This window comes from Acomys minous (genome assembly GCF_964271855.1).
Source record: "Acomys minous genome assembly, chromosome: 4".
Taxonomy (NCBI): domain Eukaryota; kingdom Metazoa; phylum Chordata; class Mammalia; order Rodentia; family Muridae; genus Acomys; species Acomys minous.
Genome location: NC_140486.1, coordinates 117044991 through 117166016, shown reverse-complemented (window position 1 = coordinate 117166016; position 121026 = coordinate 117044991). Strand labels below are relative to the sequence as shown.

The 121026-nt window shown below is 51.7% G+C and overlaps 3 protein-coding genes across 4 annotated transcripts; 1 reads left to right on the top strand and 2 right to left on the bottom strand.

Annotated features, from left to right (window-relative positions):
* Window positions 1-504: 504 nt before the first annotated feature.
* CROCC2 (ciliary rootlet coiled-coil, rootletin family member 2) lies at window positions 505-60775 on the bottom strand. The gene is made up of 32 exons (XM_084780123.1): window positions 59727-60775; window positions 48547-48697; window positions 48138-48289; window positions 45776-45882; window positions 44396-44537; window positions 41261-41364; window positions 40538-40735; window positions 40065-40161; window positions 39900-39989; window positions 39554-39760; window positions 39138-39337; window positions 37025-37207; window positions 36589-36733; window positions 36184-36330; window positions 35675-35905; window positions 33126-33319; window positions 29567-29694; window positions 29042-29211; window positions 28090-28266; window positions 25124-25237; window positions 22400-22543; window positions 18775-18992; window positions 18058-18217; window positions 17522-17689; window positions 16033-16394; window positions 15629-15803; window positions 14652-14772; window positions 13843-13976; window positions 5646-5792; window positions 2810-2941; window positions 1949-2128; window positions 505-600 (listed from the first exon to the last, which is right to left on the bottom strand). Exons 1-32 carry the CDS (start codon window positions 59802-59804, stop codon window positions 532-534), a joined length of 5025 nt encoding a protein of 1674 aa, XP_084636249.1. The 5' UTR covers window positions 59805-60775; the 3' UTR covers window positions 505-531.
* A 6805-nt stretch (window positions 60776-67580) lies between these two features.
* On the top strand, window positions 67581-77980 carry MAB21L4 (mab-21 like 4). 2 transcript variants are annotated; one of them, XM_084780656.1, is made up of 6 exons: window positions 67581-67695; window positions 68430-68915; window positions 72438-72663; window positions 74101-74254; window positions 75457-75813; window positions 76674-77980. In XM_084780656.1, the coding sequence occupies exons 1-6, from the start codon at window positions 67650-67652 to the stop codon at window positions 76764-76766; spliced, it is 1362 nt and encodes a 453-aa protein (XP_084636782.1). In that variant the 5' UTR covers window positions 67581-67649; the 3' UTR covers window positions 76767-77980. The 2 variants fall into 2 exon arrangements, with proteins under 2 accessions (XP_084636782.1, XP_084636783.1); XM_084780657.1 differs by having other exon boundaries at window positions 67614-67695; window positions 68167-68915; window positions 76674-77979.
* A 4472-nt stretch (window positions 77981-82452) lies between these two features.
* Window positions 82453-92030, bottom strand: AGXT (alanine--glyoxylate aminotransferase). Its single transcript, XM_084779050.1, has 11 exons — window positions 91773-92030; window positions 91487-91679; window positions 90431-90495; window positions 89816-89916; window positions 88629-88699; window positions 87605-87689; window positions 86650-86745; window positions 85886-85955; window positions 83806-83901; window positions 83309-83437; window positions 82453-82888 (listed from the first exon to the last, which is right to left on the bottom strand). The coding sequence occupies exons 1-11, from the start codon at window positions 92001-92003 to the stop codon at window positions 82781-82783; spliced, it is 1245 nt and encodes a 414-aa protein (XP_084635176.1). The 5' UTR covers window positions 92004-92030; the 3' UTR covers window positions 82453-82780.
* Window positions 92031-121026: the final 28996 nt, after the last annotated feature.

Below are 121026 nucleotides of genomic sequence, written 5' to 3'. Positions count from 1 at the left end.
ATGTTTTCCATGTGTTTCCCTGTGTTTACAGACTTGAGGGCACGGAATGCAGCCTGTGGCAAACGGAGCTGGGCTGACAGGGCCCAGCTACCAGTGCCTGGCCCAAGTAGCAGGTCCAATATGGAAATGGAGCCCCAGACCCTGTGTGGACTTGAGGGGTGGTCAACACCCCTGCTCCCTGTGGTAAGAAGGAGTATTAAAGAGCAATATGGTCCAGCCCAGCTGGAAGCTGAGGTCCCCATAGGGAGGACTTCTGCAGTCTGGGGAGGAGTCAGGGAGGAAGTAGTGTGCTTTGGTTGGTGGTTGCCTATTTGTGCACCTTCTCCCAATACACTGACGTTTGTTGAACTTGCCTCCCACCCCTACTGTGCACAGCACCAGTTTCCTCAGTATCATAGAGCCCTAACATTTCCCCCTGTCCCCCGCCCCCCGAGCCCCAGAGCCTGCTATCCTAGATGGTCAGTGCAGGGCACCCAGCACAGGGGGGAAGGAAGGGAACTGAAGTGGAGGTCACAGCTTGCTTCAAAAGGTCTAGTCACTGTGGGCCTGCTGCCGCCGCTGCCACACTTCCTGGTCCAGTTGCTTCTTCAGGCTAGCCACCTGGGGACAGAGTATGGGTTCAGTCAGGCGGGGAGGGAACCCAGGAACATCCATGGAGAGTTGTATCAGGAAGGGCTCCCAAGGGAGTGTGCATGGGATAGAAACAACAGGTGGACAGACAGAGGGACTCATCTCGTCAGTGTAGGCCTGCCATTCTGAACATCTGTGTACATCCTATGACTAGTGTCGGCGGGGGGTGGGGGGGTGGGGGTGGGGATCCTTTTCTGGTCAGGCTAGAAATGTACCTTGAACAACTGAGTCAACATAAGCATTGCTAGTGGGTTAAGGAAACTAAATTGAGGGTAACACTGGGCAGTGTTAGAGGGTAGTTCCTAACTCTTTATCTCAGTTTCCTTTCCATAAAATAAGGACCATCGATGGTTCTAAGGTGTTTTCGTTTGTTTTTGAGACTGGGTTTGTGTATCCCTGCTGTCCTGGAACTCTCTGTAGACCAGGCTAGCCTCGAACTCAAAGATCCTCTTGCTTCTGCCTCATGAGTACTGAGATTAAAGGTGTGCGCCATTATGGTGGCTCTAAGCTCTAAGGTTCTTCTTCTTCTTCTTCTTCTTCTTCTTCTTCTTCTTCTTCTTCTTCTTCTTCTTCTTCTTCTTCTTCTTCTTCTCCTCCTCCTCCTCCTCCTTCAGATTTATTTATTTAATTAACTATTTAAGATTTATTATGTATACAATGTTCTGCTGCACGTGTGCCTCCCCACCTGAAGAGGGCACCAGATCTCATTATAGATGGCTGTGAGCCACCATGTGTCTGCTGGGAATTGAACTCAGGACCTCTGGAAGAGCAGCCAGTGCTCTTAACCTCTGAGCCATCTCTCCAGCCCTGGCTCTAAGGTTCTTATGACTCAGTGGCTCAGCTGTGGCAGGCTCAATGCATGCATGTACTTGCGTGAGCGCATTGTAGGCACACACCCAAGGCTCTGTGTTCAGATGCACTTCTTAACCCATTGAGCTGCTCACGAGCTGATGTTCTCTCTGCTGCTCCAAAGGACAAGTGTGGAGCCACCACTGTGAACTGTACATGACAGGCAGTTTCTGCATGTCATCTGGAGACAGGCTGGTCTCATGGCTACCTCCGACAGGACCTATCCTAATCATCCTCTCAGGGACAGGGAAGTGGGGGGGGTCCAGGACCCATGTTCTACAACTCAGTGAGCTGTAGGTGAGCCATGGAGCTGCTCCATGAGAAGGCAGGCAGGCATACAGAGCACACCAGGAACCAAGGATTCCAATAGAGGTCATGTGGTTGTCTCTGCATGGGGTACCATGGGAACAGAGTCCCTTCCTTTCCCCTTACTCAGCCCTGCTCAGAGTACCTGGGCTCCTGGGCTTACCTGCTTTTCCAGGACCTTCACCCTCTGCTGGTGAATCTGTTCACGAGACTCCAGAGCCTGTGTGGCCTGCAGCTGGGCCTCGTGGAGCCTATCGGCCTCAGCTGCCAGGTCCCGCTGGTGCTGGGTAGCCAGCTCTTGGAGCCGCTGGGTGTGGGCCTGTTCCAGCTCCGCCATCTGGGCCTGGAAGGAGAACACAGGCATTAAGGGCTGCTGGGATCTTGGGGTCAGGTCCTGTGGGATGCCCCACCCTATCTTTGGGGCTGCACTTCCTGTCTTGGCTCCACTGCTTTCTACTGGGGTGCTGGCCCTGGCCCAGGACCAGCAGCGAACCTGGGGCTGGCATACATGTTGAGCCCACAGGTTTTGAGTCTAGGCCACCTGCTAAGGGTTTTGCTGGGCTGGCGCCCAAGCCACAAGCCCCTGGAGTCGGTCTTAAATCTGTGTGAACAGCATCCCAGGTTCCCTTTGAGGCCATTGAATATAGATGGTTATCCATCTTCCCTAAAGGCAGTCAGCTGGAATGGGGGGGGGTCCCATAGTAGAAGAGGAGACAGAAGCCTTAAAGAAGCACATGTCGGTATCAAGCCCTGAGCTTAGGAGACACGTATGGCCCTGTCCTCCAGGCCTGCCAGATCCTCTATTCTGTTTCGTGCGCCACTTTGCAGAGTCATGCCTGCCTCACAAGAGGCCTCACCGGTCCCACCACTGCTAAAAGGTTGGCCTCAGTCCTGACTCCAGCTCTGTCCGGAACTCTGAGAGCATCTCCGCTGGACTGCACTGTTGTCTCGGTCTCGGTGTGGCACTCTTCGTGGACGGTGACCTTTTCTGTTCACAGCGCAGAACTGCATCGGCTCAGCTCACCTGCAGCTGCTGGCTCTGCCGCAGGGTCCCGTCTACTTCCTGGTGTAGGCTGTTCAGCGACTGGAGCAGCAGCTCCTTCTTAGCCCCCAGCATCGCTGTGTCCTCCTCCTTCCTCAGAGTCTCCTGCTCTGTCTGCAGGGCGAAGGGGAAGCAGAATTGTGGTGAGAGTTAGGGTCTTCCAGGCAGAGGCGCAATGTCAGGTCAGACTTCCTTCTGGAGAGTATAGGGTGCTTCTGGGCTGGACTGCACAGCTCCTGGGAACTGGTGGAGTTGTCAAAGGTACTGCCCCCTGCTCAGGTCTACTGGCATCTGCAGCTGCAGTAGGAGTTAAGGAGAAGGGACAAGTGTCTTATTTGGACCAGCAGAAGCCCCTGTAGTGATGCTTGGTAAGGGAGGTGGCATTTGAAGACCGATATCCCTACACCTTGCAAGTCTCCCTCAGGCCTCTTGAGCCCTGCCTGCTCCTGTGGCCTTTTGCAAGGTACAAAATCTTCTCCCTCTGCCCACACAGAGCCATGGATCTGGCTGTAGTCACTGCCACAGTGACAACAAGCCTGTGTCAAAGGGGCATAACTGCCTTTGCCATCCATCTTGGGACAGAGCCCTTAGTCACTCACCCCCCCACCCAAGAGGGGTACAGGAAAGCCGGGTGGTGGTGGCGCATGCCTTTAATCCCAGCACTCGGGAGGCAGAGGCAGGTGGATCGCTGTGAGTTCGAGGCCAGCCTAGTCTACCAAGCGAGTCCAGGACAGCCAAGGCTACACAGAAAAGCCCTGTCTTGAAAAAACAAATGAACGAACAAACAAAACAAAACACACACACACACACACACACACACACACACACACACACACACACACAGAGAGAGAGAGAGAGAGAGAGAGAGAGAGAGAGGTACAGGAGACGACAGGGGTCCCTATAAGTTAGATACGAGACAGAATAATTTCCCATGTGAAGATCAGGGATCCTTTTCCTTTGCAGATGAAACCTCTGGGAGACACAGCTGGTGAGGAATCCTCTCCCTTGGAGAAGAGCATATGCCTGCCTACCTACACAGGGATCCAGGGCTATCCTCGGGATCCTGGCTTCACAGCCTCACCAGGCTAGCCATTGCCAAGGCAGGACTAGAGCCAGACCTGTGCTGTTAAGCCAGCCTTGCCTCTCTGCTCACTGCTGCTGGCCTGCTGGGGTCGTGTCCAAGTGCCATGCAGCTCCCCTTTCAGTACAGGGCAGGCCTACCTTTGTCATCTGGGGTCTGAAGCCCACACAAGACTCCCAGGGACCTTGGGATACAGTGACTTGTTTACAAGGGCAAAGTTATAGGGTCGGGATCTGAGGCTTAAACAAACAAACAAACAAACAAACAAACAAACACATTTCTTCTTCAGGACTGAGAAAAACAAAGAGTCCTCTCTCCTGGAAAGGGAGCCCTGTTTCTTTAAAAACTCTAGTTACACTGCTAGAAATGCATGTTATAAAGAGAAAAGTGAAATCCAAAATAAATAAATGTCCACATCCGGGTTTCCCCTCCTGGGACACTAATAAAGGGTTTATGGGTTTGTGGGCCCCTCACAGCTGACCTCCTGGAACTAATTAGCTGTTCCCGCCCTCCCTCTGTTGGGCCCCAAGGATCCAAAGCTGGCGTTGTGCCCACAGCTTGCTCTGTTGCCCCTAGGCAGTGCCATCTCCCTTGCCCCAGAAACATCCAGGAAGAAGGCATAACTCTACTTCCCACCCCTGCTCAGGCTAGGCACAGTACATCCCCCCCCCCCAACTGCAGTGAGATTCTGACGACTATACCCCACAGATACCACTTTCCCTTTGTGGGAGGGCTAGTAGCCCTTTTATAGACAAGCTGGTTGGTGGCTTTTATAACTACCCTTATCCACTGGGTCCTGTGCCCTGGGAAGGCTTGGGGTTGGGGGGGGGGGATGTGAGTAAAGAGGCCTTGAGAGGGGAGTCCTGCCTTGGATGCCCTCAACATCGCAACATAAACAATCCCTCTTCCCTGCTTTGCAGATGGGGAGACAGAGTCGCAAGGAATCAGGTTGCTGATGCCAGTTGGCCACCCTGGCAGATTCTATCCTCCTCCTCTCTCTCCCACAGGCCATCTCCTACCTGACTGCTTTTTCTGGAGCCGCTGCTCTGGGCCTCTTCTATCTTGGAGAGGGCAGTGAGGGTATCAGAGCTCGGTGGCCACAGCGTAGCCCAGCCCTTTGCAAAGCTAGCTTAGATGGGTTGTGTGCTGCTCCTTCCTGCTCCTTTGTAGCATAGCAGGCGCCAGGCTGCATGGATTCTGTCTTGTTCCCTGACCAGTGCTGAACCATCACCCTCTCCATAGTAGCATCAACACTGCCTGGTTTCACTGTACGGCCTGCCTGTCTGCTCTGCTCTACACGAGCTGAGTGCATGCTCTTCCATGAGAAAAGATGAGAGGGGGACATGGAGAAAGGCTTGTAGAACACCATACTGGTCACCTCACCCACTGCCTCTGACACAGCCCATGATGTCCTCAAAGTTGGGTGCTGTGGACCTAGTGTCCCAAGAGGTAGCTCGGGTGTTTGGGAAGAGCTGGCCACAAAGTCAGGGGTGGTGTCATTGATCCATGGTGCTTCATCTCCCTCAAAGGCAGTTAAGGTAGGGTGTCTTGTCAAGTCTCTACAAGGTGCTTGGGAGCTATGGGGCTGGCTCTGAACTTGACAACATTGCCAGACCAAGTGTGTAGGTACTGAAGCCGGCTGGATAACTTTTCGCCCCCCAGCATCTACACTCTGGCCCGATATGGGACTTCCCTTCGGTACACCTCCAGGAAGCTTTCCTGCCTGAAAACAAATACCTGAATGAGGCGCGTGCGCAGTGCCACGAGCTCCCCCTGTAGGCGGGCCCTCTCGGTGCGCAGGGCAGTTGTTTGTTCCCGCAAGGCTCGCCTCTCTGCCCGCTGTGTTGCTGCAGTTTCCTGCTCCCTGTGACTCCGCAGGAGCACCTGGTTGGGGAGAGGCTACCTGGGCGTGGGCCAGGGATGCGGGGTAGGGTGGGGTGTCCTTGGCCTTTCGGGGCCAGGGAGTCTGTTTGAGGATGGTCTTGGGCTCAGCTTATCCCTCACCCCCCACAAACTATGCACCTGCATATGACCCCCTTCCTTTCGGAGATGTTCACTGTGCAGCAAGAACAGTGGGCAGCCCTCTGACTGCCTGTGATGTGTGTCCCTCCAACCTCAGTTTTCCTGCCTGTCACCCTGGAATTGGAAGCTGTCTGGGTCAGTGCTCAACTTCACAGCTGCCTCTGACATCTACCTAGGCAGAGTCTTTGCTGTGTCGAGGAGGTTCACTGTAGCTTGCTGACAGGTATACCCTGTCCTTCTGGGCCCCTCACCTGCTGCAGGGGCTCCAGCAGCCTCCCCTTCTTTGCAAGGCTCTGACTGCGCCTGTTGCTCTTTTCCAGGGCCTGATGCAGGGTGTCTACTTGGTCCTGAGAGGCAGGAGAGAGAGAGAGAGAGAGAGAGAGAGAGAGAGAGAGAGAGAGAGAGAGAGAGAGAAGGAGGGAGGGAAGAAGAGAGGGAGAGAGAGGGAGAGGGGGAGGGAGGGAGGGAGGGACGGAGAGAGAGAGAAGGAGAGGGAGGGAGGGACAGAGAGAGAGAGAAGGAGAGGGAGGGAGGGACAGAGAGAGAGAAGGAGAGGGAGGGAGGGAGGGACGGAGAGAGAGAGAAGGAGAGGGAGGGAGAGAGAGAGGGAGGGAGAGAGAGAGAGAGTGAGCCTGGAAGTGTGAGTGTGAGTCGGGAGAACCTGCATGCCTGTGCAAGAGCATGGTCAAGGAAAACACGCCCTGTGCACTGGTTAGCGGTTGATACAACAGCAGAGGGATGGAAGGCTCTTTGAATGTCCTTTGGCTTCATTAAGAAGGACAGAACAAGCTACTAGCACCCTAAACCTGCCCCTTGGACCCTAATTAGTGGCTGGGCGGGGGTGGGGTGGGGGTGAGGGGGTGTTGACGGGAGTCTACGCACGTGCTCATAGGGGCTTGTGCATGTGTGTGCAGGAGCATACGCCTAACCCCGTGGAGGCCAGAGGTGGATGTTGTATAGTGTCCATGACCATTCTCCGCCTTAGTTTTCTTTTTTTAAAACTTATTTTATGTGTAAGAGTTTGCTTGAATGTGTATGTGTGTGCCACATGCACACCTGATGCCTGTGAAGGCCAGAAAAGGGCAATGAGTAGAGTCTGTAGAGTTGGAGTGACAGAGTACTGTGACCACCGTGTGGGTACTGGGAACTGCATACACCTGGGTTCTCTTCAAAAGAAGCAAGCGCTTTTAATGCCTGAGCCATCTTTCCAACTCCTCCACATTTGTTTTTTGTTTTTGTTTTTGTTTTTTGAGACAGGGTCTCTTTGTGTTAGCCTTGGCTGTCTTGGACTCACTTTGTAGACCAGGCTGGCCTCGAACTCACAGCAATCCGCCTGCCTCTGCCTCTTGAGTGCTGGGATTAAAGGTGTGTGCCACCATGCCTGGTTCCACATTTTTGTTTTGTTTTGTTTGTTGTTGGTTTTTGGTTTTGTTATTGTTGTTTTGTTTTTGTTTTTGTGTTTTGAGACACGGTTTCTCTTGTAGTCCTGGCTGTCCTGGACTCGATTTGTAGACCAGGCTGGCCTCGAACTCAGACATCCACCTGCCTCTGCTTCTCCAGTGCTGGGATTAAAGGTGTGCGCCACCACCAACGGGCTCCTCCACATTTTTTGAGACATGGTTATCTTACTGAACCTAGAGCTCATGTATTCCACTAAGCTGGCCTGTCAATGAGCTCCAGGGCCCTGACCCTCCTCAAGGCCGTGGTTACAGACACTGCTGTCTGCTTCATGCTAGCCCTCCTACTGAGCACGCCAACCACCGTGGTTTTAATATTCTCCTTCAAAATTTTGTTAGCACATCTCAAGCAGTGTCTACCCTGTGAACAGACAAAACCGAACCAAAACCACCCAGCCAATAAGCAGCTGGCAAGCCCACATAGAGATAAAGACCCACATGAAACTGACCCAAACAAGCGGTTCCTCTGGGTCAGAACCCAACCTCTCCAGGGAGCGTGTGCACAAGGCATGCACAACAGCACACAGTGACAAAAGAAGTAAAGGGAAAGGCAAGAAAGGGTGAGAATTTATACTCAAAACTTCAGGAAGTCTGGATGTAGCTTAGTTGTTAGAGCACGTGCCTAGAATACTGAAGTCCTGGGTTTGCTCCCTAACACTGCACAAACTAGGCCCGACGGTGCCTTCCTGAAAATTATGTCCTTGGAAGGTGGAGGCAGGAAAATTAGAAGTTCAAAGTCACCCTTGGTTGTGTACTGAGTTCGAGGCTAGCCTGGGCCACATGACTCTGAAAAACCAAAACCAACCAACCGGCCGGCCAAACAAACAAAAACTACTTCAGGACAAGACACATACCACAGCACAACTAGGGAAAATTCTAAAAGGAAGCGCAAATGCCAAAAGTTCACTTTTTCCACTTTAAAAAATATTAGAAAACGCCAACAAAAAGACAATATGAAGAAGGTATTATTAAAGAGATGCAATGAGTAAATGAGGTGAAAATGCGAGAAGAGATAAAAGTTGATTATTTGGAAAGACAGACTTCGGGTAAGGCAGATTAAGAGCAACAGGAACAGAAACAACAAAAACTCTGCAATGGTTAGGGCTATTTCGAATGATTTCAGACCCGCCCCTCCCCCCCACAGTAAACCATTGGGTACATGCATTCATGTAATACATCTGCATATGGGTGTAGGTCAACTGAGGCTCAGGATGTATAAGCAGATCCTAGGCATGCCAAAAGACACACTGACCCAAGAAATGGACAAAGACTAAGACTGGCCCTGATTGGAGTGGTTGGTGTGGATGACTGGAGCTGTACAGTGGAGTAGTTCATCTTTCTAGAAAAGCTAATTCCTGGCCAGTTTCTATCATTTCAGTGATAGACAAGGATAGGAAGCTCAGCCATTCTTTTTTTTTTTTTTTTAATAGCATGAAACATTCTTAGCTCAAATGAATCCAAACAAATATGACGTTGTTAAGGAGTTACAGCTGCAAACATTTGACAGCAACTGTGGCCTCATGTCCAAGATGCGAGCCCCTGCTAACGTGTGCCTGCAGGGCAAGCCAGGTGGGCCCCAGACTTTGATCTTAGAGCGTGGTCTGGAGCTTCCTAAAGCCAGCAGGAGAGGCAGCAGTGGCCGTTGTAAAGCCAGTGGAGCTCGCTACAGGGGAGGACTGGGCGGGAATCCAAGGGCTCTTCAGGTCCCGCTGGGACTTTGGAGATGTGACTCTGTGCCAGTCCACAGGGAACATTAATAACCTCTCCACTGGGGCGTGAGGAGTGTGTGCATAAGGAACAACTCTTGGGTCCTCCGCTTGGAAGCCTCTCCAGATGCGTGTGCCCTGGTGATGCGTGGGTAAATGTTCTCATGCTATGAACATGGCTGTGTATACAGCTGGGTCCCTGGGGGTAGTCCTGTGTGCCCCGTCATTCTGCTCGGTCCCCAGGATAGCCCTGTGTGCCTTGTTCTTCTAGGTTCTCAGGGCAGCCCTGTGTGTCCCCTTGTTCTGCTGGGTCCTGGGGTAGCCCTGGCAACGGGAAGGAGTTGCTCTCAAACAAGAGTTGTACTGTTTGCATAGCACAGCCTACCATTTAATTAGAAAAATATGTTTTTAATTAACTTTTTTTTCTTGACAAACACGTTGGCTTATGTGAGCCGAAGGGGGCGGGGTGGGTCAGTCCGTGAAAGTGAAAGGAGTTGTATAAAATGCAAGGCTTGCTTTGGAATACGCCCTAGGTTTGGCAGAACCGGGAGGGGCACCAGGCCAGCCCTGGGGGGTGGGGGGTGGGGCAGCTACTACCCAGCTGTAGCAAAGGGGCACTGAGAAGCCACAAGAGTAGCCATGTCCCCAGGCCTCCAGCTGGCCAGGACGAAATAGCATTTTGTTAGGATTAGAAGGAAATGGTGGCACAATATTGATAGGTTTTAGGAGACTTCTGTCAAGACAGAGAAGCCATTACAGATGGATGAGAGCAGAGAGCTGTCTTCTGCTTGAGAGAGGGAGAGTCAAGAGGAGAGCTCCAAAGCCCAGGGAATCTGGCTCAGATGGATGAGTTAGCCTGCTATGCCTCTCTGGATCCCACACTGGCAAGCTTGGAGAAGCGGTGTCACTAGGAAATCAGGCCTTTGTCTCTTTGTTCCCAGGACAGAGGGGCGTTGGAAGATGCTCCCCTGATGCTGGGCATCATGGCTCCCCACACCAGGGGAACACTGGAACCTCTCTCAGCCTTTCTCCCCAGCCTAAGATGTCAGGATAGGGTGCATAAAGTTTCTACTGGCTCTTCCCTGACTTCAGCTTCCAACAATGCCAGAGTTCCCCTCTTCAAAGATATGCAAAGTAGAAAACAAAACAAAACAACAACAGAAAACAAAACAAAACAAAACAAAAATCATGGAGCGGCATTCAGACAGTTCAGGTTTGAGGCCTCTTAATTAAAGAGAGTATTGTTTTCAAGGTGAGGTGGGGCAGGGGCCAGAGTTCCAGCCATCAGAAAAATGAAGGTCGCCGGGCGTGGTGGCGCAGGCCTTTAATCCCAGCACTTGGGAGGCAGAGGTAGGCGGATCGCTGTGAGTTCGAGGCTAGCCTGGTCTACAAAGCGAGTCCAGGATGGCCAAGGCTACACAGAGAAACCCTGTCTTGAAAAAAAAAAAAAAAACCAGAAAAATGAAGGTCACAGCCTGGGATGCAGGAAAGACTGATGCCCCGAGTTGAGTTCTCAGGTTTGGCGGAACAGTGACAGGAAGTAGAAATAGGAGGAGGGGCGGGGGTTCAGCTTAAGACCCAGTATCAGAAGATTTGAGTTTAGGACAAAGTGCTAAGAAGAGAATGATGAAGAAAAGTTTTGTTTTGTTTTGTTTTGTTTGTTGTTGTTTATTTGTGTACTGGAGATTAAGCCTAGGCCCTTGTGTACGCTAGGCAAAAGCTCTACTACTGAGCCACATTTTCAGCCATCTTTCTTTTTTTCTTTTTTTTTTTTTTTTTGTTTGTTTTGTTTTTTGAGTCAGTGTTTTCCTTGAACTCGGTCAGTGTTTTAGGCGGCCCTTGACTTTTCAGTCTTCCTGCGTCAGCTTCTGGACTAGCTGGGGTTAGAGCCCTGGCTGGGATGTTTCTAAAGTGGGAAGAGCCATGGACAGAAGTCAGGTGACTTGACTCTGCTGGGCTCACAGTGGACAGGCGAAGGTGATAGAGGGACTGTTGCCGGGCAACGCTTTGGTAGTTCTCATAGCCCTGGCTGGCCTGGAGCTCTCTTGTTATATGAAGCAGGCTAGCTTTGAACTTGTGACAATCCTCCTGCCCTTACCTTTTGAGTGCTGGGCTCACCACCACACTCAAACTTGGCAAGATTTTTGAATTTTAAAGAGGAGTGAGTCTTCTGGTATCCACCTTAGAAAGAGCCCTAGGAAAAATCCAAAGAACCCACGGGACTGTCACATCTACACAGAGCATCCGAGAGGGGCCAACAAGAAGCTGGAAGTCTAAGAGAAAGCAGACCCTTCTCAGGGGAAAAGGGCTGCTTGGAAGCCTCTCCAGATGCGTGTGCTCTGGTGATGGGTGGGTAAGTGTTCTCATGCTATGGACATGGCCTTCCTCGCCATGCTATGATGCCATCTGGAACGCCTCATACTAGTGAAGCCACATACCACTCAGGTTCTGAGGGGCTCTTACATCTCACCCTGCTGTGCTGTGCTAAGGTCACATAGCAAGGCACGATGTAGGGGAAGTGAAGGCTACAAATCTATTGCTGGGTTAGCCCCATCCAGTCACACAAGAGCTTTGAGCTGGGATCAGGGGAGAAGCAGGAGCTGTTCCAGGTAGTCTAGCTCCCACTGTCCTGTGAGTCAACCTGAGAGGGCCCATGGTTGGGAGCCGGAGCCCTAGAAGCTGAGCAGAACTTGGCCCAGGGCCAGAATCTCAGTTTTAGAATGACAAGGGGTTGGACACTGCAAACCCCCTTACAAACCTAGAGGACCTTCGACAGGGCGTTTGGTGGGAGGACTGCCAGCTCTCTCCAGGAGAGGCCCTTTGTGCCAGTGCTGCCTCGAGCTGAGAACAGGCTTCCTGCACGAGGGACTTTAGATCATCAGCTCATGGTCCTAAGCTGCAAAGTCATGGGAGGCTGTTGGGCAAGCACAGGCTATGGCGGATAGAGGGTAGAAAGCCCGGGGCTGCAGCAGGAACGGATATGGAAACTCAATGCACAAGTTGGGGTTTTTGGTGGCAGGCAGCCTCCCTGAGGTTAATCTAGAGGAGATTCAGGAACAGACAGATCCTCAGCACAAAGACACGGGCAGAAGCGGCCAGGAAGGAAAGAGACAGTGATCCCTAGGACATGGAAAGGAGACCCAGCCCAGCGGTGGGAGGACCCTCAAGCTCAACAATGATCGCCTTTGACACAACTCTTGAGAAACACCTGAAAACTGAGGCTGGAGGAAGAAGGGAAAACAAAGAACGAACTGACTTTTCACGGACAAGAAAGCAAGAGTTCAAAGGAAGCTCAGAGACGTAAGCAGAGACGTACACTCTGAGGAGAAACCATACCTCATCTCCGTGGCGTGGAGTAAACACCCTGAAAAGGCAAAGATGGATAGAAACCAAAGCTGAACCAACTGGAAACGAACACAAAAGGCCAGAATGCAGAAGCTCAGCTGGGCAAATGGGGTGCAGTGGGGCCCGCTGCCAGCCTTGGCTCTGGTAGGATTGAGGACAAAGCATTTGACTGGAACCATGGCCATTCTCCACCGTCCGCCGATGTGGGAACAGCACATTAGGAGGAGATTGTCTTTGAATCTGTGCTTGAAGATCCATAGACAAAAAGAAGGACCAGAGAGGTGGCTCAGCAGTTAAGAGCATTAGCTGCTCTTCCAGAGGTACTGGGTTCAATTCCCAACAACTACATGGTGGCTCACAACCATCTCTAACTGTCATCTTATGGGATCTGATGCCTTCTTCTGGTATACAGATATACACGCAGACAAAACACTCATATACATTAAATAAAAATATAAATATTTTAAAATGGTGACAAAAAGAGTCAACACCCTGCTCCAGGCCAAGGGTATTCAGGAAAGGCATCACACTGGCAGTGTATCAATCATATATCTGTGTAAGGGTTTAGAAAGTCCACGTCTGAATGAATAAGCCAAAAGTGATAAGCTGTTTTTAGTTTTGCTTGGCTTGTTCACAGAAAACACACACAAGTGAACATACATGTAAAAGAAAACTGATCTAGCCTAGCAGGTCCACCCCTGACTTCTCTGGTTCCCTCAGCTCCTGAGTACATCACCAATCCTGTCACCGTCCACCAAAGCCACTTAAGTCCTTCCATATGCATCTCCCCATCCCTACAACAGCCGTGCTCTGGAGAGTCTGTCTGAAATTCCTTTCTTCTCACAAACCTCCTAGGCAGGCGTGGAAGCTGCTCCTGGAGGCAGTATAGCCTCTGTCTTCCACCTTCTATTCCCTGCAGGAGGCCCCTCAATCTGGGCCAAGCCCTGGCCACCTGACTACTGTGTACAGAAGGCCTCTGTGGATTGTAGACCACCCCCCACCCCCCGATCCTGCATGGAGTCGGGTGTTAGGCGTGGGTGGGGTTGGCAACCAGTTTGACCTGGTATTTGCCTCTTCTGTTGTAGCTTAGGTGGACCCCTGTGGTACCCATGGTGCCGAAAGGCATTCACCTGAAGCTCCCTCCTTGGAGGGATCCTTGGGGACCCCACCTCCCCATTCCCTCCCACGCTTGCCAACTTTATCCTTTCGGAAATAGGCCCAGGGGGACCCAGTTTTCCTGATGTTTGGGGGAAGCTCTGCCCCACCCCCCACCAGGTCTCGGTTTCACCAATCTGTAAAATAAGGCTGAGGACCACCTCAGAGAGAACTCTGCTGGGGATGGGCCCAAGGCTCATGTTTTGATGACCATCCAGTTTGTCTGTAGTGACCTTCCAGGAGTCCTACCTGCAGCCTCCGCCTCTCCTGGCCTGCGGCGCGTGTGCTTGCCAGGTGCTCTGCTTCCAGCCTTTGGAATGCCTCCTTCTGCAGGGCCCGGGCTGCCTGGGCACTGTGCAGTGCGCTCTCTGCCCTGTGCTGGCCTGTCGGGGAAGCAGTATGACTTGAGGCTCCCAAGCTTGGCTGGTCTATGGGGTCACTGCCTCTTGGCACTGCCCCTTCCCAGTTCACAGACTGCAAGTAGACTCAGTGAGCTGAGGCCAGTGTCACCTGGGTATAGGGATGCGAGAGGCTCCTCACCTCAGTAGGAGTAGGCATGGTAGTTCTGGGTTTGACTTTTTGACCTTGGGTCACTGCTCCCTGCATTTGACCTGCTTCCTTTGCCATCATCCTTCCTTTCTTTTTTTTCTAGACTCTGGGCCACCTCCCTGCACTGCTTTTTTTTTTTTGGGGGGGGGGAGAGGGGGCAAGTTTAAAACAGTGAAGGGAGACCCACGCAAAGGACCTCTCTGGAGAGGTAACAAGGGAAGTCATGTGCCTTTCTGGAACAAGGGAGGGTGCCAAGAGGAGGGCACAGCTGCAGCTGGTCTGAGGCGAGGCTGCGGGAGGTGGAGGATGGCCAGATCCAGCAGGCCTCAGAGGTCTCTGGAGTCCATCTCTCTAATGGGAAGCCACCACTGAGAAAGGTGGTACTGAGTCATCCTGGGGATTGGGCACAGCCCCAGGCCTACTCGGGAGCCCTCCCGAGGCCGCACACTAAAGGTGGGCAGGGAAGGGAGGGGTGTGGAAAGGCTCCTTCATAGGAAGGAGGGGCTCACCTTCCTCTGCATCTGCCAGGCTCCTCTGTAGCTGCTCTATACGGCTCTGTAGGCGGATACGTTCACTCTCTGCCTCGCTCAGCTGGCTGCTCAGACTGGCCACCTGGATGCGAGAGTTGTCCTAGGCAGAAAGAATGGACTCAGCAGCGTGGCCTGGCAGGCAAGAGGGAGGGGGGCAAGATATTTACTAGTGAGCTGGGAGGCCAGGCAGGCAGCTCCTGGTCTCACCCATAGCATGTGGGGCCGGATAGTAGGATGAGGTGGGCCACAAGCTATAGGGAAGGGTCAACTGTAATGGGTGGCTGTGTTTCTACACTAGCTTGGGAAGGCAGGATGGAGAAAGGGCAGGGCCCGAAGAACCCAGATTTGGGGTATGGATGTAGAGCGGGGAGCTGTCAAGGTTGCCCATGGGAAGCTGAAGCAGTAGGCCAAGGATTCGAACTGAGAAACCTAACCCAGGTCTATTACTGGGGGGAGTGAGGGCTCAAAGAGAAGAGGTAGGCAACCCCTGAGGACCCTGTGATTATCTGTCCCCAGATCACCTGTTACCTAGGAAGACATAAAGGGACAGCCACTGTGTCCCTGGTGGAGTCCTGAGACCAAGGGCTCCATGATGAGTAGCCATAGGGGAGAGTGTCCCCATATGGAAGACTGTGGGGGGACACTCAGGTGTCCTGCCTAGGTGTCTTAGTGCAGTGTCCTCGGTCTCTGGAATGCCTCAGCAGGCCATTTACTGCCTACTCTGAAGGACAGTGTGGCCCTGTGCCATGTGAGGCAATTGGGTTTGAAAGGTGGTGGCATTCCTGGTGCCTGTCAGAACAGGGCAGTCTAAAAAACTGACCTCAGAGTGTTTTCCAGGGTCTCAGCAGGCCTGGGGATGGCCAGACAGGTGAACAGTGATTAAGTCCTTCCTTGCCTCTCAGAGTCCTTGGCGAGGGATGCTCATGTGGGTGTGGAAGACTCCAGCCCTGTCTTACCCGCTCCTGCTGGGCTTCCTGAAGCTTTTGCACCAAGTCCCTCAGGGCATCCCTTACGGAGGCCACATCGATGATCTCTGAGTCAGGGTCTCCTGGTACAGGTGAGGGCCGTGGGGCTGGAGAGTAGGATGAAGTAGAGGGACTGGCCCTTTGCCATCCAGGGCCAGTTTGGGAGCTGCCTGCAAGAGGGGAGAGGTGAGGGGACATGGGTAGGGACAGACACGTAGATATCTTGTGCTATCTTTCTGCGCCTCCTGCCTAGAGGAGCTGGGAACAAGGCTGTAGGAAGCACAGGTTTCTAAGTTGTTAGGACTGGTCCAGCCTCCTTAACATGTGGGATGTAAGGCCTAAGGAGAGGTTGTGGGGAGGTACTCAGGTTGGGGACAGAAGAGAGTCTAAGACACTGGCCTTTTGTGGGAGATTGGGGCCGCTCTGGAGAGGCCAAGAGGTTCTGACTCTGGAGCCCCAGGCCACTGCGGAGTGTGGAGCTCATCCGTCTCAGCTGGGCCTCTGCATCCCGCCTGGTGTCCTCAGCCTGGGCCAGCTCCTGTTCCAGGATGCGGACTTGGCTACAGGTATTGTCCAGGCTGGTTTGAAGGCTGGCAGCCTGGCTGCTGGTCTTTTGCAGCTTCCTCGTGATTCTGTGCAGCTCGGCCCGCAGGGTCTGCTCAGCCCTCTGACTCTCACAGAGATGCCCCTCAAGCTGCTTTTCCCGGGCCTCCCCTGCTGCCTCTACTTTGGCCAACTTATGCCGGAGCTCTAGAACCTGGAAGAAGGCATGTTGGGGCTCAGATATAGGCTTCTGACATCTAGGCTGGCTGACCAAAGGCGCAGCCAGGCTAATGGAAAAACCCTCTTCAGTATATCCTTTGAAGACTCTTGGGTTCTGAAAGGAACCCTAAAATCTGCCCCCTAGTGTGTTTAGCAGGTGACTATACCTAGATCAGGTGAGGGCTGCCCCCTCAGCATGGTGGCTCGCCCACCGCTCAGCGGCAGAGAACTCTGAGCTGATGGCCATCTGCAAAGTCTCAGCTAGTTAGGGCCTTGGACTGACTGCCCCCTCCTGCTAGGGACCCACCTCAGCCACTCCTTTTCATCTGCTGCTGCAGAGTCATGACCAAAGTATGCTTTGTGTGTTATGTTTTTTTGCCACGGGACGATATCTGTACCCTGCATACTTATGCATGCATGAGCAGGGAACGTACCAGCAGTGGGGAAGGGGGAAAGGCAGCCTGCTCCCTTCCCCTGAGCCAGAACAGGGGGGCCTGGCCTCATCTCCCTTTCTGGGTGGCTGCAGTATAACAATAGCCTTATTCACAGAAGGAGGTGTGGGGCTGAGGTCATTCCGGGTCACATGGGCTTGGGAGCTAAGCCCCCCCCCCCCATTCTAGGCATGACTGGTGTTCAAAACAGCCAGGCATGCAGTTTGGATCTGAAAGCCAGGGACTACTGGGCTCAGAAAGGCCCCTCTGTCCCTGGTAGCATTGCAATACCTTTCATACACTGAACTACAGTCCTGGTTGTGGTTGGACAGAGTGTCTTGGGAGTCAGCATAGAGGTTATGTGTGTCAAGGGCCTTGGGGTATTTGTGTGGGTGTTGGACACGTGTGATGTGGGCCTAGATATTAACTCAGTGTCCTGAGGCCTCCCCAGCTGGCTCCTGTCCAGAACTCTGCCCAACACCTGGACAAGATTTGGCTCTTTTCTAAAACAAATCTGGGGAAATTACAAGGTTACAGTTGTAACCAACCCCCCCCTTCCCATCAGATCCTTTTCACCTGGCCCACTCGCTGCCTCCTGCCTCCCCCATAGGTGCTCCCATGGACCTTGTCTTGGTCTCCGTTTGGACCAGAATTCAGTGGTCCTCCTAAGAGGGACAAATAGCTTTCCTACCTCCTTCTGGACAGCGTCACGGGCCGCCTGGGCCTCAGCCACCTGCCTCTGCAGCTCCACTGCCTCCTGCAAGCTTTTCCTCCGCTGCTGTGCATCTCTGGAGACTCGGGCCTGCAGCTCACTCACCTCTTGCCTCTTCCTCTGGTTCTGAGCTTCCAGTGTCCTTACCTGGGATCATGGGGGCAGTGCTGAGGGGCCATGGACCCAGAAGCCCCAGTGACACCCCCCCCCCGCCCACCCTGTGTCTTCTCACATGCCCTGCCTTTAGGGGGTTGTCCATATTCGAGGGACCTCAGTTCTGGGCAGAGGGCTTGGGATCCAACCTCTCCTAACTCTGCAGATCTGCCAAGTGGGGCTCCTCTTTGGGGGTGCTGACTGGGGAGTATGGGAGGCAGCTGTGAGTTAGCTCTGACTCCCACTTTGAAAGTGGCACTGGCTAGTGTCACTCTACAAAAAGAGCAGGAGTAAGAAACAGTCACCCAGGATAGCAATGAGGCAGGGTCAGGGGCAGCCTGGGTGGGTGGAGGGCCCCTCACCTGTCTGTGGCACTCTTGGAGCTTCCGATGGGCATCTGCCTGGGCCCGTTCTAATTCCTGCAGCCTGGTCCTCAGCTCACAGGCTTCCTTCTGGGCTGCTACTTGGGCCTCCTGAAGTGACAGCAGCTTCTGCTCCTGCTCCTCCTTGGACCGCTTAAAACTAAGTAGGCCACAGGCTGGCTGGACCCTGGGCCCGGAGCTCCCCAACAACCTCCGGCGGGGACCTGCTCCTCTCTGTGTGCCCTCTACACACTGCCTTAAGACATAACCTCTGGAGGGCTCCCATTACCTTTGGCTCAGAGTCTGAGTCTCACTCAGTCAGCCAGAAGTATGGTCCCTGTCCACTTTCACCTCTCAGCAACTTTTTATCCCACCCTTCCTCACCTCTCTATCATGCCCCCCCCCGCCCACCGCCCCAGAGACCCCATGTCTATCCCAGCCTTATGAGCCACTCACAGGGACTTCGGTTCCCTAGCCTGTTATGCCTGCTGGATGGGAACTCCTTGAGGACAGGAAGAGGTAGGCCTGGTGGCTAGTCTCTCTGCTTGGCTGGCATTCATTTGTAGGCATTTAAAATTGGGCAGTTAAAGGGTGCCTTTACTGTCCCTCTAGCCCAGGTCAGAGGCAATTACCCGTGTCCTGCTCTCTCACTATGGCCTGGTTGAATAGCAGGGCTGCAGGCTCCCCTGTAACTACTCTATAGCGTGGCTGTCACACCTGGCTTTCTCTTGCTCAGCCCTCTGGATGGTGGCCCGCAGCTTGGTGTTGGAGTGTTGCAGTACATCCTTCTCTTGAGCCTCATCGTCCAGTGCCCGGCGAGCCTCCAAGGCCTCCCTGTGTAGCCCCTCACGGCTCTCCTCACAGTGCTGAAGCTCTTGACGCAGTTCAGCCAGCCTTTCGTGAGCCATGTTCAGCTGTGCCTGCAGCCCCTCAGCCTAAGGGAGAAATATGATCTAGTAAGCAGCTAGGGTACCACGGGCCATTGGCGCTCAGGAAAGCTGCTTTCAGGAACCAGAGGGAGTACAGGATTCTGACTCTACCTGGGCATCACTGGGCATCACCCAGCACTTGAAAGAGAAAGCAAATCCCTGAGGCCCAGATAGCCTTCACTCTGACCCGCCCCCACCCCTTCGTGCCTAGGTCTGCCCTATATCCACTCTGTAGAACCCTGAGATGTGGATCAGTGGTCAACAGGGCCTGCCTGGGACATGGCTTTGTCCACACATCAGCTTCCACTGCTCATAGCCCTTCCTACCCACTAACCCAGGACCTGCTCCTCCATTTGGATATCTACGTAGGCAGTTGGTCAGCATCCTGGTGTGTGGGGTTGGGGGCAGGGGAGGAGATCTCAGGCACCCGTTTCCTCCAGATTCTCCAGCAGACTCAGGGCCTCTCAGGCCAGGGTGCTCTGCTGCTGAAGCAGGAGACTATGCACATCACAGGAGGCTTTAAGGCAAGGCTCAACCCACAGGAGCATGGATACCCTCAAACAGGAGGGAGGCCACTTAGTACCTCTGTGGGCTGACCCAGGGAAGACAAGGGGCCATGCTGGCTGGCCCATGGCTCAGTGGGTGACTCTATCGTGCTGGAAACAGAGATAGTGCCTGCACACCGTAGTGGGCACCAACTCTTGGTTTCCTTCCCTAGAGCATGAGGCATCTCTGGGCGCCCAGGTTCTATATGGAAGGGCGTGGAGGTGGGGCAGGACACTTTTAACTGTCAGGCCATGGGGTATGGACTTGCTGAGGCTTCCAAGTCTCAGCCTACAACTCCAACTAGAAGCCTCAGAGAAGGCTCCATCCTGGCCCTCAAGTGTCCCTGGGGAGGAGGTGGAGGAAGCCAGCAGGGAAACGCTGGGAGAGGAAGCCACAAGAACTCAGTGATGTTGGAGTGACTGGTTTGCCAAAAGCAAACCCCTCTTTGCTGGCTGTTTTCACGGGACATTGTCCAGGCCCCCGGCCGGCCTGGCTCCAGAGTCCGCCCGCTGTTATTGTTGTTCTGTTTTTGGGAAGGGCCAGGGCCTCCCCACTGCTCCCCGCCCACCCCCCACATGTGGGAGCCACAACCGTGCAGAGCATTTTCCGCTGAGCTCAGCAGAATCTACCCAGAAGGTCAAGGACCAGAGAAAGGGCCTGTCCATCATAAAAGGAGTTGCACTCATTTCCCGGAGTAGGGGAGATGAAAATAAGCAAAAACAAATGGGGGAAGGGCCCTCCTGCTGCCAGGCCACCTCCTCCCCCACTGTCCGGCACCCCCCCTGCCGCCCCCCCCCCCCCGCCCACAGCCCTTTGAGGACATCCATCCCTTTTGCAGGAATTTTACAGCCAAATCGCTTAATGTGATTATAATAATTATTTCTTTACTAGAAGTTGTATAAACAGTCTCCTTTGAAATTTCCTGCAGGGAGGCAGCTCCAGAGCTTGCAGGGAGGAGCACAGCAAGGCAAGCAGGGGAGGGGTGGCAGCGGGGAGGCCTGTGTGTGCACACATGCATGCATACATACATACATGTGTGCTTTGGTGCACACCCAAAGGACATGTGTGCATGCATGTAAATGTCTGTTTACACATGTGTGGTAGATGTGCTTCTAAGTACACATGTGTGTTTGCTAGTCACCTACATGCACGTGTGTATATTTTTTCATAGGAGCCCTGCGTTTGTTTGTTTGTGCATGTGTGCGTGCGTGCATGCATGCGCGCGTGTGTGTGAATGCATGGTGTGTGCATATGCATATTATTTAGTGTGCACATATCACTTGGTGTGTTCATAGATGTGTGTCATCTGAAGTGTGCACATAAGTGGGAGGCATCAACATGTATGTCTACCTCTGTGTGTGTATTTACATGAACCCCAAGAAGGTCTGTGGGAGCCTGCAAATTCCTCCAGTTGAAAGTGGGGGAAATTCCAAATCAACCTGATGCTCTCTTCTGCTCACTTTTCTCTGCAATCATTTCCCTTTTCCACTTGATTCCCGCCCCCCCTGCCCCCCCCCCCCCGACTCTTTCAACTCCCGTCGTCACCCCTTATCACTTTCTGGAGTGCTTCCTTACTGAAAACTTGACCTTGCTGTGAGGCTCATACCCTTCATCTTGCCAGAACAAACGGGGGGCCCCCTCCCCAGATTCTTCCCTTTCTGCCCTCAGTTTTGAAATCACACTTTGCTTCTCCGTGTGGCCGCTGACCAGGCCTGACTTTGAAATCTGCTGGAAGAAACTCTTTCTCTTTGGGGCCAATATAAACAGCCCGTCATGTTCAGTCATGCTCTCTTCCTCTCCCGGGCTCTTGGCTGGCCCCTTGGGGTGTGCTTGGGGAGGGAGGGAGAGCCCCTCTCCTTCACCACACCAGGCCAGCTGCCCTGCCTGCCAGCCTTGGCACACAGCCCAGGAGCTGTGAGGCCGCTTTGTCCCCATAGGCCCCACCTGGGTTCTGGCTGAACCCCCCTCCATCCTCAATCCACATACCCTCCTGCCCTTGCCTCTCCCAGGCACCCCTAAGTCCTGTCAGAACTCCTCAGAAACACCTTTCCATCTGCCGGCCTGCTGGGCCCCTGCCTGGCCTAGCTGTGGCCTCTCCTGTCACCGCCCAAGACCGTCCCCCAACCCTGTTGTGATCGTGTGGCTCCTGGGGCCTCTGTGTGAGCATCGGGGCCCACGACTGTCTCTAAAAATCCCACAACCATCCCACTTCTCCTGTCTTCCTGCCCTGGGCACCCTAAACTCAGCTTCCTAGGGGTTTCCCATTGCTCATTAGGTGGACAGGTGGGGTTCTTAGGTAGAATTCCCCACCCCTGTGTCACAGTGGCCTCCCAGGAGGGAAGAGGACATACCATTGAACAATGACAGCTCCCTGCATCTGTCTCTAAACCGTGTAGAAGTGAAGGTTAGGCCGTGGAGGGCCTGGAGCCTGTGCTATGTGGTTCTGATCAACCATCCATGCCTAGCATCCCTGGGTAGCCAGCCTCTGCCTGCCCCAACAGGAGCACAGGTGAGGTGCTCTTCTTGGGATGGGGCAGGACCAGTGGTAGTGACTGGGACTCACATCTTCTTGTAGCAAACTACAGCCGCTTGGTTTTCTCTCAGCAGCACCTCAGCTCCATCAAGCCTAGTTCTCTTGAAGCCAGATCTATCTCTTTAGCCTAGAAGCAATACCTTCTACTATTAGGCCATGGCCAGCTTTGCCCAGCTGATGTCAGGAGCCAGGTGCCGTTTCACCCCTCTGAGTAACGCCTCGGGTTGCCGAACCAAATGGGCCATTTGACTCTTCCTGGTCCCGGAGTGCTCTCCTTTCCCCTGTATCCTTACGCCTCCCACCACCACCCAATGTCCTCTAGAGCCCATCTCACCTCTGTCCTCACGCTGCTCCGCTTGGCTGCTATCTCCCGGAGCTTCTCTCTCAGAGTTTCAGCCTCTCTCTGGTGGGTGGAGATGGCCTCCTCAAACTGGACCTGGAGGGTTCTCAGCTCTTTGGTCATGGTGGTGATGGTGGCCTAGGCATGGAGAGACCACTGGGTTCCTGGAAGGCTGCTCTGTGGCCCGCCTGCCACCCCATGAGATGAAGCATGTGGGACAAACGCTCTTAGAAGTTCTCCATGTGAACGAGAGCTTAGGGGTGGGTGTGTGCCCTGTGAGCACGTGTCTTTGCTTTTCTTCTGTGGATTCCCAAGCAATAAGACCATGGCAAGTGAGTAGGCATGGACCGGTTGGGGGGGGGGCGGTCTCAGGAGTCCTTTTCTGTCTAACCTTCCTGTTCAGCCCACTTTGTGTGCGGCGAGAGGCGTAGGAACAGATACTTAACAAGTGAACAGGTCTTGCCCTCAGTGGCACTACCATGTGGGACTGCCTAACCGAGCAATAGATCTGAAGCTGAGCCTCCACTCCAAAGCAGTTTTCTGGTCACTTGGGGCACCCAGGTCTGGCTGGGTGTGGAACATCCTAAGTCCCGGCTCCACTATGGTCAACGTTGGATCAGTGTGGGGCAAGGGGGCTAGAATCACAGTGGAGAGATGTGGTGAGGGACCGGGCACTGCTCACCATGTGTCCTGTCCACCGGGTGCCCAGTTTTCTGGACTCTCCACTGGGTGAGTGGCTATAGGGGACATCTACCACTCTGCCATCTATAAACATACATGTGTCAGTCACTCCTGCGGAATGCTATCATCGTAGCTTTGCAGTTGTGACAGTGGTGTGAATGCGGCACAGCCCAGGTCTGCTGTTGGGTTATGTCACTGCCTATTCCTATCTCCCCAGGGGTCTGCTGAGCACCCAAGGGAGACAGAGGTCCTCTGGGCACCAGCTCCTGGGTTCAGTTTGAAGCACTTCCTTGTCCACAGATAAAGATGTCACTCTCCTCACCCTGGCACTGCTGTACTGAGGCCCAGTACAGCCCCTGCTTGGGACTCTTCCCCACTCACTCTGGGCCCCATCCCAGGCCTGGATGTGGTTCTTTCCCAGGACTGAAAGATCCTCAGCACTTGGAAGAAAACACTCTTCCCGCTTGACAGGCTACTGTGCCTGAGGGGCTGGGGATGGAACTATCCAGGCAGAATGGCTGGACTATGGATGGTGTCAGGGCCCCTCCCCAGCCTGCAGAGCTGCAGAGAGGCACCACAGAGGTACACGGAGACCCTGCCTCACACCTGTATCCTGCAGGTTACCTTCTGGGGTTACTGCTGTATGCAGGCTTCTCCCAGCCCCGCCTCTTGCTCTGGCCCTTGGGCCCTGCTCTCCTTCTCAACTGGCACGAGTCACCTAAGATGGCCAGGTCGTGGCTCTGTGCCCACATGTTCCAAATCTGCTTGCTCAGTGAAACTGCGGTTCCCAGGGGAATCTTGGGGACCAGCTCCTGGAGGCAGTGATGACTCAGGCCAGCGGGCCCCTCCACCCATCCGTGGCTCAGTGCCATGTCACCCCACCGCTGAGGTTCCTTGGCTGTACTTCCCCTCTCTCAGCGGGTTTTAATTTCCATTTTCTAAGCTGAGGTGGCAAAAGAACCCTTAATGAGCTCCCCGAGGAGCCTTGCTGGCTGGAAGGCCTGGTCCCTAGCCCAGGGGGAGACTTGGCCAGCGTGAGAGAAGGTTCCAGAAACTAGGGTTGGCTCCTGCGAAGAGGTTGGTCTGTGAGATGGCAGCTTCTAGGGTCTCAGGATGTTTTCCTGCCCATAGGGTGGAGACTTGTAAGGGTACAGCTTAGAGAGGACATAGCCACACACTGCAGAACCCTCCAGGCCTATGCCAGGGAAGTGCTGTCCAGCCATGATGAGGGCCTAGGGGTGAGAGGAGATGGAACAGGCAGACAAGAGCAAGGGGGCACTCCTGGGGACTGGGTACCCCTTAGGTTGCCCTATTCTATGATGGAAGCAGAGTATGTGCATGGCAGAGTTGGGGGGTCACATCTAATTGCCATACTATTTCTTACTATGCAGCACTAGAGATCAGTGCCCCTACCTCCTTCCATCAGCCTCACCAGGACATCCTCCCCCAAGGGCCTGCCACTTCCACACACCTGCCTCTGCAGCTGGGTGGTCTGCTCTCAATGACCATGGGGGTAACAGGAATACCTCTCCAAGAGCCACAGAGACAGTCTTAGCTCCTTGTTTGGAGGCCATCTCTAACAGTAAGACAGGAAGAGTTCTATGCCTGCCCACAGCTGGGTTTTACTAGAACCAGCTTGAGCACAGGCAAGTAAGGCTCATGCAATACGGGTCTGAAGGTGGGTCTGCCCTGGCCCTGGGTCTACCCCTCCCCTGGCTGTTCTGATCCAGCGTATGGCCCAGCTTGGCTCTCCTGTCAGTCTTGATAAACTCAGATTCCCTGGAGCACCAGGCTGGAAGAGCATCACAGGCAGGGACTGAGGCATAGAAGGCCATAATTGCTTGGCTACTCCTGCTGTTGAGACAAAAGTGTCTTCCAGCAGAAAACCCAGTGATACCAGGGGGGCACAAACTCAAGACACATACGGTAGGGCCAGAGAGAAAGGAGGCTATTCTGGAGGCTCTGCCAGGACTTGCTTGGCCACACATGACCAGGCAGTTGTCTGGTCCTTGGCTGGGAACTGTCAGTGGGGCTCACCTCAGCTTGTGCTTGCTGGCTCTGGGCCTCCTGCCTGGCCCTTTCCAGCTCCCTGTTAGCTCCAGAGAGCTCCTTGTTCAGCAGGCTCTTCTCGGCATCCTTCAGAGACAGGGCCTGGACATGAGGAAACAGGGTGGCTGTGATGGAGCTGGGGAGCTAAGAAGTTCAGTGGAGGTGCCACGGCTCCCTCTGAGGCACAACAAAATGTTCCTTGTTTTTTTCCTGGCAGAACTGCCAGCTTTTCTTTGCAAACCCTGCCGCTGGGCAGGGGGTGATCCTGAGCTCACACCTGGTGACTTACTCCTTCATCCTGCGGGTGCTCCCTCCCTTGAGGTCCTCCCACCTTTCCCTGGCCAGAATCCTGGTTTTCACTGGGCAGACTGGTGTCTCAGGATTCCCAATCATTCTGGGCACTGCTTCCTACAGGGGTCAGGAAGAAGCCACTGACAGCACTAAATCCCCAAGGACACCACCAGTCTCACTAAGGGTATGAGCAGGACAGAACAGCCTGACTCGGGGAGGCCCACCAGCTCCCAGGATGGTGGAGCTGGAAACAGACTTCAACCATGTCTCAGCCATATCCATGATCATGCCGGGCAGGGAAGTGCCCAGAGCCCTGGATACCAGCTCAGGGAGAGTCCTGATTGGTCAACACAGACTAGGAGAGTGATGGGCCAAACTGGTTCTCTGGGAGAACTGGAAGCTGAAATCAAACTGGCTCTCTGGCTTGTCCTGGTTGTAATGTCTGAGATAAAACCATCGCAGCAAGCATAGCACCCCCAGACTGAATCCCTAGTTGAGGCTCCTCTGGTCTTAAGTATGGGTAGCTGGGGAGCACCCCCTTAGCTTCCAGCCATTTTACCTCTAACTTTTGGGGTTTGCACTAACCCATGGCAGCTAGGATGGGTTGCCTTGCTGAAGAATTTAAGAATGACAGTGGCCCCTGAGGAAGAGAGGTGGTGAGGCAGGAACACCCCTCTATGGCTTCTTGCATATTTTTTCCCTCTTAGAATTCATGCTTTCTTTGTTTTGCCTCTCGCTGGGAGCCTGCCCACCCCTGGCCTATGAGACTTTTGAGGCCTGGGACCTTCCATCCACCCATCGCTTTCTTGAAGTTCTCACTAATAAGCAAGCAAGAAAACACTTGTTGAAATTTTAGGCAAAACTTCCTGAAGGACAGAGAGTGAGCGGCTTTGACGGCAGCGAGGTATCAGGTCCCAGTTCAGGCCCAGCAGAGCACAAGAACGGAGAATTGAGTGGAAATGGTCCTTTGTGGCCAAGTGTCTTATTCCCTTGAGGTTCACGCCATGCAGACTCATTCTTCTTGCCTGAGGTCTTCCAAAGACTGCCTTATGGTTGAAGCTGTCAGTTTCCTCCAGGAGGCTCAGCATGTAGGATCTCCCCTACCTGGCGTGATTCGGTAAGTTGGCTGCCTGACCCGAGGGGCAGCAGACTATACAGGCAGAAGGCTGGTGGAAAGTCCACTGGCTGCTGTGGTGACCGTTGCCCACATGCCTGGCTTTCTGTATCATAGCATTGGAGCACATTATTATTGTGGTCATGTTGTGGGTCCAGGGAAACCATTGGAAACCATCTTCTTAGCCTCATCTCCTCCCTTACAGAATCTCCTTTCTTGTGGTTGTTTGGGGGAACCAGGAAGCTGCAGTCTGATGAGAATAGATAGTGTGGCCTGGTGGGTGGTCTCAGCTGGCAGTGAGGGACTGTGTGGGGCCTTGACCACTGCCTATGCCCATATATGTTGCTTCCCTGAGCCTCTTCTCATATGCCCACGGGGATGATGCTAGTGTGTTCCAAGTGCCTCTGGATCCTCCACAGTTGCAGCTTTGGCTCCCGGCTCTCTCTGTCTTCCCTGACTCCTGCCTCACGACTCCTTCATCTTACTCCTGCTTGGGAATGACCCTTGCTTTCCATTAATTGAACTAAGCATGTAGAACCTTTGAGGCTCTTCCGCATTCCTTGCCATCCAGCTCACCCAGACTCCGGTGACCACACAGACACATGCATCCCAGAATGCTCTTATCCCAGCCGCTTGCTCCCCATCTCAACACCCTGCTCCCCTTGCAAGGAGCTTCCTCCATCACAGGACACACAGCTCAAATCATGGCTCCCACACCCAGAGGATACAGTGTGATGCTCTAGGAAGGAGGATCAATATGTGCACAACTCAATTTCCTACCAGTCAGATAGGCTTGAAAGAGCTTGTGCCCTAATTGACTGTTGACAGCCAATTAGAGACACAGCCCGACAATAAACTCTGCCTCTCTTTGCCGTCTGTGATTGGTGCAGAGAGCTCATTGTCCTTGTTCACTGTGGTGGCACACATGCATGTGTGTACCTTTCTGCTCAGTTCACTCAGCAATGGGTTCTTTAGTGTGGCCCAGTTCCTTGAAGAAGCCTGGACCCAATGCCTAGAGATGGAAGAATAGGCAGGTTGGATGAAAGCTATGTGGCTGGACCCTGCAGATGATGGGGTGACTGGCTGACCAGGTGAGTGAGCAGACAGACACATGGATGAATAGCTGGGCACATGCGTAGATGGCTGAGTGTGTGGCTAGCTGGAAGGACATCTCAGTGGGTAGAGAGGTAGACGGCCAGGTAAAGTGACCACTGGATGGCTGGGCGAGTTAATGGTCAGCTGTGTGGATGGATACCTGGGTAGATTTCTGAAAGGGCATGTGTGTGAGTAGAGATCTGTAGGTATGGAAAGAAAGATGTATAGTCAACTAAGTAGAAGGAAGATGGCTATATGAATGGAAGGATGTGTATACAAAGGAGTTTCTGGCTAGATGTGTGGATAGACGCACGGATGTCTGCTCACCAGGATTCCCATAGCAACCAAAGCTTCATCAGTCTGGAAAGGATGCAACTGCTAGGGGGAGGCTTCCATCCCGGGACCAAGAAGGAAGTGAGGTGGGTAAGGATCCCAGTCCCCACGCCAACATCACCTGCTGCATCTCATGTTCCAGTTGGAGGAGGCTCTCATCCCGCTCCTGTTTCAGATACCGGATTTCCTCCTCCAAAGCCTCCCTTTCAGCTGCGCTTTTTGTCACCATCTCTTTTTGTTGTTCCATCCACTGGGCGGCCACCTCTTTCTCCTCAGCCAGGGATAAACTGAGGGTGTCCTGGCCGAGGCAAAGGACATGCTGTTGTGAGGTCAGGAATAGGAGACTGGCAGGCCCTTGAGGCTCCGAGTTCAGCCTCCTAACCCCTGAAGAGCTAGAGGTTGGTGGCCCAGTTGTGAGTTCTCCCTTTGTTTTCTCTCCAAGGTCTCCCAAACAGAAGCTGGGAAGGGTCTGGCTGGGTCTCAGCATCTACCATCCCATACTAATGTTGCAGATCTGAAGTTGCTCTGAATCTCTACCATGTGCCACCGGGGCAGGGGCATGGGCAGGTGGATGGATGAGTACAGAGATGGGTGGATGGATGGGTAGGTAGATGAAGGGTTGGACGGATGTGTGTTTGGATGGATGGCTGTATGGATAGATTATGGATGGGTAATGAGGGGACAGATGGACAGGTGGATGGATGGATGGATGGGTGGATGGATGGATGGATGTGTGGGTGGAAGAATGGGATGTAAAGCCTCCAGGGGCCTATTACTAATGGTACAGCTCTGACAAGCATGTGACTCTGCTTAGTCTCATTTATCAGCTAAGGCATTGGATTCTTAGGTTCAGGTCCTTCTGTCAATAGGAGCCGGCCTGCACATCAGCAGCTCCTCCCTCCCTTCCCCCCTTCCCTCCCCCTTGCCTCCCCCCCGCCACTGCACGAGACCTTCCCTGACCTCTTAAACTGTGAAGATCGGCCAAGTACCTCCCCCTGCTCTGCCACCTCTGTTTGTTGGGAGGACATGGTAGACCACTGGGAAGTGGCCAAGTGGACCCTTGGGAAACAGACCTTCTCCCTATGTAGCCGTGCCAGGTCCTCTCTGTGGGCCAGTGCCTGGCGTTCCAAGGCCAGCTGTGCCTCCTGCCCCTGCTGTGCGGCCTGCTGCTGCAGCTGTCCCAACTCCCACTGCAGTTTTGTCTCTCGGACTTCCCAGGCACTTTTCAGGCGCTCCATTTCCACTGTGAAACGTCAGGTGTGTCATCCTGGTGTTTCCCCTGTCCCTTGAAATCACCCACTTAAGAGATGATTGCCTGCTCTGCTAGCACATGATGGGCTGAGTAGGGGAATGGGTACCGGGAATGTAGTAGACCAGGAGGTCACTGTACCAACCCTGTGGATGCATCTCAGGTCTGAACTGTTGGCAACAAAGCAGGATGGGCAGGGAACCCCCTGCACATCACTCACAGTCACACAAGTTCCAAGCCCTTGGGTCATCCCCTAAGGATTCAGGAAGCAAGAACAACACCTATAGGGACTGAGATCCTCCCAGCAATGTCTTGGGGGTCAGTGCAGAGAGTCCACCCACTGCAGCACCTTGTAATGCCTGGCGAGCAAGCTGAGCGGCGTGGGCCTCTCCTTCTAGCTGTTCCTGCTGGGTCTGCAGCTGCGTTGCCAGCTGTTGGGCCTCCAGGAGGCTGTTCTCCAGAGAGTTCCTCTCAGCCCTGTGGAGAAGCATCAGTCAGCAGGCACATAATCCACATGGTCCTGAGGTGTCTCGTTAGTTTGAACATGTAAGAATCAATCACACTCTACACAAAAACACATTTCAGGCCAAATTAGAAAAGAACAAATCCAGAAACAAAACAAAGTAAACAAGTCATCGCATAATAACTCAGAATTGTAAAAATAGAACAAACACAGAGGACATTTTAATCTTCTTAAGCCTGACATGAAAGCCAGAAAGAAGAAGAAAAAAATGAAGAGGCCAACAGATCTGGATACACTTAGAGGAGGGAGGGGTAGTTTTCCACAGAAGACATTCCATAAATCAACTTGGAAGAAAAGAACAGATAGTGAAACCCATCACTTTGTCTGCTAACTTAAGAAACTGATCTTAGAAGAAGAAGAAGAAGAAGAAGAAGAAGAAGAAGAAGAAGAAGAAGAAGAAGAAGAAGAAGAAGAAGACAAGGAGCAAAATTGGAAGAAAAATCTGTATTTAGTATATAAACAAAGGGATAAGTATCCATCATATGCAAAGAGTTCCTGCCAATTATTAACAAAGCCAGCAAAATGGTAAAGATAACAGTTACAAAGAAATTATCAAATAAGCTGGGCATGGTGGCATATGCCTTTAATCCCAGCACTTGGGAGGCAGAGGCAGGCAGATCTCTGTCTCTCTGTCTCTGTCTCTCTCTGTCTCTCTTTCTGCCTCTCTCTCTCTCTCTCTCTCTCTCTCTCTCTCTCTCTCTCTCTGTGAGTGTCTCTCTCTCTTTCTATCTATCCTCCCTTCTTCTTTCTCTTCTTTTAAAAAACATATATGGGCTGTGCATGGTGGTGCACACCTTTAATCCCAGCACTCAAGAGGCAGAGGCAGGTGGATCTCTGTGAGTTCAAGGCCAGCCTGGTCTACAAAGAGAATTCCAGGACAGCCAGGGCTGGTACACAGAGAAACCATGTCTCAAAAAACAAAAGAGAAAGAAAGAAAGAAAGAAAGAAAGAAAGAAGATCTTAAATAGACAAAAGGACGTGGAACGTACTTTCCCTTACCAGGAGAGATCATACGCCAGATTAACAAAGACTTAAAGGCATCCATGCCTAGTGTTAGCAAGGGAGTGGTGGGGGAGACTAAGCATGCTGCCTTTACCCTGGCAAGACCTCTCCCAGGTGTCAATTCTAGGGACACCTGAAAGCCAGAAACGGGATGCTCACTATAGCTTTATACAGGGTGTTAGCTGAACTTGACTGGAATGCCAAAGAACAGGAAAAATGTTGTAGACATTGTGATGCATCAAACATATGCATCATTATGCATTTGGCAAGGGAAGCATCACCCACAGAACAAGCAGCAGAGCAAGGGTGTCACAGGCAGTGTGGGGAAAGTAGCCTGGATGCATTTGCGTGCAGAGGTCATGATTTAGAAAACACGTGGAGCGAGGTGTAGCAACACACAACAGTGCCCACTTCCGATGGAGGTGGCTGAAAACAGTTTGACTTGCTGACAGTCAGCACATCAGTGATCTGCTAAGCCAGCGCCACCGGCATGATTTGTTGCTGAGCTCTGGTCACACCATGAGGACTCCAATTTAATGTTCACCATGACACAGCAGTAAGGTATGCTCTCAAAGGGTGGAGGAGTCCATGGCCCTTGACCAGTCTGACAGTTTTACCACAGCTCCTGTGTTGCTTTGAAGAGCACCAGAGACCTGCCAGGACCCTCTGATGCATGAGGAACAAGTCCTCTGGGTCCAGACCACAAGCCTCACTAGAAACCTCACTGTCGGCCACACCATACCCTATCCGTCTTGTTAACACGACACATTGCCCATTCCACAAATGAACACGCCCTCTGCCAGGGTGTTCTCAGCTGTGTATGAAGAACTTCCTTCTTTTGAGCTGCCTTGAAGCCTCCTCCTAGAAGTGTACCTCGTTTTGTCTAGGGGACATGGCTTCTGACACTCTGATGTTTGCTCACGGCCTGGGAACCTGAGGGTACATCCGGTTTCTTTTTTCCATATAGGCCCAAGAGCATTTCACTTCGATTGAGCTCAAGGGGGTGGGGGTGGGGGGAAGGCTGGTTGTGTTAGGAGGTGAAGGCACACGGGGAGTGGGGCAGCTACAGTATGCTGTGTGTGGGGAAGCCTGGCTCATCTCACTGTCTGATGAGCAGCCAGCATGCCATGAATGGAGAGAGGCATGGCTCAGGCAAGCCCCCAGCAGCCCTGCCACCAAGGTGTCAGCTGGTCATCATGGCACGCTGTCTGGTGGGTTTGCAGGGCTGCCATGAGCAATGGCTCTGGGTCCAGAGGGGCCAGGGGAATGTAGGGGCCACATCTCATTGTGAAGGGGTCTGACCAGTCTTTTTGGTTTTTGTTTTTGTTTTGTTTTGTTTTGTTTTCAAGACAGGGTCTCTCTGTGTAGCTTGACTTTTCTGGACTTGCTTTGTAGACCAGGCTGGCCTCGAACTCACAGTGATCTGTCTGCCTCTGCCTCCCAAGTGCTGGGATTAAAGGTGTGTACCACTACTGCCCGGCTGACTAGTCTTATAGTCAGGGCAGCATATAATTTCCAGGGCTTATGACTCCCTCTGCTCTTGTCCACCTGGGAAGCCTCCCCCAAACCTGTCATTTGGATGTCTGCACCAGCTTTTATTCAGAAAGGTCACTTCTGAGAAGTTGAAGATCTGAGTCCCTCGAGTTCCCTCTGGCCCTGGTTTCTGGGAAACTAGGATTTCTGGGAAATCCTCCAGGAAGCCCTCCATGACTGAGAGGGCTCTGGAGAGAGAAAGCACTAGCCAGGCTTGGGTCTCTGCAGAGGCTGGGGGGGCAGCCTAAGCCACTACTGTTCTTGACTTCATGCTCCTTTTCCAAGTTTTGGATTTGCTCTGTTGGCTATGGGGATCCCCCCACCTCCATGTTGGGCCCAGGGGTGGACAGTTTTCCAGACCTTTCTGCACAGCTCCATGCCTCTGGCTCCCAGCACTGCTTGGGAACAGCCGCTGGGCAGAAGTTTCAGATGGGCTTTCTTGCTCCCTCTAGGTGTCTCCCTGGGAATGAAATCTCAGAGCCACACAGCAGAGGGAGGGGAAGCATCCCTGGAGTTGTAGAAGCTCCAGTCACAGCAGACCTGACCACCCTGAATGTCTCATATTCTTTGGGAAGAAATTGCACATCTTTCTTTCACTAGTCTGATCTGGGTTTCTGGTCTGACAGGGTTGCCTTGTCTTCAGGAAGATGATCCCAGGGCATCTCATCGGATACTGAACCACGTCAAATGTGTAAAGCTTCCTATCTACACAGTCCATACCACATGCAACCGTAGACACACGTTGCCCTATGCCACTGTGTCTATGTAGCACCTCTGCAGGGATAACTGCATGGGCTGTCTGCAGGCAGGATCAAGAGAGATGTCACCTGACTAGTGGTGGCACTGGTACCTCAGATCAGCTGCCTCCTTAGTCACGAGATCACTGTGTCTCTCCAGGGCTTCCTGCTTAGCCAGTAGTTGGGCCCGCTCCTCAGACAGCGTGTTCTTCTCCTGGAGAGCTTCTTGCAGAATGTCCATCTGGACCTCCTGGTCCTGCAGGCTCTGTGCCAGCTGCTTCTCTAGGGCCTGTTTCTTGCATGTGACCTAGGGAAGGAAAGAGGGACCATGTGACAAAAAAAAGAGGGTGAGCAAATGAGAAGAGGCTGCTGTATCAAAAGCAAAACAAAAACAAGGGTGCTACTACAACTAAGCAAAGCAATGCTTTAAAATGTAAAAGGAATTCTGCCAAGGAGTGGTGGCGCACGCCTTTAATCCCAGCACTAAGGAGGCGGAGGCAGGTGAATCGCTGTGAGTTCGAGGCCAGCCTGGTCTACAAAGTGAGTCCAGGACAGCCAAGGCTACACAGAGAAACCCTGTCTCGAAAAACAAAACAAAACAAAAAACTTTATGTTCTGCAAAAATTCTATTAAGAAAATGGGAAGATAAGGCACCAGTTGGGAAAAGCATTCACAGTACATCTATCTGACAAGTACTTGTATCCATACCTATAGAAAACTCATACGTAGACACAACCAGAATGCAAAATCCACATTTACAAAGCACACAAAAGCCAAAAAAAAAAAAAAAAAAAAAAAGACACGAATTCAACAGGTGCATGAAAATGTGCCAGTACCACTAGTTACCTCAGAAACATGAGTCAAAACCTCAGTACGTTAGCCTATCACACAGAGAACAGCTTAAAAATGAAAACAGATGCTATCAAGTGCTGACAAGGCCAAGGAGCAGCCGGTGAAATGACAGAGCCACGTTGGAATCCACCACAGTCCATCAAAATTTCACTTGTCTGTATTTGCTCAAGAATAGTGAGAGGAGGGGGGCGGGGGCGGGGATACAAAGCCTTGCGTGTTACAGCCTAAGCCAGAGACATCACAAGAGTCCATCAACAGGTGAGTGAGGATGTAACTGTGGTCATTCCTACGGTGGCATGTAGTCATGTGCAAATCATGTGCAAAGGCAAAGATCTATGGCACATGTAACTACATGGACGAGTCTAAAAGAGCACATGGAGAGAGAGAGAGAGAGAGAGAGAGAGAGAGAGAGAGAGAGAGAGAGAGAGAGAGAGAGAGAGAGAAACTTGGTACTGGTGACCCACACAGTCAGTGCAGGGGGCTCCAGAGGCTGCTAGGACCTTGGGTATCTGGGCAAGAACAGGGTGGGATGTAAGGGAGGACCCAGGCTTCCGGGCTGGTGCACATCGTCTTTAGCTTGACTGGTCATCCAGAGCTGCCCACCACTGTCAAGGTCATTGGCCTGCCTTTCACCAACACTGCTCCTTAATTATACTTTACCAAAGAAAGGGGGAGATGATGACAAGATTAAGGGCCTGAGAATGGAGAAAGGCCACGCTGTCCCACGTGAGATGTGGAGAAAGGCCACGCTGTCCCACGTGAGACGAGGATGCCTGAATGTCGCTGGAGGCCTGAGCGACAGGCTTTCCACACAAGACAGATTGTAAAAGACCACAATCTGGTCCACACCAAGTGATCCTTCCTCACCAGAAAGCAGAGGAGTAGGCTGGGGAAATAGCTCAGTGGGCAAAGTGATTGCTAAGCGGGCAGGAGGATCTGAGTCAACCCCAGAATCCATGTTTAAAAAAAAAAAATCTGGGTGTGGCGATGTGTTCTTATAGTCCCAGCACTGGGCAGAGACTGGAGAATGCCCTGTGTTTGCTGATCAGCCAGCCTAGCCTACTCAGTGAGCTGCAGACCAGTGAGAGAGCCTATCTTATAAGCAAGGTAGATGGGGGCTGAAGAGATGGTGCAGAGGTTAAGGACACTGCCTATTCTTCCAGAGGACACAGGTTCGATTCCCAGCAACCTATATGGCAGCCAACAACTGTAACTCTAGTTTTAGGATGCCCTCTTCTGGCCTCCACAGGCCAGCAATACATTTGTACACTTTACAATTGAAGAAGAAGAAGAAGAAGAAGAAGAAGAAGAAGAAGAAGAAGAAGAAGAAGAAGAAGAAAAGAAAGGAAGGAAAAAACCCCACCAATGGCAGGTGGTATCTGAGGAATGACAGATGAGGCTGTCTTTTGACCTTCACATGGGATGTACACACGTATGTGTGTGCACCCTTGTACATACACACAAAACAAAAACCCAAAGAAATCCAACAACCAAAAGGAACTAAGCAAACACGAGTAACAGGAGAGCTCAATTGTGCACGCACTGAGCACAGAGGCCAGAAATCTTCACACTAGAGCAGAACCCCAACAGAAACATGAAGGACAACCCTGGCCCCTCCCACTGGAGCTCCCACAGGGAGTCACACAGATGCTGCTGTTGGCGCCTCCATCCTGTAAATCCTGGAAACGTCAGTTCACATCCCCATGTCTGTGCGAGCAAGCACTTTATCCACTGAGCCATCTTCCAACCCCCTTCAGAGGTACAATCATCATCAGCAAGACAGGATGTGTGACTGTCCACCCGGTCTCACCTGGGCCACCTGCTCCCGGAGCTGGGCACTCTCCTGCCCGAGCAGGGCCACCTGCCCTTCTAGATGTTCCTGCTTCTGTTCCAGATGCCCACAAGTCTCCCGCAGAGTTCTCCGCTCAGCCCGAATGAGCCCTAGCTGCTCCTCTGCCTGTGTCAGCTGCTCTCTCATGCCAGCCTGCTCCTGTTCTAGCATCTTCTGCTGCTCCCGAAGCTGCTCCCGCTCCTGCTCCAGCTGCAGGGTGGGTGGGAAGACATTTAATCTGTGAACTCCACCCTCCTAGTCCCCAGAAGCCAGGCACTCCATGCAGGCCTGCCATGGAGATGCTGTTGTCCCTGCTTCAGGCCTGGCCTGGATCAGTGGTCAGGCCCTGCATCCCTCCCACAGCACCTACTCTTGGGATGGTGGCCTCAGTCCAAGCAGGAAGGAGATCTGGGGACTGGATAGGCCCAAACCACAGACAAGGTTCAAGGACACCTTGGGGGAAACCGAGGCCTTGGCTCTGGCCTTACCTGAAGTACCAGATGATTCAGGGTGCCTTTGTCCTGGGAAAGCTCTTCCATGAGGGAAGCCATCTTAGCCAGTGAGCCCCGGTCCTCCATTCCTTCTGTCTCCATCCGTGTCACCAACAATTCCAAGTCAGCATTACTAGATTCAGCCTGCAAGGCATAGTGGTCACTCAGAGTTGGCTCTGGGGTGACACTTCAGGATCTTCCCAATAGAATTCAGGTTCTGACTAGAGTTGGTGACTGGTGGCCCAGGGACAGTCCCTAGGGGCAGATGCAGTCACTGGGTTTGGGAGGGCAAGGGGTCAGGGGTGAGGCTGGTGCACAGTGGTGGGACTAGGAGCCCTGGTAGTGGCCCAGGCTGTGAGGGTGAGGACAGAGGCAAGGACCATATGTACTGGGGGCACTTACCCGGGCCAGGGCGCCACGCAGGCTCTCCTTCTCGGTCTCCATAATGTCCCTCTGCAGCTGCACTGAGCTTAGTGCCTCCCGGGATGTGGCCAGCTCCTTCCTGAGCCCGGAGACCTTCTCCTCCAGCTGCTCCAGGCGGCCCTGGCTGAGGCCCCAGGTCGGAAGGCAAAGTTGGATAGTTTCTTCAGAGATGCCCACACAAAACATATAGGCAGGAAAATCCTAGCAGACCTCTTTAAGCCCAGGGAACCCCAGAGCAGCATGGCGGCCCCCTTCTGGCCACATGCCAGGATAAGGTATACTCACGGCAGGTTTGTGGGCTGATATAGGCATGGGGAAATGGGAGCTCCCTCTGCCTCGATGCTTTGTTGGTGTCTTACCGGTGGTCTCACAATCTGAGGGACCCCTGCTGGCCTGCAGCCCTTCCACAACCCACCTGGCCTCCAGCTCACGCAGGCTCCGCTCACTCTGCTGGGCCAGCTCAGCTTTCTGCTCTGCCCTTAGCAGGAGGCTTCTCCGCAGCTCTGCGTTTGTGGCCTCCAGTTTCTGTGTCTCCGCCTCCCGAATGTCTGCCTTTGCCCTCAGCTCCTCTGCTGTGGTCTCCAGGGCTACTTTCTCCCTGAGAGCAAGGGGCAAAAGATAGAGGCAGCCTCAAGCTGGACTTCAGGAGAGGAGCACCTGAGGCCATCAAGACTTACTAGGGAGGATGGTCAGGGGCAAGTGGGTATAAACCAGTAGGAACAGGGATGTGTGGCAGGAGGGGTGAGGTGGGTGCAGGTCATCAGGGGCTCCAAAGGCGGAAGAAGTTCAGGGAGGCGCAGGAAGAAAAAGAGGCACAGTGTCAGCTGTGTGACCCAAAGCCTCAGACCCTAACTAGCTGACTGAGATGAGGTGGCCACTGTCTAGCTTGGTCGGCCTTCCTCTTCCCTTTCAGGGGCTTAGGAGGACCCAGCTTTCTGTTACACAGGGCGAGCATGCGCAGTCTTCACAGACCCTTCTCTGCCAGACAGGTAATGCCCACCCGATCCTTGCAAACTTGCACCATAGGAGGGACACCACCTTGGCCAGTGTCTGCCTGATCTGCCCCAGAACACTCAGGTCTGTGCACTCTGTGTGGGTCCTGAAGCCCCTGTTTCATGGCCATGGGGGCTCTGGAAGCTTCTGCTCATGTCTCCTACCCTGTGTACAGCCAGGCCTAGTCATTCAGTTAGATCTCTGAGTTTGAGCTACACACCTCTCACTCTGTCCTCTGAGTCTCAGCTCCTGTTTCCCCAAAAGTGTTTTGAGTCTGACACTGCTGGCTCACTCTGTCCTGCTAGTACCCTCCCAGCACTCCCCCTACGGCTCCTGCCCCACAGACAGCCCCTCCCATGTGGCCTCTGTTTTGGAGATGCAGATAGTCCCTTCCATGACATGGCTCAGCCTGCCAAACAGGCCCACTTAAGACTCCTTATAGGGCTGGAGAGATGGCTCAGAGGTTAAGAGCACCGACTGCTCTTCCAGAGGTCCTGAGTTCAGTTCCCAGCAACCACATAGTGGCTCACAACCATCTACAATCAAGTCTGATGCCCTCTTCTGTCCTGCAGGTGTATCTGCAGGCAGAGCACTGTATACACAATAACTAAATACATCTTTAAAAAAAAAAGACTCCTTATAGACTCTACCACACACCTGTGCCTCCCTGATGGTCTCCCCGAGCTGTTACTGCCGCTCTTGGATTTCTGCCCCCGTGCAAGGCTGCCCTTGATCCGCCCACCTCTGTGTGCTCCTGCTCTACGTCTCTCCAGGACAGGACTAACTTATCACACTGACTTTGTGTGCTGCAGTGCCCAGAATATGTTGTGGGCTGTTCACAGGAGCTGTGAAGTGTGCGTAGTCTGTCCCTGAACCATGGGGTGAGGAGGGAAAGGGGTACATGGTTGTCATGGCTCCCTGGGAGCACTGTGCACATCCATCAGAAAAAAAGTTCCAGATCCATGGCTGACACCTGGCTCTTACTCAGCCTGCATCCTGGAGACCTCACTCAGTGGCCTCGATACCCTCCAGCCCCAGGACAAAGGGTCATGTGTGGAAAGTACCCAGAATTCTATGGTAGCTGCAAGGGAGCCATGGAACCCACAGGGTATGTGGGGGAGTGGGTAGATTTGGGGTTCTTTTGGCCATGGTGAAAGGTCACTGGTAGGAAAGGTCATCCAGAGGGGAACCTGGAGCAGGGGTGGTAGGAGAGCTGAGCCTGGGTGAGGTCAGGGCTTCTGGGGGATTGGATACAGGCCTGGCCCAGCAGAGAGCTTATAGCATGTGCAAACGGTGCTCTTGCGTTTTGGGGGGAGGGAAGGGAAGCCTAGATCAGGTACAGCACAGAGTGCACAGAAAAGGGAGGGGAGCGACTCAGCCCAGGCAAAGGGATGCAGACTGAGGGGCAGCCTGGCCACCCAGAGGTTTTCTCGGAACATGTAGCTTTTTCCTGCTCCCACTGTGAGGCCTCACAGAGGACAACTGCTCCCTGCCCTGCCCTGCCCTGCCGTGCCCTGCCCTGCTGCTCCCGTCACCTTTCCAGGAGCTGAACAGATGCCTGGCAGTGCTGTGTCTCCTGCCTTTGGGCCTCTAGCTGGCCCAGGAGGTCCTCACGCTCTAGTGCCCTGTCCTGCAGAAGCCTTTGTGAGGTCCGCAGTTCCTGCCGGTACTCAGACAGCTGCTCCCGGAGCCTGGCTGCTTCCTCTTGGGAAGACTCCAGCCTCAGATACAGCTCCTGCCACAGGAATGAAACCCACAGCGAGCATCAGCAGCCAGCCAGAGAACCTCAATTCCGCCCAGAAAGACCCCCTTCCCTAGGCTGTGGGACTCAGGCAGGGGCAGGGCCCATAGAGACCCGGCCACCAACACTCTCAGGGCAGGCCGTGGAAAGCTCCATAAAGGGAACCCCAGTTGGGCAACATTTGTGGCTCTGTGGGCTGCGGCCACACACCTGCTCCCGCTGCCGCCGCCTCTCGATGGCCGCCTGCACAGCCTGCAGCACAGGGTCCAGGTTGGTTGGAGAGCTGGTCCGCATTGGGGAACTTCGCTGGTGGGGTGACACGGAACGCGGGGGGCTCCTCAGTCGGCCCTGTGCCCCCCTGGCTTCAATACTGCCGCTCCAGGCTAAGTCTAAACACACAGCATCTGACTGGGCCACCTTCAGGTCACAGAGAAAGAAGACAGAGGAGGAGGAAGTGCAGGGCCACCATTAAACAGGACCTTCTGGATGACGTCATCTGGAACCAGGGTCCCCACAGGGCTTCTGTACCCAGGAAGAACACCAGGCAAGGCTGTACCTCCTGGATGCTGGCCAGGACATGGTGTAGCGCTTCAACTTCATCCCTCAGTTCATCCACCACCAGCTCGCCACCGCTGCGCCGGGATTTCTGTGGGCAGAGACCCCCACTGAGTCAAGCAGTCACGCGCCCATGGCACAGCACCTCACTTCCCACCCCACAAACCAGTCTCTGGACGTCCGCCTTGAGTGTCAGGATGGCTTTCTCTCCTTGTTCCTTCTGCTCAGAAAGCTTCTCCACCAGTAGCGTCTGCTCCGAAAGTCTGGAGAGAGATGGGGCGATGATGAGGGGCCCCATGGATGGTGTGGGTCCGTCAAACCTCTTCCTTGTACGACCTCCTTACAGTGAGTGATGAGAAGATACCTTGGCCTGTGTGGACCTCAGTCCGTGTCCTGATTGTATCCGGCCCTTCTATAGAATTTTGACTCCCCTCCCCCCACTATCTTGGGAATAAAACACTAACTCCAAGCTCAGATGTTATGACTCATGCTCTCACTCCAACTCAGATCTGCAGCCCATGTCAGAATGCTGGGCGAGACCACCTGGAAAAGCCTGAGCTTCGCTCTCCACCCTCACCTCGAGCCCGTGCCTCTTGGGCCCCCTGCCCCACGTTAGCAGGGCCGCAGCCCGTGGCCCACCTGGCTTGTAGCACCACCTTTTCAGTGGCCCAGTGGCCCTGCAGCTGTAGCATTTCCCTAGTCTGCTCCCTCAGCCGCTGCTCCAGGTCACTGGTCATGTTGCTGGCCGTCAGCCGCAGGTGGGAGTCAAGGCTTAGGCAGGCCGCATGCAAGCGCTGGGCCGTCCGGGTCATATCTGCCTGAACATCTGTGAGACCCCTGGAATACAAGCGTGGTACCTTGGCTGAGCCTCATAACGATGCTGCAAGCTAGACCTCAGAGGGAGAGGCAGGCCATGGGAACAACAGTTTTGGGGGGAAGCCCCTACTCTATGCTATAAATTGGGTTGTATGTCGTAGAATGGCAAGGATAAAGGCAAGAAAGTGTGAACAACGATGGATCTGACCTGAAATGACAATTTTGAGTAAGACAATGGCTTCTGGGCCTTTGTTTCCTCCTGTGTAAATGGGGGTACAACTGTGCGAGGGCCACGGGGACTGCCTAGAATAGACCCCCATGAGGCATCCAGAAAGGACTATATGGATCCCTGAGGCCCTATGAAGGCCAGTGTCCACCCTCTTGCACGTGTGCCAATGCCCTGGTTTCCTTCCACCTTTTCTCTCCCTCTCCCTCTCCTTCCCAACTGTCCACCCTCCCACAAGGCAGCCAGAGCCAGCAAGACTGCCACCCAGCCGGAACTTTGTCCTACTACTCAGGTGCCACTAGGTGCGCATTTCTGCTTACCTCTCAGCTGATGCCCGGAGCTCAGCCAGGTGTGTCTGCAGAGCCTTGGTTTGTCTCCAAAGGGGGAGGAGGTCCCGAGGCTCTCTTAGGCCCAACCTTTGGGTCTGATAGCAAGAGGCTGTGTTTACTCAGGCCACGTCCCCCCTCCTTCCTACCACCCCATCCATGGGTTAGAAGAGGACCCTGTGTCACCTGTTAGGTCTCAAGGCCTCATATCCACCCCCTGGGCGTCCCAACTCCACATGAGAGACAATGTCAGGCCGGCCAGCAGAGGACTGCTCTCAGAGCCTACCAGGGCAGCACAGTCCCACAGAAGGCCTGGATGCTGAGAGTTAGGTCTCCCCAGAACAGCAAGGTTCTCCCACACACCTGTGCTTTCCTCTGAGGGAGGGACTGCTTCTCTGTCCCCTCAGTGCCATGGGTCTGATGCTATGGGGCTCTACAAGATGGGCAGGATCTTAGCACCCTGTGGGTGCTAAGAGACCAGGTGAGAAAGAACACCCCCATAGAACCCTAGTGCTGCCAGCAGTGGAGGAGTTATCAGAGAGGGTCGGGCAGGAGGAAGCAGGCTTGTGATGGTGAAGTGACACTGCTGAGAGACATATAACATGCCCACAGCCTTGATGGAATAGTGGGGTCCAGAAGATGGGAATGGGGGAGGCAAGGCTCGCATGGCATCTCTGTGCCCCCTTTCTACCACCATACCCCACTGTGTCCTGTATGCTGGCCTCAGGGACCCACGGGGTTCCCTGTATCAGCTGCTCTCCTGTAGCTCCTGCCTGTCCCTACACAATATGGTCCTAACCAAGGCTACTCAGGATGACTTTCATGGACACACTCTCCTCATGCCTGTCGAAGGGCCACACCTGACTCTTCAGCACACGCTGTGTCTGAGCCCTCAGTGGACCGGAATCCCGGAACTATGTTTCTAGGACACAGCAGGGGACCCTTGCTTGTGCTCTGTCACATCCCAGAGATGAGACATCTTGGCCTCTGTCTCACGGGAGCATGAGATTCTATGTCTTCTCTTCTCGCCAAGGCTGAGCTGGCTACCACAGGGAGAGCACGCAGCCGGGACCTGGTACAGGGGAGAAACCCAGCACCATGAAATTCCTTCCTAAAAGGAGCAACTGGAGCATCGGGTTCTTTCCTCTGGGAAGCTGAGCAGTGCCCAAAGTGTGTGTGTGTGGGGGGGGGTCTTCTCAAGCATGGTGGCTATCCCAGCGCTGCACTCAACACATTGGAGGTGAGTAGAGTGGAGGGTGAGCAAGAATGCCTCTGACACGCCACACACATGCTTATACCTTTCAACTTCCTCTCATGTCATCACTCACACACAGCCACAGACATGCACGCAGATTCAGACCTATACAACACCCCACTCCAACACACTATGCTCATACAAGCCTTCACACAGCCATACTCTCACAAACCACATGCCCAATACCTCACCCCAACACATGCACATACATATACACTACACATTTATACCTTCACATATGCAAGCCTTACACACCCCATACATATCATACACACAGGCTCACACACACCATTCACATCACAATACAGGCTTCTACACTATGCTACACTACACACACACACACACACACACACACACACACACACACACACACACGGTCTTGCAGAAAAACTCTCCCTGCCTAGAATTGTGGAGTTGAAAAAAGGAAACCATTCTTTCCTGTGCCCAGAACCACAATGAAACATCATGTAGTTTGCAGACTAAATGCACACAACCTGAGTTTTCACACTCAATCCGAAAGCCTACGGCAGTGTGGCTCAAAGACCATTGGAGGCTCTAGGCACCCATCAAAAACAGTTGTAAGTCCTTTCTTGAAAACTCCTGTGTTCACCCTGGTTTCAAAGAATTTTCACAGTTCTCTCTATTAGAGACTATGGGACCATCAGCCATGCAAGGACACAAAGAACCTGGTCAGGAGTCAGAAGAAGCAATGGGATCAGATTTTGGGCAATGGCAGGTGGTGAAACATCAGACACCAAACACAAAATGGCTGCTTGGGATACTCACTGGTCAGGGAGTAGGATATTTAGAGAAGACTCAATTCAGTCTCGTAAAGATGAATCACCTGATAGTTGTAATTTAAGTCAAGGAGGAAGGGTCCAAGGTGATTGGATGTCAGAATGGATAGTGATGAGCAAGAGTTGTGGGCCTGATAGATGAAGTTAGCCTAGCTCGGGGTAAAAGAGGAGAAGTAACTCAGCATGGTTCTGAGCACTGGAGATGGCGTAGGATTGGTGCAGACACCTTGATGGCATTAGGGAGAGGTAGGAGAGGTGCGCATAGGCAACACTGAAAGGGTTAATGGTCCTCTCTAGTCATGAGGTAGAACAGAGGCTGGGTAAGCCTTAAGCAACATAAGCAGGAAGGTGTGGGGCAGGGGCCTCTGTGGCTGCCTTTCCTCACCCCAGAGGGAAGGGCATCAATGGGCTCTCTGGGATGGATTTGTCTGAAGGGACGTATGTGGACCAGACCCAGGGGTCTCCTTTAGGTCCTGCCTTCATATGGAGAGAACATATTCTCCAAGTGGCTTCAGAGGTGGAAATCTTGCCACTGGTGTGTGCAGGGACACTTGGATGTGCATCCAGACCCCCTTTGGAGCAGAGCTGTCAGGGGGATTCCTTTAGTTTCAGTTGTATAGTGTCACCTCTCCAAGGCCACCCCCTTCTCCGGAGGGCCCGCGTCCACCAACAGATTAGTAGACCAGACTCGGACATCTCCCAAGCTCTGCAACTTTGAGTGGAGTAAGCCTGGGGGTCTCTGGCCAGGGGCTTAAGAGTAGCTGTGCGACCCAATTCCTTTGATCAGCCTCTCTGTGCGGGGCCAACAGAGCCAGGAATGGCCTAAGAACCCTCTAGTCTCGTTTGCCTTTCCTCAAGGGGAGAGGAGACTGAGGTGCCCCTCATGGCACAGGCTGCTATGACCAAGCAAAATGGATGGTGAGGCCTCCGCTGGGAGAGAGAACACTAACGTGTGGCCAGCTTCCCCCTTTCTGATCCCTGCTTCCCACCTACCCCCACCAACTGCAGGCACCAAATGAAGACAGGCAGAAGAAGGGACAGGGTGTGGGTGACTTCTTTCTTGGCCCAGTGCCGTACCTCCCGCAGCTCCAACTTGGCCTGCAGGCGGAGCAAGTTGTGTGTTGTCCTGGCCAGCTCCCTGGCCAATGTGTCATTAGCCTTCTGCATGTGATCCAACTGTCCCCGCAGGAGGGTGTTTACTTGGGAAAGGCCCATGCTCCTAGATGGACAAAACCCACAGCTTCATGTGTGGTGACTTCCTAAAGAGGCACAGAGAGCCCAGGGGCCTAAACCAATGGTGCCCTGAGGCCCCTAACCTCAGCTCCAGTGCACAGTCCCCCTCCCCTCCCCCCACCAGCTCTGCTCCCAAGCAGCACCAACCATCCTGCAATGAGCCCCACATGGAGCCAACATCAGGACCCTCCGCAGGGCTGGTTCAGCCTCATCCTTCCTTCCTGAGAACCCTGTTCTCCCAAACTCTTTCTCACCACCAGCCACTCCTCTGCCCTGCTTCAAAAGGAAAAAGAAATGTACAGGGTATAGAAGGCTCAAAGGAAGCCTCAGAGGGGCAGGCTGGCAGGATCTGGGCACCTCTGAGAGCTTGGTGGCTGATGCCAGCCTTCCTGTTGAGCTTTTATGCATCAGGCCTCCCACGGGGATACTCTTCCCCTCAAAATGGGTTTCCAGAATGCTTTTCAGCATTTTTTTTTAAACTTCCTCTGCTAACCACAGGCTGTTAGTGACGGCGAGATGGGCTCAAGTGAGGCGCTAGAGCTGCTTCTGGGACTGGGGTGCAGTGCATTCTTGCCAAGTGTGGACAAAAGGGGCCTGTTGACGTCAGAGAGGCTTGAAGCCATCATTTCTGGAGTTGTGGTCAGGGTGGCAAGGAGAGCCAGAGAAGGGCACCCAGGATTGTGTGTGTGCCGGTGGCCCATGGTTGACTGTGGTAACCCATCAGCAGCGATGGCTGGGCAGTACCCTGACCAGACATCCTGGCATCGCCCTCAGGGGGTGGGGTCAGGGAGCCATTGGAAATGGCTGTGCCTTGAGAGGCTGCCTATAGGCCCAAACCTATTCCTGGCGGGGGCGGGGGGGGCAGTACTGTCCCCTGGCTATGGCACAGAGATGGGACAAGCATCTGCTGCCCACTCTGCAGGTTGCCATTTCTTTCCCTCTTCTCACTCACCCTGGCCCAGAGAGGGAAGCTGTACATGAGGATGTGGGAGTGCTCTCCAGTGGAAAGTGAGGGAGAGCAGCTTCCCCTTCCTTTCCTGGGCCTGCCCCTCCCCCACCCCCATCGGTTTTCACAGGTAAAGGTAACTCAGAGTAGCATTGATGGTTTGGCCAATAGCTGCAAGGCATAGCGGGGGCGGGGGGGGGGCAGGGGGGGTCTGCCCTCTCTGGGATGATGACCACACTCCCAGCAATCCCAACAGCCTGCCCACTGGGCCTCCTCACCTCTGGTGTGAGGCCTCCAGCCGGCTAAGAGCCTCCTCCAAGTCCATGCTGTGCTCCAGCTCTGACTTCCGAAGCCGGGCCTCAGTGGTATCCAGGCGGGCCTGCAGCTGGGAAGGAGTGCAAGGCCACCTGGTCCACCTCTCCCTAGTCAGCCAGGGTAGGACGTCTTTGACATAAAGCCCACCCTGGGCAGAGGTGGGACACCGGGGCTCCCTGGAGCATGTTCACACTCTACCTCTCTGTCCAGTGCCTGTGGCCCATAGAAGAGGGGGAGGGGAAAGCGTGCGGGCTGAGTGGATGCTTGGATTCTGTTGGGCCTGGGAATACTATGGGAGCTATGGGACCAGCAGGAGGCAGGGCTCTGGAAGTCCCTGGAGACACTTCATTTACAGGTTAGTAAACTAAGGCCCTGGTACTGGGGTCACTCCAGATGTCAGCCACCTAGGGGCAAGGCAGACAGCTGAAAAGCAGGCTTTTTCATGCCTCCACGGGGCATGCGTATGGACCCCTCTGGCCCTAAGCTGCACCTCCCCTCTCAACCCTCATGGAAATATAATAACATAGGTGCCAAGTCCCCTTGCTACTAACACAGAGCATTATCCCAAGGGGCTAGGAGAGGAGGCTGGGGCCAATGTGGGATGCAGGAAGTCACACCCAAGGCCTACCGCCCCGAGTCGTTCGGCCATTACTGCAGTGGAGGATCTGACCCCAGAGCCTAGGAAGTCACGGGGTCAAGGAAGTCTTGTGAAGGAGGCACAAAGAACAGGGGGACTAGGAACGGGACACAGGAGTGTCTGATGGCCAAGGATCTGCTTCTCAGCCACCAGCAGCGTGACATTGAGGTCAGACGGCTCCAATCACAAGGGATGATAGTGTTACCTGGGGAGGGCACACTGGACCCCAAGACCCTCACCCTGTTCCACCTGTGTGCTGGGGAGCAATTCGGGCCAGGTTCTCCCGGCGTCCTCATCCGGCTGGCTGTGAGCTCAGCTCTGACTCACAAGCTTATTAGTTTATTAGTCTTTGGAAGAAGGCCTCCTGCGGCTAATATTCCCTGAAGTCTATTCCCAGCATCTCCCGCCCTGTGCTAGGAAGATTTATAGTCCCAGAATGCCCTGCGGCAGAGGCTTTCAGGAAGAGCAGGCTGGTGGAGCTCCTGAGCCAAGATATGGGGTCTTCATGGTCCTTCTTCGAGGGACTCTTTGGGTGGGTGGGGGCTAAAGAAAACAGTATGGTGGAAAGGGCACCAGAGAGCTGGAACCCACTGGCAGGAGGGCACCTTAAGGCTAGCATAATTGTATGAGGAAATCTTCTAGAACCCTCACGTAGGCAAGGCAAGGCCAGGCTTCGCGTCTTTCACAGGTTTCTGGTTACATGCCATAGAAAGAGCACATGTGGGCCAGGACTAGGCCTGTGCACGGTTATATGACCTTAGGGCCGTGGCTCTCAACCTTCCCAATGCTGCGACCCTTTAATTCAGTTCCCCCCCACGTGGTGGTGACCCCCCCGACCATGAAACTATTTTTGTTGCTACTTCGTAACTCTACTTTTGCTGCCCTCGCGAATCATAATGTAAACACATGATACACATTATATCAGTGACCCTGAGGGGGTTGCGACCCACAGGTTGAGAACCACTGCTTTCTGTCCTGCCACCCAGAGCTCAGGCTGAGGTCCATAGATGGCCTGGGGGATGGTTGATGCTGGGGGATCAGAGCCCCCATGGCATAGATTGTTCCTCCTTGTCTTATACCTATTGTGCCCTGCTCTGCCTCTGAAGCTCTCGTGGCTTGCAAAGGATTAGCACATGGAAAAGGGGCTCTGGCCTAGAAAAGGCCTTTGTCCTTCTGCCCGAGTCTCTGAAGCTTCATAGAGAAGGCATTCCCCAGCCCACAGGCATCCCCGAATAACCGCTGGCTGAAGTCTGTACTTCACAGGTCCACCCTTCCACTCTCCCATTCTGAGAGGCCTGGCTGGTGACCAGAAGCAGGAGCCCGTGTGAGAAAGGGCCGGGGAATGGAGCCACAGGCTCTGCCTGCGATGAAGGGCCAGTCCTTCCTGGCTTTCTCCTCTGTCTGGAAGGTGTTTAGTGATTATAACTGACAAAACCCTGGACCAATGGTCGTCCCTAACTGGGCCACTCCACAAGGCTCCTGGGGCACAAGAGAGACATATATCTGGTGGGGGGCGGGGCATCTCCTGCTTCACCTGCTAATCTCCAGCCTCAGTTTCTCTATCTGTTGCTCAGTGTCCTGAGAGACTGGCTGGTGGCCCTGCAATTAATACCACCAGTCCTGGTAGGCAATCCCTAATAAAGGCCAGGCTGTGCGCACTGGCCTGCAGGTACCAGCGGCACACTCACCCTCTGGCTGACCGTGTGACACCTCTTAGCCAGCTCCTCCCGCTCAGCATCTGCCTGGGCTAACAGCTCCTCCAACCTGGCCAGCTCCTCCTGCAGGAGCTCACTCTCCTCCTGTGCATGGGTCATTGTCGTAGCTGGCAGCTCCCGTAGCCCTGTGGGCATAGCATTCAGATCAGGCCATGGCTCTACCCAAGCAACTGGGTTGTTCCATGAAGAACTCCACTTCCTCTCTCCTGTTACTAAGCACCGCCACCCCCCACCCCGCCCCTATTGCGTTTGGTAAACATCTTTAACGCCCTCTACTCATGCCTGGGCCAAGCCCTTGACCAATTAAAGCATGTGTGGGGGACAATGGTTACCTGTGACATCTGAGGCTCCCCTGGTACCTGAACAGCCTCAGCACCCTCACCTGAGAGTGGCTCTTCACCCAGGCTGCCCGACACAATCTCTCGGATACGGGCTGGCACAGGGGTGGGTAAGGCCTGCTGGTCTTCTCCACGCACAGTCAGTGCCCGGTCCTCCCTGCTGGCCGTAGGGCTCAGGATGGTGTCTTCCAACTTCTGAAAAAGAGCCAGAGCTTTGGTTCTTGCAGGCCCTGGGACATGGTAGGCATCTCACACAAGCCCATTGTTGTCAATGGGAGCCACCACATGGTCATTTCAATGTAGCAGAGAGTCCTGGGGATGGCCAGGCTGATCACTCAAGTCACATGCTTTAGTCTCCCCACCTGTAGGGTGGGGTTGCGCCAGTCCCTGGCAGTGCTCTGGCAGAAATGAGATCAAGGAAATGGCTATTTGGGGGGTACTCCTAGCCACCTCTAAGCCCTTTCCAACTCTAAGCAGGGTGGGCCAAATCCCGACTCTTCACGTCAGCCTCTCTGGGATGCCTAGAGCAGGTGCCTTTGTGTCTGTCCACAGGAAGGCACACGGCCCCACCTGGAGCAGTTAGGATCATCTGCCCAGTGGAGAGAGGGAGGCTCCCAAACCCCACCCAGCGATCACAGGCCTGGTGACGAAAGGAGAAACTACACGTAAAAGGACTGAGTCTACCCCCTGTTCTGAGAGGCCATCCAACATAAGGGGCATGTTGGGCGCTGTGAGGTAAGACAGACACAAGGTGCCATAGGCCAGCAGAGGCAGGTTAGGTTCTGAGAACGGGTCTCAGATGTCTCTCTCAGGCTTTCTGGTGGGTCCTGGGCTAGTGAGCTGTAAGGAGAGAAAAACAACATTGACCCAAAGTGAGCATCAAATCCTGGGTCCTGATGAGACAGATCAGAGGGATCTGGCTCTCCCTGAGGGGATCTGACTGGGAAAAGCACCTTCCAACGCTGAGTGCTAACATAGCAGGCAGAGTCATTGCTGTAAGCACTCTCTCATGACCTCCTTCAGACAAGCTAGGCTGCTAGGGGCTAGGAAATTTGATTTCGACAGTAGTTATTCTTCCCTTGAGCCTGGCTGCCTTGAACCTGAGAGCTGTTAAACTACCAGCCCCATTCTTGGCAACTTACTAGACTGTTATCATGGTAGCCTAGCTGCTTTGGACACTCCACGAACATCTCCAGGATCTGCTGGCAACATCACAAGCTGGGGTGCGGGGGCTGCAATTCCTGTTTTAGAAGGCCTTGCTCCGGTGCTGACTATTTCAGAGAACCTGCCCCGACCTGGGCAGGACAGCCTTGGGAACTCCAGATGACACCGCTCACTCTGTGGGTATTGTGGCTCATGCTAAAGGGTGAGCACTGCCTGCAGCAACTCAACAAAAAGCCTGTGGCTGCAGCAGCACGAGACCTGTGGTTGGCTGACCACAAGTGTGTGGTGCCATTTTCCAGTTATCTAAGCAGCTTGCTGGTCACTCTTTTCCGGTTAATGCCTTCTCCTGCATGCATCACTCGGGTGTCGCAACATCAGACCCAATACAAGGCTTCCTTTGAACGATTTATTTGTCCATCCATGGTCTTTATCATGAGTAAGGCAGCCTGGGCTGGCTGCGTGAATTGTAGAGAAGACGCTGAGCTTCCAAGTTTTGGCAAAAGTTACAGCAGCTGCTTTAAAGGGTCCCAAAGAGTCACCAGGAGCCAAGAACCCTGACACCTGATGCTCCAAGTTATTACACAATGAGGGACTGTGTGTGTGTGTGTGTGTGTGTGTGTGTGTGTGTGAGAGAGAGAGAGAGAGAGAGAGAGAGAGAGAGAGAGAGAGAACAACTAAGAAAGGCAGAAACTGAGAAATTAAGAAAGGTGACAAAGAAGCTGAAACTCAGTGAAGAGCCCACTGGGCAGAGCCTAGACTGTGGGGGCTCAGGCGAACCCCCGAAGAAATTGGGAGAGCTCCTGAGGACGGTTCCAGAGGCCAAAAGTCTGGATGCCTGGAACTGAGGACAGTGACACCAGACTTCTGCCTCAAACACCCAGAGCAATGCGATGCTCACTTTGAAAAGTGGAGCCATGGTCTCTTGATCCCAAGGCTTAGAGCTCTGGCTTTGGAAATGCAGGTCCTACGCCTCTAAAACTCAAGTCACTTACACCACAGGGATGGCTTCTTATCTACCCCTGATTCCTACCTAGACACAGTCTTTAGGGGCTCAGATTCTCAGCAGGATTTTGTTGGGGGTGGCGCATGTTTCAGAGAAGGACCTTGTCGGGACTCGCTGTGTGCCATCAGGAGACTTCCAGATTACGGGAAGGCAGACAATACGATAAGGATCCAGTGACCCACAGTGACCCATAGCGACCCACCTGCCCTGTCCATGAAGGATGTTTGAACTGAAAGCAGTGGCTTAGTGACTCGTGACTGATGCCAAGGGCCCCACTCCCAGATCTTCCCGGGCAGCAGCCACAGTCCTGCCTGTCTCCTCCACTCTGTGACTCCTCAGATCCCTTTCCTGCCCAGAGCTCCCTCAGGTGACACACGGGAGCCTCCTGGCCCCCATCTTCCAGCTCTCACTGAAGACCTTTTCTAGTCTGGAGCTCCCCTGGTTCTTATTCCCAGGCCCTGCATCTCTAAGCACCCTACTTTCCTTACCCATCCGTCCCTCCTGACTATAGCTAGGCCTCTTTCTGCCCTGAATCCCGAATGTCTCCGTGGAAGTAAGCCATGGCTTTCACCCAGTCCTCCTAAATAGATTGATTCCCCTTCTAAGCTAACCAGACTGGAATCACCCCAATATCCAGATTCTGCATACCCCGGGACAGGGCCTGTCCTGGTCTCTGGGAGTCCTGCAAAGGTCAGATGCTGCAAATGAGTGAGGCTGGTTAATCTGCCCCTTTAGGCTGCGAAAGACTCCACTTTCTCCAAGGCTTTGCACTCAACTCCCCTAGGTGGTCTTGGTGAGGTGCCCTTACTTCACTTTCCTCCAGAGGACCTCCCAGCCTTGCTCTGGGTGGGTGGTAAACAGTTTTTCTTGGGTGCAGCAGCTCAACTGGTGAGCTGCAGAGCTCTGCCTGCTACTTCCTTCCTGGCCAGGCAAGCTAGGGATGCTAAGACCACCAAGGCCGCTCCTACCATTGAAACCCTGAGCCTCCTGTTTTGCACAGGGGGAAACTAAGGCCTAATGGGGTGGTAAAGAGTACCCCAGGTCCTCAGATTGAAGACGTGATGCTCGCTCTATTCAGAGGTTCCCTCCAGGCCGGAAGGACCCTGCCTCCCCTCCCTCCTCTCCCCGGAGCATCAGCGGCGCCACCCGCTAACGGGAAAGCAGCGGTGCAGCACAGACTTGACTCATTCCTAACGTTTACAGAGGGTCACTTATTAGCCGGGACGTCCCGAGAGGCGCTGGGGGCGTAATAGGTTCCAGCTGTGGCCGGGTGCCTGCGATGGGTCGACGCCCAGCCAGAGCAGGAGGGGCGCGGAGGGGGAGCGGGAGGGGCGCGTCCCTGGCAGCCAGCCCTCTCCTCCCGCCTCTAGTCCCCAGCGTGCCTGCGGGAGGATTGCAAGCGAGGGCTGCCCCGCCTCTACGCAAATGGTGCGGGGGGAGGGGCTCGGTGCTCTGCGAGGTCTTGCAAGGAGGTCTGTGCTGACCCGGGCTTGCATCCCCTGGGACCCCACCCGGGACCGCCTGCTTCCCCTAGCCTGAGTAGGGGGGCGGGGATAGGGGAGTTTCCAGCATCTGCCCGGCAGGCTCTGTCCATTGCTGCCACCAGTGGCTCCCCACAGCCTGGGTGGGTCACCATCTCTAGGGCCAGAACCTTTCTTATCTAGCCTGCTTCTGGGGAAGGTTCTTACAGGGGAGGGGGGAGCCTGGATAGCCTCTTGCCGGGAGCCTCAGGCTGGGAAAGACACCATGGCTGGCCAAAAGGGACTTCCATGGTAACGTTCCTAAAAAACCTCGGACTCAGGTGAACTGGGCCATGTTTGTTTCTTCCTACTGCCCTCAGTATGTTCCTCAGCTCAATCATATGCCTAAGAGCCCAGGGATGAGACCACTGTCCCTGTGAATAGCCTATACATCTCGATCGGGTATGTTAGAGGCTCTGTGAGGACACAGGTAGGTCACTGCCTCCCACTCTTCTGGGGTTGTGTGGAGGAAGTACCATCTAGGAGTCTGGCCTCTTTACCTCACCTTCTGGGTCAAATCAGGACCCCTTTCTAAGAGAACCGAGAAGGGGTCCCCACTGTGCCATCAACACACTGTGGATGTATCTTGCCACCGTGTGTTAAAGTATGAAATGGTATTATGGGTCATCCTGGGTTCCCGAGTCCCAGTGGTTGTTACTGAGCGAAGGGTGGGGTTCAGCTCTGGGAAGGAGGGGAGTGGGCAGGAGAGAGACCTGTCACCAGTTGTCCAACACCCCCCCTCTCTCCGCAGCCCCATGGGAATGGAAACTGCTCAGATCTTCTCTGAAATTCACTGACCTCTCTATGCTCTTGTGGTCCAGGAACCTCACGCTGCTCTTTTGCCCTTGCCTAGAGACTGACTGGACTGGGGAGTTCTGGGGGGTGGGGTATGTATCCTCCCCAATTCTGGATCTTGACTCAAGCTTTGGGGGTGGAGGGGCTAGTGATTGTTGAGACTGAGTTCTGAGGCAGGACTCCAGTCCTCAGTGTGGGTTCATATCCAGGAAAACAGCCTATCAGAAAGATGGGCAGAGCGTCATCCTATTCTCCAACCCTGCCCCCACAGGCATAACCCATCTATACGTTCTTCCAGATCTGAGATGGGGAGCATCCTGAATGGGAATCCAGGCAATGTCCCTGGAGCACAGCCCCTGGGAAGGAGGAAGGAAGGAAGGAAGGAAGGAAGGAAGGAAGGAAGGAAGGAAGGAAGAGTGAAGGCCACTTGGAACCCAGACTCGGGCATGGCTTCTCCCAGCTCTAGGGACCGCTGTCTAGGTTTAACAGGATTAAAGGTCAAATGTGTCCATCACAGGGGGCTTCCTGAGCAGGGTTTGGGTGGCCTCTGGCTGCTGCTTCAAACTGTGGGGGACAGAACAGAGCATACGGGCATGCTCCTTCTCTGCCTAAGAGTTGGAGCCCAGCTAGGACCTGGCAGGTACTAAAAGTGGTCCCACCAGGTGAGCCCAGCCCACTCCTTGCAGGCTACAGGCAGAGAGAAGAAACAAAACGAACCCCATTAATCACCCCAGGGGTGACCGAGGAGGTGAGGGCTGAGTTCTATTTATTCAGCCCCAAACCAAGCAGGGACGACTCCACCGCACCCCTCTCCTAGGCTACCCTGGGAGGACTCTGTGGGGTCCTCCTACAGTGCCAGCAGCACTGGTCCACTCCCTGAAGCCCTGCAGGGTCTTCCTGTGACAGGCAGGGTGGGATACAGAGATGAAGGAAGTCCGTAAGCAGAACCGGCAAAAAGCACGTGAGCTAGTTCACTGTCTCTTGCTCATGACTATAGCCACAGAAAGGTGGATTGGACATTCTAGGTGCTGTTCCCAGGGGAGAGCAGAATGGATTTAAAAAAGAAACCTGGATGTTTCAGGTACAGAGAAAGGCAGGACTCCTCGGTACCTTATACAGAACTGAGCAGCAAGCAGGGCGGGGCCACCAAACCTTCACTTAAATCTCTGAAGGAGAGGGAATTCAACAGGCAAGCCCAGTGTAACCTGGATACTATCCCAGGCCCTAACCTAGGCAGCGGGTAGGACGGGTCTGGGTGATGATCTACAGACAACAGAGAGCTGTCCTCTATCTCAGTGCAGTGCAGAGGTGCCTAGGCCTGCTCCTAATGTCTGGCTACAGAGCTCCAACAGTGCCCCCGTGTGGCCCTATACAGTACTGCAGGCAAGCTGCGGGTCCTGCCCAAGCTGGAGGGCTGAACTGAGGCTGGGTTCAGGAACTCCAACGTTACGGACAGTAAAGAGAGTTGAGGCAGGTTAGGTGGATTGAAGTTTCTTAGCATTACCCGTTATCCAGGAGAAGATGTTTTAAAATAAATTTATCTCGACTTGGAAACTCTGTGTGGGCAAGCCAGGGCTGAGTGTATTTGGGACTGGTGACAGGGTCTGTCAGGACTGAGACTCAACCCTGAGCCCCCAAACACTTGTCGGCAAGTTTCTGGATATGCAGATCCTCTGCCTATTATGCACCTGGTTGGATGCCCATGGACCCTCCTGTGTTCCTTCAGTGAGCTGACCTGGCAAGAGCAGGCCCAACTGGAGGCTCAGAGCACCTGAGCCTCCTGCAGGGGGTTTGGTCGGAAAGCCTGCTGAGCTCTGTACCTGGTAATGTCTACTTTTTCCAGATGTTTTGATTGATATTACCCCCCCCCCACTGTACTTGCTAAGCTGGGCTATGGACATTGCCCCTGGAGCAGAAGCTTCTAAAGCCATAGGGGGACTAGATGTTGGAGTGGGGAGGCGGTAAAGATGAAGGGGACGACTTATTTATTAATTCACCTCAGCACAATGCTTGGCACACAAACAGGCTCAGCCAGGTTCCCAACAGAAGTAATTGAAAGCCTTGTTAGAACTGCCAAAGGTATGAATCATTAACTACAAAATGACTCACAGCAGAGAATGCTCAGCAGGGTGAGGATGCTGCTGTCTTGTCTGCTCCTATGTCCTGACACCCACACGGGCTTCCTGGAGAAGATGGCAGGCCTGCAAAGCTGTACGAGCAAAGACCCAGGATATGTGGAGTCAGGAGGAAGGAGAACAGAGAGAGGGGGTGGGCTAGACAGGAGGAAAAAACTGGAGTGCTATTGTCAAGGCTCAGAATGTTCTGCTGAGGAGGCTGGGGCCTCTCTCTGGTCCATGGGCAAGAAAGGTCTGAGTAGAGGATGTGGCCCATCTGGTCAGTGCGGTGGCACTGGTGTCTGGACATGTGGCCTTGGAGACAGAGATAGTCAGCGTGTCCCTCTCTGGGTGGCATGATGGCCAGGCTGCACTCAGACCACTGTCAGCTCCTAGGTCCTTGTACACTTGATCTCTGGAGTGAGGACTGACAGACAGGTGGCCTGACCTCCAAGGAGATCCAGAATGACAAAGGCAGGATGAGAGCTCTGGATCTTTCCATCGACCCCCCAAGACATCTGGTGATCTAGTACATAGGTCCCTGGGGATGGAATCAGTAATATTTACAAAGGAGGCACCCATGGAAACCCTAATGATGGGCTCAGTGTAGACGCAGAACTGGGACAAACACGTACCCTAACAGGAAGCTCCAGCTCTATGTCCCTCCCCATACCTGGGTGTCACTCCTTTGTGGATGTCCCCGAAGGAGCCCTTTAAGGCAGGGAAGAGATGCTTGAATGTTGCCAGCTGTTTTTTGGCAGGATAGTGAACTTAGAGAGACCTCAGATTTAGCTGGCTGGTCAGAGGTGAGAGGTCAGAGGTGAGAGGGCAGAGGTGAGAGGGCAGCCCATGATGGTATCTGTAGTGCTTCATGCTCTGAGGCTGAGCTGAGCTCTAGCACTACCCTCAAGAAGCCAATCTTAGAACAGGAGGATCCAGAGGGTTGAAGGCTTGGCTGTCATCAGCAGTTGAGTGAGTGAAAACAGTTCCTACTGCTAATGTGTTGCTTTAAACACTGAAGAAAGCAAGGATGTAAAATAGTGGGGGCTACTGTAGAAAAATAAGGTGGCAGTTCCTTAAAGGGGTCCCACTGTCCTTCTAGAAGAGACCCCACACAAACAAAACCAGAGACTCAGATGGATGGACCTGCTTCCTGCTGGTGGCAGAGTGCGGCAGCTCTGCTTCTGCATGCTGGGGAGGCAGCTCAGCGGTCCATGGAGGGATGACCCAGTGAGTGATAAACGGTCCATCCACAGGAGGGCCATGCTACAACATGGAAGGACCTTGAGGACACTGTGCTAAGTGAAATAACCATGAGAGGTTCCCGAACTATCAGATACACAGAGACAGAGAGTAGGGTGATGGCTGTGTAGGGCTGGGGGAGTTTGTGTTTAAAGAGGATTACAGTGTGAGAAGAGGAAGCCATTTTGGGCCTGGATGGTGGCAGCAGCTGAGAATAGCGCAAATACGACTGATGGTGAATTTTATGTTATTTCTATTTTATTACAAATTGGGAAAGGATGAAAGTCAGTGAGCCGTGCACATTCACGTTAGATGAACAAAACCACAAATTAAAAGCAAAAGACAAATAAATATGTGGATTGGTTAAATATAAAACTAGCATAAAAGGAGATGTGCTGGTTGGCTTTTGTCAACCCGATACAGACCTAGACATGTCTGGGAAGAGGAAATCTTAATCGAGAAAATGCCTTTATAAGACTGGCCTGTACGCAAGTCTGTGGGGGTACTGTCTGCGCTAATGATTGATGTGGGAGGGCCCAGTGCATCGAGGACAGTGCCACCCCTGGACAGGTGGTCCTGGATTGCATGAGAAAGCAGGCTGAGCATTCCCGGATGACCTCTGCATCAGTCTCTGCCTCCAGGTTCCTTCCTTGCCGTCCCTGGATGATGGAGAAGCTGTAAGAAGGAATAAACCCTTTCTTCCCCAGGTTGCGTCTGATCATGGTGTTTTATCATAGAAACCCTAACTAAGACAAGAACCATCTGCTACCAGGCAAGGAGATGGAGAAGCAGGTGCCACTCGGAGCTAGTCCAAGCACTTTCTTAGACTCACACACAAGGCTTGAGTTCTGAGCAGCTTATCAGGAGGCAGAGGTGTCAGCTCTCCCTGCTTCAGGCCCTATGATATTAAAAAGACAGAAGCATGTGAGCCACTGACTCTGTTCATGTCCTGCTACTATGGCGGGGCCTGGCCTTATATAGAAATGGGGTCATTTAGCTGCAGTGCCTGCTGGGTACTGACAAGGTGTCTGGAGATATCCCAACACAGCAGATGCCATTGTGATGCATGGATGTGTGAAAGAACAGAGGTTACAGCGTATAGTCGGAGGGAGTTAGTGCTCAGGAGCCAGAATTGCTGCCTTTCTTTCTTTTTTTTTTTTTTAATAACAACTCATTCTGGAGGGAAGTGGGAGCCAAAGAGAAGCAACCAATTCCTTCTGGGGCCAGTGCCCTATGACCTAAACACTTTCCATCTGTTACCATCACCCCCTACCTAGACTTCCAGCTCGCAAACCCTTTGGGGGCACATTTAAGCCACACCCAAACCATAGCACCAGCTCTTGCCAACAAATATGAAAATGTAGAATGGAAAAGGTCCCAGACACTAGAACTTAACCCAAAAGCAACAGCCTGAAAAGTAAGTTCTTTGCCATTAAAGCAACCGGGTCAATAGTGGGATGTCTCCCCACCCACACCACCTCCCATCTGTCTTGGGTGTACTATCAGTTTGGGGTCTGGAGGATCCAGGAAGCCCCTCTTCCTGATGCATTTTTGAACCACTCCTTTCATGTGTAATTTTAGGGTCTTTGAACCCACCAAACCAAGGTGTCACATCCACCCACCCCGTCTCCAGCACCAAGCTCCCAAGCCTGGTCCTTGTTTCCAGTTTTAGCTCTTAAGAGTCATTTGGGGTTGGGTGCTCTGGGACACTCTGCAGTGGTTGGTGTGTGTGTGTGTGTGTGTGTGTGTGTGTGTGTGTGTGTGTGTGTGTGCAGGAAATCTGGCCTGAGGAAGAGGGATGTTGAGGAGTTCTTCTAGGCACAGGGAGCAGATGGACGTCAAAGCCTTTGCTCCTGGTCATGTAGGTGGCTTTCCCCACTCAAACTTTGCCCTTCTCTGGGCCACACAGTCTCCTGTATGTAGCCATAGGGTCTGGAGTTTCCTAGCATCCTGCCACTAGTCTATTGGCCTATCTGAGTATCTCATGGCGCCTGTCTGCTGCATAGTCACCTCATGTAATTGCTCAGAGATCTCAATCACTGCTGTGCAAATAGCAGGTGTGGCTGGGCAGACCAAAAAAAAAAAAAGCCTCACCAGGCTTTGTATGAATCTTAGGCAACAGCTTCTCAGGGACAGTGGGGTTAGCTGCATGCAGAGGCCCCCAACACCCATCCCCAGAGATGTTTGCATTATTGTGGGTTTCGACCTCAGGGCCACTCACTTCTACCCTCAGGCCTCTAAGGACCTGATTACGCCCTTACAGGGTGCTGTACGCTCGAATGGGTGCTGGGCTGTGTTTTGTGAGCTGTGCCGTGCCGACCCTCTTTCTGAACCCGTCATCAGAACTCAGCCTGAGATCCCTTTGGATAGAGCCCGCAGGGGTACGCTCTTGTCTTGTTACCTCAACTAACTTGTTCTTTTAATTACACTTACTTGTTTGTATGCGGGGCTGGGGTGCGTGTGTGCTGCAGTGTATGTGCAGAGGTCAGAGGGCAAATTTTGGGAGTTGGATCTCTTCACCATGTGATTCCCAGGGATCAAATTCAGGTCATCAGACTTGATGGCAACCGTCTCCACCCACTGAGCCATCTCCTCCAAGCCAACTGACTTTAGTAGTCTGTTTGTGTCACAGTCTGCCCCTACGTGGGCAGGTGCGTATGCCTATGTGTACAAAGATGCTACCGTGTTATTTAGCCACCTGGCACCGCCTGTGCAGTTAATCCTTTCAGGGGACCTGGTGTGTTGTTTATCTAGGACCATGCCAAGCCCCTTGCAGCATGGCTTTGGGGGTCTGAACACTCTGAGTCAGCAGGTCCATTTGGGGTACACGGAGATCCTTCCCAGGGGTTGGGGACTCCTGGCTGCGGTGTCTGGATGATGACAGTGTAGGGGAAACACAAAGTGTAGGCTTTGGATGAGGGACAGCAGGACTGGTAAGTAGGTGGGCGTTGAGGAATGCGAGGTGGTGAGCGGGAGAGGGATACAGGCCTAATAGCATTGGTGTTGTTTGTTTTATAGGTAAGTTTCATGAAGATCGAATGGAACTTCTGCAATTTACAGAGTGGGTATTGGGGGTACCCCCAAATGGAAGGCCCTCTTCCAGCTCTGACTCAGCTGCTCCCAAACCTGGTCACTAAGACAGTGGAGACCCTATTCCTTCCACTTTGGTATGTGGGTTGCATGCCCAGGGCTCCAGAGGGGCGCTGGCCTTCTGAGCTGCTTCACCCGCCTAGAGATCTGTACTTACATGCTCACAGTCACACTGAGCATGCGCACAGGTAGAGCGTGCTCCTGGGAGGTACCGGCAGCTCTCCGTGCAGGTCCTCTCTCAAAGTGCTCTCAGGCCCCGCTCTCCGGGAGGCCACGAGGGCAGCCACTTCACTGACCTGGATCACGGTGTCCAGCCCCAGCTGAGACTGCTCTGCAGTGTCCCCATCATCAGGATTGCTGGACGTGGAACTCATCTTGCGTAAGAGCACAGGACCTCAGGGAGGCAGCGTCTGGGCTCCTTAGCACGTCTGCTCCTGGAGCCTCAACCGCCCAGTACCTGCCTCTGTGTGCCTCCCACACCTGTATGCAGTTTTGTCACTATGCTGGTTTTGCCCTGTTGAATTCACTTGCTTCTGGGCGCCCAGCTGCCCCACCTTGATTGTGGAGACCACACGCTAAACAAGCCTGTGAGTGTTGCTGCGGCAACCAGGACGCTGCTGAGGGCTGCGTTTCCCTGGAAATAGGAGTAAGGGCTTGTTGTGAGGACTAAGGAACACTGTTGGCCGAAGCGGTTTCTCTGGAGACCTGGAGTGAAGCTGGCCTGAGGGAGGGACCAGCCTCTTCCTAGAGCCCCCGTTTACTGTCTAGGGAGACTGTTTACTTGCTGACCACACCCAGGGGTGCAGACCACAAGCCTGTTCTCCATTCAGGGTCACAAACAGACTTAGTTCATGTCTCAAAGAACTTTGTGATCAGTAATGAGATGTGTGTCACAGATGTCTAAGGATTAGAGAGGGACAGACCTTCCCCAGGAGCCTGTTGGAGCCGGACAGGTTCCCTGCTCTGCAGTGCGCTCTACCTAGGCTGTTCAGAATTACACCGCTCCCCAGCTAGCCTGGTTGCACTGATCTGGTTCATAATCTTCTCAATATAGACTCTCAACCTACTTCTGAAACCTTTTGAACTCCGCTGGAGTCTCTGTCTGTGCATTCATTCTGTAACCCATGCATATGCATACAGATATAGAGATATATTTATTGTGTGCTATGTAACGTCAAACTTAATATTAATAATTAAAATTTGAATAAAAAGAGTCTGCCTTCACCTTTGGCCAGGCTACCAAAGGCAAGCGGAATTACACGAAGAGTTTGTTATTGAAACTGCTGAACCTTGTGTGCTTGTTGTTATTCAACAAATTTTGACACGGAAAACACAAAATGCGTTCATCTATTTTTCTGGCATAGCATGCTCACGACAAAGAGATGTCCTGGGAGTGTCACTGGAATAGGAGGGCTGGATCTGAGGTGGGGGGACACCCTGTTCCCTAGTCAGGCACACCTTCTGACCCCCTATATTCAGCCTATAGGTCTTAGAACGCACTCTTCCAGCTGCCTTGGTCTGGCCTCCTCTGTTGCCTGAAAAGCCCTTGGTGTTGTTCACCGATCCACCCTTCCTGGCCTTGCACAGGAAACTAAGACCCTATGTTTGCCTCTACTCCAGATATTGGGGTTGACCTGGGCCTTTCTGTGTAGCTTCTGGTCCAGGGTTACCGATGACAAGGAGAGTCTTCAGTGCAAGCTGAGAGGACGTTCTGTGATGAGCCCTTAGATTGGCCATTGAGGATGGCGAGTCTCAGGAGGGCCTTGGCCAGTCCTGACTCTCCTCCTAATAGACTGGACTGTTGGACACAGAACCCTGAGCCTCCTGTCCTGAGGTCTGGGAAGCAAGTCCCACTGCACTTGGCAAGGACATGCTCTGGCCCTACTGTTCACCCTCCCCTGAGTTTGCCGTAGAAAACACAAACATGTTCGTCTATTTTTTTCTGGCATAGCGCACTCATGACAAAGAGGTGTCCTGGGTGTGTCTGTGGCCACCTGTCTGACCAGCTGTTTAATCGTTCTGAACTCAGAGGGAGACTCCTTTTCAGAGGGGCTTTTGTTGCCAGAGGGGCACCGTTCCTTCCTCCATACCTGAAACCTCACCAGAAACAGCCCCAGGACATGGCAAACCCTGGATTCCCAGTTCCTTGGAGGATGGTTCACAGTGTAGTGGTACGAGCATCATTGTGGCTGGCCTTGGGCATGGACTGGCACAGACACACTGGCGATAGTGGGAGGCTAGGCTTGGTACAGTGAATCAGAACTGGTACAGTGCCCAGGGCCCACACTCTCTGCCCGAGCCTACAGGGCACGCACTCTGGACAGCAAAGGGGCTGCAACCCAGGTCAGGCCAGCCTTGCCTGCTCTTGAGAGCCACTCCCCATGAGCAATGGCTGCCGCCTCTGGGCCTGTGAGTTCAGCACGTGAGCAGTCCACCCTGTCTCTGGGGCACAGAGTCACCAAAGGGACAGAGATGGCCACAGACAAGAAGTCAGATTCCAGAGTAATTCCGGCCAGACAGGCTATCCTGGGGCTGTGAAGCAAGGACAGGGCATGGCATTCTTCTGTGCCCTCCACCCTCTTCGCGGGAGCTGTCCTTCACATGAACTGTGCTTGGGGGATGTCAGAGCCACTACAGGGCTGGGCATCGGAGCTACTTCTGAGGAAGAATGACACTATCCTCATTCCTGGGTGCTGAGTGAGGTGGAGAAGCTAGGGCAGGGTCAGGGTGAGGCTATACATACAGGGGCCTCGATGAGCAATTCTAATGTCCCTTTCCTACTCCAGGAAGGTTTGGGTCAGGGATGGCAAATAATGACATTCATAAGGCCAGGGGGTGGTATATAGAAGAGAGGCCAACTGTGTCTGAGAATCCACGTAAGGAGGACCTGAGAGGGTCCCTCTGTCTGCTCAGTGCTCACCTGGGCTGTTCAAAGGATGGTTGGTGGATGGTCCTGGTTAGTGACTGCTAGGGTGGCTTCAGGGACCCTGCCCTCTGTCACCCATTCTCAAGGAATAGGTGGAGACTGAATACTAAGATACAAACAGGAGAAGGGCTGGGAGGGCAGTTCTGCCCTCAGTGGCAGGAGAGGGTGGAGGCTGCTGGTCATTCTCAGCAAGGACCAGAGCGTAAGAGCTGAAAGAAATGAAGAAGGCCCGACACATCAGATCTGGCCGTGACTTCCTGGATGCCAAGCATACAAATGCAGATGCCAACAGTTGCAGATCATTTGGGCTTCATCAACGTCAGTCAGAACACTGCACATCTAGAGGCAGTATTTTTTAAAAAGAGAAAAATACAGAACCCAGAACATGATGTGAGAAAAATGCTTGCAAATCATCCATCTGATAGAGGAATAAAGTCTAGAATATTTGAGAATTTTCTAACACTCAGCAATACAGCACATAAAAAAAAAAAACAAGTCAAGGATGGGAGTAGACACTTCTCTGTTGCACACATATAAAAGGCCAATAAGCCTCCGAGCATGTTTGACCTTCCTAATTATTCGGGGAAAAACTGTGCTGAGAAGAACATCACACCCATTAGGGTGGCTGCTGTTAAGAAAGTAGAAAAATCTGCTGATGAAGATGTGGATCATGGGGCCTTGCCGCTGGAATGTGAAACGGCGAAGCCGCTTGAAAACAGCACGGTACTTCCTCAAAAAACCCAAATACGCGCCACGTGACCCAGCAATTCCATGTGTGGGTGTGTACCCAGAACAGAAAACAGAGATGGGGAGATTTGGTCACCATGTTCATAGCAACCCGAGTGTCTGCTGATGGGTGAATAGATAAGCAATATTTGGCTTGTTCGTACAGTTGATGATTGTGCAGTGTTTAGCAGGAGGGACGTTCTGACACATGTTGTGGCAGGGATGGACCTGGGGAAGTCAGATTGAGTGAAGTAAGCCAGTCAGGACAAGACAGGACAGTGCAATTCCATCTACCCGAAGTTCCTAGAGCTGTCAGGTCTACAGACAGAAGCAGCCACTCTCCCTGTTTGGTGCTGAGGCTGGGGAGGAGCAGGCAGCTGGTGTCTCATGGTGACACAGTTTCTGTTTGAGAGGAGGAGACTCTAGCAGGGCATGGTGGGACACATCTAGCACTCAGGAGGCAGGGCAGGTGGGTCTCTGTGAGTTCAAGGCTAGCCTGGTCTACATAGTGAGTTCCAGGTCAGCTGGGGCTACATAGTGAGACCTCCATCTCAAAAAAAAAAAAAAAAAGAATAAAGAAAGAGAGGTGAGTGTTCTGAAGGTGGATGGTAGCAGTTATGGCTGCACAGTGTGAACATTTTAATCTCCTGAATTGCATACTTTAATATGGTTAAAGTAATAAATGTTGTGCTTATTTATTTAATAAAACCCTTATGCAACCCCTAAACCCAAACCCAACAACAAAAATCTTTCTTGCAAGCATGGACATAAGGGGAGACCTAGCAGAGACTGCACCCACAGATTCTGAACCTGACCTGGCCAGCTTCTAGTCTGTTCTGGGCTGACCAAATGGGCCCTGGGGGCAGGCAGAACACCCTTATGTGCCCCGTGTTTTGAGGTGATACACTCTTGCTCTTCCACGGCCTGACAGAATATACCCCAGTACTTCCTCTTCACAGTCAGCCTGGGGCCCTTTCCCCTTTGCCAGGGCATCACCTATCTCTTGTGCCCTATGCTTCCCTGAACAGATGGCACAGCCCCCACACCTCTGGTTGATCAGCACCAGGCCTGCTGGGAAGCCCACGTGGCTGTGAAGTAGGCCAGGGTGTCCCACAGTGTCCCTGATAGTAAGGCCAGCCTATAGATGGATGACGGATGCTACCCCAGTCCTGGGTCAGCACACGAGTGTCCCAGAGCCCAGCAGAGCATGCCCCAGTGAGTCGGCAGACACAAGGAGCTTCGCATATTACGTTTCCCATAAATGGTGTCAGAGGTGCCTCAGGCCCGGGTCATCCCTCCAGTAGGCCTGAGGCCTGAGGTTGAGTGATAGAGGGGCTGGGGGAGAAGGGGAAGCCTGAGTAGGGAAACTGCACTGCCGTCCCTGAACCACAGGGGTAGGAAAAAGGAGCAGGGAGGAATACGGTAAGGGAGAGAGAACTCTGGGTTCAGGGACTTTGTCTCTGTGAGCCCCCATGGGCCCAGCTTAGCTGACTCTGTAGGTCTTCTTGTGGTGTCCTTGACCCCTCTGGCTCCCTCTGTCCTTCCTCCCACTCTTCCACAGAACTCCCCGGGCTCGGCCTGTTGTTTGGCTGTGGGTCTCTGCATCTCTTTCCATCAGCTGCTGGATGAAGCCCCTCAGAAGACAGGTATGCTAGGCTCCTGTCCAATTCTCTCCCTCTGTCTACCTCCAATGTCTATTTTATTTTTTCTTCTAGGTGAGATTCAAGCATCCTCCCTTGGGCCCTCCTTGGCTTCTTTGGATGTGTGGATTGTAGCATGGCTATCCTGTACTTTATGGTTAATACCCACTTATAAGTGAGTACATGCCATGCGAGTCTTTCTGGGCCTAGAGTTACCACACTCAGGACGATCTTTTCTAGTTCCATTCATTTGCCTGCAAATTGCGTGGTGTCTTTGTTTTAATAGCTGAGTAGGAGTCCATTATATAAATGTACCACATTTTCTTTATCTATTCTTTGTTTGAGGGACATCTAGGTTGTTTCCAGTTTCTGGATATTATGAATAAAGCTGCTATGAACATTATTGAATAACTGTCTTTGTAGTGTGCTGGAGCATCTTCCAGATATATGCCCAGGAGTGGTATAGCTGGGTCTTGAGGTAGACCTATTCCCAATTTTCTGAGAAACCTCCAGATTGATTTCCAAAGTGGCTGTACAAGTTTTCATTCCCACCAGCAGCAGAGGAGTGTTTTCTTTTCTCCATATCCTCCCCAGCATGTGCTGCTGTCATTTGTGTTTTTGCTCTTTGACGTTCTGACAGGTGTAAGATGGAATCTCAGAGTTGTTTTGGTTTGCATTTCCCTGATGACTCAGGACGCTGAGCATTTCTTTAAGTGTCTCTCAGCCATTTGAGATTCCTCTGTGGAGAATTCTTTGTTTAGCTCTGTACTCCATTTTTAATTGGGACAGTTGGTTTGTTGGTATTTAATTTCTTCAGTTCTCTCTCTCTATATATATATATATATATATACACATACACACACACACATTCTGTCTGACATAGGGTTGATGATGCCTTCTTGTGTGCTTCCGTTTGGCACAGAACTGCCTAGCAGAGAGTTGAAATGGTGGCCTGGGAAGTCAATGTGGCCATTCAAGACTGGAGGAAGGGCTGTGAACGCAGGACCCAGGTGGCTGGGTCCCAGTGTGGTGGCATGTGGCTCCAGGTAGGGAGAGGCAGCCAGATGATGAGATGCTTAGGCAGAACCTTGCTCAGGGGTGGCTGGGTCTCCTCAGTGACTTTAGGAGACTCCTGTGAGGTTGTGTGGAGAGCAAGGCGTTTTCAACTCGTTGCGGCAAGCTGACAACTGGCCACTTGCAGTACAGAGCCTGTATGCGGCCCTCACAAGGAAAGTATGAGGACTGGGGACTTTATTTGGTGGCCCTGGATGCCACCTCAACCTTTCTCATAAGACACAGACAGATGGCAGAGGAACAAGGGCCAAGAGTTCCAGAGGACGATGGGCCCCGGGGGAGGAAGAGAGGCAACATGATGCCACAGAGGCGGCTGTAGCCACTAGATGCAAAAGAAGCCTCCAGTGCCCCCTTGGAGCCTCCTGAAGGAGCTCAGCCACTGGGATCTTAACCCAGGCTTTTCAGCATCTGTGCCCTGGAAGCCAGGTCTGCCATGAAGAGCTGGTAGCCCAGGGAACTCACTCGCATTGCCCCTGGGCAGCATCCATGCAGAGTCTACATAGAGCCATCCGGGCCATGTGTGAAATGTTGAGGCAGTGTGGCACCTGCGCCTCTTGCTTACTGGGATCCATTTCATGCACCCCATTCAGACTGGAATGCGCCCTCTCCCTGCCAGTCTTTCCCAGAGCACTTGAGGTACTGCACCAGTGTACTCACGCCTGCCCTACACAGAGGTTGAATGAATGCCTTTGTGAGTCACCAAGACCCTGTGAGACCCATGGACTCTTTCAACTATGCTGACCTCTCTGGCTCCCCTGTCCCCTCCAGTTGCCCTATTTTATGTATCAACACTCTGGGGTCTGTAGGGTGGTACACTTGGGTCCTTCCTGTGGGTCCCTTCCAAGTCAAACACTGGCACCAGCTCCACATTTCCTTTCCACTGCACCCTGGTGATGTCCTCAGGTGTCCACGCGGAACCCGGGTCCAGGTCTTTACTGTTCACATCTCCTAGGGCTGTCTATTTTGTACGCTGACCAGATGTGGAACAAATAGAGGAGGAGGAAGACACAGTTTAGCTGTGGAGAGCTCACTATGGCTTTTACTACCGACCAGGGGAGACCAAGGAAGAAAGGAAGGACAGATAGAGTTCTGGCCGGCTGGCCACTGCAGGTCTCAGAAGGGGAGGGGCAGCATACAGGGTGAGAAGCTTAGGCCGCACCTTACTTGGGGTGGCTGGCTTGGTCTCCTATGTGACTTCAAGATGCTTCTGTGATGTGTCGAAAGCTGGAAAAGCCCAGGTTCTGAGGAAGGAAGGAACTATCTGGCCAGGCTGTGGAGGTTGCTTCGGGGCTGAGCTACCTAGGCCTGCAGGGCCCACAACCCATAGAACACAGTGCTGTGGGGGACACTGTGGGTGGAGCATAGCAAGTGTAGTGTGAAGGGCAGAGAAATTAAGGACTCTGGAACCTGAACAGCCTTGGAGAGGGTCAGCTGTCTTCTGGGCCAGCCCCATAGACAGAGCTGGACCAGGCTGCAGGCGGAGGCTAACAGAAACCAGCTCATAGGTCGAAACAGCCTCTGAGGCTCTAAGCAGCCACTCTAAGCAGGGCGGTTTTCCTACCCTGCCGACTGGTAGCTCTGACTTAGTGCTGCTGCCCAGGGTCTGAGGTCATGCGCAGTGTGGCTGGAAAGATGGCATCTCTATGGCTCCTGTGGGCCTGTCACTTTATAGGCTGTTTGCAGACTGCAAGCTGAAACTGCCTCTGCACCAGGCCTCCTCTAAGGGCCAAGGGTCGCTAGGGGCGGCTCCTTCCTGCTAGTCTAGACTTGCACAACACTGAGCAAGGGAGGAGGCGGTGGTGGGTAGGACACTGGCAGGTGTGGAGGGGCTTGTACGGCCAGACTTTCCAGCCATGAGGCGGAGCCAGAGGCTCCTAGAAGGAGGCAGATCCTGGCCAGGTAGGTGCTAGGTCTTCTCAGAGGGAGTCTGGCAGGGTGGGACAGGCAGCCTGAGGGGCTGAGCTGGCTAATTTTATGGGTTGCAGATGGAAGGGGGGCAGGGCCGGTTTATGCTGGTATCTGGGGAATGCTAAGAAGACACTGCCCGGGTCTGGCCCAAGTCTTGTTCTTTTCCGTGCTGCCTGTGTGAGAGAGAGAGGCCTGGACCCCACACAGGGTCTGGTAGCCATCGCCTTCCCATCTGAGGCATGGGAAGGGAGGCTGGGCAGGGAAGACCCATTTCACAAAGACACTGTGACTAGCTTTAGGGTTGCGGTGGGATGGAAAGCATTTAAGTATACATCTCCTCCTTCAGATTAGGCCATTGTGATTTGGGCCTGAGATTCAGGAGGGAGGAGAGAGGGAGGAGAGAGGTAAGCAATTGGGCCCCTGCCTCCTGGGACAGCCCCCTGTGATACTCCTAATTGTTAGGTACTGACTCACCTCACTTCAAAGGCCTTGGCCTTGGTTCAGCTATTTAACCTGCTGCGAGGAGCCTGCCACTCGGGAGCTCTGCCCATGGGGAGCTGAGCCCTCCTGCAGATCTGCTCCTCACCTGGGGCAGGTGCCTCTTCCTCCTAGCCAGTCCACACCAACTCAAGAGCAGTTCCCAAGGGCCGACAGGGCTCTGCTGCCTGCTGCCTGGCTCAGGATGCCTGACTCCGAGATGCCTGCTCCCTGTGTCTTTGCTCCAGACATGGCCGAGCAGGTGCCACTGTGGCATCACTACCTGTCAGCCATCCAGTCACGGGAGTCACCCCGTGCCCAGGACTACCAGAGAGCAGAGGACATCTTGCTCACTGTGCTGGAGCGTGTCCATGCCTTGGACAACCGCTTCCTTGTTGACTATTCTCGAGACCTGGAGGCCTTCCAGTTCGCACTGCGTTCCTCAGAGGACCCGCTGGATGTGGAGGTGCCCCTGGGGGTGGATGCCAAAGCTCTCCTCATTGAGGAGTCAGAAGCCACTGAGCTTGGGGATGGCCCTGCAATCTGTCGCCTGGGTGTCCTCAAGAATGCCTCTGGCCTGGAGCCATGGATGACTGACGATGTCTTCAGTGTCTCCTCAGAGGACAGGGACAAGTGCTGCGGCCACATTGTACCCAGTAAAGTCCTGTGTGTCCTCAAAGATCTTCTGGTGGCTGCCGTTGTACATTGCAAGCACCACAGGCTCATTCCACCAGGTAATGGTGTGGGGGGCGGGGAGATACTCCGCACAAGTGTGCAATGTGTGTGTGTGTGCATTTGTGGCCACTGGGTTTGAGTGCTCAGGGTACGGACTGGCCCATGGGGGCTGCATACAGGTCCATGTGTGTGTGTGTGTGTGTGTGTGTGTGTGTGTGTGTGTGTTTGTTTGTGTGTGTGTGTGTGTTTTCCCTGTGCATATGAATGCAGTGTGAGTTGTTATTGTGTGTCAGGGGGTGGGAGGCCGAGGCGTGAGCTGGGAGTCTTATTCTGGTTCTTGTGCCCCAGCATCTCCAAGAAGGCAGACTGGGAGACACATGGGACCTGCTTCTGCATGGTGCTTTGGGGAAGGAATTTCAGTGAGTGCCACTTTAAACACGTCTGAAAGTCTGAGCCTTGTCTAAGCCTGGTGTTTTGTTGGCCAACTTGTTTGATAGGGTCTCTCTGGCAGGAAAGCTGCCCGTTAACCTGTTGCAGCCTGGTGTGAGGCTCACACTGGTCTCCTCTTCAGCCTTTGTCACAAGCCCTCAGGTTGTCTGTGAGTTTGGCCATGTATCTGTGTCGGGATGCAAACGCATGCTGGTGTGCATACACATGAGTGTGGGGAGCATGTGAACAGACATGAGCATGCATGTGAGTACATACATGTGAGTGCACGCTTCTCTCTATGCAGGCATGTGTGCATGCCCGCTCCAATTTATGGCTGAGTCACCAACTTGGTACACTAAACCCAAGATAGCTCTGAGGCTGGGTATTTTTAAATGTGCCAGGAACTCAGCTTTCCTCTCTTGCCGGACATCTTGTTTATGTAATCTAGGGTGTCACAGCCCCAGGGAGATGGGGCTTCCAATGTGGCCAGAAGCAGCCAGTTTCTTTACAGAAAGGTGACTAAAAGGTAGGTACAGCCTGTGATGAGCAAGGACACCGGCACTAAGGGATGATGCTCATCTTCTTGGGTTCAGGACTAGGACATCAGGTTGCTAGGACACTGGAGGCCAAAACAGAACGTCCTGCTTTTCTCAGGAGGAGACAGACACATGATAGTGGCAGCTGTTACTTTCTCACGTATTTGTCTTCCCAAGTCACCTTCCAGTTATTTGTACTGTGTCATCAGCAAGTGGGGTAGTTGCCTCTCCCAGAGGGCAATAACATGCCTGGGGTGTGGTGTGTGGAATGCTGGTCTGGTTGCATGTTCAGGGGTCTTGGAGCCTGGGATAGTACACTGCTGTCTCATGCTTTCCAGGGCTCTGGGAAAGGGGTCTAGCAGAGCCCATGTCTGGGCACCTAGGTTGTACTCTGGGCTGCAGGATACAGAAGGCCCTTGGGCTCTTACACAGACTTCCGACACCAGGAGGGCAGCTTCTGGAGGTAGCCCTTCCCAGACCTGCTGGGCCAGGTGTCTTGGAGCAGAAGACTGACCTTTGGTGGCCAGAGACTGTCATTAAATGTCTGGTGTCTTGCAGTTCGTCAGACATCTTACCCGGTCATCTCTTGAGCCCTCTAATTCAGCATGTAGCCTGGCAGGACCATTTCTGTCTTCTGGCTTGATTTAACACAGCCATTGCCAGCTGGTCTTGTCTCTTGTAGATGCCCCCCCCCCCATTGCTGAGACACAGAATCACCTATTGGGGCAACCTGTAGGAGACTTCTAAGTTATGGGCCACCAAGAGTCGTTCAAACCTCTAGGCCCTACCTTGCATGGCTAGGTTGTCTCCCGGCTGAGGAAGGAGGCTGCACAGCCTAGGCCCATTCCTGCTGCTGTGGCTGAGGCGGGCCCATGGGAAATTCCAGGCATTGCTTCCAACACATCCCTTAAAAGGGAAGCTATTGCTGGTGACAGGATTCAGCTATCCACTCCCTGGGAACCGGTGAGACCAGCCAGGGCTGGCTTAGAAGTAGCCTAGTGAGAACAGGTGTGGCTGGCTCGCTTCCAGGCTGCCATTTCAACGCTTAAAAAAAAGTGTGACTAGAGGAATACAAAGGCATCTAAATGCTGATCAGAGAGGGTCCCCTGCCCCCTCACAGGGAAACTGAGGCTCATGTGGGAGGGAGAATCCCAGAGGTTGACTAAGAGTTTTCCTGCAGACGGTGATGCTGAAGGGATACACAAGAAGGCGGGGTTGTTTCCTGCAGACTGTGTCTGTACTCGCTTGCAATGGTAGCCCTGTTACCAGGCTTGTGCTGGGGACTATGTTTTGAACAACCCGGTTTCCTGAGGGTTGGCTGTTCTGGTGTCTGACCCAGGCAGACCCCTCAGTGGTCGCAGGAAGATAGTGCTGGCTCTACTATTGAGATAGGGAAGATGGTCCCACACTCAGCCTAGGTGATGTTGTGGGCGTCTCTGTTTGCCCCTATCTCTGCTGCTGATTTGTTCTGAGAGGAAGAGGACACTGAGATGTTGGAGGTAGCCAACTTCTGGAGTGTAAGCAGACACAGATCTCATCACACAGGGCATTGGGGCTTATCCTGGAGTTCTGGTGAAGGGTCATCCAAACCAGTACCTCCTCCCAGGACACCAGAGCCTCTCCCATGAACCTTAACCTAAGCTTTCCGGGCCGTGGCTGCCCAGTCCCCCTCTATGGTGTGAGAACCAGCATGCATGCTCTTTTTTTTTTTTTTTTTTTTTTTTTTGGTTTTCGAGACAGGGTTTCTCTGTGTAGCCTTGGCTGTCCTGGACTCGCTTTGCAGACCAGGCTGGCCTCGAACTCACAGCGATCCGCCTGCCTCTGCCTCCCGAGTGCTGGGATTAAAGGCGTGCGCCACCACACCTGGCTCTTAAGGAGGCTCTTTAGGGTAGGGGATGAGGTGGGCACAAGCTGTGATCAGGAGAGGACCCCCCTGGAATCGTTCCTCCTGGCTCTGTTTCTTCTCTGATGGGCTGGGCTCTTATGTCTGTTTGTCCTTCCTGGCTGGAGGAAGGACGTGAGTCTCCAGATGCTGTAGGTGACATTGTGGCTAAAGCCTGTCCTTTAGAGTAATCAGCATCTGGGAGGTTCAAAGTCCCTGGGATGCGTTGCTGTACCCAAGAGCAGCCCACTGACTTTTATTAAAGACTGAAAAGGTTGACTGAAGCCTCCTAGCAAAGACCTGCAGGCTCTGGGCTGCCCAGGGTGGCAGGAGATGGGGTGAGCTTGACGGAAGCCCACCAGCCAAGACTTCAAACACCAGCATGTTGGGACTGGGGCAGCACCATCTATTCTAGCATTTCTCCTCGGGACCGGGGTGCTCCCCTGGAACCTGACACAGACAGGGGGAAGATTCCACAGGTCTAGGAGGTGGGGGCAGCAGGCTCAGGCAACACGGCTGAGAGAGGGGCCTAGCAGAGAGAAGGCTCATGAGAGAAACTGTTGTAATGAAGGATGCTGTGACAGAGCCCAGCTGACAGTGCCCCATGAATAAGCTTGTGTAATAGCTCAGTCTGGATGTAGGTAGAGGGGCAGCAGGTATAGGGAAGGGCAGTTAAGACTAAAGTGGAGTTAGGCCCAGAAGAGGGAAGCCATATTGATGGTGGATTGTTGCAGGTTCTCTGAATGCTGCCAGCCTGAAGGAAGGGCAGCTGCACCTGTCCCTGCTGGTGACCAGCAGTTGGAGGAAGATACGCTTCAACGTTGTACCTGTGGTGCGGAAGAAGCATAGGGTGCCTGCCTTGGAAGAGGCCCAGCTGAAGCCTGGGTTCCCTGAGGGCATCTTGAGAAGAATTGCCAGCCATGGGGTGGACCTGGTACCTGCTAGTGGGCAGCACTGGAGGTAGATGCCGCTCTGGCCCTTTGGGTCCTGAGGGAAGGGGAAACACGTTGATCCTCATGTGGGAGGATCTGAGGGGGCCCTTGCCTGCTTCTGTCCTGTGGGCATCTGTGTCATGCTGAAGTCACTGGGCCCTCTAGAGGAACTGTAATGCTCAACAACACTCAGGGAGCTGCAGGGAGGGCATAGCTGGGTCACCTTCTGCCCAGGAGGTGGCCAGCAGCATAAAGCTGTGATGAGATATTCAGTGTGGGAGGGGGCCCTTCACCAACGGCCAGGTACAGTGGCAGAGAGGTTGTCTAAGGTCCCCACACGGTGAGGCTGCTCACACCAATGAGAGCAGCTCTGGGGCTTGCTAATTCTCTTCACTTGGGGTGGCCTTGCCAGCTTACAGAGCCCCTCTCAGAATGTCTTCCCCTGCCTGAGATGTTTAGATGTTTAGCCCCATCTCCAGCCCTGGCCTCTACGGTTCCCAGAAGCCCGTGGGTTCAGTGAGGGCCACTTGCTACCAAGCCAGTGTCTGTGAGAGGGTGGAGAGGACAGAAGCTGAGGGCATTTGAGACCAAATCAGGACTTGGGGCTTGGAGCATATCAAGTCTGACACCATTGACTGGCACTTACATTCAAGGCCTCAGCGTTTCTTACGGGGGACTAACAAGTCACTCACACCCAAGGTGCTGCCATCTTAGAACCAATTATTTCTTATGTATGGCATTTATAAGGTTGCTGTGCCACTCTGAAGCCTTAGCAGAGCTCTCAGTGGGGGGGGGGGGGCCATGCACTACCCTGCATCCTAGCTGACCCGTCCATGCAGAACAGGGCCAGACATGCGGAGTAGCCACGGGCCCATAACAGATGAAGCATGGGGTAGAGTTGAGGCATCTTAACGTAAAAAGAAGAGAACATGGTCTTTCTGTTGCCCCACTTCTGCTGACGCTGTAGAGCCGAGACTGGGGAGGAGGTCCTATCCTATGATGGTCTAGGAGGCACAGAAGTGAGATCCTGTGCTGTGCGGTGTGCCCTGTGCTAAGGGACCTAGATGAGAATCCTCCACACATTATCCACCCTCTGCCTCCCATCGGGGCAAGCTTTGGTTTCCCTAAGAAGCCTTAGAGTGGAGCCCACACCCCTGTCAGGCTGGGGCCTCACCAATCCCCCAGTCTAGACAAAGAATGGGCTGGCTGAGGTCTCCCCTAATCTCTGCAATCTTTGATGGGGGGAAATCTGAAACCTGGCTGTTTAAACCAGCAAACTGAATCGCCTGTTGAGAGACAGGGCGTGGGGCCACAGAACGGCCACGGCAAGGGGGTGACCCTCATATGGGGTTCAGGAGGCTCTAGTATTGGTAAGCAGCAGCCGCCAGGACTTTTCTTCCTGGTGGTACACAGGGTGCTGGGCACTGGGAAAACCCCAGCCCTGACAGGTGGGTCTGGCTTTCAGGATCTCCACTGGCTACCTGCTCAGCCGCCTGCTTGACGCGCTAGGCTCCCTCCCTGGTCACCGCCTGGACAGCCTCTCCATTCTCGACCGGGTGAACCTGGAGAGCTGGCGAGGTGACAGCCAGAACCCTGGCCTAACTTTTGACCACCTGAAGGTACGCATGGTAGCTCAGCACCTGCCTTGCTCTGTTGCTCACATCTGTCACCAGACAACAGAGGGTGGTGACCCCCCAGGCCCGCCCCTCACACCAGCTCCCATGAGGAACAGTCACAGGTACTGAGAGGGCTCCAGGTTCACCAGAGGGAGAGATCATAGCTCATGAGGGAGGTCTTGTAGGCATGGCTGTAGAGTAGTGCCGTGGCACATCAGGCTGGCTTTGGCTATTCCTAGACTGGTGATAAGGGAGGCCCCATAATCCTGAAACATGACTGGGCTGGGCCTCTCCCCAGCAGGAGTGCTCCCTGTGTCTGTGGGCAGCCCTGACCAGATTCTTCTATGGACTGGGGACCACTGGGAACCAATGGGAGCACTGGCTCCCTTCCTATGTTCCCTGGGGCAGGATAGTCAGTCACATCTATATGCTGCTGTGGCTTTGTAATGATCCTGTGCTGAGAGGAACAAGAAAAGTGCAGGGGTAGGGTTCCAGTCACCCCCTGGTCCCCAAGACAGTGAGGGAAAAGCAGGTAGGGCTGTGATGTCTTGGGGGCGTCCTCCTGGAGTGGGTGTTCATGGTTGAGAGGACCCTCTGCTTAATCCAGGCGTTAAGAGACAGGTGAGTTGACTTCTCATCAGACACTGGCTCTGGGGAACCTCCCCTCTGCGGACTTAGGCCATTCATTGCATTTCCAGACCTCTGTCTGAGGTGGGGAGCCAGCTCCCTGTGGTCACTGGTGTCTGATACGTGGAGAATCCTGGTCCCCAAGGAACTGAGAGGTGCTGGAGGAGGGAAGGGGTCCGAGGATATGGAAAGGCAGTTTGTAGTTGGTTGATGGGAGGGGGTACCTAGTAAGGACCTAGGAGCAGAAAGGAGGAGGATGCCTAATGCCCTGAGGTGGTCCCTTTGGTCTGTTGAGAATGAGCTCAACAGAGGACAATGAAGAAGCCGTCAAGGGTAGAGGGAGCCTTAGATAACCCAGAGGAAGTTCAGAAGTTCAGACTGGGGTTCAGCAGGGTGGAAAGAGAAGGCCAAAGGAGAGGGAGAGGCAGAGAAGGTGACAGGAGCCTCGGGAGCTGCCAGGGTGGGCAGATTGTTGAGGAGGGGCTGGTGGAAGTGAGCTGGTGCAGGACTGGTGGAGAGGCAGGTGGCGGGAAACTGGTCCAGCCGCCCATTGACAGACCTGACCTTGTGTCCTGCAGACGGTGCTGCTATGGGCTTCTAGGCTGTTCCCAGCAGCAGAGGACTGGGCAGACCTGCAGGGCTCGGTGTACCGCCTTCTGGTGGTCCTGCTCTGCTGCCTGGCTACCAGGAACCTGCCCCACTTCCTGTACCCGGGGTACAACTTGCTGCAGGACAGTGGCCTGGACCTCGGAGTCATCTACCAACGTGTGGAACACTTTGCCAGCCAGCCCGAAGAGTCCTTACGAATCCACATCACCCACCTGGGCCACAGCCGTCCACCACGCATTGACAACGGAGTAAAGGCACTCCTGCAGCTCCCTGCCAGCGACCCTACCTACTGGGCCACAGCCTACTTTGACTTTCTGCTAGATAAGGTGGGTGCAGCTGTTTGTCGCAGGAGGGTGTGGATAGAGCCCTGTCCTGTGCACTGACCGCTCCCTCCCGGGTCAGGAACTCAAAAACGGCCAGGTCTCTTGATGGCTGAGGGTCAGATAGGACATGGAATGCCACCTCAAGAGAGACCCCACGAGTGTAAGACTTCTTTCTGCAAGCCAGGACAGAGTGCCTGAGCCTGCCTCTGTGTTCCACAGAATTACCCTAAGTCATACAGAGCAAATGCCCAGAGTCCTCCTCCACCTTGGGCCTCTGGCTTTCCCTGGATGCCCTGGGGTCCATTTCCTGTGTATTCCTGGACTTGGTATTCTGATAGCCATGCCCTTTGGGACCTTGTGTTCTCTGGCCTGATGTTCAGAGGTGTCTACCGGCTTCCCCTACTGCACCCACAGAGTCCATTGCACCCCTGCAAAGGTGGGATCTGCCTCCATCCCAGGCCCGAATGCTGCCTCCAAGGCATGTCCAACATATTTTGGCCAGCTTCTTCCTCTTCTAGCATCAGTGCCCTGGGGTGCATATTGTGGTAGTGGGCTTCTCCATTTGATTTTAGGAAGCCCTACTTGCTGCGGAGCTGATAGCCTACCCACCACCACTCAAGAATTGCCACCTCCATCTTTGGGCCAAGCTCTCGGCAGATCTGCACACAGGGTGGGAGGGGGTCAGGGATGCAAAGTAGTGGGAGCTCCTTGGGGGTCATGGCTGTGTCAGGGATACATTGTGTGAGGCGAGGCTGTTGGAGGAGGATGTTGGGGTGGTCTGTCTGCAGGGGTGATGGTCATAAGGAATGTTTGAGGCATGTGTTGCCTGGCTGCCCATGACCCTCTGTCCTTGCCCACTGCAGTTTCAGGTCTTTCACATCCAGGATAAGGACAGAATCTCAGCCATGCAGAACATCTTCCAGAAAACCAAGACCATCGGAAGTGAGAACAGCTGAGCTGGGCTGGGAGGCCCAGTCTCTACCAACCTTCAGAGCTCCCTGGAACTTTTAGAAAAAAGACTAGAGATCGAGGATATCTCTTGGAGTGGCTGGTGGAGGGACTAAGTCCCTAAGGACTCCTGTCCAAGGGATGACCGAGGGAGTCTGAGTGCCTGGCCCTGGGATCTTGAGGCAGCTACCATGTTCCAGACTGAACTTACTGAGTGAATGGTGGTGTGTTTCCCAGAAACCCACTGCTCCATCCTCTTGGCAGAACTGGTGCAGGCGTGAGACAGCGTTGCGCTTGTTCCGCTGATGCTCCACACTACTCTTTGGGGTTGAAACACTGTGTATTCAGTGTTGCACACATTAATGCCCCAGTGTAACCCGTGGAGAGGCTCTCCCAGTTTCTGTATCTCTCAGAGCAAATATAGACTCCTAAGACTATGAAAAGTGTGTGTGTGCAAAGGATGATTTCATTGCAAGCCTCCTCTGGGCAGAGGTCCCTACTCTCCAGTTGAGAAGGAACCAGAATTCCACAGCTCCCCTCCCCCACACTGGTCTCACCCACTTCTCCATCATTGGAGGAGTGGACCCTGTTTGCAGCATCCTGTGATTCCTCACACAGCTTCTCCTTAGCCTGGAGCAGCTTCCCTGGAGCCCAGGGTCCTTTAAGTGCCCCCGGCTCTGACACATATCTTCCCCATCCTCTTTGACACTTGGTGACATCTGCTCCTAGGCTTCAGAACTGCAGACTGCACTCCAGGCTCTGGAGTGTGTGAGTGTCCCATGTGTGTGGGTCATCCAGTGTCCCAGCATCCTTCAAGGACTGACAACACGTGTCAGAGTAACTATGCAATGAGAGCAAGTGCCCAGGGCCTCTGAAGGTTGTAGGACCAGAGCCTGGGCTACCACCAACACCAAGGAAAATGACTTGGTGTCTCAAGAGTGGGACTGAAATAGGCCCAGGGTCACCCTGGCCACCTCCTCAGTGATGAATATAAATCACAATGGCCGCACTTAGCAGAAATGAGAGATGTGGGCACAGGAAAAGCCAAGGGGGTACTATGGGTTTTTGTTGTTGTTGTGTGTGTGTGTGTGTGGTTTTTTTTTTTTTTTTACATAGGGTCTTACTATGTAGCTCTGGCTGGCCTGGAAGTCTGTATGTTGACCAGACTATCCTTAGACTCTTAGAGATATCCTTTTCTGTTTTCTGAGTTTGGGGATTAAAGATGTACACCACCACACCCAGCTAAAACATTTTTAAATGGTACTTTATAAATTTACTTGCCTTGTACCAATGTGTGTGTGCATGTTTGTGAGTGTACATGTGTGTGTGAATGTATATGAACGCATGGGTGTGTGTGTTGTGTGTGTGTGTGTGTGTGTGTGCATGCACACACACATAAGAGCCATGGCTCATGTGTGGAGGTCAGAGAACAACTTGTAGAAGTTGGTTCTTTCCTTCTACTGTATGGTTCAGTCCAGGTATTGAACTCAGGTCATCAGAGGTGGTGAGAGGGAACCTTTACTCGTTCAGCTGTCTCGTCAGTACTCAAGGGAGTATTTTGAAACCAGCTCTAGTCTACTGCCCTTTAAATAGTCTATCCGAACACACAGTGTGAGGGTGCAGGAGCAGACACAGTACTCTTTAAATCTTACAACAATGACCCCAGTAAGGACCAGTTGGACTGCCAAGAGGGTCAGGAAACTTTGCCAAATGGTGCTTTGTCACCAAGATGCAGTGCTAGACATGTGACCTATGGTAGAACAGGATGTCAAGGATTCTGGACCTGTAGGCACCAATGCAGGAGGCACATCCTCTTTGTTCTCATTAGAAGGGAAGACTAGAAAGGTGTGTCTACTTGGAAGAGGACAGTGTAAGTTCTGGACCTGACCCACACTAATTCTCCTGTTCGGGACAAGAGATAGGCCTTGGAAGACATGATACAAAATGGTCCTGTGCTGATGGTACCATGCAAATCAGAGCCAGGAAGGCTCGCTGACAAGCTCTTCAGTGTCTTAAATAGGTGTTCAACTTTTAACATTTCTACGTGGCCTGGTGGCCTACAAATGAGCTGGGATACATTCAAAGCTATTCTAGAACCTGTGTGGTGTGTGGGCCACAGACTGGACATGGCTGCAGGCTTACAAAATGCACTCATTCCATAAGGCAAATGGGGGGAAGTTTTGTACCATCTCAAAATCTGCCACACAGGCAAAATCCTTGGGCTCCGAGGCCTAGCACAGGCTGAGCCTTTGCTCTATCTACCTTAGTGACCTCTCTGGATCTTGAAGACTAAATGCACCTCACGCAGGACTGTCCATCAACTAAGTGACTGGGGTAGCTGTCACTTTTGAGTGGGACCAGCATACAAGTGGCCTCTACAGCAAGTTTGTGTCACAGTATGACCATAGTCTCTGATGTTATGTGAATCCCTGCAAGTGTCATCATAGGAGCTAAGGTCCTAGAGCAAGGAAGTGGCATACACAAGAAAAGGAATGAGAGAGAGAAAGAGAGAGAGAGAGAGAGAGAGAGAGAGAGAGGAAGGGAAGGAGGGAGGGGAGGGACTCAGGTGTATTGAAAAAAAATCTTTTACTTTTCCTATAAAGAAAGCTTCCTTCTCTGAGTCCTGGGTTGTTGAATTCTACTGAACACATAAGGGAAAGAAAACAACTCCAGTTCTAGATAAGCGTTATCAGAAAATAAAGGAGAAGAACTGTACAGTAGCAAAGAATGGGAGCACTGTGAGCACCATGCTGCAGGAGCACTCAGGAACTACAGAAAACCTGCCCCTGACACCATTCCTAAACTGAACACACACACACACACACACACACACACACACACACACACACACACAAAATATATATAAACATTTTAAAAACTCAAACATTAAGAGCTTTTCAAGACTGAAGTCCTCCTCACCATCTAGTCTGGCATTTGGGTTTGCATCCGTCCGCAGCAAGGTGAGAAAGAAGGACAACAAAACGCCAGCATTCCCAGGCATCTTGATTGTGTGCTTAGAAAATCCAACGGAATCTACAAGGGAGTCACTAGAACTGTGAGCCTTGCAAGGCTGGTAAATGTAAGGCTAATATAAAAAACATATCGAAAAGAAGCAATTGCCAATGAAAAAAGAATTAAATGCCATTTATAGTACCAGCAAAATAGCAACCCCTAGTAACAAGTATTGCAAAAGTTATATGCAAGGCCTCTACAGTGAAAATCTGAAACATTGCTTAGAGAAATTTGAAGTCATACAAATGCTCACGAATTCAAATTTATGTTATTTCTAAGATTTCCAACCTGATAGTTGGAAATTTCCAATCAAAATTCCAGGAAGCTATTCTGTAGAAAGAGACAAAATAAGCCTAAGAGTCATGTGGAAATTAGAAGGTTTTAGAATAAGAAAAAATCTCTTCCCACCCCCACCGCCTCCTCTCCTCACCTCTCCCCCTCTCCCTCCCCCTCCCCTTCTCTCACCCCACAGAAAGGGGGGTTGGGGAGGGGGGAGGAAGAGAGAGAGAGATTGATTGCTTCATATTCAGACTTACTAGTGGCTGCAAGTTTTGAGACCAAAAAGCAGCCAAGAGTAGAACAAATGCCGGAAACCAAGCCACACATGATCAATGATCTTTGCCAGGTTGGCAGGTCAATTGAACAGAGAAAACAAGGTTTGTTTAACAAGTATACCGTTGGGGCAACTGGGTACTGCTATGAAGAAATACGCTTTGCTCTAGGTCCATACCATGAAACAAACGACATAGACCTACGTTATAACTCCATAGACATCACAGTCTCAACGTAGGAAAGACTTCTGGGGCAAGACACACATAGCACAGATCACAGAAAGAAAACCCATAGAGTTGCACCAAATTTAAATATACCTGCTCTTTGGAGCCATCAGTAGGAAAACAAATAAGTGAGCCACAGAGCAAGAAAACCCTTGGGCCACAAATAACTGATTGGATTGAGAATACATTTTTAAAAAAAAAAATCTATTATGGTGCTGGGGAGATGGCTCAGTGGGTAAAGTGCTCACCAAGCAAGTGTGGAGACCTAAGTTTGGATCCCCAGCAGCCATGCAAAAGCTGGGTACAGCTGTGCACACCTGGAATCCTAACACTAGGTGAGGAAAGGGGAGGAGACAGATTTGCTTGGAGAGCCAGTCTAGCCAAAATATGCAAGACCCTGACCCACAAATTAAGGTGGAAAAACACTGGAGGAAGACACTCCAAAGTTTACCTCTGGTTTTCACATGCATAACACAGACACAGACACACACACACACACACACACACACACACACACACACACACACAGGCACACACAGGAATTCAAGGACTATGGCAAACCACCAACCAAAAGAGGAAAAAAAAATCTATATGTGAGCCAACTATCTGGACTGACACTTCTCTAAAGATGGTTTGCAAGTAGCTAGCAGCACATGAAAAGATACAGGCGTCAGTCACCAGGGGAGGGCACATCTAACTACATTAGTTTGACAGTTGCTAGGACAAAAGGATGCCAGCCACCTGGGCAAGGAGGTGGACTGGCCACAGCTCTTGTATACAGCATCTCCTAGTTGAGGCAGCCCTGTAACTGAAATCCTTCTCTACTTGGAATAAGTGAAAGAATACGATCACACAAAGCCTTGAATCAGGAGGCAGTTACAGGTGTGTTTATCAAAGCCCCAAACCGGAAATAAATCAGGTGTCCACCACCTGCAGGCAAAGCGACAGCGTGGCCACGCAGGTGAGGACAACTAGGCACACATGTGCAGGAAGGTCCACGGTGCTGAGCAGACCCTGGCCACAGAATGTGTGTGGTCCACCGGGGGACACAGCTGATCTTTGGCATCCTAGGCAGAGGATCTTCCACTGGGTGGTTTTTGGAGTCCATTCTCAGACCAGCCACTCGCATACCTCAGTGTCTGCCTCTTGGGAGATCAAACCAAGTCATGGCTGCTCTGCTCTCTGGACAAAGGCCAGGCTTTAAGTGACCATGTAGCCCTGGGCTCACCAGTCTCCTCTCTAAGGACCCCCTCCCTGCTCCAGGTCCCCTAATGGTTCAATTCTGTGACTGTGCCTGTGTGTCCCTCAAGACTGCCTCTTCTGGTCACCAAGAGCCATGGGGCAGCTGCCTCTGCTGGCTCAGGAACCTACCTCAGAACATAGCTATGACCAGTTGTATCAGGGATGTGGGCATTGCCAGGTCAACTACTCTCTGCCAGGAGGTGCATTCCTACTGATTGTCTGGTAAAGGGGGGCTCTCTAGTCTTGGTAAGAGGGGGACCTTTCCAGCCTTCCTCTTTGGATCTCTGAGTACATACAACTGCCTGGTATGTGCCAGGTGTTTAATGTGCCAGATAACTGGCCCGGAAGTGAGCTGTGGGGACAAGCAGAGCAGGAAACTGGGCCTCAGGGTCTACTCAGGTGACTATGAAGCATCAGGGCTAAAGATGGAGGATGTGGGCCTCATGGTCATGAGCTCAGGTCCTGTGTGTGTGTGTGTGTGTGTGTGTGTGTGTGTGTGTGTGTGTGTGTGGTGTCTTGTCTTTATGAGTGTGGTTTCTTGTAGATCCACTTGAAGATACCATTATGAGAGTGTGTTGGGGGTTGGTGAGTGATGTTTGGAAATTGAAGACAGTACCCTCCCCCTGGGGAAAGGATCTGTGTGCAGGCCCTAGAATAAAAGGCTCTTTTCAGAGGGCCACACCGGGGCTGTGCAGCCGAGGAGGCCGCAGGGCCCTTTCCTATACCCAGCCCCACAGAGTCAGAGGAGTTGCCTGGCCAGCACTTTATTGAATATCCTCAAAAGCCAGTGGCCTACAGAGCGCAGCTCCATCAGAAGGTGGGTAGCATGCTGTTTCACAAAGGTCCCATTTGTGGGGAGAGGGGCAGCGTCACCCTGTTCCTTCCCGAGGAGCATGGCTGCATCAGAAGTTTTGCCTGGTGGCCTTGCACAATCTTTCGGTTCCTGCTCTACTCCCAGCCCCTCAGGAGGGCATAATCTGGTGAGAGGATGCTCACAGTTTGTTCTTAGGACAACGTTGGAGGGCCTCCCTCAGGGCTTCGGCCACGTGGTCCACATTCTCCGTGGTGGCGTTGTAGCCCAGGAGGCCAATCCGCAGCACCTGGTAGGCACAGAACAGGCAAAGGTGAGCCTCTGTCTGCAGCTTCTTCCCTGATGGGAGCTGGTCAGGGTATGGTCCATTCACCGCATGGGATCACCCATCCATCTGGTATGCAGGAGCGAAATGCCTTACACTTCTGCATGCTACACAGAGGCTGGAGTCAGCCCTCGCTTCTGTACCCAAAGCAGAGAGTGTGGGGGTATGGCTGGGGAGGGTCACTCAGCATGCAGAGTGGACCTGGTAAAGCTGATGTGTGACCTCCCCACTGTGGTGGAAAGGGCTGAGGATACGCCACTTCAAGTGGTCATGCTGTCCTGGGCCCTGCGGTGACCCTACACAGATGGGGCATGCAACAGGACCCAGTACGGGGTGTCTAGTGCCTCTGGCTACAAAGTTCAGGCTCTACAGGAGTCTCCTCACCTTCTCCTCAGAGGGCCCAAGGCCACCAGAGATCTCAATGTGGAAGTGGTCCAGCACATAGCTGACGATGTCCCTCCAGCTGTAGCCAGCAGGCACTGTCACAGTGGTGATTGTGGGTAGACGGGCTTCCTGCAAGAAGTGCCGGGCTCAGCCATGTGGACTGGGGCCCTTCATACCCTCCAGGGCCATTCGTATCCTCTGTGATGGTGGTCACGCTGCCTGGCCTGTACTGGCTTTTAGAGTCCAGAGAAACGGACAGAGAACAGCTTGCCACTCCGCTAGTGGCTGCAGCAGGGGTCCCTCAGCAGGGAATAGAGCCATCTAGAGATTCCCAAGGGCCTAAGGAGATTGGGTCCACCTCCAACCCCCAGCTTCCGGAGGCTCGGGTCTCACTGAAACACTGTGCTTAGTTTCACCAACTGATTATAGCCTCCCCCTCCCCATTGGACTAGTGCCCGGATCAATCAACTGACACCCCCTTTCCATGGGCTGCTCACCTGGTCCTTCACAAAGAGCTGTAAGCCCAGCTCCTGCAGGCGTTTGTGCAGATATGCTGTAACTTCCCTGTGCCGCTGCCAGGAATTCTCCAGGCCCTATGGGGGAAAAGGTGGCCGTGACAGGTAGGCAGGGTGTTAGCCTCTCTATAGCCTACGTATACTGGGTAGGTTGCCACTTGAGAAGGCTGGGATCGCTGGCCATGTGGGTGTGATGTGGTCAGAGTCGGGTCCCATTCATTGTGACCTCTAGAAACTAGTCCTTCCTGCTCTAGCCCGCGAGATCACTCCCAGGTCTTAGTTTGCTCATCACCAACTGCTTTCCACTAACAATCAGCGTCTTCTAGCCTCTTTCCCAATACTCTGCCTTCTTCCGTTTTAGGGTCTCAGTATGTAGCTCAGGCTAGCCACAAACTCTTGATCCTGAGTCAACATTCAGGGATTACCTGGGATTACAGGTAGGTGCCACCATACTTGGCTACCCATGACTTCTTTCTTTGCCTTACCCAGCTCAGCCCTAGTCTTTTTTTTCCCCACAAGGATGTGCCCCCAGTTCAGAGCCCTAGTCAGGGTGTAAGCAAATGTCTACATCATGGGTCACCTCATCTCTAATCCAGTTCTCATGTAGCGATTTCATGAATGGTCCTAAGAATGCAAACGTGGAGGGGCAGGAGAAGTGGCTCAGTGGTTAGGAGCACTGTTGGCTCTTCCAGAGGTCCTGAGTTCAATTCCCAGGAACCACATGGTGGCTCACAATCATCTATAACGAGGTCTGGTGCCCTCTACTAGTGTGAGGGCATACATGCAAACAGAACATTGTATATGTAATAAATAAATAAATCTTTTTTAAAAAGAAAGAAAAAAATGCAAACATGGTAGCCACAACCCAGGAGCTCTTCCTGGCCTCTGGGCCTGGCAATGGTCTGTGAGGGACATTAGGACCCAGAGGAAGGTGGCCAAGCTTTGGGTTTCTTTTTTGTTTTTGTTTCCTGTCCTGTGACCTATGCAAACAATTGGGCCTGTAGCCACTCTTCACCTCCACTTCCTGGGAGTGGATTTTGCACTGGACACAACTGCTGGCCAAGTTGGCCTAGAGCCTGCACATGCCTGCAGAGTGCCAGCCCCTTCTCTGGTGAGTGCTGCAGTGGCCAAGTGTGTCCCCAGGGCTTGCACAGAAACTATCTTGGCTGGCAATAAAGGAGCCACAGGTGGTGCTGGCTTGTGTCAGTTGGTGAGGTTTGTAATGAAGCTGATGGTTCACACTCGTCATCCCAGGATTTGGCAGGTAGAGGCAGAATTGGGATTCAAGGCTAGCCCGGAGCTCAGATACATAAGAGTCTGAAGCTAGCCTAAGTATGTGCTACATGAGCCTTTATGGTTTGTTTGTTTGTTTGTTTGTTTTTAAGCCAAAGTAACCTTTTCTTGTTCCATCTGGTTCTCTGGATCATGTGATATCTTCAGACATATTATTATGGAGTAAATGTAGGCCCTGGCTTTGAACTTAGATTTTCCAGCTTCTAGAAACTATCAGCCAAATAAATTTAACTAGAAATTTTGCCTGTGGCTTTCTGGTAAATGACACAAACAGACTACAGCAGCATTGATTTGCCAACCAACTTGGCAGGCGCATGTTTCATCGCAGAGAAGCCGCTCACCACGCCTACCTGCCTCAGATCCTCCACTCTGTTCTGGGGGAGCCTCCCCCTTTCAGCCTCCCCTGTGATGTAATCTGCTCAGTAACTGAATGGTCAGACCCTGAGTGTGCCTCTGCCTGTCCAGGGCTCTGTCCCCCAACTCTGCCCTCAGCCAGTGCTCCACCTTCCTCTTTGAAGAAGCCAGTCCTTCCCCACTCCCCTTCCCCAGACCCCCACCTTCCTGGCTACACTACAGCGTCTCCTACTCCAAAGCCTGGGTCTGATGGCAAACAACTTCAGTGCTGTCTCAAGAGTCTTCTTGTCTCCTCTCTCAGAGCAATCTGAGTCATGAGAAAGGAAGACTCCCACAGGTACCCACTCTGGGGTGCAATCAGACTAAAGGGTTTCCCTTATCTTCCTTCTCCCTATTAGGCTGAAGTCTCTATTACCTGCTCTGAAATGAGCGCCAGGCTCTCCCTCAGGCAGTATAAACTGACGACAGGCGTGGTGTGATGAATTCTGGGGAAACAAAACAAAACAAAAAAGCCTGGTTCAATGATATGGCAGGGACTGTGCCAGAAGCTGATTGTCCCACCCCAACAGCTCAGGCTCTGTGGCAGGCGACAACCATTTCCTAAGAACACTTTCCTTCTTCAGAGTCACAGGGAGAGACCGAGTCACAGAGCCAGGGATGCCAGGGAGGGAAGGCCCACACTGGGCCTGGCAATATGTGGGGGAAGGGAGGGGCCACATAGTTGATCGCCACCTTCCCACCAAGACTCCATGTTCCCACAAAGCCAGCGCTGGACCCTTTGTACCCACTAGTGTAGAGTACCATTCTATACCCTGCCTCAGGGTTTTGCACAAGACCTCTCAGGATTATGGTTGAAGCCTATAGGACATCTCGTTAACCTTTCAAGAGAGGTAAACTGAGGCCCGGAATGGGAAGATATAGCAGAGCCAGTGCAGAAAGCCGAGGGAGGAGAAGGATTATGGGAATGATAGCGGGAGGGCGTTTATTAGACCCGAGCCTCTGGGCCCGGTGACAAGTGAGGCCTGAATTTAATGGCTATCACAAGACTCCCCCAGTTAGAGATCAGAGGCACAAAGGCATGAAATTCAGAACTTGACGTGCATAGGCGATAAGAGGGTGGGCGCAGGGGGCAGGGCAGCCAGCCTACCCCCCTCATCCCTGGTCTCACCCAACACTCACACTCTGGTCTTCCCCTCACAGCCCCACAACTTGGCCAAATAGGTGATGTCTGTGTAGAAGGAGACTGGCTTTGTCTTCCGAGAGTAGATCTTGTGTCTGGGCGAGAGAAACCAGTCTGAGTACTTGCCTCTGTCTCTTGGGCTGTCCTGTGTCACAGATGTGGGGTGCAGGGACAGAAAGCCTATTGAGGAGCTTGTGTTCATGGGATCTTGTGAGTTTGTTCAGGCTGCCCAACTCTCTGGGGTCCTCATGACTCATTTCTCTCATTTCCACCCACAGGTTCGACCTGCCTCATTTCTTGGGGGAAACTGAGGCCCAGGGTTGGGTTACACACTGCTTTCCCAGGCAAGATTCCCCAACCCTTCACTCCACCCAGCCCCAGGGGCTTCTTCCTTCCCTATATGGCTCCCAGCCCCCACTTTCCCTATGGCGCTGCTGGTGTCTGCCTTGCCAGTCAGGAAGGATTCCTGACCAAACCAAATTCGACTCACTTGGCTTGGGACCCAAAGGCTGGTTGCAGCTATGGCCGTTACTACTGAGCACCTCCCCTCACATGACCTTGTCTTTTTCTCCAACCCTCGCTATCTATGTCCAGGATCTAGATACCAGGAGCCTGAGGTGATGGTAGGACCACAGAGTAAGAGGTGCTTGCCTGTCTCTGGCAGCTCATATGCCAATTCCTGGAAGCTGAGCTGGGTGGGTACTGGGACCTGGGCATTCAGACACATTGGGTCACCCGAATGCCAACCTCTCATCTGGTCCTGCCCATAGCTCAGGCCCTGTCCTTCCCTTACCCACTACCCCGCGAGTCATCTTTGGAGCACATCTTGGCTTTCAGGACATCCTAGCAGGGTGTGCAGGGAGAGGTTTCCACATGGACCCTTTTTCTCCCTCCCTCTAAGGGACAGCTGTGTCCCATCAGCATCCATACCCCAGCATGAGGGGGGCCACTCACTTGGCCTTGTCGCTGAAGGAGATGAGGGAGATCCCTGGTGGGGCGTTCAGGACCTTCTGGGAGCCAGAGTACAAGATGTCAATGCCTGGGATGCAGATGGAGGAGGGGATGTCTGAGAGGAAGTCCGAGGAAGTCACTCAATAGGTGTATTTATCTGCTCTGTACCGTGTCCTGTGCTCGGTGGACCAGGGTTTCAGGAAGTGTATGGGAGAGTGCTGGTTTCAGATCTCAGCCCTGTTTTTGTCATACTTATGACCTTGTGCTGGATCCTTTCAGCATGACTTCTCTGATCTCTGTGAACAGCCAGGCCTGGACAGCACAGTATGGCTGTCTAAGGGACGGTCCTGACCCCTGCGCACTGGAGTCACTGCGTCTGACACACAGGACCCCGCCTTCTTCCTCTTATCTGCTGCTATTGTAACTGGAGGGCTCCCCCAGATACAACCCCCCAAGAGCAGCAGCTGCCTCCTACTGCACCCCCACACCCTGTCTGATGGCCTGGCAGAAACTCAGGCTGTTGACTCACTTCAGAGGCTGTGCTGCCCCCCTGGGCTACGCTGTGCATGTGATGTGTCCCTAGGGGCTCATGTGTTGGAAAGCTGGTCCTTAGTGTGGTATGAGAGGGCTGGGGCCTCTAAGAGGCAGGGCCTACCGGGAAGTTTTTGGGTCACTGGCTGTCCTCAGGAGTTGACCCTGCCTAGTTCTCAGAAAAGAGCGGTTATGAAAGAACAAGCCTTTCCCTTCCTGGTCTCTGGCTTTTCTTTCTCCTACTTACTCCTACAGTGTTGCTGTTCTCCCTGAGGTGATGCAGGCAAGATCCAGGCCAGAAATCCTAGCGTGCGATTTAGACTTTCTGTCTAGCAAACATTTCCTCTTTTTGCCAGGGCCTGTGAGACAGGACCATAAACCCAGTTGTGGTTCAGTGGTGGGCCTACAGGACCTGTCATATTGAGCCTTCTTGTAGCCTCAGAGTTTTGGCTGTGTGTGTGACCTGGAAGATGGAGGGTACAGGGCCTGTTCTTACCTTGTTGGTCCATGTAGATGGGGACCCCGCCAAGTGATGCTACAGCGTCCACCAGGAATAGACACTGGTACCTAAAGGAGTCATGGGCATTGAGGCAGCACAATGAAGCAGGAGGGATCCTGGGAGTTTGGATTTCAGCCTGGACTGGGTGTCTGGCTAGGGTGGGCGGAGCTTGGAAGAGCAGCAGGGAGCAGGAAGGGGTCTCTTTCACATCTTATATGGGGGTCCTTCCCTGATGCAGCTCCTTGAAGCCAGAAGCAGCAGTAATGCTGGGCAGGTGTCTATACTGGAGCCTGGGTGGGCGGGTCACAACCCGGATGGCTCTGCTGTGGGACCTTCCAGAGACGTATAAGGGTCAGCCTAGGCAGCCAGGGTTCTGAGTACCAAGAGCTAGTTTGGGTTTCAGTAACCTGGCAGCACAGAGGTCTGGGTTTCCCTCTACCAAGAGCTACGCACTTGGCCACCTGCCACAGACGCAGGGCCTTTAGAGGCCAAAGGCCAGCTCACATAACAGAGAGTGTGTTCATCCTCCTTTACCCAGGTTTCCTCATAGAGCCATGTAAGCAGTTATGGGCAGAGTTTGAACCTCATAGGTGTCTAATAGGGCTTCACGCATGGGCAGGACTCTGTGTGAGGGGCTGTTTCAGATATGGGCTTCACATCCTTAAGGACCATGGTGGCCCCACCTTGGTAACCCTCTGTTGCCCTGGCAAGGTCTCCTTCTGTCCAGTGGTCAGCTCTACAGACAGCACTGCTGGGTTACCGAGGGGCTAACACGTACAGCTCTCTCGTAAACCTCTGTGTGGGGTTGGGGAAGAAGCACGGGCAAGGGGCAGCTTTGGAGTCAGGGAACTCTCTGTGTGAGGAGGCTGTGAGATGTACACAGTGGGTAGCATCAGCCCTTGGCAGCCATGGAATCCCCGCACCAAGTCAGTACCATAGAGGTGGGAGCAGGCTACAGGGTACTTGGTCCTATTCCAGACTCATCAAGTAAAATAATGATAAAATGACACATATTGAGCCTGGAGCAAACCCTCCGATGCTGTGTGACAGTGGCAGGAAGGAAGGTGAAACAAAGACGGCTGGGATACCTTGCCGCTGTCAGTACTGTAGCTCCCTGTGTGCATCACCCAGCCAGGCTGTGTGCTTGGCTCCGCCCTTGTACTGCCGTGCTAGGTCAGGCTTACCTTTGGCAGAGCTCCCCGAAACCATCTAGGGGCTGCACCACACCGGTGGATGACTCTCCATGGGTTAGGAACAGCAACACTGGTTTGTGCCGAGCCAAGCCCTGGGGGACAGAGGTGACAACTGTGAGCAGAACCGATGGGAACCTCTCCCTGGATCAGCCATCAGCTTACGAGCGCAGGGTCATGGCCATCCACATATACCCACATCCCTCCAGAGTGAAGTAGGCCAACTTAGAAAGCAGGAATGTGATGTACCTCACCCCCGCCCCCAGCCCCCCCCGTGCTGTCGGTGCACAATGAAGGAGGGAACTGAGTGGAAGGCTTTGCCGAGAAGAAAGAGTGGTCAGCACCCTGCCTGCCTTGTGGCCTGTCTGCTGGGACTGTCCTGACCCCGCAGGGAGGGGCTGGCACCTTAGAGTTCAGTAACAGGTTTCACCTCCCTGACGTTAGCCCTGCCCACAGGACTGCATCCCAGACTCCATTTCCTTTTTGGACACCTATTCCTAGGTATAGGAGCCCCTACTATGGTCAGTCCTAGACACTGAGACAGAAGTCAAGCCGCAGGCCTCAGCTTCCCAGCCCACCCCCTCCAGCGATGAGCCAGGGACCCAGTACCTCCTCCACATCTCGCAACGTGTAGTATTCTCCAGGGTTCTTGGTCATCTGGTGCACACAGGCTCCTGAGGACGGGGTGGGGGTGGGGGAGACGGGTGATGAGTAGGGAAGAGCGTGCAGGCCTCCTTCATCCTGGCTCCATAGACGAAATGGAGCATGCTCTGTGAGGGCTGCTTTTCCCATAGAGACGGCACTGTCCTGGCTTCCACTGCTTTGAGTCTAGGGCTTTGAGGTGGTCCCTTCTCAGGCTGTGGTACCCGAGGCAGCCTTATCACATAGATAACATCTGTATGAGGTCACCATGAGCACTGCAGGTGCTATGGGATCCCATATCTCACACTGATGAAAGACTGAACGAAGGGTGAGACGATGAAGCAGACCTTGACCTGTGGGTCAGGTGACACCAGGAACCGAGCACCTGTCCTGCTTCTTGTCTCTGAGTCCCATGTCACCTAACTCTGTGCTCACAACCAGAGTTCTAGCAGGGAAGGGACCTGAGCCACCCAAGTCTCAGCAAAGGGCAAAGAGGAGGGGCTTGCCTAGGTACCAGAGCCTGGATGACTGATGCCCTTCAATGCTGTGCCATGCATTTGTGAATCATGAAGGCCATTTGCAAATGCCAGGGTCTACCAGAAGTCTGGGTGTATGCCTACTCTCCTCTGTCTCAGATTATGGAGGAAGAACTGTTCCTAGATCCTCATTTTACAAATGAACAGGACTCTGAGATTTGGGGAGAGTTAGCCTCCACCAGATGGCAATCTTCTTGAGGACCCCAGAGAGTGGCTGTGGCTCGGATCAGGGGTTTTCTTGCAGCATCTCTCCCATGTGTTCTAGAAACAATCTTGTCCTAACTCTGCAAGGCCAGTCTGCTGTCATGCTCTGGGGCTGGGAGAATGCCCTGGGGCCTGCCTGGAGGAGGCAGCACCTGGGGGAGATGGAGGCACATTAGGGCCCCAGAAGGCACAGGCTGGGCCCTCATCTGCTGGAGATAGCTTCTGGGTTCCTCCAGGAGGGCTCTGAAGGGATGACAGGAGGTCACAGGCCACTCTCCCTTACCAATGCGCTCAGCAATCTCTGCAGCCCTCATTCCCCAGATGCCATTGGCTCCAACTAGAAAGGAATCCCCAGGTTCTAGGACGTTGAACAGGGCAGTCTCCATGGCGCAGTGTCCCGAGCCGCTGACAACAAGTGTGAGGGGGTTCCTGGTCTGGAACACGTACTGGATGCCTTGCTTGATCTCATCCATGATCTAGACGGTGGGTACACAGGTCAGACTCTCTTCTCTGCCTGCTGTGAGTGACACCATCCCCCCTAAATAGAGGCCATTGCCACCAGGGCCTACCTGAAGCATCTCTTTCTGCATGTGGCCGATTATCCTGAGACCTCCGGCTGCCAGCACTCGTGGAGTCAGGTTGGAGGGCCCTGGACCCAACAGGAGCCTCTTTGGAACTGACAGGGGCTTCCTCAGGGCCTCTGGGGGTGGCACCAGCAGCTGGAGCGAGCTCATGGTCCGTACCCAACCTGCTGCTCTGGAGCTCAGTGTCACACTGGCCTTGGCCAACATGTGGAACATTTCCCAGCTAGCTCTGCGCTGAACTCAGAGGCGAGGACTGGCTGATGAGTCCCTGTTGCTCCTGCCCTTTTTATTGTCAATTTAACCCTGATCGATGTTTGTCCTTCTGTCAGGATGGACAGGACAGAGGAGATGTGGACCTTCCACAGGGGGAGGGGAGCCTCTGGTGCCCTGACAAAAAAAAAACAGTAGTATGAAGGCCAACCCACATCTCTCACTGGGTCCCCGTGCAGCCCAGCCAGGGCTCTGAAAGTTTCTTCAAGGGTCGGAGAGCAAGTGCGTGAGGCTTGTCGGACAGAAGTACTGCAGTCACCTACCTGAGCAGCAGGTCCCATAGCAGCCAGGGAGGGAGTGGGCTGTGGCCCGATACTGCTTCATTCATTTGGTGCTGCCTGTGCTGTATGTGCGAAGTGCAGGGCCACCCACCACAGCATGGGTTAACCTCTCGGGGGGAAACTGACCTTCTCTCCCTGACATTATCCATCACCAATAGCAAATAGATGGGGTGGGATTCATGCTGGAAATGTGGCTGGCTTGGAAAAACTAAAAGAGCATATGAGGTCGGGAATGGAAAAGCAGGGGGAGAGACATAATGGAGAAATTGAACTGGAACGGCGAGGAAGGGGTGGGGTGGATCAAAACACATTACACGCACGTATAAAATTCTCAAGTAGTTCATGACAGGTGGATCTGGACCCAGGGGGGTCTGCCCAAACTACTGTACCAACCAAGGACAGTACATTCAGTAAACATTGAACCCCTATTCAGATCTAGCCAATGGACAGGACATTCTCCACGGTTGTGTGGAGAGCAGGGACTGACTCTGACAGGAACTCTGGTGCCCCATATTTGACTACTTCCCCTTGGTGGGGAGGCCTGGTGGCACTCAGAGAAAGGATAAGCCGGCTACCAGGATGAGACTTGATAGCCTATGATCATATAGTGGGGGAGGAGGTCCCCTTCTGTCACAGACCTAGGGGAGGGGAATAGAGTGAAAGAGGGAGGGGGGAGGAATAGGAAGACACAAGTGAGGGGATAACAATTTAAATATAATATGAATAAATTAATTAAAAAAAAGAAATTCTTAAGTAGTAACAAGAGTTACCCCTTACGTCAGCAAAAATAAATAATTAAATCCTTTAAAAGATTTCAAAGACAAAACATCATATATTTTTGTTTTTTAATATGTTGATAACTAAAAACAGTTCATTGCAGACATATATTTATACTGGTGGGCAAATCTGTCCACTGAATCTCAGAGGTTGGAGAGGAAAAGAAAAGAATTATTTACAGAGTATTTTAATGGCCTAACTACATTTTTGTTTTGTTCATATTCTGCCTTCCAGTAGAGGAATGTCTTTGTCAAGAATGTGTGTATGTGAGTGTGCATGCGTGCGTGCATGCTTGTGCATGCATGCTTGTGCGTGCATTTCATTTACAGTCACAGACACAGGATTTGGGGCCCAATGGGGCCTCACAGACTGTATTTTCTGTCCGTGGCCTGGCTGGTGGATAGGTGCATCTCAGCAAATGTATATGTGTGTGGAGACTCTACCACACTCTCCTCATGCGTTTATCCACACGAGACCCCGCATGGAGACATGGAGACTCCACCTCACATTTCCCTTCACGCACTCACCGAGACACTGCATGGAGACTGACCTCTCTCGTGACCTCCTTCATGCACTTTATACCCTCACACGGGACAGTCTCATATCCGCACATTAACTCTCATGCTCGTGCTCACACACAGACTCACACAAGTCACACTCACACACGCAGACCTCACGTATGCTACACATAGTCATATACAAATTCTCACATGCATACATATGTGCCAACTCACACACACTGATGCTCACACTCAGCTTTCTCTCACACAAGCACATTAACGTCCATAATCACACGCAGCTCACACCAGCTTTTACACACACATAAATTCAAACTCGTTCTCACACTCACATACCCTCAGGCTCATTTACTGCAGACAACTTCACCATAAAGATTTCCCATGCCCCCTCACTGTCAGAAGTCTCTTGGGTCAAATGCACACTCACAACCAGCTCTCTCAGAGCTCTCTCTCTCTCTCTCTCTCTCTCTCTCTCTCTCTCTCTCTCTGCTTGCTGGGTCAACATTCAGGAAGAATAAATAAAACTCACTCCCCTAAAGAGGAGGAACCAGTCCAAACTGAGCGTCCTGGGAAGAGGCCACCTAACCTTCCCTCCCTGCTTTGGTGAGGCCCCATCCCTGCATCCCAGCACAGGGGAGGCGGAGTGTGAAGACTCTCTGAAGACTAGGTTTGCTGACAGCAGTGGTTATTTCCTCATAGTGCTTGGGAGTCAGGCTGTAGTCTCACAGGACCTGAGGCCCCTTTGAAGGGGCAACTCTGGTCTTTGACAGTCGGGGACAGTGAGGTCACATGCATCCAAAACACAACAGGAGCCAGCACAGTAGCCAGAAAGCAGTGGTGGCCCAGGGACCTACTCCTGAGCTGGACAGAGCACAGGGTCAGGCACCTGGGCTATGGGGTCCCATGGTCACCAATCCTAATGCTATGCATGAGCTTCCAGGCCCCAGGTCATCCCCTCCCCTCATTCCAAGTGTACTCAAGCCGTCACCACCAAGCCCCTCCCTCCACTCCGTGGTATAGCTGAGAAGCTCCTACTTCTGAGCAGTCCCTACTTCCCAAGGGACGGCACCCTCACTCGGCTCAACTTTGCTGTAGCTTCCTTGCCTCTGAGCCTCCTCTTTCCTCCAGGACCCCTACCCCAGGTCCACCAAGCCCTAATTGCAGAGATTTTCTGGACCATTGTCTTTTGATGGCTCTTTGGGTCTTGGATGGCTTTGTTCCCCTTCAGCCCCTCGCGTGTTCTCTCTGGTCATCTAGCAGATACATCTGGGATCCTGCACACAGTGGTCTCTCTATCTGGAATGCTTTTTCCTTTTTCTGTCTCTGCTTCCTCTTGGAATCCTGGGAAGAACCCATCCCTAGAATTTCTACATGGTTTTAGATGTCCTTCTTCAGGCCAATGGCACCTCCTTCAGGCCACACGTGTAACACTATATGTTTACCCACTTTCCCTTCTTGCCAGGGCCCCCTCACGTACACTGTGCAGCTCTGTGTGCCCAGTACGGCTCATGGGAGGTAAAGAAAGTGAAGGGCCACTCTGAGGGGAGTGGGTGCAGCCCATCTTGAACCAGGAAGGTATGCACTTTGCTCAGGGCCGAAGAAGGGCTCACCTGGGCCGACAGAGCCCAGAGCCAGGAGCTGTTGCAATTCTGTGAGGGCGTTGTTACAGATCCCACACTGATTGGGAGCTGGGGCACTAACAGCAAACACCAGTTCAGGTAACGACCCCGGTTTCCCTGGAGATAAGGGCCACATGAGAAACTGGAAGAAGCCTCCTGGAGTCAGTGCGTCAAACAGGGGCCAAAAGTGTGTCACAGATGGGCCTTGGCCAGCGGTATGTCCAAGGGTGGGTGTGTCAGATCCACATTAGAACCTGGGTAGCTGAGGGGTCCCAGTAGGGTCCTAGCTCTCCAAACAGAGTCCCACGCGGGGCCCAGCACTTGTCACTCCATACCATGACCTGAAACAGTGGAGGCAGCTTCTGTGGCCTGTGGGCCAGGACTTTATGCTTAAGTAGCATGTTTCATGACCCTAGAATATGCCTCATAAGACACTATGCCATCAGCTTCTGTTGTGGGGTCCCTCAGGTCTCCTACAGGCTGCCTGTTCTTGTCAATATTCCCAAGAGGTGCTGTTCTGTGACTTCCGGGCTGAGGTGGCCATTGAGACCCAGAGAGTTCATCTACCTGTGACAGCCAGTATAAATATATATATTCATATGAACAATATTTAGTTATCGACATACAAACAATGTTTTGTCATTAGAAAAATGACAAAGAGATTTATGTATTTTTTTCTGACCTAAAAGAGTGACTTTTACTATTTGAGAATTTTACACGCTCATATAGTGTGCTTTGATTAGATCCATCACCTTCTTTCTCTTCCAGTTTTTCCCTTGTTCCCCTTCCAACCCCACAGCTTTAGCTGGAGGAGAGAACTTCTGGTGTCTACCATCTTACTGCTGTGCAGCTCTGCAGGGGTCCCAGTCCAAGGTGCCCTCTTCAGGTCAGGATCGTGGGAGGGGGGGGCGCAAGTTGGTCTTTGCCAGGTATGTATCCAGCAGAATCAGCCCCACCAAGCAGCCCCAGACCCGCCGGCTCTGGATATCTGTTTTGGTGGTGGTGGTGTGGTGGTGGTGGTAAGTACCACAGGCCAATGTCCTGACCACCCGTTTGGTGCAGTTTCCTCAACTGTACCCAGAGCTCAGGATGCAAAGCACTCATACATGAAGGGTAAACACTCTTGTTAGACTGGGCATGCGAGAGAGGGCAGTGGAAGGCCTGAAATCCAGCTAGAAAAAGGAAGCACAGAGCTGGGCTTCTTCTCTAAACAGAGGTGTCCCATCCTGACTTTGGGTCCCAAGGTAGATGTCAGAGGTCCAGGAGTGTGGGCCATGAGATGAGGTGGAGGGAGGAGAGGGAGGAGAGGGAGGGGAAAATGATGTAATCCGTACACTATTCATATGTAAAATTCTAAAAAGATAAATAAAAAAAATTAAAGACAAGGCAAACCTTTAAGAAAAGACATGAGGTCTATCCTAAGTTGCCTTTCGCCAGGCCCTGTGGCCGACTCTGTATTCAGAGCATTGTTCTGGCTCCTATTCTCTTACTCTGCCATCTTGCCTTATACAAGCCTTGCACATCTGAGCCCCAGACAACCTTCCTACACACATCCGTATCTCCAGGCAACGGCAGAGATGCTCCTGTCTCAAAAGAGTGATTGGGTCACAGGGTGAACAAAACTCCAAAGGAAGAACCAGGTCTCCCTCTGGACCCTATCACCTTGAAAGAATGCTCAGTCCTCATGCCACAACCTGTTGAGTGCTGGGCATCCCTCCCTGGTCAAGGACTAGGGGGGCCCTCCTTAGGAATCTTGGTACAGCCCCTAAATTCTGAGAGTCCAGGAGCTGGAATATCAGGGGTTTTCCAGGAGGCCATCAGCATTCATCTCCCTGGTTCTACTGGTCCAGGCATGTTTTCATGGGTGTGGCACAGCCTACCTGGGTCCTGCCTGGGTTCCTAGAACAGGGAATCCCCAACCTCATTCTTAAGACCCTCCCAACACCCACCCCACCCCAGGGACTGTGAAAGGAGGCTCCTTGTGGCCTTGGAGAGAGTGAAGCCTGGCCTCCTGGAAGTGGTGTAGGAAAGGTCACATAGGGTCATTTCAGCCCTGCATTCTGAGATCTGGGCTGTGTCCTCAGCCCTAAAGCAGGAGTAGGCACTCAAACATCAAGGGATGTGGTTGCCAAGGAGACCTCAGATGATAGTTCTTCCTGGATCTCTGGCTGTGATCTCAGAGGCCTGGACCTCACAAACCTACAAGGTCTCCTCACCTACCCCACAGGACAGCCTATCACTTATTTCTGGCCAGTGACATAGACTCCAAACTGGAAGGTTTAATTTCCTGAGGTACCTTCCAGGCAGGTAGGCTTGCTGGCCCAGCCAGTCAGTCACATCTGGAGCCCATACATGCATGGAAGCCAGCATGCCAGTACTGTCTAGGAAATGGGCAAAGTCCACACTGGTCTTGGCCAGTCTTGGTAGTTATGGTTGTTGTGTGATGGGCTGTGTCCCCCAAATGTGTGTTCTAATTCTGACTCTTGTTACTTCTGATGCTGATCTTGCATTTAGGTCTTTGCAGTGTGGTAAGATGGGCAAGTCTGCGTTACGGTAGGCCTAATCCTATGACTGCTAACCCTGTAAGAAAAGGGATTTTACACACACATACACACACACACACACACACACAGAGAGAGAGAGAGAGAGAGAGAGAGAGAGAGAGAGAGAGAGAGAGAGAGAGAGAGAGAGAGAGAGAGAGAGAGACAGACAGACAGACAGACAGACAGACCGACAATAGGATGGAGAAAAAAGAAAGGCATACACACATGTACATATACACACAGAGGCATACACACACAGAGAGAGAGAACTGACACACATAGATACACTCACAGACACAGACATACAGACAGACACAGATATACACTGCAACTCAGAAACCTGGTGAGGCAGCCACAGCCTAGGGCAATTACAGTCACTGAAAGTAAGTGAATCAGGGAAGACACTAGCCTAGAGGCTTCAGAGATGGGCCTGTAGACACCTTGATCTTGGACAGCTTAGGCATTTGTCATCACAGCCATGGGGGAACATTAGCCAGCTCTAAAGCCTGGCTCACCTAGGGTTTTATCACCAACAGCTGCAGGCACTGAGCACAGAAGTGCACTGTAGCTCACCTGCGTGCCCATCCCAGCTGCCACCCCACCTGGGTCCTCAGGCCTCGGTGTCTGCTCTGTCTGGTTTCCCTGCTTCCTTTGGACTCCACAGCTCACCTTTAGCCACTCCTCTGAGGGCCAGCACTGTCTCTTTCAGAGCCTTGCAATGTTCTTTTTTGTGGGAACCCCCCCCCCACAAAGACTTTTGAAACAACTTTGAGGCAGGGTACACATAGGAGAGGGGAAAATTCCTCATTCAAACTCTCACAGTTCTCACAAATGACTGAGCGCTATGTCAATATCAACCCCCAGCAAGAATGTACAATACCTAATGGCTGCCTGCCAGGTAAATACAGGCTGAGAACCAGGCAGGTGCTCTGCCACGCCCAGCCTTGCCTTGGGAGCAACTCCCCACCCCCCCACTCTCACAGCCCACCCATCCCCAATCCTCCCCTGGTTTCTATAGATTGGTCACAGCCTTCTGTGGCTGTGAAGGCTTCTAATCCTGAGAGCTACTACCCTGGCCCTACAGTCCTTCTGTGCCTGACCATTTGGAGCACCAAGGGACACTGCCTGAGAGCCAGAGAATCAGGTCCAGCGCAGACTGGGATCTACATGGTGTGCCTGTGGTGATGGTGGGGGCTCAAGGAGCTGGGTGCTGTCCACTAGCATCTGAGGGATTTTGGAAGATTGACAGATACAACTTGAGGGAAGATGCTAGGGACCCATTGCCATCTGGGCTCCCTACTTCTCCTGGGATCCTGGACCTTTCTTTGGGTCTTCTAGCCTTCCCCGGATTCTCCTGACCTTCTCTGAACTCCACAAACTTCCCTAAGTGCCCGTGGTCTCAGACAAGATTTCTCTCTGACTCCCATTACTCTCACTGGTTTACCCTGGACTTTCCAGGGGTCCCCTGGACATCTCTAAGGTCCCCTAGTCTCCTTTGACCCTCCCTGGCCTCCCTAGACTTTTCTGGGACCCCCCCCCCCCGACCGGCTGTCCTTTGGGCTCCTCTAGCTTTCTTTCTGATCCTTCCTTGCTTCCTGGTCTCCCCTCGCCTTCCTTGGGATCCCCCGACCCTCCCTAGGTTCTGTTAGGATTCTCCTGATCCTCTCTGAGCCTCCCTGGTCTCCCCTGACGTTCTCTGGGATCTTCTGACTGCCCACAGGCTCTCCTGGGCTTCCCTTAAGAGCCCCTGGCCCTCTTTTGTTTTGGGTTCCAATAATCCGCCAAAGCTTTCCTGGTCTTAGTGTCTCTTGCCACCGTGACTTGAACTTTGTACTTTTTTCCTCATAATAAGTCACAGCTGTGAGTGAATTGTTCTAGCAAATTAAAAAGGCGTGCGCATCCTGTTCTCACGTCCAAGAAAGTCCTCAAGAGATACCATGATTCTATGCCGGAAGACTATGGCTTCAACATAGACGCGCCTGCCTGGCACCCACGTCAGCAGCGGCCCTGAGAAAGCCAGAGTGACTAGTGCAGCAGCACAAGACAAGTTCAGAGGGATTCCGGGGGCGGGGTAGGGGGTGGGGATCACAGAGCTGGCTACCCAAGCAGCAACCAGCTAGGATGATAGACAATGGTACTCCCCGCGGAAACAGCGACACCTAGTGGACACACTGCAGCTGCCGTGTGTCACACACCCACTTCCTCATAGGCAAACAACCTTTTGCTCCTTTTAAAGGCAAGAAACGTTCGTTCCAGGCAATGATGCATGAGCTAAAGAGTGACAAGTATGGGAAGCAAACGGTTTGAAGAAAAGTTTATATTTTTCTCAGTGCTTCAGATGTTTCAGCCCACAATCGGCTCAGGTATCCCCACGCCTGTGGTGACGCAGAGCATCATGGGGCGGAAGAACCTTCTGATTGCATGGTAGCCAAAGAAGCTGAGAGACAGAGAGAGGGGGACCCAGACAGAGAGGAGTAAAGGTGCTAGACATGATAAAGTCCCCTAGGAACATGGCCCCATTGACTTCCAAACGTTTCCATCATCCATCCATAGATTAATCCGTTGATTAGGTAAATGGGTCCAAATTCCTCTCAAGGACTGGGTCTACTAGTGAAAGCAAGCCCTTAACCCATGGACATTTGTGGGGTGAGGGCATTTCCAACCCATAAGAAGGAGGGACACAGAAAAGTCAGAAGAGGACTTGTACCTCTGCCAGCCCTGTGCACAGTGCCTTGTCATGGCATGTGGGCCCAGATCCCACAGCTGACTTGTGAGAAGGCAACGTGGGAAGCTGGGACGTGGGCCTTCTGCGTAAGGAACTCTTAGCTTGGTGACAGTGGCCTCTGGCAGGCATGGTCTGCGAGCATACAGATGTGTGAAGCGGTGACGTGGCTCCTGCAGGGCAGAGTGGAAAGCCTCACCTCACACTGACCCAGCTGGGCCAGGGGTTGGCAAGTAGAAACATCCGGAGCAGAGTAAGTGGGGCAGAGAGGCAGTCATGTGGCCTTCACTCCTGGGGGGTGGAACAGCCTCTGGAGAGGAGCAAACAAGGTCGGGACATGGCCAGCAGGCCGGGCTCGAATCCAAGAGTACACCTTGACAATGAGGACTGCCAGGAGCAATGGCCAGAGGGGAAAGGGCCTGGGGCTTGTGTCTCCCCCAGAGTCACTCAGAGCAGTCCAGGTGGCTTTGGTGGGCTCAAAGCTCTGGTGAAGGTGCTGGCGGATGTGCCTGTGGGGTCCAGATGATTCCCGGCCCTCTACAAAGTATCTTTTGAAACAGAATCAGGATTCAAATGAGGCCCGGCTGCGTTACTGGGCTTGGTCTCTTCAGCTGTGCAACACTAGGAAGCTTCTCCTCTTTTTATGGTGGTTCAGATCAGCAAGTGGAACAGAGGTCCTAGCTCAGGAACTCAGGGTGAGACTGTCCTCTGCACTTATAGATTTCCTAGGGTGTCAGAGCTCTGGTCTGCAGGGCTCACACTGGAATGGCCTGCCTGCCCTTAAATCAGAGGGAGTTGGGGGTGTGGTAGTGTCGGGGTGTGGTGGGGATTGAACAACCTTTTCACAGGGGTCACCTAAGACCATTGGAAAATTCATATATTTATATTATGATTCATAATAATAGCAATGAAAATAACTGTACTAAAGGTTGAAGCATTGGGAAGGGTGAGAGCGGCTACCTTAAACCCTCATCATTTTCCTACTGCTGCTAGAAAATACTCTGACAAGAGACACTTAAGGGGAAAAGGGCTTATTTCAGTTCTCAGTTCAAGTCCAGTCCATCGTTGTGGGAGAACCACAGCAGGAGGAGCTTGAGGCATCTGGTCAGGTCACACCCACAGTCAGGAAGCAGAGAGAGCAATGGATGGACCCTTGCTGCTGCTCACCTCCTCTCTCCACCCACACTGCCTAGGTCCGATCAGGAAATGGCTTGCCTTCCCACCCCAACTAAACACTACCAAGATATGTCTGTGGGGAATTATCTTGGTTAGGTTGAGTTGGGAAGCTCCGTCCACTGTGGGTGGCACCATTCCCTAAGCTGGATTCTAGGCTGAAGGTAAAGGAGAAAGAGAAGTGGACTCCAGAATTCTCTCTTGGATTCTTGACTGTGAACGTGGCGCTGCCTCAAGTTCGTGGCTCCATGCCTTTTCTCCCACAGAGGGACTATCACCTGGAACTGTGAGTTAAATGATTCCTCTGTCAAACTGCCTTTGTCAGGATATTCCATCTCAGTCACAGGATAGTAACTAATTAACTTTGTCTCTACACCACAGACCTCTTGAGAGAAACTGCATCTATGGTCCCGAGACTGCCCCACAATTTGGTCTCAACATTCACGGTGGACTCCCCCATGATATTCCTGTGCTCGTCAAAGCTTGCTTTATGTCTCCTGGCTCCCCTCAGCACAACTACTTGTTTTTGTTTTAGTCATCACCACACAACGTGTCTCAGGAAAGTTGACATTTCCTGCTGCATGTCTCCCGCCCCATTGGTGCCAAGTGGATGGGGATTTCTGTCGCCCCCACTTTACAGTCACAATTAGCTCTTGTGAACTGTGGAGAAGAAGATTTCCTGACGGTGAGGAGCCCTAAGACAGGTTAGAAATGGGCCCAAGAGTGATGTCCCCCTGGGACAGGGGGTAAACATGCAGAAGTGGAAACAGGAGAGAAGAGCCAGGCCTGAGCCCCTGCGTCTGGCAGGCAGAACTTTGCTCATCTGTCTCTTTGCAAACTCTGCTGCAGTTTCCCCACCAGGGAGAGACATTGAGACATGAGGCGGCCATGAGTTGAAGGCTGAGATCTAGAAAGTTCTCTGGCCCACAGCTGGAATCGGCCCCACTGGTTAGCAATTTTACCACAACGCCTGGTCGATAGCCACCTCCAGGAAGGAGGCAAGTGTGTGGGTGAGGCTGGCACGATGCTCTTTGTCCTCCGTCACGCTGCCCTTGTTCCTGGACTCCAGAGCCAGTCTTCTCTCTCAGAGCCCAGACCTCCTGTCTCTGAAGACCAGAGATTCATTGTCCCCCAGAGGTGGAGCTTTGAGCTCATAAACCGTGCTCTGAGGTCGCAGGACCCAGCTCACCGTTACCTGGGGGGGGGGGGGACGGGACATCCCTGCATGGCTGCTAGGACCTCAGGAAAGGCATGTTGGCTGCCACAGAGCAGAAGCAGGATCCCCGAGCCCCTGAGACAGACCTTGGGATGACCACAAAACTCCCGTGGGAAGCAGAGCTTCAACATGGTCTAGCCCAAGATTTGAGTGCCCTGCACCCTGAGCTCTGCAGGTCCTGCTCAACCACCCCTCATATCTCCCAGAAAGAGGCCTCCTCTCCTCTCTGCAGGTGAGGCCCAGAGGTCCAGGGCAGGATGGTGACCGTCCTGAGGGCATCCTGTGAACAGGGTAGAGGTCAGATAGAGTAACCTGGATAGTGCTGAGAGACAGATGGGACCTCTGTACTTAAACTTGGGGCCCTGCGTGTGCTCTGACATGGCTTTGGCATTGAGTTGGGCTTTCCCGTCCTCAGCAGATCAGTTTCTAGTCACAGTACTGACATGCCCCCTCTCTAGGAGGACATTTGGCCAGTGAGTGGCTGGCCTAGCAGGTTTTACCCCAGTGGGATGCATTGCCTGCAGACCTGCCTCTCTTTCCTGTTAGGTCTCCATATACTGGAGTTCACCTGTACCCAGGTGTGACACTGGACAGGCTGTTTAGAACCCTCCTCCTTGCTGGCCTCAAATCATGTGACTGTTGGATCTCAGACTGAGAGTCTTTCAGTTCTCTTCCTCCATTATCACCAGGCCATGCCTTAGATTCCAGTATTCCCAACCTGCGTCTAGCCCTTCTGGCTTCCCCTGCCTTTCTCTCCTTCACACCTTTGTGATTGTACCTGGGGAGGTGGAGAAAGGTAGAACTGGCCCTGGAAAGCAGTGATCAGTGTTATCTGGAGCATGCTTTGTGAACCACAGCACCGTCGGCTGTGGGCTGATCGCCCTTAGACATCCTCCTGGGAAACAAAGCAAGCAGGAATCGATTCCTAAACTCCTTCCCCCAAGGTCAGCTTTTCTTCTGCCAAGATCTAAGAAAAGGCTTAATTCTAGCGGTGTCTGCTGGTGGTTTGGCTTTGCAGTGTCATCCTCTGACCTGTGAGGTTGGATGGCACACTTGTGCACTGTGTGGGGGTGGAAGTGGTACCCAGTTCCTTTGATGGAGCTGCAGAGGCCTCCTGGTTTCCACATAGAGAGACCGAGGCCTTAGAGACAGTTCTTCCCAAAGCCAGGAAATCTCATCTGGAAGGGGGCTGGGGCTCAGGTACACCCTTCCTGACCAGGATTGTTTTCCAATGTGCACTCTGAGCAAAGTCACTTCCTGGCTCTGGCCAACGTGAGCTAGGTCCATAGAAGGGATTCAGAGGAGGTGGGGTCAGCATCTCAGTGCAGATGGAGCCTGAATTGTCAGCACAGTCTTCCACAGGGCAGATCCTAGAGGCCATTCTGACTAGCTGACCACAAGAGACCCTCAGGCACAATGAGTCCCAAGATAGCTGGGCCTCTGAGAACCTCTGATGGGAACTGATTCTCATCTACAGATGAGGAGGCCGAGCTTCTGGGGAAGGGGATACACCCATCTTGTCACCAGCAGCTTCCTTTTCCTACCGTAAGTTGAAGCAACATGTATGTGTGTTTAGTTATTTGTAGTTAGATTTATTCTGCAACTTACTGAATTCCATTGCTGCTGTATATAATCTGCCTTCCCTGTGTTTATGTTCAAAGTTATCTACCCATCACCACATTTTGTAAATGTTAAGAGTTTCCTCAGTTTTGCACCAGATTTCCCCCAGCACTTTTTTTTTTTAAGGAGATGGATGTCAGCTGCTTCAGTCACCAGCCAGTGTGGCATTGACAAGAGGAAAGGCAAACGGATCAATGGAGCAGATTTCACAAGCGGACGCAGCACGATGGGCTGGCGCTGAGAGAGAAGTGACGCTGTGAGAGGGAGAAAGGCGTCTTCAGTGAGGGGGTCAGGCTTCAGCATGCTGTGTCTGTGCGTCTGACACTGAGGCCTACAGGTGGGTTGCCAAAAGATGACACTGAAGGATGTCTTTGTGTCCTCAGAGACCAGCAGTTTGTTTTGTTTTTTTCCAGACACACAAAAATCACTGGTATAACCATAAAAGGAAAAAGCTGGGATTCAGTAAATTAAAAACTCATTCACCAAAAAACATCATCAATAGAAGAGAAAAGCCACAAACTGGGCTGGTAAGATGTTCAGCAGGCAAAGGCACCTGCCTCCAAGCTTGATGGCCTGAGTTCCATTCTCAGGGCCACAAGGTGGGTGAAGAGAACTGAGCCCTGTAAACTGTCCTATGATCTTTACATGTGTGTAGTGTGCACATGTGCATACACACATACATACAAAAAATTACATAAAATGTAATAAAAACTATTTAGAAACCACAAACTGGTAGAAACATTGATAACTGAAGTAAGTGATGAATGCGTTCTATCTGAATTCTTGGAATTCAGCTATAAAAAGACACATGTCCAGGACCATGTAACTCATGTCTTTAATCCTAGCACTCAGGAGGCAGAGTCAGGCAAATTTCTGTGAGTTCCAAGTCAGCTGTGATTACATAGTGAGGCCCTGATTCAACAAAAGAAAGACTGGAAGAAGGAAGGAGGGAAGGGAGGGACAGAAGGAAGGAGGGACAGAGGGAAGGAGGATGAAAAGAAGGAAGGAAAAAAAAAGACAGATGTTTAACCTTCTGTTTGAAATAGGCCAAATCTTGAGCAAGCCATTCATAAAAAGAATATTCTAGCAATGGACAGGTCATTCTCCACAGTTGAGTGGAGAGCGGGGGCTGACTTTCTTCATTCATTCATTCGACTTCATTCCCTATATATAGGCCAACATGCCCCTCGGGGCTTCCAGCATTACCTCTCACCCTTGGCCAGTTGTAGTGGTTTGAATAGATATGGGCCCATAGACTTATGTGCTTGAGTGCTTGGCCCACAGGGAGGGGCATTATGGCGAGGTCTGGCCTTGTTGGAGGAAGTGTGTCACTGTGGGGGTGGACTTTGAGGTCTCTTATGCTCAAGCTATGCCCACCATGGCGCAGTCTCCTTTTGCTGCCTGTGGATCGAGACGCAGAACTCTCATCTTCTCCCGCGCCATATCTGCCTGCATGCCGTCATGATGATAACCTCTGAAACTGTAAGCCAGCCCCAATGAAATGTTTTCCTTTGTAAGATTTGCCGTGGCCGTGGGGTCTCTTCACAGCAATAAAACCCAAACTAGGACACCAGGTCAGGGTAGTTAGTGAGACTCCCACCTAACAAACTTCATCTAAGTCCTGCACAGAGGGACAGACTTCATGTCCCCTCAACTTTCAGCTCAGAGCAAATTCAGGCGGGAGGAGGAAATGCCAGGAGTCAGGAGTCATGAAAGGAGAAGGTAGTGGTAACCTTGATCTGTGAGCAGTCACTCCTCCAGGCTGGGGTAGTGGCAAGTGCTGCTTTGCAGACCCATGTGTCCCACAATGAGTTCTGGACCAGTCCATATGGCCCTACCCCTACACCAGCTGCTTCTGGACAGGTCAGCAATGGGATCCAGTGCATGGCTGCAGACCCCAACAGAGTATAGGTCTACAGCCTCCTGAGCCTGGAGCAAGGTCTTCTTTGGAACCCTACACAGTCAACCACCAGCTTGTCTCAGTTTCAGTCCCCGCACACACACCGCCCCCTCCTTCCCCCCGTCTTTTGTTGGGGTGCTGGGTGAGTAGCTGGGTGAGGGTGGGGGGCTGGGGGCTGGGGGTGGGGGCAGTAGCGAGCCAGGTTTCCTGAGAAGCTAGGAACCCAAGAGTGGATCCCACTAGCTCTTTCCTCTCACTATCGGACTCCTGACACCCACTGTAAGCTAGGGTGGGGGTGGGGGTCTCACAGGCCTGTCCCTCAGCAGTTCTTTCACTGTGTATATTGGTGTGTATGCACACGTGTGCTTTCTGTGAGTTGGAAGAGTGGAAAGAGGCTGTGACTACACAGGCTGATGACTGATTAGAACGAGAAGGATCTGGAAAGGATGAGATGTTACAGGTCCAGAGGCAATTTGTGTTATGCTATCTTTAGCCCTGTTATTAGTCATATACTACCCACCTGTCCTGGCTAGTTTTATGTCACCTCGACATAATCTAGAGCCATTTGGGAAGAGGAAAACTCCAGAGATGCCTACAGGAAGAAAAAGCCACTCCAGTGTTAGAGATGACCAAATCTAAGGTGACAAATTATAATGGTATCAAGTCAAGATAAGAGAGGCCAGAGATGGAGCTGGGATTCAGGAATGGAGTTATATCACAGACTTGCCCTTGGGAGCGGAGATGATGCCCCATCCATGAATCTATACTTCTTTTCTCCTCTCTTCCTCGGCTCCATTGCTTTTTCTCTTTTCAAATGGTTCTCAATAAGTAACATTTAAATTTTTATTTTAGTCAAATCATAATTCTATCTGTACTGGCTAGTTTGATACCAACCTGACACGAGCTAGGGTCATCAGAGAGAGGGGATCCTCCATTGAGAAAATGTCTCTGTAAGAGTGGGCTGTAGACAAACCTGTAGGACATTCTCTTAATTAGTGATTGACAGGGGAGGACCCAGCCCACTGTGGGTGGTGCCATCCTTGGGCTGGTGGTCCTGAATTCCATAAGAAAGCAGGCTGAGCAAGCCATGGGGAGCAAGTCAGTAAGCAGCACCCCTCGTGCCTCTGTATGAGTTCCAGGTTCCTACCCTGTTTAAATTTTTGTCCTGGCTTCCTTTAGTGATGGATGTATAAGCAAAACAAACAAACAAACAAACAAACAAACAAACAAAAACCACCACCAACAACCTTTTCCTCCCAATTTGCTTTTGGTCATGGTATTTCATCGCAATAGTAACTAACCCTAACCAAGACACCATTGTTTACCATCTTTTTTTTCTAACTCCTCCAGTGCACACCCCGCCCCCCCCCCAATCTCATGCTCGTGGCCTCTTTCCTGATTATTGTTACATACATGCATAACTATGTAAGCACAACCTGATGAGTCTGTTTAGGGTTGTTTGTGTGTACAAGATTTCAAGGCTGACCATTTGGTACTGGATGGCCAATTAGGGGCTCATTCCTGGGGGAGACTAGTTCTCTCTCTCTCTCTCTCTCTCTCTCTCTCTCTCTCTCTCTCTCTGTCTCTGTCTCTGTCTCTGTCTCTCTCTGTCTCTCTCTGAAGTTCTTAGTTACATGTAGTTCTTCGCCTAGAGCTGGGGCCCTGTGGGCTATTTCCCCTTCCACATTAGCACGCCTACTGGTGTTGTCGTTGTCTGGGTCTTATTTGAGGCAGTCATACTGTTGAAGTAGCATGGATGTGGCTCCCCCTGGATTGTTTCTAGGAGACACCACCTCACAGTTTCCTCTGCTCCTGTGGTGTTTCTGGGACTGGGGTGCAGGAGTTGTGTTGTAGATGTGTCCATTGAGGCTGGGAGCCCCTAGGTTAATTCTATATGTTTCGGTCAGTTAAGGATCTCAGTCTGTTGCAACAATGGCTTCTTGGCTGGGGATGAGAAGCGGCAGTTACCTGTGGATAGGAAGATATGCACGTAGAATAGAGTTGGGAACTGTGGTAATTTAGAAATGCATCAGGAGTAAGTTCTCCTGTTGGGTCCATGACCTCACCAGCCACAAGTAGAACAGTAAGAGATGACAAAGTAAACAAAGGGATCCAAATAGGAAAAGAAGTAGTTGAATTCTCCTAATCTTCAGACGGCATGGTATTATACATGAGAGAGCCAAAAAAATTGTACCCGAAAACTCCTAGAAATTATCAACATTTTGGGTAAAGTGGAAGGATGCAAAATCAACTCACAAAAGCCTCTTTTTCACACCAACTGCCCTGAGAAACAGGTCATGGGACCCTTGAATGAAGATTCACAATAGCCTCAAAAATTACCTAGAAATAAACCTAACCAAGGGGGTAAGAGACTTCTACAGTGAAGACTTTAACTCTTTAGAGAAAGAGACTGAGGCAGATTCTGGAGGAGGGAAGACCTCCCAATGCCATGGACTGTTAGCCGCACACTTGTGAAAATGGCCATCCTGCCAAAAGTGGCTTACAGATTCAGTGCATTCCCAACCAAAGTCCTCACAACATTCTTCACAGAACTAGACCAAGAATGTCAATGTCCCCGCTGATTCACAGAAGACCTGGACAGTCAAAGCACTGCTGAGCAGAAGCAGCAGTGATGGAGTGTTTCGTGTACTCTAAATGGTAAAACAACACTAATCTCAGTTCAACTGAGTTATAGTTAAGTCTTTTCATTAATCATGGTTTTGTTGTGACTATTTGTTTACCCAGAACCCCCACCATACTCAAATCTAGTTTTCATTTTAATAATTAGTTTTTAAAGTTATAAGAAAATTTCTTTATTATTTAGCATAATTTGGACAAAAGAAATCTACTTTTCTAAAATGACAATAATTTATTTTAAGACTTTCAAAAGAAACCCTACTTGGGGAGTGCTTATATTTTAAGTCCAAACTCTTAGGCAAACTTTTTTTTTTCCAAAAGGAGAAGCTATAACTGGGTCCAACCAATTGGATTACTGTTTCTATTGAAACTAAACAATTTTAAGATGCAATAAGCTAAGCATTCTAAAAGGCCAGCTGTCTGAGAAACTTAAAGCAACTTGAACTCCAGTTACTCTCCCTAGAAACAGTCAAAGATTTGGGCTAACACTTCTTATCCAAATATGCAAGGACATCAGTTTCTAATAACAACATTCATGTTGTTCTATACCTTAACATCTGGTGTTAATGGTGTTAAATACTAAACAAGTATTTAAGGTCTTTTATTGCACAGATGTCCAGGACTTTTACAATTATTCAATTTCACTAATAAGAAGGGAAATAGGTGATAACATAGTGACTGTTACTAGACTTGCATTTCTCTTTCTAATTAAGATTTATTCTTGCTGGGAACTGTGGCGCACGCCTTTAATCCCAGCACTTGGGAGGCAGAAGCAAGCAGATCATTGTGAGTTCGAGGCCAGCCTGGTCTACAAAGTGAGTCTAGGACACCCAAGGCTACATAGAGAGACCCTGTCTCGAAAAACAAAAAACAAATAAAAGATTTTTTTTTCTTCTCTCATACATCCAGATCCACTGCAGTTTCCCCTCTCTCTACTACTCCTGGCCTCTGCCACCTCCCTTCTCACCCAAATTCACTGATCCTCTGTTTTCCTTTAGAAAAGAGCAGGCCTCCCAGGGATATCAACTGGACACAGCACAAGTTATAATAAGACAAGGCACAAACCCTCACTATCAGACCTGGGCGAGGCAACCAAGTAGGAGGAATAAGTCCCAAAAGCAGAGGAAAGAGTCAGCCATGCCAACATTGCCTATAAAATTCTGATCTCTAACAAGTCTGATCTCTTGTTTCTATCACTGTTACTAAATTTCAGTGTATGGGAAAAGAGAATTTATTTAAAAAATTTTAAAAATACTATATTGTTATCTAATTTCTTCTGTAATGTGACTTTTCATTTACTTTCACAAACTAAAATCCAGTACTGATTCAATATAATAAAACAGATCAAGTAAGTATCTAAATAAAAGTTGTAATAATTTAGATAATAAAGACCAATGTTTCCTAAGAATTAGAGCTAGCCTCTTTATATGAGGTTATAGCTTTAAGATCAAATTGATCAAACAAAAGGCAACCCCCCTAAGATTAAATATGTAAAATATAAAAAGCTCAAAGAGCACGTACACACACACACACACACACACACACACACACACACACACAAATCCTATAAATATATGGGGAATATGACTTAGGAAAAGCTGAAGAAAAAAATATGGCTGGTCACAGGAATGGCCTGCCATAATAGCCTAGCAGCAGGGCAGCACCTGAAGCAGAAGAAGACAGTTGAGGCAAGCAGGGAGCTAGCTCTCTGTGAACTGACACCAGACACAGGGGCATCAATAGTGCCTGCCCTTCAGTCACCCTAAGGAACTGTCTGAGCCAACTTGGGGTGAGCCTGGTCCTGAAGGATTTGTATGGACAGGGACTTTAAGCTTTCCCTGGTGGCAAGTCCATCCCCTTGTTTTCCCATTTTGGTCTCAATCTCCCTTATGTGTCCCATGAAGCTCTGAATCCCTAAAGGCTTCCATTGTTTAATCTGTGAGGCTGCATCCCAACCCCACGGTGAGCAAATGTGAATCCTCAGAGCTCTCCAGGCTCACAGGCACTTCAGAAACCTGCCACACCCAGTAGTACTCTCTCCAGCCAGCTAGGCAGGACCAGGTCCTAGCTGCTAGATCTCCTGCCCCGAGTCTGCCCCACCCACAGTTGCCAAAGCGACAGGCTCTAGTGAAGGGAGGCATAGGGAGTCTAGCAACTACCAAAGAGGTTACCACGGCAACCAGGCCTCCTGCTGGGCGGGGCTTGAGGGGCGGGGCTCGAGGCGGAGCTCTCTGTGGTACCCGCTTCAGTCATCAGCATCCTCTCAAGCTAAACCGTCAAGGTTCACCCTTCAGCAAAAGGATTCCAAGGCTGAGACCTCACAATCGGCTTGTGTCCAGATGACCCGTCTTCACTCTGCCTGTTGCGTCCTTGATCTCTAGGTTTTGTTTTGTTTTTCGTCTTTAGCCAAGGCAATTGGGAATTATTTCAGTGTCTCTAACATTTCAGGACTCTTTCTGAGCCCTGCCCTTCTTTGCAGGGAGCAGGTCTGTCTCCTGACCCGCCTTGCAAGATGCCCGCCCAGCACGTCCAGGTCTGGCGTGGGCGAGATGGTTATTCTGCTGACCTCCCATCCCCATGTCCGTTGAGTCTCTGAATGTTTCCCCTTATCTCCCAGACCTTTGCAATAGCTGTCTGGATTCTCTGCATCCCTGGGCTCAGCTCGGGCAGATCCTCCATATTTCACTTTCCTCTTGGTCGGCAGCCTCTGGAAGGCTGTCCCCTTCAGACTGAGAACCTGTGTTAACTTGTTCTTCTATGACTTTTATATAGTTGAACCTTTAATTTTTTTTATTATTTTGCTTTTTGAGATTATAACATAATTATATTATTTTCCCTTCCCCTTCTTCCCTCTAAGCCCTTCTATATACCCCACTTTGCTCTCTTTCAAATTTACAACCTCTTTTTATTAACTGTTTTACATATATGTAAATATATATATAATATATATATATTTCTATACATAAGTACAACCAGTTCAGCCTGTGTGTTGTGTGTATCTATGTTTACAGATCTGACCATTTGATAATGGATTAACAATTGCTGTATTCTTTCCTGGGGAAGATTATTTCACCTGCTCTTGGCATTCTTAGTTGCCTATAGTTCTTTTGCAGGGTAGTGACCTCCCAGGTACCCCTTTCCCCATCTGTATTAACATGTCTATTGTGTCATCCTTCTTCAGCTCACGTTTAGGACGTCATTAGACCAGATCAATGAGAGGGAAATTATACCTGGTACCAGACACCAGACACCTAAGCAACTACCCAGGGCTAGTGAAATCATGGCTATTGGAGGAGAATATACAACCACCACTTTACAAACACACACACACACACACACACACACACACACACACACACACACATACACACACACTCAAAAAAAATCCCCCACACAATCACACAACTACATTCTAAATATTTGTCCTTATACCCAACTCTCATGAAGGAAACCTCTTTTTGCAACAGATGGAGACCGTTACAGAAAAACCCACAGCCAATCAAAATGCAGAGTTGTGTAGCCCAGTCCCAGTGAATATATCTACAATACCATGTCTGCACCTAAGGCCAAGGGAGCATTGTGGAAGAGAGGCAGATGGACCAGAAAGTTTGTTGTCCCCTATGGGTTTCAGATGCTGCAACCACAGTCTCACCAACATGACCAAGGACAACCACAGAGATGCCAAAGTGGATGGCGGAGAGTCCTCAAGGCCTTGACCTGTAGCAAGAACAACCAGCAATGGAGCACTGCCGAGAGTGGCGGAAATTTCTGTGGTCCAGGAGTTCCGTATGATCTAACCTGCTCTTTGTTTGGCATGATTTGGTTTTATCCAGACGTCTAACTCTCTAGCAAGACGCTCAAACCTTTTTTTCTTGTTTTATTGGAAGAATTTTTTAAGCAGTGTAAATTCAGAACATTACTAAAAAATTAATGAAGGTGACATTTTTCCCCTTTTCATCAGCACTCTAAACTCTACTGGTGAGAAAGTGTTATATCTGAACAAAAGTTAAAAATTCAAACTACAGACAGGGGAAGAGCATTTATTTGGAACTGAAACAGAGAATAAACCCCACCCCTTACCCCCAGCAGGTTCCATTGTTTTGCCAACCTCAAAAGCCAAGCAGGTCTACCTATTCATACCTGGCTCTAAATAATTTACCAAAAACACCCCAGTGTGCCAATTAGTTTTTGTCAGCTTCATACAGACTACAGTCATCTGGGAAGGGGAAGCTCAATTGAGAAAATGCCTCCATCAGGCTGGCTGATGGGCACATCTGGTGAGGCATTTTCTTAATTAATCATTGACATAGGAGGGACCAGCCCACTGTCAGCAGTGTCACCCCTGGGCAGGTGGTTCCTGGTTGTATAAGAAACCAAGCTGATCAAGCCATGGAGAGCAAGCCATTAAACAACGTTCTCCTGTAACCTCTGCCTCAGTTTCCACACGCAGGTTCCTGCCTTGAGCTCCTGCCCTGACGTCTCTTGTTTGTACATTTTCCTTCATGATGCACTACAACTGTAAACCCCTTTTCTCCCCTTCTTGCTTTTGGTCCTGTTATTTATCACAGCAATAGGTAACTAGAACATCTGGCCGTCTTTCTCCATCATCGTACACTGTCAACACACACACACACACACACACACACACACACACACACACACACACACTCTTTTCAGGAGCTTTGGGGATGTTGCCACAATTCGTCAAGCTAGTTCCCAAAGATGAACACCTCATCGGCTCCGGTTTCTGCATCAACAGTGGTGGTAAGCGTTCTTGTCTCTTTAGTTTTGCAAATCCCTGTATGCATAGAACACAGGCACAGAACACTGATGGAGCTGTTAAGTGCAGTCGGAATGCAGATGCATCTTGACAAACTTCCTCTGGACCTGGCGTTATTTTTTCCCCCGGTGTGACCATGACAGACAGTTGGCTGTCACCAGACACGCCATCTCAAAAGGTCATATAGCTCCGCACAGATCTCGATGTTTCGATCTGAGTTTCTCTGTGACTGTCTTTTTGCCTGTTATTTTCTTTATGTAACCACCCCCATCACATGTGTTTTTGTTTTGTTTGCTGTTGGTCTGAGCAATCTTTTCTTACAATGGAAATTCACTTTCATGTGTGTGGAAACAGACTTTCTGGTGTGGGGTTGCTTTTTGGATTTTGGTCTTGTTTAATAGATGGTCAGGGTTTTTTTTTTCCTTCAGCCCATCTGTCTTCTTTAGAGAGCTCAGGTTACATGCTGTATCCACTCCATCCAGCTTCCTAAATGTTTCCATCAGGGATTTATCTCCCTGTCAAGCATCAGATGGAATCCAGCTTCATATTTTCATACAAGTTCCGTCCATTTCCCCCAAACTGTTTAAAATGATACCTTCATCATACAAATTTGATTTTTTCCCCTCTCTTTATTCTAGCATCTTTGTTACTCTCAGTTTCATAGCATTTGTGTGTTATTGAGACAAGCTGTCAGTATGTAGCCCTAGCTGGCCTAGAGCTCATTGTGTAAACCAGGCTGGACTAGAACTTGAAGCAATCCTCCTGCCTCTGTTTCCCTAGTGCTAGGATGGCAATGTGTGCTATGACATCTAGCCTGTGATTTGACATCTGAGCTGCAAATCCTCCTAAAATTTCCCTATTATTTTCCGAAGTAAACTTCTGCTGGTCTTTTTCCTGGGAAAGCATTGAACACATATTCTGAGCTTAGGAGAGTCCCACCTTCTCGTGCCATTGTCTCCTTTTCACTAAGATAACTCCAGGAGGTTCTGACTTTTTCTATATTCGCAAATAACCGTGCCAAACTTGGTGTCTCTTGTAGCTTTCCAATTGTCAGTCAGGTTTTCTAGATAGATCATTGCATCATCTGCAAATAGTAATTTTGTTTTCTTCATTTCTGGTGTTTTTATTTAGTTTTTAAATAGGAATAAAAAACACCTACATGTTTTTATTTTTCTCCCCCTCTTGTCTACTATCTATCTATCTATCTATCTATCTATCTATCTATCTATCTATCATCCTGACTGCAGTTTCCCCTCCCTCCTGTCTTCCCAGCCCCTCCTCCCTACCCCTCCTTCTGCTTCTACTCCTCCTCCGTGTCTCTTCAGAAAAGGACAGGCCTTTCATGGATAGCACCAAGCCTGGCATATCAAATGTTTTTTCTTCATAGTCAACATCTCTGGCCCTGAGCTTGAAGTGAGATTACCTGCCCCCATTTGAACAGTTCAGCATTCCTGCCACCAGCCGAGTGTCCCGCAGCTCAACTTCATCACAAATTAACTAAGCCACAGTGAACCCTCACAGGCAGAGCTCAGTTCCTTGAGACGCAGTCCCTGCTTAAGATGCCAAACACAGTAACAAGTTCCATGTCACTCAAGCTATGACTTGGCTGTAAATAGGGGCTCCTGATACCTCTCTAGAGCTTTGGTAACTTTCTCTGACAGCTCACAGAATTCAGGGCACCACATAGGTTCACCCATGTGTTAATAGGACATAGTACAAAGCCAAGTAAAGAGATCATGGGTAAGTCTAGACCAGCCTCAGATTCAGGAGTTTCTGCCCTCATAGGCTAGGGTGTACTATCCTCCTGGCACATGGATTTGTTTACCAACATGCATGCTTCTCAGTCATGTATCTTAGGAATTTAATGGAGGCTTCCCATCTTGGTCTGTCTGGGGTACTGTAACAGTATGTAGGGCAATTTATAAATGAATTTTTTCCCCTCAGTTTAGGAGACTTGAAGTCTGAGATAGAAATGTGAGAAGGGTTATTGTGTCAGATGAGGAACTGACCCTCATGTATGGGAACTTCCTCATATGGTGGAAAGTGGTCCCTCACTCCTTTCCATGTGAGCACCATATTGGTTGCTTTGCTCATCCCACTGGCCAAATAGGCAACAAAAGCACTTTAAAGAAGGAAAGATGTGGATAAGCGCCCTCTTGCTGTAATATCTGTTGTCTCATTGTTCGTGATACTTAATTCAGCTGATCTGGATGTCTAGGTAGCTTTTATTAGTTAGTTTCTATTGCTGTGGTGAGACATCATGACAAAAAAGCAAGTTGGGGAGGAAAGGGTTTATTCGGCCTACATTTCTACATTGCTGTTCATCACCAAAGGAAGTCAGGACAGCAACTCAAACAGGGCAGGAACCTGGAGGCAGGAGCTGATGCAGAGTCCATGAAGGAGAGCTGCTTACTGGCTTTCTCAATCTACTGTTTTTTTTTTAAATAGAACCCAGGACCACAGCCCAGGGATGCACCACCCACAATGGGCTGGGCCCGCCCCCATTGATCACTAATTGAGAAAATGCCTACAGCTGGGTCTCATGGAGGCATTTCCTCAGCTGCTGCTCCTTCCCTGACTACTCAAGTTGACACACAAGACCAGCCAGTACACAGAGACCTCTCTCACTACTCTGTTTGTCCCTCTAGAAATGTTGTGTTTAGTTGAATAGGATGCCCTTCCCTGACAGAGGAGGGGTCTTCTTCAAACCAGAACATATTATAAGCTGAGCGAATACATGTCAAGGAAGGCATTCGAACAAGTGGTTTCTTGGTGACTGGAGTCTGTGGCCATGTCCCAGTTGAATAAGAAACTGGAAGCAGCCAGACACGGTGGCACATACCTGTAATCCCAGCACTCAGGAAGACAGAGGCAGAGGCAGGATGATCTCTATGAGTTCAAGGCCAGCCTGGTCTACAAAGCTAGTCCAGGGCAGCCCAGGCTATACAGAGAAAACTTGTCTCAAAAAACAAAACAGAACAACAAACAAACAAGCAACAAACAAAGTGTATACTAGGGCTGAGCCACACCACAACAAGAAGCTGTATGCAGACAAGAAGCAAGGCAGGTTATAAACCTCCAGGCTCACTCCAGCTGCCCACTTCCTCCAGCTAGACCCCTCTTCCTGAAGGTTCCATAACCTCCCAAACTAGCACCACTGATCAGGAACCAAACTTTCAAATATGAAGCCTAAGGGGACATTTCATGCTAGTTAGTACCAAGCAAAAATCTGATTCTTGAGGGATCTGCTCTCCTGACCTAATTCCCTTCTAAGACTTCTCAATTCTATCTCACTGAGGGTTAAGTCCGTCTGGATGCCATAACAGAATACCTGAAAGAGGTAGGTATGGGTGGGGTGGGGGGAAAGTTGGTCCACTGTCTTCATCTAGTAGGTGTGATCTTCTATGAACTGACATTTAGTCTCTCTACCCTGAAGGATAAGGGGATGAGGTTGGAAGTTCCCAGCTTCTGGTCATGGTTTAAGCTTTCCATGACAAACATTGGGCCAGAAACTGTCCAGAGCCCACCAAATTTTGCTCATCAGAACAAAAGACAATCCATGTTTAAGAGGAGGTTCAAGAGGAGAAGCCCAGTCTTAGGATCAAAGATTTGGTCTAGGAGAAAAATATGGAACAAAATATGGTTCTATACTCAATAAATAATAATTTTAGAAACTTTTGGGAGGCAGAGATGGATATGAATATCTTCATGTTTTCTTCTCCTTTCTAATTGTACAGGCTGATACTTGAGTCGAAGAGTGCACATTCTTATGGCAATGGGAGTTATTTTTTTTTCTTTTGAGCCTTGATTAGAAGGACTCGAGCCCCCCATAAGCAGCACTAGAGAGTAGGTCTTCCGAATGGGAGTTATCTTGCCGTCTCACTATTGCAAGTCTTGTTTATGTGGGTTTTACTATGAGTCCAGGCGCAGGCTCAGCATTCACTCATTTTGATTCATTTTGCTTCTTACAACTGCTGTCTGAGGTTGGTCTTGTTCTCCCACAAGCAGAGGAGGCCTAGCACAGGGGCTGAGAACCTGTAGAGGTCACATAATTGATGGAAGGTTGGGTTGACTTCTGCCCCAGTTGTCCCAAGGCTGAAACTGTCCAATGAGACCCTGGAGAGTTTCTTTCTTCTCTTTAGTAGAAAAGGGAAGAGGAAGCCATCCTTTCCCAAAGGGGTGGGTTATTTATTTATTTTTGTACGAAGGACTGAAGCCAGGGCTTTATACAAGGTACGCAAACATTTGACTACTTAGCTATATCCTCTGAGCCTTGACTACTTCCATCCAAAGAATTTAGCCACAATGTAGTGTGTAACTTAGTACTGGCTTCTGCCCAGTCAAGGAGTGGTTAGCCTGTTAGCATTACCAGAAAACATCTGGCAGTTCACTAAGGCCTCCCCACCAGGTGTTGGCTTTAAAAAAGAATCTATTCTCCATCCTAATTCCTTCCAACATCCCAACACCACGTAGGAGAGAAAGAAGGTTAGTGGGGAGAGGGGGTGTAGTTTTCTTTAGCTACTTCCTGCTAGTTAGGGGTATCAGGTCACTTAGAGGAAAGTCAAATCTTTGTAGTCAGGATATCTTCAGTTGCTTCTTCTGATCAAATTGCATCAACAGCATCTAGGAGCAGCAGTGGGTAGCAGCAGCAGCCTTCTTCCTTGGAGCTTCCCATCTCTCTCCAGGCTCTGGCCTTTATTCCCTCTCTGAGTCCCCAGAACTAAACTGTAGATCATGCCCCTCTCAGAGCCTGCATGAAGCAAATAGTCTGCCACTGTGGACAGTCTGAATCAGCCACATATCCCACACCTGGGATTAAAACAAAAGCATGTTTACATAGCATAACCGAGTTTTTAAAGAAAACAAAACTTTCGCTACAACCAGGCGTCCTTCTGACCTCAAAAAAAAAAAAGTTTCATGAGCATCTTCCTTTTCATAGCTGTAGATCACTTTATCAACCTCAGAAGAGTCTGGACTATTTTTATGTGTGAAAGAATGTGAAAATCTTGCGGCCAAGCCTGTGGGGTGCTGCTCTGTGAAAGCATCCATTTCCTACACAGTGCTCCTTTATTTGGGGTAATTGTGATTTATTCACAAAGCTGTCCACTTCATACATATTTTCAAGTTATTTGTGTAGAGTGTTTCTCTAACTCTAAGCTAGTTATTTTCTCCTTTGTTCTAATTTTATGTTTCTATGTTCTTTCTTTCTTTCTTTCTTTCTTTCTTTCTTTTTTTAGTTGACCAGTCAGCAGTGTTTCTTCCCTGCCTCTTCCTCCTTTGTAAAGTATATGTGTACATATATGGTAAAGCTTTACTCTGTAGGTCAAATTGGCCTGGGACTCACTGTTATCGCCTAGCCTGGCCTGGAAACACTGCAATTCTCCTGCCTCATGAGGCTCCAGAATAATTTCCAGCCAGGATCCATGTTAGAATACTTTACATTTCATAAATAATGTAGATAGAAAAGAAGAAGCCTCAGGAAGAATGGAGCTAGAATGATACACACCAGATCAGAAGCTCAAGACCACTCTCGGCTACACAGCAGATTCTAGACCAGCCAGGGCTGAGACTCAGTCTCAAAACAGTCAAACACGAAGAACGAGACAATAAAAGGTCAAGCATTTCAGAATGTGTATTCACTGGTTAAACAAAGAATAGGTTAAAAAAAAAAAAAAGCTAGCAGGGATGGAAGAAGTGGCTCCCTGGCTGTGGTACGGAGGGTCAGGCTTCAGTGCCCAGCACCCACATGGAGGCCACACCCTTCTGTACCTCCAATTCCAGGCGATCCAATGGCCCCTTCTTGTCTCTTCGGGTTTCTGCATGCGCACGGTATGCATATATACATTTACTTCCGGCCAGGACCTTGACTGAACATACTTTGTTGTCCAACTGCAATGTGGTTTAACCGGAAAGTAGTAACGAAAGATGACAAATAAACACCACTGGAAAGTAAAATTATTAAAGAGAGGTCACTGGGGCACAAAGAAATATTTAGGTCCGAATGATAATGAAAACATAGGAGAGCGAATTTGTTAGACAAGTCCAGTGCAGGGCTGTAGAAGGAGTTCTGTAGCTTTAAATAGTTGGGGAAGTTTTACAATACTGAAGGCTTAAAGAGTCACAAACAGAATCCAAAGACTCTCAAAGGGAATGACAGATGATGACAGAAATAAGCAAAACAAAGGGGAAACCAAGACGATTCACAAAACCAGTGTTGGACTTTGGACAATATTTTAAAACCTACTTAAGAGAAGAGCTGGGGCCTGGAGGATGGCTCAGTGGGTGTTTGCTTTGAAGGTGTGAGGGACTGGAGGTCAGACCCCCCAGGATCTGTGCAATGACTGGGTAGGTGTGGTAGCCCACCTGTAATCCCGTTGCTTGGGAGGCAGAGACAAGGAATCTCTGGATAAAGCTGAAGGAATAAATTGGCCAAATCAGCAAGCTCTGGGTTACTTGAGAGACCTTGCCTCAATGCATAAGGTGTGTGGCTGTGGAAGATATAGTGTCAACCTCTGGCTATTACATATATGTATGTCCACACATACAGTGCATCTGTACACACATGTGGTCTCATGACTGCACATCGAATACACACACACATACACACACACACACACACACACACACACACACACACACACAGACACTCACACACACCACAAAGGGGAAGGAAATACATATAGAATTTTTAGAAATCAAAAGCCCGGAAACAATAGGTGTAAGAACAGTGTAGTGGTCAGTCTTCCTTGTCAGTCAACCTGGCTGGATTTAAAATCACCAGGAGGACTTTGTCTTTTTGTTTTTGTTTTTGTTTTGTTTTGTTTTGAGGCAGGATTTCTCTGTGTTAGCCTTGACTGTCCTGGACTCACTTTGTAGACCAGGCTGGCCTCACACTCACAGTGATCCACCTGCCTCTGCCTCCCGAGTGCTGGGATTAAAGGCATGAGTCACCACCCCCGGCTGGAGGACTTTGTGTATGAGGTGTTTCCAGAAAGGCTTAACTGAGGAGAGAAAAACCCACCCACCCACCTTAAACTTGGGCAACCCCATCTCATAGGCTGTGGTCCTGAACTGTATGAAAAGGAGAGAGTGATCAGGGGCTGGCATTCATCTCTCTCTGCTTCCCGACTGTGGACACTATGACGTGACCGGCTGCCTCAGGCTCCTGCTAACGTATCCGCCC

Coding starts and splice junctions, on each gene's coding strand:
- CROCC2 (XM_084780123.1), bottom strand. CDS start 59,804: ATGAGTTCCACGTCCAGCAATCCTGATGATGGGGACACTGCAGAGCAG. Junction 29,695..33,125: donor AAGGAGGCAGCTGATCTGAG/GTACCAGTGCCA, acceptor GCTTCTCCACAG/GGCTGAGAGGAACTCTCTGG. Junction 16,395..17,521: donor GTGACGCTGTCCAGAAGGAG/GTAGGAAAGCTA, acceptor GCCTTCTTCCAG/GTTCTAGAGCTCCGGCATAA.
- MAB21L4 (XM_084780656.1), top strand. CDS start 67,650: ATGAGGCGGAGCCAGAGGCTCCTAGAAGGAGGCAGATCCTGGCCAG. Junction 67,696..68,429: donor AGGAGGCAGATCCTGGCCAG/GTAGGTGCTAGG, acceptor TCTTTGCTCCAG/ACATGGCCGAGCAGGTGCCA. Junction 68,916..72,437: donor CCACAGGCTCATTCCACCAG/GTAATGGTGTGG, acceptor GGATTGTTGCAG/GTTCTCTGAATGCTGCCAGC.
- AGXT (XM_084779050.1), bottom strand. CDS start 92,003: ATGTTCCACATGTTGGCCAAGGCCAGTGTGACACTGAGCTCCAGAGCA. Junction 86,746..87,604: donor TCCTTCAGCGACAAGGCCAA/GTGAGTGGCCCC, acceptor TCTCTCGCCCAG/ACACAAGATCTACTCTCGGA. Junction 83,438..83,805: donor AGCTCTTTGTGAAGGACCAG/GTGAGCAGCCCA, acceptor CACTTCTTGCAG/GAAGCCCGTCTACCCACAAT.